The sequence below is a fragment of the Gallinula chloropus genome (genome assembly GCF_964237585.1).
Source record: "Gallinula chloropus genome assembly, chromosome: 2".
NCBI lineage: Eukaryota > Metazoa > Chordata > Aves > Gruiformes > Rallidae > Gallinula > Gallinula chloropus.
Window position 1 is genome coordinate 13,699,163 of NC_140086.1, and position 142,587 is coordinate 13,841,749.

The following is a 142,587-nucleotide window of genomic DNA, read 5'->3' on the forward strand; positions in this document are numbered from 1 at the left end:
GATTGCAGAAAGATTAGGTAATACCACCCAGCTCTTCCCCAAGAGCATTGCTCAACATTGAGTCTTGGCAGTTGTCCTTCTTTTGTCGAGAGCCCTTCAGCCCCACAGTGAAGCAGTACGGTTAATAATGCTCTACCTCTCATCCCTCAGGACACTGAGACAAATGGATCCACTTAGTTTTGCTTCATGGTTCTCTCACTGCAAAGAGAAATGAAATGACCTGCAATACATACTTTGTATATACATTAAAATAAATATCTTTTACACTTCTGTGCCGTTTTACAGACTGCCAGCATTAACTGGTGGAAGAAGGGTATCTTTCAACTCCAGTGCTATTAAATAATTGTCATCCTGGAATGATGATTACCCAAGATTTATTGAGCATTGTCTGTGTCCTTAATGCCATGTAACCGTATTCTTGGTATAAAAGTCCATCGTGTCAGGCTGTGCACTTTGGATGTACTGCAGAGGGTGACTGGGGAGGATTGTAAGAAAAAAATGTGGTGATGCACACGGTTTCAAAAATAGAGCTTATGGAGCAGCACCGGGTAGCAGCTACGGATGAACACTTTTGTCTTTTGCCTAAAAAAAATGCGTGAAGCTAAGATGTATTTATCTTCCTATCCACAGCCTTTGCCTTCCTATAATCAAAAAAGAAAGAATCATCATCTCGAGAAAGATGATCTGTCTCGAGCAAAGCTGGCCTTCTGTTTTTAACCTGTTAAATGCTGTTCTCTTCCTAAACCTTCTAAACCAGCTACCGAGTATTCTGCTCGAACTTGAGCATGGACTTTGGGAAGTTGGAACGCTTTGGGAAGTTGATGATGTCCCACTGCCTAAAAATTCATGTACCTATGGGGTTTCTGGTATGAGAAATAGGCGTCTGATTTTATTTCAAGGGAGAAAAAAAAAATTACAGAGTCCCTGTTAATGCATAGAGGCATGAAAACAGATTTTAGTTAATTGCCATGTGCTACCAATCAACTTTTATTGGTTTGGGATTGGTCTTCAATTGGAGAATGGCACTTGGGGAGCTAGGAAGAAAGAGTCATCTCTTGTCTGACAGAGTGCCATAGAAAGGCATTTCTTGCCTGTTTTCAGAATTGGAAGAAAGACCCCGCACATGTTCGTACTCACATATATAATGCCCAAGCCAGCCTTTCCTGGGACCCTTCACAACATCTGACATGAAAGACTTGACAGAGTAGGGAACAGAGATGTCATACTGGGCTCGAGTTTGTGATAGGAAAGGCCTGAGCTCACAGGGTACTTGAGAGGCATTGTCGTAGCTTAGGCAGAGCAGTCCAAAGGCAAGGCTGCAAAAACTATGTGGGACAGCTGACCTTAGCATTGTGCCAAGAAAAATGCTTCTGAAAGAAGAGAAATAGTCAAAGCTATCTGTTCTACACCATTCTGTGGTTTATGCCTTTCATTGCTTTGGCATGAACTAAAACAAATTTCAACCTGCCATAAATGGATTGGATTTTGCCTGTGTTAACTTTGCTTTGAGTATCTTTTCTTGGAACGGGTCTGCTGGTTGCAAGGGGATGAACAGTAGCAGACTGACCCCCAAAGGACTGAATTACCTTAATCCATAATATGTAGCAGAATAGAAGTTAAGTCTTTAAATTGAACTAATTCCACTGTCTCTTCTTTGCTGCAGGTGGTGGATGTGGACTTTAAAACAGCGTGTCTCAACATCTCATCCTCAACTATCTATTTTTGATCTGATTGCACTACAAATGAAAAGCTGCTAATGGGATAAATGTTGAGACTTTACAAGAACTGACTTGAAGTACCGAAAGCCATTATTATTCATCCAGAAGAGCTTGAAGCGAAGTCTGTATCTGACCAGTCAGTATCATTTTCCTGTAACAGGCATGGCAAGTAAGCGAAAATCAACAACACCGTGCATGGTCTTAGCCAATGAGCAGGATCCAGATCTGGAAATGGTATCAGACTTGGAGGAAGGACCACCTGTGCTCACGCCAGCAGATAACCCTACAGCAGAGAGCGTAACGAGTGATGAGGATGTGCATGAGTATGAGGATTCAGACAATCAGAAAAATACAAACAAAGTAGAAGGTGGTTACGAGTGTAAATACTGTACTTTTCAAACTCCAGATCTCAATATGTTTACTTTTCACGTGGATTCAGAACATCCCCATGTAGTATTAAATTCATCCTACGTTTGTGTAGAATGCAATTTCCTTACCAAAAGATATGATGCGCTCTCAGAACATAATTTGAAGTACCACCCTGGAGAGGAAAACTTTAAATTGACCATGGTGAAACGTAACAATCAGACAATCTTTGAACAAACAGTGAATGATCTCACTTTTGATGGGAGTTTCGTTAGAGAAGAAAACGCTGAACAGGCTGACTCTTCTGAGGTCCCCTCATCAGGGATCTCAATTAGCAAAACTCCTATTATGAAAATGATGAAAAACAAAACTGAGACTAAACGTATTGCTGTTTTCCACAGTGTAGTTGATGACATTCCTGGTGAAGAAAAGGGAACGGAAAATGAGCCAAACTCTGAAGAAACAGTAGAAAACGTGCCACCACCCTCAGTCTCTGAGTCAAAAGCGAGCCATTCAGTTGTTTGCAGTGCAGCAGACTTGGCTAGTGCAGTAGTGACTCCAGCACCGGTGCTGCAGCCTGGGGTAGCACAGGTCATAACAGCTGTTACAGCTCCACAGAACTCAAATCTAATTCCAAAAGTCCTAATACCTGTAAATAGCATTCCAGCCTATAATACTGCTTTGGATAACAATCCTCTTTTGCTTAACACCTATAACAAATTCCCATATCCAACCATGTCAGAAATCACTGTTCTTTCCACTCAAGCAAAGTACACAGAGGAACAGATTAAAATATGGTTTTCTGCCCAGCGTCTGAAACATGGTGTGAGCTGGACACCGGAGGAAGTAGAAGAAGCAAGGAGGAAACAATTTAATGGCACAGTGCATACTGTGCCACAGACAATTACTGTTATTCCAGCACACATTTCTGCCACTAGCAATGGTTTACCTTCAATTTTACAGACATGCCAAATAGTTGGTCAGCCAGGACTTGTTCTCACACAAGTTGCAGGCGCAAATACCTTACCAGTAACAGCCCCAATAGCTTTGACTGTAGCGGGAGTCCCAAACCAAACACAGTTGCAGAAGAGTCAGATTCACACTGCTCAGCCCGTTGCAGAAACCAAACAAGTAGCTGCTGTTCCTGCCCCTCAGCCTATCAAAAACGAATCTGCGCTGGTGAATCCCGACTCCTTTGGCATCCGAGCAAAAAAAACTAAGGAGCAACTGGCAGAACTGAAAGTCAGTTACCTTAAAAATCAGTTTCCTCAGGATTCGGAAATTGTCAGACTTATGAAAATAACAGGCCTCACTAAAGGAGAGATCAAAAAGTGGTTCAGTGATACGCGCTACAATCAGAGAAACTCAAAGAATAACCATGGGATTCATCTCAACAGCGATTCATGTGCCACCATTGTTATTGATTCAAGTGATGAAATGAACGAGTCCCCCACAGGAGTCACTCCACAGAGCAAGGCATCATGGAGCACTCTTCCTGATTTCGCCCCACAGAAATTCAAAGAGAAGACAGCTGAACAACTGCAAGTCCTCCAAGCAAGTTTTCTTAATAACCCTGTTCTTACTGACGAAGAGATGAATAGGTTAAGAGCCCAAACCAAACTGACCAGGAGAGAGATTGATGCCTGGTTTACAGAAAGAAGGAAATCAAATGTCTTAAAGGAAGAGGGGCCTGACTTGAATGAGAGCAATGCAGGCAGCTCAAAAGAAGAGGCTGGAGAGACATCTGTGGGAGATGGAGCAGCAGCAGCAGCAAAATCAGGGTGTTCCTCTTCAAGCAAAATAGGCAAGAAGTCACCAGAGCAGTTGCATATGCTTAAAAGTTCTTTTGTGCGCACTCAGTGGCCATCTCCACAGGAGTACAACAAGCTGGCAGAAGAAACTGGGCTCCCGAGATCAGAAATTGTGAGCTGGTTTGGAGATACTCGCTATGCCTGGAAAAACGGTGGATTGAAATGGTATTATTATTACCAGAGCACCAATGCAAACAGTCTGAATGGCCAAGGCTTTGCAAGGAAGAGAGGGAGAGGAAGACCAAAAGGGAGGGGGAGAGGGAGGCCGCGGGGGAGGCCTCGGGGTAGCAAGAGGTTAAATTGCTGGGACAGAGGTGTGTCTGTCATAAAATTCAAAACTGGAACAGCAATCCTGAAGGACTACTATATGAAGCACAAATTCCTTAATGAGCAAGACCTCGATGAACTGGTAGCCAAATCTCACATGGGGTATGAACAGGTCAGAGAGTGGTTTGCAGAAAGGCAACGAAGATTAGATCTTGGCATAGAACTGTTTGATGAGAATGAGGAGGAAGACGAAATGCTGGAAGATCAGGAAGACGAGGAAGAAACGGATGATAGTGATACTTGGGAACCCCCCCGACATGTTAAGCGTAAACTTTCAAAATCAGATTGATGTGCAATTTGGGATTTGGCAGCCAAAAACCTATGGATTAGGTTTGATGTTACGGTGAAGAGCCAAATGATTTTTTCATGGCCTTCAGTTTAACAAGCACCTGCTTAGCATCTTCCTTCCACCTAAAAGAACATGGGCAAGATGCTACCTGTGTAAGCAACAACTATTTGCTTCCTAGCTACAAGAGATGGACACCCTCAGGCCTAGCCTAGGACATGAGGTTATACATCAGATCCAGTTCAGCTCCTCCTCCTTCCACATGACCAATGGGAAGGCTCATGTTCATCACTCACCTGACTGCTTCTCAGTATTTAATTGCCTTATGTTGTTTAATTCCAAAAAAACGCACTTTTCTTTCGTTGGTGTAGGAGAACATTGCTCATGAAGGAGGAAAATACAAAAAACCTAAGATGGCTTTTTGCAAACATCGCTTCATCTGAAAGGTTTCAAGGCCTGAGTTTGTTTCATAAGGAAAGAGTTCAAAAGCGAATGGGAAAGTGTGACAAAGGAATCAATGAATTTAGGGGTGAGGATTGCTTGGCTTAAGAAAATAAGGTGATACTGGCACCTTTTGCATATCTTCAGAGTGTTTTGGGTTTACAGAACTTGTGCTGAAATGTTCCTTATTGATAATTATTAGCTGAATGAGTCTGATGCTAGAAGATGCTTTTTATTACATTTAATCAGTGTATCCTACATCAATTTAATTTAAATGCCTGACAGACTTGATGCAGTTGTTAGTAACATTTGGTTTTAGCTTGTGCATTCTTTCCTTTGTTGGAAATGGTAAGAAAAGTATGTATATTTCTAGCTGAAAAGAAAAATTTCTTGAAATCTTACACTGAATTCTGAGGTCAATGTGAGGTGGAAACTACCTGAAATTTGTTTGGAGTTGCTTTGGGGTTTGTAAGAATACACAGACACAGAGATGAAAAGCATCTTTGGGTGCTAGTAAAAAAGGGTTTTAAGTAAGTTGTGGCAATGACATGATGTTTAATTCTCATACAGAATTAAGTTTTAGATGCTTAGGAGCCATAAGTGTGCTAGTGTTCAGCTGTTCCTCAGCACTAGCCCAGCCGAATGGTTTGCGTGCAAGTTTAACTGAAATTCACCCTAATGGACCGAGTTTGGCACTGTGCTGATTGTCCTTAGGGCTGCTGGGTGAAAGCACTTACTTTTGGAGGTGTTTTGATCTACCTGAACTGAACTCTAGAAAGAATTTAATCTGATATGGAACATCTACATATTGAATAAACATCTTTTAAAAAGATTTTTTTAAAAAAGCCATTTTAAGACATGGAAATTGTAGAGTTTGGATTATCAGCTTAAAAACAGCGGGCCAAATTCATGCAGGTTCATTTAGGCAGATAGCTGGCATTCTGGAGAGCTGGTACTCTGAGGAAGAGTAGTGTGTGCTCTTGCTACTGCTGGTCTGCATTTTTTAGGGATAAGTTACTTTATATTTAAATGTCAAAAGCTGGTGATGAATTGGTGCTGCTGTTGCCAGCATTGTCTCATTTTACATTGGCGCCAATAGAAAGGATACTAGCAATCTCCTTTTGAACATCTGTCAGCATCTTTAGGTCCTGTCCTACATCTGTAGGCTTCTGCATCTGGTAACCAATGGGAGACAGATGAGTGTAGAGAAAATGTGTCCTTGTGTTTCCACATTTCCAGGAACCTAATCTGGAATTACTCTTTCTTCTTCACTGTGATAACTGTCAAAAGACCAAGAAAGTCCTTTGTAGTCATGATTTTTTGAAGCAGGAGAATCTGCGTTAGATCTATTCGTCATACCTGATTGTGGGTGGAACCCAGGTCAAAGCAAGAAAGGGATTAAAGTCTGACAGAGGAAAAAAAAAATACAGTTAGCTCACCCTCCTCTCTGGGCACTTCTAACTGCCCTTGTGCCCTCAGGTTGGACAGGCTGCCTCAGGTGCCTGAGGATGTTCTGTGTGAAGGCCATTTTCTTGAGTGAGCTCTTCTGGCTGATGTTGCTTGGAAGAAAAAAGTAATGGCTTTTGGTGTGTGATGTGAATTTTATGATGAAATGATTTCCTGGCTCCCAGAACTCAAATTGGTGAGGCACAAAGTGGCCAATGGTACTAGGGAGGGCTGGCCAAGAACCCCTTGGTTTAATTTTGGGGTAGGGAAGAAGCAAAACCATGTTGTCATTGGAGTGTTTATGGCTCTGGATGTGAGGTGGTGTAAGAGAGATCAGGATCTGGCCTTTTCAGCGTTGACTGCAGCCTGTGGTTGGGAGGGACTCCTGTTTGGCTGGTGGTGGTACGGATGAGGCTGCTGTAGATGCCAGCAGACACAAGAAAGATTCATGTTAGCTTCAAGCTCTGCTGGGAATACCAACAGGGTCAAAAATCAGTGCTTGCTGAGCGGGAAAGGACAAAGCTATTAAGAGATAGAGATGCTATTTTTAAGTTTCCAAAAATATTAAAGCAGACCCTTAAAATCCTTGGAAATATGTCTCTAGCAAGCAAAATCTGGAGTTGCCTTAATCCTTAAGGGTGACCCAGAATTAATTTTCTTTCAAAAAAAAACCCCAAATCCACCCAAGCAACCTGTCCAAGTAAATATATTTTTGTGTGTTTGGGGTTTTGTTTTGGTTTTGGTTTTTTTTTTTTAGCAGAGGCTGCTTTTAGGTTAGCATTAAATGCAATCTTCTTTAAAAGATGGGAAGAAATAAAGATCTGAATTAATTATATGATTAAACTGGGACATTTTTCATTTTGGCAATGTTCTGTTAAATAACAGCTACAATGGCAGGCCTTAGCACATCTGGTCTGAAAAACACAGGAAGAGGAAATACATTGTTTATCAGACTAAATATAGTTGGATTGGACATCTTACAGTAAAATGGCTAGATATACACTGAGGCAGATTTTCAGTTGCTGTAAATACTACAGTTCCATGTATTCCAGTGGTTATAGTGGTATTTAAAGCCCATTGAGGAACATTATCTCTTTGCAGGATATGAAATATAAATTAAACCATGGTCTTTGGGTTGGTTAGTGGGAGATGCAGAGTCCCCACGTTTCCTTTGGGCTACGTGCACATTGTAAGCATTTCAGTTTTGCTCGGATGAGAAGAATCTGGGTGGGTTCAGCCTGAAGAGAGCAGTTGTATGTATTCATTATTGCTCAGAATCTGTGTGGTGTTTATGCTTGAACAAACAAAATCCATTAATTGCCAGTTTATTTCAGGTTTCCAGCATGTGTATGTTTGCACTCCATTCTGGAGTGGGGTGTTTTGGAAGCCACTTGGGCTGAGCTGCCTTGGCAGTGGGGAGGGAAGGGCAAGAGAGTACATCTGCCTGGCGGTGAGTGTCTGTGGGGTTTTGTTTATTTCCATGCTCAGTGAAGAACTGTGTGTAAATGAGCCTGTGGTGTTTTCAGTATTTCTGTGGAGCTTCACCTCATAGATTTGAACTAGTTATGAGCCAGGCTTCACTGATTGATATGGACAGTGAGATGAACCCTGATCTTGCTCAGATCTTTCCTCTAGGTAGCTGGTTTGTTCTCAGTTTTCTTTGGGAGGCTGTGTTGGAATTCAGCTGTGAGCACCAGTTCCTCTGGAGCTAAGGTAGAAGTTTCCTCTTCATCTGCTGTTCCTAAGGGGAGTACCTGATCCAGGGATGCTAGTTACTGCTGTCTCTGGATTTCAGCTAAAGAGAGAATAAAGATAATCCTGTGCCAGAATGGAGAGGGACTGAAAGAAAACAAGCACTGTCACTGTCACATCCACTGTCACAGCATCATGCTGCTTTGTGGCATGTTTTGCCTTTGTTTCACAGTACACTGAAAGAGCACAGTTCCACCTTAACCAGTGCTGTCTTCCCAGTACCAACCTCTCAGTGACCCCAAGGTTTGTGTTCCTTGTAAAAAGAAAGTTAGACCTACTCCTCCCTGGAGGTTTGAATGAGCTAACAAAGTGCTGGCTTCTAAGTGGAAAGAAGGGAGAATGCAGAAGCTTGAAAGCTCTTGACTTCTGCTTGCCCTGCAGAATTCACTTACCTAGAAGTTGATAAGCAAAAAAGGTTTTGATTCTTGCTGTTCTGACAGAACAAGTATTGCAGTCACTCATTTTTAGCACATAGAAATCTCTGCTTTGTTTGGAAAGATACCTGGTAGCTCATGATTAGAATTCTGTGGATTATCTCTAATACGCTGTAGTAAATGAGGCCATTTTTTAACCTCATCCAGTACCATTTTAAAAACTGGCTTTTCATGGCATCATGTGAAATATGGTGTCTGGCTGTAACTTTGCAAGAGTTTCTTTCCCAGTAAACAGTGTCTGCACATGATATGAATTTTTTCTAATGCACGATTTGCTGACTTTGAGCAACAGCCTATTGTCATCTTGCTCGCCAAGGAACTCTTGAGGCAGGCAAATGCACTCCCATCTGTACAGAGCAGAGAAAGTGTTTCTGGAGCCCATACAAAGTGATTCATGGCCTTATGCAATCCTTGTAGCCCAGAAAGTCCAAAGACGCATAAGTTCTCATCCTCCTCTGTTTTCCTCTGAGGAGAGCACAGCAGTGACTCTGACAACCAGGCTCTGGCTGCTGAGTAACCAAGTTGTAGTTTAAGGTGGGGAGCATTTTCCCTTTTGCACGAAACGGAGTACTGTGTATTCAAGGCTGGATATCAGTATTTGCTTCTGTAAATATGACAGTATGATTTGCTTCCTCCACCTGGGTCCCGTATCTGTCTATATTCATATCTCCCAAGGAGAGAAGATAATCTTTAAGCGCTGTAATATTAAATATCCCTGCGCTAACCTGAATGCACAGAAATAGAGTGCAGTGAAATATAGCTACTTTCTTTGATTTAATTTATTTTTTCTTTGTAAAAGAATTCTGCCTACATTCCATAGTAATGAAAAGATAGTATCGGTGATCAGAGGGATGATTGTGTGAATTAGAGATGGGAAGGGCTAGTAGAGGGCTCGGTGCCCAGCGCTTGAATGCTGCTGGGTTATGCCTGTATTCCCTGTCAAGCTTGTGATATCCTAGGGTGAGTAGATTTACCGAGTAGCATGACACAGACTTACTGGGTCAAGTTACCTGAGGTTTGCTGATATATTAAAATTCTGTAGGAAAAGATTTTTAAAATGAGAGTTGTAACAGAAAATGGAAAATCCCCTAATAGCTCAAATTTCTGTACTGTTTCCCCACTTTATCAAAGGGAGCTCGTGAAGCACAGGTGGGTGTTACAGGCAGCATTTTCAAGTTTAATGGTCTGGGCTTTCGGGGTTTTTTCTCCTGTGGTGACGAGCATCTGCACTTTCTCAGTGGGTAGTCCTTGCAAAAATGGTGTACGCAGCATTGTGAAACGCAGAGTGGTAACTGAGGGTCCCCTAGCACTTTCTGTGAATTAAGGTGGGGTTCGTTCGATGGCACGTTGATGTCTGCGTCTGAGGAGGACACCGTAGCTAATTGGTATCCCTAATGAACATGGGCTGGCTTGTCCCAAATGCCTGGAGTTGGTCAGACACTGACTTCAGCTGGGGCGTGCGGGCAGACGCTGACACTGCAGACATCTGAAGTGAGGTGAGATGAATCTTCACCTGGGAGCGTGCAGGCCGGTTTGCAGCGCTGGTCTGTGTGTGGTAGTCAGTGGTACGTACCTCTGCTTCCAGCTCGCTGCTGCTTGGGAAGTGAGAGGCCTTTTCTTTTCTTTTTTTGGCCTTTTTATTTTATTTTTTTAATTCTGGAGCAGGTAGCACTACAGTGGTGGATAAAATAACTGATCCTTGGTTATAATACTGTGGCATAAAAACAGTTTGGGGTTTCTCAAGTATTTTAGCGATAAGGATACTGTATGAATGTTGGACTGTGCATAACATAGAATGTGTTAAGACATGTAACACTGGTGTCCCAGTTGATGAAGCTATTTCCTTACAGTTAATACTAGATACCTATGGTGAAACTTTCCCTAAAGAATCCACTAGAATGACAGAAGATTCAAGTCTTCTCTCTGATGTGAAAAGATCAACCACAGGAGCTCCATTAGGATGTCAAAACATTCCCCCACCGCCAGTTCCAGCTTATGAAAGCGTTTCCAGTTTTGCATAGCTGGCTATCTGCATGTATGCTTATGGTCTGTACAGAAATGCACTAAAATGAGTTGCCCTACCTGGGAAGTCTTTATCTTGTATAGAAAATGTGGCACTAGGTACTGCTCTTCATGTGCACAGGAGAGTTAACAGGTGTCGATCTCGTTTACAGAAATGATGGCGCTTTGCAATTTTCTATAATATATTGCAATATATTTAAATGTCCTGTTTGACATGTGAAATGAAATTAAGTTAATGCATTGTTATGTATTTGAAGTATGAGGAAGACGATTCACTAACGACCAGCAAGGTTTTTAGAAGGTGTCCAGTACGTAGCTGTCTGTGTGATCTGTCTGGTGTACGTGATGTTAATGGAAGCAACAATAATGTCACTGTTTAGAATGAAGAGTTTTCTTTTGAATGATGCAATAGCTTACAGTGTCTTTTCTTTGTAGCTGCCCAGTGTGGTGAAGGGGAAGCAATTCTTGAAAAAGTTCAAGATAACTGGTTAACTGTGAATGGGCCTAATCTTTCGTGAAACCAAGAAAATTTTTGGACACACACAGGACTTGAATACTCAAAAGGATTGGAACTTAGTGTTGTGCCAAAGTTAAACTACTGCAGTTGGCAGACGTTCTGCACTGTAAATAGAAGACTGATTAAAAGACAGCTTGTAAAAAAAAAAAAAATCAAATTTTAATACAGTACGTTTTTATTCTGATACACGATGGAAACATTCTGTTTTAGACCTTTTTTGATGAGGCTTCAGTGACCACTAGATTTTGTCCTCTTATATTTTGTTTGGCCTAATACTATATGTTCTAGTAAGATGGGCTTTATTGCCTGTGTTCTTTGATATGTGATTAAGCTTATAGCTTTGAGTGACCAAACATTTTACAGAGTAAAAGTTCTTAGAAACAGTATAACGTAACTGATATTTCTGTGTCTTATTTATCAGGCTCTGCACAAACTTGGGAAGTTGTGCTGGACTTGTACAACTCATATATGGGAACGCAGCATACTTCTGGATATTACAAACCGAAGCCTTTGTGGCAGTAGGGATCTTGTCTTTGGATTTATTTTTGTTATTTTTTTGAGGCAAAGAGACAAATGGATGCTGCTGTAAAGTATTTGTAATATTGCCATTATTGCTTTCTGTAGCAATTACTGCTTTTGCTTCAACAGATAAAGAAAATAAATCGGAGATAGAAAAATCCTAAAAGACGCTGGTAGGAGAAAGGTTCACGTGGGAACTTCTGAAAATAAACTTTGTACCAAAAATTTGAAGAGAAATAATGGAATAAATGTCTCTTTACTGAGTGGGTGTGGCTTTAAGAGGTGATGTGGAAACCAGGATCCACAGCTGTGTGAGAATGTCACAAACCAGATCTCAAATGCCTTTTTTCCTGTTACACAAAACTGAATTTCACTAATTCCTCAGATGAGTTGAATTTGGAGAACTGGCTGGGCCAAACAGCCAGCCTGAGGTCAGCTTCACGGGGGAGGCAGTGCAGCAGCTCCCTGATGAACTGTTCTGCTGCGTCAGCAGGCCAGGGACCTTCCCGTGATTTTTCCCATTAAGGCTGTTTAATGGTGGGAGGAGTAGGGGCGAGTAGGAACCCCCTCCCCGCTGAAGCCCCTGTCCATTGGTCGTCATGCTTTGTGGCTGCTTTTAAGGTGTGCCTTTACCTCAGAGAAGTAGGCTGTGAGGTGAGTGGTTCTGTTGAGCTCTGGCTTGCTGTGGCTCACTGAAGCTACGTGCTGCGTTGCGTCAGCGTGACTCATCACACCCATCTACCGCTGCTGTTGCGCTGCAACCAGGGGGGCTGAGACCCCACCTTCCCTGCAGGACCCAGCATCGTTACAAAGATGTGTGAGGCAATCGAATCGTTCCTGTGCTGTGCCGTCTGTCAGCACTGAACGATGCCATCCCGAGCTGAAGTAGCGGCCTCTGCGCAGGCCTGGAGATGAGTGTCAGGAGTGCAGCTTGGTGAGCGGCCAAATAGTTCTACTCGGTTCGGTGAAGAAAAAAGAAAGGGGGGGTGGGGGGCGGATGCTTATTCAAGAACCCGTCAGCTAATGGGGGAGTTATGAAAAGCCCTGGATTATGCACGCAGTCACCTTTTTTTAAACAGTTACCTTTTCTGTTTACAGTGTTATCAGCAATTCCAAAATGCTGCAATTCAGTTGATATTTTAACGAGAGACCAGCTGGCCTTGTGGGTTGTTTCCCCTCTTCCCAGCCTCCTCTTCCCAGCCCCTTCCATCTTCCATTTGTTTTCATAACAATACTGTCAACTACTATTTTTAAGAACTCTAAATACCAAGCCACATTCTGCAGTGCCTTATTTTTTCTCTTTAGGCCAGAAAGTCCCCTCTAGAGTGATGTTAAATTGCTCCCTGAGAGCTTGGTGTTGCTTTGAAACATCACTGGTGGTGGTCTTCAGTCTGTCTGATGGAGGTTGGTAACGTTCTGGCTTGTTGGATGACTTGTTGCACTTCAAATACTGTAAAATGACACCTTTGAATGTATGTTCCTACTGCTATAGCATTGTGACTAACTCCTTTCCCATGTGTGTTTCTTTACAGGCTCAGCAGAGCTGATGTTCATTACCCTAAAATACTTGGTAGAAGGAGCTAAGATCGAAAAAGGAATGCAACTGTGTGTCGCACCTAGCTGATTTGTGTCTTTGGGTGAAAATAAAGGTCAGTGTTGGGAGACATTCTTCTTTTAGGGATTTTCAGTTTTCCTAAATGAAAGCCAAATAGGAAAAAACATAATGGCAGCACTGCCTCTCTTAAGGGACTAATATGGAAGAGAGCCCACAGAACAGCCTCTAATAATGACGTGTTCTGAACCAAAGGAGATGGTACAAATAGTACTGCAGTTGTAACTGCTCCCAATCCTGTGTTTTCATTCCAGCCACTGGCCAGAGCCTTCAGATGAAGTCCAGCTGCAAGGATTTCTGTGCAGGCATTGTACCTGGCACCCCAAAGTGCTGGGTATATTTCTTCAATGTAGTGTGTTTTATTTTTTCTAGTTCTTTAGATTTGTTTCTCTTTGTTCCTGCAAGACAGCAATATTGTAGGAACTCGGCTCAGGCTAATGGATGTTATTACAGTAGAGGCCTACAGCAGCCAAGGCTGCTTAAATGTGTCCTAGAGGAGTTGCTAGCAGCGCTGCATAGTCATGCCCAGTCCTGAAAACTTCACAGGAGCAAAGTTTTAACCTAGAGAGGTAACAAATCTGCTGTCTCTCCATGGCCTGGTTTCATCATGAGTAGCAATTAAGTAACAAGTGCAATGTTGGCCAGGAGAAGTTAATGAGTTTTCAGACAAACTGATAAAACTGAAAAAAGGGCATAGAAAAATGCATACAGACTTCACTGTGCCTGACTGGGAGTCTGTTGGTTGTTTTTTTCCAGTTAGAGCAGTAGATCAGAGATAACTGCCCTTTGCAGTGACTTCTGCATCACGCTTGTATCCACAGACCACCAGGCTGCAGCCACGTGGCCGAGTGAAGCAGTTCAGCCACATGATTCGCATCAGGACTGGAAGTGACTGGGAGTGCAGGGGAAGATCACTGCTTCAGGAGTCTCCCTGGCACCTGATCACCTTTCTTTCTTTCTTGCCAAAATGTTTTTTTCCTCTTCTCAGCAGCAGTCTGGTCAAGCCCAAGGGCATACTCATTCTGTTCCTCATTTATCTTACTAGACAGAAAATAGTTGCAAAACCCATTAATAGCTGAACACATCTGTGTGTAGTGCACCCTCTTGGCAATAACGACTTCACTGGGTTTTGGAAGGCCTGAGGGGGAAGGATTGTGGCCTATTAATATGATTTGCTGGGGGTTTGAAAGGATGCACCATCTTAAGGTAGAGCAGCCAGAGTAACCATCTTTTGGGGGATGTGTGCTCTCTTGTCTGTCCTAAGGACCCCTAAAAATATTTAACTTCTACTATCAACAAACATCTCTTACTCTCTGATGCATGACCACTCATCTCCCCACTCATTTCTGCCGTGGCTTACTAGAACTGTGGGATGGCCAAAAGGACATTCCCTGCCTACAGGACTGAGGGGCTGGTTGGAGCAGGGCTGCTGCTCTGGCTGCCTCCACCTCCCGTCACCTCTTCCTGCCTGGTTCCTTGCCCAGTGCCCTTCTGCTCAGCCTCTGGCCTCTGTACTGCCCTGGTGTCAGTGTACCCTCCTCCTGTAGCACGTGGGGGTGAGTACTTTAGGAGTAAGGAGTCATTTTTGTTGCCACATTTGCCTTGGTTCAGTCCTGGTGTTACCTTCCTCAAGGACAGATCTACATTTAGCCAGTGCAGCTTCCTCTTGGTCACAGTTGGCTGAACTGGTTTCTCAACTAGCTCAAGGTGGACGAAGGTTCATCTGATCCTACCAACACTTTAAAGATGTGCAGAGTTTCAGACAAAGTACTCTTTTTTTTTTTTTTTTTTCCAAAATGCCTGTCAGTGGCTTCTGGTATCTTTACCTGGTCTGTCTTTTGACCTCAGTGTGACCACTTACTGTTCAAGGACACTCGCTCTTGGGCTTTGTGGTTGCATCTCAAACTGTCATAGTAAGGTTTGCTCATCTGAGCTTGCCAGAGCTTTAACTGCAGTTTTGTTTGCAGTCTGTTAACCTCTGTATGCCCCTAGCCACAGAATGTCTGTATTGGTGTTACCCTCCTGCCTTAGTCACAGATGATATTCCCTTATGTGTGACCCATGCAAAGAGGATGAAAGATGGTCTCAGCTCTAAAGAACTTGCAATCTAATTAAAAGGCAAGAGACAAGGACACAGTGAGACAGTGTCAGCAAATAGAGCTGCTGTTCTCTTTCCATGAAAGTGTTTAGGGAAGAGCCTTTGTTACAACTGTCTGAAAATAAAACTAATCTGCCCTCAAGGTATGAATATTTCACAATGTCTGGAAGAATCCACTTAAGGGTTCAGGAGCCACCCATCCTTTGAGGAATGTTGCCTGTGGGCGTCACTGCCCCCTTCACTGCAGGCAGCTCTTTTGCTTTCAGGAGGGATCTAGTCTCTTTTGCTTCCTTCCAAGGCCAGCTCCTTTCCAGCATATTTTGCTAAACCATACGAGAGCTGCATTCTTCCTTAGCCAACGTGTGTTGGTTGTGCTTACTGAGGTAGGGCCTGGGTTCTTGTTTCTGCTGTGTGTGCTTGATGGTCTCTGAAACCTTTGTGGTGTGCATTCTCCTGGCACAAGAGTGGCCAGGATGTGGTGAGGACCCGTGGAGGCTATCACAATACAAGTCAAAACATCAGTAATTAAACACTGGGGAGAATTACACTGTATTAAAAGTTTGCCTCAGAGCAGACTGGGGAGGAGAAGGGCTGTCAGGATCTAGACAAGCTCTGTCTGCTGTGCTGTATTTTCCTTTCCTGGCCAAAAGGCCCAGGCAATATGGCAGGGTGACAAATTCCTGCCTGTTGCTGGAGTTGTCTTAACCACCCAGGCTTTCTCTGGGCTCACCCTGCTGGCAAGCTGAAGCACGCTAGCCTGCCCTCCCTTGGAGGCTGAAGCTGGTTCACAGCACCTCACCACTGGTGTAATGGGGCAGGTTCCTGTGAACAGCTACCGTAGCTTTGCAGATGTGCAGGAACTCGCTTGGCCGCCACAGCCTGCTGGAGCCCATTTGTTTTACTGGTCTGATGTCCGTGTGCTGAGCCAGTGGCTTAGGCTGGCAGAAGAGTAAGACCTTGTCTACCTTTAGGAAGAAAGTCATTTACAGCTTCTTTTTATCTTTGAAGCTGCCTCCACAAAGCAGCTGCATCAGTGCAGGCTGGGCTTGTGCATCTCTGAGCCCTCACCAAGCTGCCTCTTCCAGAGGCGATGTTTGCTCTCGCCCAGTGCTGAGGCATATCAAAGCCCCACAGCAGATCATGCCCTGCACACTCAGGCAAGCAGCTTTACTTAAGTACAGTGGGAATTTGTATTCTGGCAGCTATGCTGATGACTTGGGTCTTAGGGGAGAAATCGGGCAAATCTCTGGTGCTGACAAGGCACAGGAATTTCCTACAGTTGCATTTCAGTATTTCTGTAACAAATACGTGAGGAGCCTTTCAAATGTCTGAGGGGGGAGGGCAGGGGGAGGGGAAGAGGCAGGCAAGGGAGGACGGAAAAAGAGAGGAGATACTATGCCTACATAGGACTTGGGACCTGAACCACGCAGTCAGCTGCTAGGCCCCCTGCATGGTGGTCAGGAATCGCTGCTCTCCTAATGCCCATTTACCAGACAAAGGCATTCTGGGCATTGCAACACAGAGCCTTTGCAGACCACATCGGTGTCCTCAGGGGCCTCCATGGCAGAAACCCCTGGCCCTGGAGGACGCTGCAATCCAAGCTGGCAGCCAACCCGCCGCTCTCGGGTTTGCCCCTGGGAGTGCCTCGCTCTTTGTGCATTTCCCTTTGAGCTGGGGCCACATTTTGCTTTGATTACTCATGTTGCTTTTTTGTTTTTTCTTCCTTTTGATTTGTTCTTAATCGTCCTGCTGGATTTTTGTGCTTTGCTCATCAGACTGGTCTGTTGCAGCACAGACCAGCAGTCCTGGAGGAGTGGGAAAGGATTCATAGTATATCCTGAGTTGGAAGGGACCCATAAGCATCACTGAGTCGAACTCCTGGCTCCACACAGGGCCAGCCAAGTGTGTCCAGTGCATGTGAGAAGCGCAGGCACTGTAACTCTTTTAGACACTTATGCAAACCTGTGCAGGCTGATGCTGTGCACTCTGCCTCTGTGCTGCAGGAGTTCATCACACGAGACTGTGTGCAGGAGGAAGCCAGATGGCTCTGGTGTGCACAAAAAGCTGCTCTGACTGTGCTCACCTACATTGGTGCTTCTAACAAGAAGACTGAAGCATGTTGAGCAAACTCCTGACACTCTCCAGACTTCCTTGCCAAGCAGTTTCCTGCGTGCAGGAGGGCATGTTTACCAAAGAGCAAGTTTAGAAGCAAGAGACCTCAATTCCATTTTATTCTTCTTGTCACATCTACCTGCCAAAGTTGAGTTTCTGCCCAGTGTTTTACACCAGCTGATGCTACATCCAGTCATAGCTATGCCAGTATGGAAGGATATTTTGATTATGTATCAAATTAAAAAAACCCCAACAAACAGAACCCATATTTTACATGCCTACTAGAAGGGAACCTTTACAATTACCCATAGGAACATTGCTTTTGCTTCAAAAGCGCTTCTGGTCTTCAAAGGTTCATTAGTCCCATTTTGCAGGTTAAGGAAATAAAATGGTAACTTTTCAGTTCATGTCCTCCAAACCCACATGGAGATTAGGTGGGGCAAAATGGACCTTTGTAGATGGACAGGCTGGCATGGTGGAAAGACAAAACCAGCATTTGCAGCACGTTTAAAACACAGCAGACTCATGTAGCGTGTCACAAGGCAGGGCAGACAGCTGGGACAGCTACTTCACCTAGGTGCTGTCAATGAGCAACAGTGTGCCTGAGAACCTTCAAGTCTTGAAGAAGCTCTAGGATCAGCCCGTTTTTGTTCATTGTGCCCTCTTTTCCCATAGCACAGCACAGAGGGGCTGTGGGAAATCCTGTCTCAGAAAGCCCGGGATTTCCCAGGATTTTCCGCTTTGGTGCAGAGCTGAACCCGAACGGAACAGTTACCGACAGGCACTGCCCCCCACCCCCGCACGGGCACCAGGCCAAGGGACTAATCAAACAGCTCCTCAATCACGCAGTGAGTTTATCAAAGCACCGGACACTTTGGTTCCGCTATTTGTCACACGATGTTAGAGCGCTGCCGAGACAGCGGCTTCTGACCAAACCGCCCACCAGAGCCGGGGCGGTGCGGAGGCCCGGCCGCCCCCCGGGGAGCCAAAGGCTGCTGGGGGGTGGCGCCTTCCTCCGCTCCCGCTTCTCGGCGGAACTGCCTCTGGCGAGGCCAGCGGCGCCCGGGCTGCCACCGGCCCCGTCTTCCCGCCTGGTGTGGCCCCAGGACAGCCCGGCGCTGCCGGCTCCCATCCCCTCCCGCGGTCCCTGTAAGCGGGCGGCCGCCTCAGGCACTCAGCGGGCAGGGCCGGGGCAGCCGGGACTGCAGCTCCCGGCAGGCCGCGCTGCGCAGCCCCTCACACCGCACCGCCTACCGCGGCTGCAGCCCGCAGCGTCCTCTCCAGCCCGCGCCGCCCCTAACTCGGTGCCCCCGGAGGTTCGCCGCTGCCGCCCTCGCTGCCTGTCCCGGGGGCGGAGGCCCTGTGGGGGCCGCTGCGGGTGGAGCGGAGCGGCTCGGCGCGGTACGACGCGATGGAGCTACCGCTGGGCTGGCAGTTCGAGGACTCGCTCTTCGCGCCGAGCCGGGAGCGAGGCCCAGGTGGCGGGGCCGAGCCGCCCTGCGGCGCGAAGTGCTGCGAGCCCCGTGTGAGGAGCCGGAGTGGCGGGGGGGCGGCGGGCGCGGCCCGAGCGCGGCGGCAGCGGCGGCCTCGCTCCCCTGACTCCCTGGTTTGCGCTCTGCCCGCAGTGGTTCTGCGGCGAGGCGGACGGCGGGGAAGGCAGCGACGGGCTGACAGCCAGCAAGTTCCGGGCGGACTGGGCCTACCGGCGGGAGGAATCAGAGGTATTTCCAGGGCTCTCGCACGGGCCCGGAACCCGGGCCGAGCCTGGGCCCCGGCCGGCGGAAGGCGTGGGGTTACAAGCCGGGGCCGCGGTCCCGGGGCGCGGAGCGAATGTGTGTGCCTGTGTAAGAGCCTCCCGGCCGAGCCAGGGCCGGGAGGTGCCGGCGTCCACCGCGGCCTTACACCCGGCTCGGCGGCTTGTGCCGAAAGCGCGGCAGCCGCGGCCACCCGTGAGGAGCCGCCCTGCGGGCCGAGTTGCCTCAGGCCGCCGCAGTTAACTGCGCTCCGGCAGCTGCCCCGGCCGCGCGTCACCTTCCCAGCGAGAAGCCGTTCGGAAACGCCCCTGCACCCGGAGCTCATCCGCACCCGACAGCGGGTCAGGAGTGAGCAGAGCTGCTGGCCGCTGGCGTGGCCGTGGGAGTCCCGGGCAGCTGGAGACCTGTGCACCTGGGGATGGTGCCGTGTCAGGTCGCTGCTGGGCACCTGGCCGCTGATCACCGTTCTCGGAGCTCCCCTCGCGCTGTCGGGTGAAAACTGGCTGTGGTTGCCGGTCTCCTGACATAATGAGCTTCGTCATTAATTGTCCCACTTCTCTGCTGCCTCCCTGACTTTGGACAGTGGTGTGTGCCTTTGGGGTGCATTTATGTTCCCCGTTTCTCTTCTTGCTGTAGGCCTAGACCCCGTTGTCACTGCCTGCTTCCTGAGCCACGTTCTTGATGACCAATTTTCTCCTTCCTGTCTCTGTAGTTCTAGTTGTGGGATCCAGCCTTGTTTTCTGGTTGAAATCAGCTGCTTCTCCTCTTGTTTCAACTGTAATAGCTTCTAGTCCCAGCCTATGGTTTGCATTACAGGCTTCCTGATTTCAAAGCCCTCAGGCCAACTTCTAACTCTGTTCCTTTTGCCTTGCCCATTGGATTTGTGGATACCTCAGCTAGCTTTGACTTCTGCTTTTTCGTGCTATTCCAGTGCTACTGCTGCTTGTCTCTAACTGACAGATGCTTTCCAGTCTCAGCTAAGATGCCCTGAAGGGATTCATAGAAGTGTGCTGAGGTGCCTCAGGCTGCAGTCAGACAGATGTGGCTGCTGACCCTCAGGAAGAGCGGATTGCTCCTTGCTCTTTGCTGGGGTGCCCTCTTGGGAGAGAATGACACCCCCTCAGATCTGGCAGTGGAACAGACCACTGCTTCCTAACCCTTTGTTGTCACAGTGATCCATGTTCAAATTCATGCCATATTGCTCACTTGGATCGCTGTGACAGAACCAGAACTGGACTGCACATAAAATTACAAAATTGGGAGCACCAACCTTAGGAAGGGGTCTGGAAATAAGGAAATGGGGGTAGTAATCGCTTTGCTCGTCATGGATAAGTTTTACATCAGCCTGGGCCGCTTGACAGGAAATGCCAAGAGCAGCAGTGATCTAAGATGTGCCCATTTTTAGGATATAGGTGACTGAAGAATCTGCTTGGGTTTTGTAATGCCTGATCCTTGCTGGGTTATGTTGTTAGCGGTCACAGTCGTGAAGAACTTACCTACACAAAGCATATAAGCAGGCACTTCTTGTATTCCAGAGCTGGGGAGCACAGGGGATAGCTCCTCCAGAGACACCTTCACCCCCAGGTACAAAGCACAACATATTTATACAGTTTTTTAGCAAAGGCATTGTTTAAAATTGCACAGAATGCTCACTGCTCTAGTTTGACCTTTGCAGTGATTGGCTTTCGATTGCTTCGCTCTATCTGTATTCTTATTCTATAAAAATCATTGGTTAACTATGCTGATAGCTTTAAATACAAAGAGAGGAGGGTAATGATTAGCATATTTGTGTTATTCCCTGGAAGTCATTATCATATTCAGATGTCCCCAACGCATGCGTAGTTCTGTGGAGTGGGGTCCTCTGGTGCTTGTCAATAGTCTTCCTCACCGTGTCTGCAACTGAACCCCATCCTTGCACATGCTCAGTTCCTCTTTGGCTGATCTTCCATAACCACAGCCAGCTGCTTCTGGTACCTATTGTTTTGACTCAGTGTCCATAACCAGTACCCATTGTTTTAATTCAGAGCCCACAATGATTCCCGTCATGATGAAGGCACACACTGTCCTAGTTACCTATTCCTAAGGGCCTCAACATGCTTTATATTCTCATAGCTGCTATACCTCCTTTAAAAATCAAAATCATATTCTAAACTGAAACCAAAATAACCTAAAAGTTAAGCTATTTTATTAGGGTGACCGAAACAATATCCCTTTGTCACACAGCAAAGCAAAAAGGGTGTCCTGCAGTCCCCCTTCGGATCCACTTTCACCAGTGGCTGCTGCACTCTCTGGGCAGAGGGGAGCTCCTGCTTTTGCTGGAGAAGGAATGTGAGCATAACACCAGGGAAGAAATACACTGCAGCCATTTTGCTAAGGAGTATTTAGAGTCTGTTGTCTGGAAGTTCTTTCTGTTAGAAGCCTTTGAGTTTGCAAGGAATAATTAAATATTCATTGTGAGAGACGGAGAATGAGCACTGCTCTTTAGTCTTCTGGTCTGAGCACTTATGTGGGGGAGGAGGAAAGGAGACTCCAGTCTTAGCTTCACTGAATACTTAATTTCATGTATTTAAATGTTAATTGGAGTCCTGGTGAGTGCCCTGAGCATTAAGCTATTGAAGTATTGCTCAGTCTTTTTCCTTAGACCAATTAATATTTAATTATTTAATGCAAATTAGAACCACCCTACAGGAACGATGGAGTTTCACCTTCCTTGCGGGATTCTCCGATTACTCATCTGAGGTGAGGGACTTGCAAGTTCATACCTTCCCAGGGAAAAAGTCTTGGATTTGAAACAAAGTCCCCCAAAATTAGGATGAGTCCTCTGATTATTGAGTTGGTAGCTGGGGGGGGAAGATGCCACATACTGCCTGGTCTGTAGGTGATCACTTCTGGATCAGGCCTGCTGGGGAGAGCTGGACAGATGCACTCTGAGTCCTGCCAGGGCTGAAACATGAGTTACAATTGAGATTGCTCATCACTGTCTGGACTTGGCTCTGTTATACTGGGGCTCTCATCTGTTGCTGGCATAGGTGGTAGCGGAGTCCAAAGAAATGAAAATGCAAACTTCAGTTCCTGAATTCCCTTTGTGACTGTAGTCATAAAACATGCTGCCAGGCTTGCTTTTAGGTGAAAATCTCTCACTGTTTGGTTTGGATTTCTTTTCTTATTTTTCTTTTTTCTTTTTTTTTTTTCTTTATACTACTAGAAAGCCCTGTGTGAATACACCAACTGCTTACTACTCCTACCTGCCAGTAACATTGCAATGAGACGAGATGTCCAGGAGGGCCAGGCTCGGTGTTTGTCTCGCCTAGGAAGGCACAAGGAGGCTCTGGATATTGCAGAGAAAATGGTAAATAATGCAATTGTTCTTTTAGGCTTTGAACACAAAAATATTGTCAGTAGCTCTTTCATACAGACCGTTTTCTGGAGAAATAATCTTTGCATGTATAATCCTTTAGGATGTGCAGTGCTCGGAGTATTTGGTAAACAGAGGGTAACTGTCACTGCAGATACAATCACTCTTTAGAAATGAGAACACCCTGTACCACAATGAGCTCCCTGTGCAGGGAGGCTGGTAGTCCTGGAAGGGACTAAATATCATGCTCTGCCAGGCAGAATTAATGTAATGTAATAGGAATTATAAGAAAGGGGATAAATGAGTGCTTAAATCTTTCCACTATAAAAGTGACCGTTCAGAACTCCCTTTTATTTCCATATACTCGCTGCCAAACTGCCACCAAGAAGAGTATCTAACCACAGGTTGAGTTTTTCCCATGAAAGAAGGCGGCCAGAGGCTCTGAAGCCTGCTAGAATCTTACCACTGCTGTTTACTGTATATGAAAGGTGTTTATGCCACATAGGAAGGACAGCTGTACAAAACTCTTAAGGCAAATAAACAAATGACAGGGCCCTTCTTGCCTTTCAGACTCTGGGACAAGGGAGCTAGAGAGAATGCTCTCAGCTCGATGGTGCATGATCTGTATCATGTATCATTTACAATTAAAAGCAGAGTTTTGTAGGATTTAACAGCTGCCTTTAGTGCTGTCATTATTTGGGGGATGTTTCCTTAGGCTCTGAAGGATGATTTCTGTGCCACTCCTGGTTCTAATCTGCTGTCTCTGGTTTCTAGAGAAACAGTGCTACTAACACAGATCACTTAACGACGGTTCTCAACCTGCAGTTTGCCATTTATCAGGGTCTAGAAAACACAGAAAAAAAGATCACGTGCCTGCAGCAGCTGATCTGTTTACATCCTTTCAACCCTTGGTACTGGAAGTTACTTGCTGAAGCTTACATGAGCCTTGTGCAGAGTCTGTCTCCTTTGGTCATTCCAGAAACACATCGGAATCAATCTGAAGAGCTTAGCCTAAGCGATAGTAGTTTCAAAACATCAACTGGAAGAGAGATTAATTTGCAGCCTTGCAGATCAGGTGGCCAGAAAGAAGGCCCTCTGTCCAGCCTTGCTACAGAAACAAAGAGGGAGAATGCAGTGAAGTGTAGCAGTGGCCAAGATGTAAAAGAATGTCTCTGCGCTTTGGAAGACCCAGAAGGGACAGACAAAGGGAGACCTGCAGCCACCGAGCCCTGGGAGCAAAACATGTTGAAGAAAGTCAGGGTAAAGGCATGTGCCTCATTTATTAGAGCAAGGTAACTAAAGGTTTTCTTAAAATAATGTTAACTTCTTGCAATCAAAATCAATTTAAAGCGTGTTTTTCCCTGCCTTAGTGTTTTCAGTTTATATTTTCAGTTCAGATGTTTGTTTCTGTGTTGGCAGTGCTAACTTACAAGCACCTTGCTGTTGACTCAGACCTAAAAAGCAAAATCCACTAGCCTGGCAGCTGTGCACAGCCCCAGTCTGAGCAGAAGGAGTAAGCCAGCCTCATACACTGTCAAGAAGTAAAGTGTTTTTTAATGACAGTATTGTATGAATCTTTTCAAGTAATTATACACAACAGCCTGTTCAAGCATGGCTGTTCCCTGGTTTGATATTGAAGAGGCAGCAGCAGAAGTGCCCCAAAGGGAAGGACAGCCAGTCTTCCTTCTGCGAGTGCCACCTGTCTTATTTGTTTGAAGCCTCGTGCTTGAGTGAAAATGTATTTTATAATAATGTATTTTATGAGAATACATTTCCACTCAAGCACGAGGCTTCAAACAAATACCCCAGACTGCATAATGGATGAGGTTGAAAAGTGAACTCTGTGACAGCTGACTGACAGGACTGCATTAAAATGCTCTTCCCTCTCTTCCTAAAATTCTTGCACACAACAGAAATCCCCAAAACATCATCTTTCAAAGAAATAATAAGGAATTGGTTTTGTTAAAATAGTCCTGGGTTCCCCCCGCTCCCTTCCTTGCCTCTCAGTAATGTATTAGTCGCCAAACATATTTAAAGCCATTTTATGGACTTCCAGAAATGTTTACAGAGAACACTTTATAACTGCCCTGTTAGGGCAAGATTTAGGGAATGTCAGAAAAGATGGAGTAGCTTTTAACTGTACTCAGACGAAGAGCTGGTGACTTTAATTGCTTCTTGAGAGAAGTTAATAGATTTAGTACTGCTGTTGAATATTAAAGCTACATTCATCTTAATTTGTGTGGCTTGTGTCAGGGTGTATGGTTCAGCATTCAGACAATTATAAATCATGGGGTTTGCTTGCTTGGCTGCACAGTTTCACAGAGTCTTATTGTGCTTTGTAGTTGCAGATACACTTGTTCAGGGTAAAGCTTCTCCTCTGCCCAGGGCTTATCCATTAAATAGGTTGTCTAATATTTTCAGGTCTGTTGGATTTTAAGTGGGATGTGGGTGGTGGATAAACGTATGGGCAGGGTAAACTGCACCTGGAGAAGGGATCTTAGTATTGCTTTTTGTTGAAAATGAAGTTCTGTGTAATGCATCATCTGTAACTGACTCTTCCAGTTTGGCCAAGAAAAAATAAATTGGAGAGATGGTTCTGTTTAATTTGCATTGAGATATTCTTTCTTAAACTATGTTGATGCAAATTTTGAAACAAAAACGCTTTACAAACTAAAAATGCTTTCCATTTTTACTTTGAAGTCTTCATTCAAAACTTTATTGAAGTTACAAGTGGTTTGTTGGCTCAGATTTGTAGATTTTTATGTTTGTAATGCTCAGATGAAAACCATCTAGGACCTTAAGTCTTCCCTTCATAAAACTACACACCTTTATTATTAAACACCTGCTTCATTTCAATTCGTTAAGTGTGGTTAAAAAAGTTTTGGGTTTTATGCATAAAGGTTGAATTAAACACAGTTTCAATAAAGGTTCTGCTGTGTCCCAGTGGACCCTTGGTTGAATATATGTAGATATTTCTTCTGCTGACGTGTTTCACAGTCCTCTGGGAATTGCCACTGCTCTTCCTAGCGGAGCAGCTGGTGATGAGGTCCCTCCATGACCTGAAGCCACGTTGGTAGCACAGTGTCTGACCTTCACAAAATCATGGTGATGACTTGTGAGGCTCCAAAACACTGGTAAAAGATTTTAGAAAATATTCCAGGATTGGCCAGTGTGGGAAGGATGTTGATATTTGTCTAAACCCCCAGATTCTAACGTCCCAGCTTGTGAAGATAATGACTGCCACAGGCAGCAGCGTGGTGCTGTCTTGTTAGGCCCTACTAAGGATGCAGGACCCTGATGTACTGCAGTTAATGCGACCAGGTCTGAGCTGCTTACCAATCCTGTGATGAATAAATACATGGGGAGAAAAACACCTGCTTGGAGCAACCAGAGATACTTGGCTTATTGTTTTCCAGAAGCATTTCTGGGTGCTCCTGTCACAGCACAGATAGACCATACCCACAGCAGATCGATCCGTCGCAGTTTTTGCAGTCGGCAAAAGTCAGGAAGAAGAGCTCTTCAGAGTGGTGTGTTTGGGTTGGGTTTAGGTTTGCTGACTTACTCTTTTGCCAGCTGTGCTCTTTTTGTTGTGGTTGATTTTTTCTTTTTTCCTTACCTGCTTTTTTCATTTCAGTCTCTTACTTCAGCTCACCCAGTTGCAACAGTCGTCCTTTGCACTAGAGAACAACATAAAAGGCCAGAAAGAAATCGGTGACAAAGTGGCACGACTTGGTTTCGATGACAACTCCTTGCAGTTGATGACTGAGGTGAGGGGATGCTTTGTTCTGTGCAGGTTCTCAGCTGTACATAGGCTGGTTGATGTACCTGAACCAGTTCAGGTGCAGAGTCTTGTAAGAGTGACACTCCCCTGAGCTAATTAACTGTGCCAGGAAGCAGGGCAAATTAGCTGGGGCGGGTTTCCTTGGTAGTGTGTTACCCGGACTGACTGATACCTCTATCATGCTGGCCTGTGTCATGCAGGTGTATCTCTGTTCTGCTGAGATTCTCCTTGTGGGAATGTTCTGGCTTGAGAAGTTTCTCACTGGGCTTGTATTTGCAGATGCCTCATGGCTGTACATTTCCTGGAACACAGATTTTTATCTCAGGAATTACAGATGCCACAAGTGAATCACAAGTATGACATGGAAGTGGAGATTCTTTTGATAGCCACAGCAGTGCTCAGCACTTCCAGAAAGGTAGATGATTTCAGAAAGAGACAGAGATGTGCTTTGACAGGATTTCTTTCCTCCCTGGTGTACTGGATTCTAGTTTTAAAGAAATACAAAAGAGGAGAGTAGCATTGCATGACTTTACTCATAGAGATTAAATGTTTTAGTGCTATTTATAGCATTCCTGACTTTTCTCTCAAGGAACAAAGGAAGTCAGTGAGATCTTTCTAACTTTGGTGTCAGTGTTTTAGCTTGAAGTCAGCGATAGCCAAGCCGTTGCCGGGTTGACAGGCAGTCTTGTGGGCTGTCATCCATAAGAGGGCAGTCACATCCAGACTATCTCAGGGAAAAGAAACTTCTTGCTTCCCTTGTCCTGACACCTCCCAGGAGGAGATCAGGGTGTTGGTGCTGTTGCAAGATGAACACTGGCCGCAGAGTTGGCGTTGAGATTTCCACTGCTACTCAGAGAGTAAAAATCCCCCTGTGCCAGCACAGCCAGAAGCTGGGCAGGGCTGAGCAGCTGCGACGCTTGGGCTCGCAGGTCGCTGTGTTTGCTGCAGAATGCAATAGGCAGGAGACTTGACTGTGACTTGGAAACTTGTCCTGGATGGAGTGTGGCTCATGTGTCATGGGCTTTTCTTGTAAAGCTCTGTTACTAACGTCGTATTTGCTGTTTGCTCTGCAAGTCATTTTCTTGTTTCCCATCTCTCTTACTCTCTTTGCAGGTTATGGGGCAGGATCTTTTACCAGAAAAACTAAAAGAGGAATTTCAGGGTGAAGTAAAATGTGTGGGCCCTTCAGTGCTGTCATCATTGGTAACTGCATCAGCCACAGAATTTGAAATCAAATGGTTTGGTAATCTCCAAGATGACTTATGTCACTTTGTCAGACAATTCCACTCAGATACATGTCTCCCACCTTTGGTAACTTAAAAGTTTTGTAGTATTTGTTCTTGTATTTCCAAAAGATTATGGAATGATACATGCAATAAAGTTCATAATACGTTTTTAAAGAATTCTTACTGTATATATTTTAAGAATATAAATACCTGCATTTAAACTCTTAACATCTCATGATTTTCTTTGTTCATTGATACATTTGTATGAAGGAATCTGGTATAAATGAGGTTTCAGTTCAGCTTTCTGAGGCAGCTTTCCATCAGAAACCTCACTGTGTTGTGCTTGAAGCATCTGTGATTTCTGGGGGCCTGAAATGCCAGTGGGGTGGAAGGCTTCTTTTATAATGTCCACTTTGAAAGCTTCTTGGCATCAAATTCTATGTTGTTGCAGTTAATGGAATTAGCCAACTTCTCAGTTTGTTTTTGTAATATTTCTTGATTAATTGACATCATAGTGATTTCCAGTCCAGAACGGGATAACTAGAAATCTTAAACATATTTATGCTAAGAAATTGTCAATAGTTCTGTATGTTTTAGAAAATAAAAATCTAAATGGTAGATACTTGAATTTGGAACTAGAAGGAAACTTGCCTTCTCCAAAGCAGAGTGGTTTTTGCAGGCGTAGAAATAGCTGTAGCCTTTTCTTCAGCGTGCTTAGATAAGGGAGAAGAAAAGCTGTCAACGTTGTTTCTCTGTGCTGAAGAGTGGTTAGTCAGATCATATCCTTTGTAAAACCCTGCCAGGAAGATCTTTGCTGTGAAAACTGGCAGTGTTGTTTCTGCATCATAGCTCCTGCCACGGTGCTTTTCAGTTGAGAGTGACACCACTTTGCTTCCCGTTCTGAAGCATCCCATCAGTGCTTCCACAGAGAAAGGCAGAGATCATCCTGTAGGTTCTTTTGCTTGAAATAATTCACATTTGAGGCAAACACCGTGACATCTTCCCCCATCTTCTCTTAAACCAAGAGACTTAAATTCTGTGTAGCTTTCTGCCAAAGTGTTCTCTAACGGGTATAGTTTTAAACCAGAAACCTCTAAGACATAATTAGCTGTGAGTTTTCCTCATGTTTCCCTGTGCTTTCTTTCTGACACACTAAAGAGTGCTCAATCTTTAAATAACTTACTGTATGCAAACGCACTCTGTATCTGCTACTTTCAGGTGAATTTTAAAGCTTTAAGGTACTTCAAGGGAACCTGTCCCTCACTCCCAGTGTGGGATAGCCCTTTGCAAAGTTGACTGTGAAACCTCTATGGAAAAATGGACTTACCACCTTCAGCCATGTCAAATTATCTTTGATAGCTTGGTGACTTAATGTGATTAAACCACATCCTGGTCAGCTAGTTACAAAAGTTGATGACTTGGCAAGTACACTTGGGTAAGCATTAATGCACTGGTAATGTATTACAGGATGTTTGGTTTAGTCATGCATGTGCTTTGCTAGGTGGAAATTTTTGTGTGCGTGTGTCGAGCACTCTGTTCAGATGGCAGAGAACCCGCCTGAACAGCTGGGGATGCTTTTAAGACTCACTGGCGTCGTAAGTTTTCAGTAGAGAATGACCATAACGTGCTGTAAATTAACAATGATGCATCAACAGAGGGTGTCTTACATCAGTGACATAGCAAACTGGGAAGTTTAATGCCAAATATGTCAGAAAATATATCATAACAGGGACTTCCCTTAGTTTCTTCTTAAACTTAAGGTCGTGAGTAGCCACATGAAGAGTTTCTGATTAGTTTTGCCACACTTTGAGTAGGTTCAGTGGTTAGGACACTGGAACCAGGTCTGTATAGGTGCCTAATGGGAACCTGACAGATGATTTGGCCCCATGGTTTTGAAAGTGGAAATAGCATTGGAGCTGTTTTAGCAGCAAATAAAATCCTTGCATATGTCATTTTGTGACTGAGATGGCCACGGTACGCAGCAGCTAGCCAAGGGGACTTGGAAGCTTCCTGCTGTGCGTGCAGGTTGCTTGACGTGAGGCCATATTTTAGGCTGGCAGCACAGCAGTTACCTCTCCCTGGCTCTAGGAGCATACTTCAGAACAGCCAGGATGTGCTCAAACGTAACAATGAAGCAGAAATGTTGGGTTTAACTACTGCAAAGAAAACATGAATGTTGTTCTGAGAGTGAGGCGTAGTTACTGTTCCAAATAACCAGTGTATTGCACTGGGGCTATGAAATATCCTTTGTCCCACTTGTGCCTGGCTCACTCTCATCTCGGCTGCTTCAGTTCCTCCTTTTTTGGCCTGCTCCTTGCTTTTTTGGCATCCCACATCTCATGAGAGGTTTTGCATTTCAGTCTTGCTTTTGAATGCCTCATCGTTGCCTCTATGTTCTGCAGAATTCTACATCTGCCTGTTCCTGATTGCTTCATGTTTTGGCTCTTAGGATATTATTATTGCTCTTTGTATTTGCACCAACACTGCCTGCTGAGTTACCAGAGCGGATTTTAGTGTTGCAGCGTGCAAGTGAGACTCCATTAACAGCTCCTGAAGTTTGACGTTGTTACTTTAACACTTGCTCATGTTACAGGCACTTTGGGAAGGGCCTTCTGACCCTACTTCTGATGCTGCTGAAGTAATTGTTGTGTACAAACACAACCTAAGTGTGTGTTTTGCTGTTGGGTTGTAGTTTTGCATGGCTGGGTTCTGGTGGAGGAGGGGGGGCTGCAGGGGTGGCTTCTGCAAGAAGCAGCCAGAAGCTCTCTGCAGGCCCGACAGAGCAAACACCAGCCGGCTCAAGGCCGGAGTCGCCACTGACCAAGGCCGAGCACAACAGCGATGGTCACAGCACCTCTGAGAATCAGATTTAGGAGATAAAAACAGCAAGCAGCTGCTTTCTGCCACCAGTCAAGGAAGCACCCACTAAATACACTCAGGTCCTTGAGCAAGGACAATTCCAGGAATGGGTTTGCCTTGTCCCAAGGGAGGAGCAATCAACACCTGGGCCTTCCCCAGCCACTTCCCCTTGTGCACTACCCTGTGTAGGGGTGCTATTTGGGCAGGACCAGGATACCTGGCATATCATCTGGTGTTCACCAGCCAGGTGGCTTCTGCTAAGTTTATATCCCCAGTGCTTCCACGCCCCATTGCCCAACGCTTGCCACCTAGTCTTTAGCAGTCCATTTTATCTGTCTTCTCAGGGCCTCATGGGTGATGGGGGATGTGATACACCCACTCAGTGATGTGTTTCTTGGCCCAGGAGTTTATGAGGTTCTTTCAGAAATGAGCCCCATTGTCTCATTCAATTCTTTCAGGGGTATCCCGTTGCCACAAAATTTGCCTTTCAAGGCCTAAGATGTTGTTCTGGGCAGCGGTGCAGTTTGCAAGGTGTGCCTCTACCCAACTGGTAGTTGCTTCCACCATGGTGAATATGTAGCACTTACCTTAGCATATTCAGGGCAGTGGCCCAATATAGTAAATCGGCCAGGCCTCACCGTATGGAGAACCCAGCCACCGCCCTCTGTTCTGGGCAGGCTCTACTCAAGTGGCTCACTTGATTGCAGCACACGTGTCACATTCATGAGTGACCTGTGTGATGGCCTCCATGGTCAGGCCCACCCCTCGATCACGAGCCCATCTCTGTATTTCATCTCTTCCTAGATGGGGGATCATTCATGGGCTCATAGAGCAACGAAGAGCTCACCCTTACACTCCCAGGCCAGGTCTGCATGAGCTACTTTGATTCTGACAGACTTTACCTGTTCAGTATTCAGTGGTGTGGGTTTTGGGCATGGGAGAGTCAACATGATGTACCTTCAGAGGGGTGTTGTCTACCTGGGAAGTGGTGTCCTGCCACAATGCAGCAGCCCACATGGGTTTACCCTGCACTGCCAATTGGTCTGCTTCCACAGGGCATTTGCCACCATGCAGGACTCAGGATAGAGACTGAGTACTGGCCACCTTTCTCTTTTGGCAATCTCTGGTGCTAGTTGTATAGCTTTTGCTGCTGCAAACTGACTTGACTCCCCTTCTCCTTCAGTGACTTCAACACCCTGTCATGTGGGACCCCATATGGCAGCTTATCACTTCTGATGGTTTCCTACGACACAACAGGATCCATCAGTAAACAGGAGAACACCTTTCACCACCTGATAACTCATTTTATGCCTTTTGGGCAGGAGCCACCTCCTCAGGTGGTGCTCCAAAAGCTCTTCCCTCTGCCCAGCCCATGATCTCTTCCAGGATTCCTGGGTGGTTGGGTTTCCCCAGTTGAGCCTGTTGTGTGATCATCGCTACCTAATTACTCCATGTAGTGCTGGCTGCATGAGGGGGAGTTTCCTTTCAACAGCCAGCGTAGTGCAGGCAGCTGCAGTGCCAAGAGCAAAGATGCCTCTGTACCAACAACTCCTGAAGTGGCTTGAGCCCCCTCGTATGCTGCTAGTGTCCCTGTCAGTCAGGGTGCAGTGGGCAGGGTAGACACCTGCTTGGTCTTTGGCATAATTCATTGTTGAAACTGTAAACTCTGATTGGTTTCCATCAAGACTGAGATTCCATTCATCTGATGTTCAAATTCAGCTGTCATTTGAACTAGCACCAGCTGTGCCCCCGATCCAGGGCTGAAACCAGCTCTTTGTAACCCACAGAGCTCCTTTGGGGTTATTCACTTGTCCCTTATCTACTGTTCATGGGCCATCTTCTCTGAAACATCTGTAGGCAAACTGTCTTGCCCCACATTGATGAGAAGGGCTCCTTCCTGGGTGTCACGGGTAAGGAAAGGAATGCTTCAGAGGTAGTGGGCTACAAACCTCTCCCCACATCCCCCTCTGTGCCACCCCTAGCTGGGCCACAGTGAACTGAACCAAACACAGGGAAAAGCATGATCTCTGTTATGCTGGGGAACATGTATCTTCAGTTCTATTCCTTTTGGTTTCAGAAGAAACAAAGTGTGTTCCCTCTTCCCTGGGCTCTGCCTGTACAGAACTCATTTGGCATTTGGAAGAGATGACAGTGAGGTGCACAAGTCAAGACAACGCAAAGAAACAAAACGATTCTCAAGAGGATTTTAATGAAAGTTTGTCTTTTTATTTGACTGGGTGCCATATTTAGATCATTAAGTAGAACTGTCATAGGAATGAAAATCAACTTTCCCTTCTTCCCAAGGAATTTGAAAAAACGTTGCTATGTACAGAATTTACAATTATATGCAATAGTTTGTTCTTATTCTGGAGTCTAAAATTTGATATTACAGGTAAAAATGTCCACACCAAAGCTAGTGCAGGATATGTTCCTCCTGGACCTTTCATAATGTTCTGTAAATGTTACCAGTGTGTTTTCAGAGATGATCGCTCTTCAAAGGATGAGAAACTTTACTCACCTGAGACCGTGCTGCTGTATACACCTGTCATCATCCAGAGCCTAAAGAACTGAATTGTATGCCTTTATTTTTTGAGCAGGTGAGAAGTCAGGCTAAAATGGACCAGATGTGCAAATGTTCTGCTGGAGTCAGGTGAAAGACCGTATAAAGCCAGTGTTAAAACAATAATACATCCGCTGATAAATCAATTGTTGTTAGGTATCTTGGGGATTTGGACAGAAATCCTTTGTTTTGTGATTTTTCCTACTATTTTTTGCTTTAGAGTTACAGAATCTTCATTTTCGTGCATTATTTGGCAAAAAGCTTTGCTGCTTTGCTGCTGCTGAACTTGTATTCAACAGGAAGTGCAGACACCTGCTTTCTCTTTAAAAATTAGAAACCTTGAAGAACTCTGAAATAAAACATCATTATCTCTAACTTAATGGTCAACCAAATGACCGCTGAGAGGATTTCTAAAGGGATTTGAACTCAGTCTTGGTGTGTTACTAGTAGGACTCTGGTTCTTCACTCAGCTGCTTTTTCCAGTCTGGATCTGCAGAGGTTACCTGCAGCAAGGCAAATGGCTTTGAGCTGGTGGGACGGGCGGTTCGTAACAGCGCATCCTGGAACACCCCGGTGTCGCTGAGTGTTCTCCGTACCCCGTGTTGCCAGTCTGTGCCTGTCCTGGTTAGCAGGCCCCTCCTACAAGCCCTGTGAAGGGACACCCTTGCTGAGCACTTCCAGCGGACAGCGCGGCAGTAGAAACTGCACTTCCCCGTCAGCCTCACAGGACTCCTCCTAAATCAAGACAAAGGTGCGAGGACAGCAAGATGGTAGAGTGCTGCTGCCAGCATCACCTCGGATTGGCACGTAAATAGCAGCCTTCTGCAGTCTCCTTATGCAAGCACATCAAATGCACAGCAATAAACATTCAGGTGCCTGGCCATGTGAAAAACTGTTACCCTCCTAAACCTCCTGTGACACAAACGTGCTACTGAGGGCCCATGACAGGCAGCAGCAGCGCTGCAGTGAGCAGCATTGTTGAGATGTGCTCTTCCTGGGATCGTGATGCACCCAAGGTTTACATGTTAGCAGGCTTGGCTCTTTAATTAGGGAAATGAAACATCCATAAGCAACAAAACAAGAGACTCAAAATCATCCTCGTTTTGTATTAAACCGAATTTCTATATTCATCAGTACACAAGCGATTGCTAAACAGGTCCTCACTGCATTTACTGCAATTCAGAACCAGGTGGTTATTATGCAAACAGGTTTGCTTTGTGGAGGCATCTCCAGGGCGGGCTTAACCCTGTCCTGTTCGGTTCCTCTTGTCTAAGTCTCATAGGTCTGTAAACGTTCATGTTGTTGTACAGGACTGCGGAGTTATCGGCCACGTAGTGCGGCTGGTAGTAGGCAGCCTGCATCGCCTTCTGCGGTGGCGGGGGTGTGAACGAGACGTAGCTGTGGAAGGAATTAACTCTATGGAGAGGTGACTGGGGGGCAAAGTTGCTGCTGAACATGAGAGTTCTTGGGGGTTGCTTGCTCTGGTGGTTGCTGCCAGCTGAGAGGCTGCTGAAGGGGTCGGAAAGAGTGTTAGCACTTCCCTCGTTGCTGTCGGGGAGGCTGCGCTGGGGGACCCAGCTCTTACTGAACAGGAAGGGCATGGTGCGTGGTGGTGACTTCGGTCCCCTCACTGGCTTGGACAACGCATAAAGGTGTCGGAACTCTTCATCAAACAGCTCCACAACTTGACCTGTGAACTTGGAGAGGAGGTTGCGGTGAACCTGGCCACATAACCATGTGAAGCTGGAAGGAGAAACAAGGTAAGAGTTAGTGTTAACATCAGCCAGTAGGAACCGGAGATCCCCGCAGGGGTGGCACGAAAGGCAAATGTGTTTTATTGCTGAAGCTTCTTGTCCAAACACGGGATGAAGATGGTGTTGCAGTTGATGGCAGTTGAATTTCAGGTCAGTTCACATCAGTGCTCTTTGACTTGGATCAAACTTTGTTATTGCAGCTGCCTCTAAAACCTTCAAGAAACCCCGTAAAGTTATACAACCTCCTCAAGGGAGTGGTGATCCAGATCCACCGCAGGCAGGGCTAAATGTCAGCTAAAACACCCAAGGTCTGGGCATCTGTTCTGTGGAAAGGAGTTTAGATCCCCCCTTTTTGGTACCTCTCTGCCCTGCAGAATGCTTAAATTAAGGGCTTGTCACGTCTTGTCTGCACATACAGAAATTTCACCTTCCCTGCAAGACACAGCTCTCACCCACTCAAAACTGACATTAGAAGGACTGACGAAAAATAACCACCCTTTGTTTTCATTTTGCTCTGTTTTTTCTTCATTGGTCAAGAGAAACACATACAAACCCGCCTGGACATGTACCTGTGTGACCTAATCTACGTGATCCTGCTCTGGCAGGGGGATTGGACTAGATGATCTTTCCAGGGTCCCTGCCAACACCCATCATTCTGTGATTCTGTAATTCCATGGAACCCACTTTTCCCATCACATCCCACTCTCACAAAATAAACTGCCACAGTGGACATGCTTACTTTCTTCACCTCAGAGAAAAATGAAATTATATTCCCTACTACCCTCCTTTCCAAAGATAAAAAGTACAACTTTGCTATAAATTAAGGGAAAAACACCACGGTAGTTGTCATTCTGGTAATCCAGAGACACCCCTTAGGTACCCCATAGCTTTTCAACGGGTTTTATGGGCTTCCCTGATCCACTGGGCAAACAGAAATGTGTCCTCTTTCACAAACCCACAAGCCAGGCTGGTTGTGGTGTGCAGGCTGCCGTGTCTGAGCCGCGGCGGCATCGCTGGAATGAACACAGTTGAGAGAACGAAACGTAATTACTCCCTGAGCCGACCGGGCCTCAAGCGGCGCAGCAGAGGCGGAGGAGCGGCCTTGGATTTGAACCCGAGGCCTTGGCAAAACTCTGCCCAGGTTATTCCTGCGTGGCTCTATTAGCTACGCTGGATTAGCACAAGGATTGCTGAGAGCCACGTTTGGCTGTAGGTGTGTGTGCACTTCAAATCTTGCTCTTGTCATGTTTTGACAAAACTCCTGTGAAAGGCAGTGGAACTGACAGCCCCAGCTGACAGGAGGGGAATAAAGACAATTTACATCTGCCCGCTCAGAGCATTCTTAAGGAGGGCTGGGTTTGGGGCATGCAGGGGTTTTATTCTGGTGATTCAGGAGCAAGGGGAGGAGTGAAAAAAAAATCACTAGTTCAATGCCTCCAGGCAACCCTACAACATACACTGCACATCTTATGGTTGGACAGGAAAATAAATGGTAAGTTATCCAGGTACATCTCATCCACTGTGTTCAAATCATTCTAAGTATGGACAAAACCCTGGGACCTGAAGTAAACAGTGCAGCAAGCCAGTTTACCACTGTGTGGGTAACATCTGCTGTGCTAGCTCAACATTGCCTTTATTGACTAAGAATCATAGAATCATAGAGTGGTCTGGGTTGGAAGGGACCCCAGGGATCATGGAGCTCCAACCCCCTGCCACAGGCAGGGTCACTACCCTCCAGGCATGATCTAGACAAGGTTGCCCAGGGCCCCATCCAACCTGGCCTTGAACACCTCCAGGGATGGGGCATCCACCACCTCCCTGGGCAGCCTGTTCCAGCACTTCACCACTCTCTCTGTAAAAAACTTCCCCCTAATATCTCATCTAAACCTTCCCTCCTTTAGCTTTAATCCATTCCCCCTTGTCCTGCTATTGTCTACCCTTTTAAAAAGCTGATACCACTTCTGTTTGTATGCTCCCTTCAGGTACTGGAAGGCTGTAATGAGGTCCCCCCGCAGCCTTCTCTTCTCCAGGCTGAACAAGCCCAGCTCCCCCGGCCACTCCTCATAGGGGAGGTGCTCCAGCCCTCTAATCATCTTCATGGCCTCCTCTGAACCCTCTCCAACAGTTCTACATCTTTCCTGTATTGGGGCTCCCAGATCTGGACACAGTACTCCAGATGGGGCCTCACGAGGGCAGAGTAGAGAGGGACAATCACCTCCCTGTCCCTGCTGGCCACTCCTCTCCTGATGGAGCCCAGGATACCATTGGACTTCCAAGCTGCAAGAGCACACTGCTGGCTCATGTCAAGCTTCTCATCCACCACAATCCCCAAGTCCTTCTCAGCAGGGCTACTCTCAAGAAGCTCTTCTCCCAGTCTGTATCTGTGTCTGGGATTCTTCCGGCCCAAGTGCAACACCTTACACTTGGCAGTGTTGAACCTCATTAGGTTCCCCCGGGCCCATCTTTCCAGCCTGTCAAGATCCCTCTGGATGGCTTCCTTTCCTTCTATTGTGTCAACCACACCACTCAGCTTGGTGTCATCCGCAAACTTGCTGAGGGTGCACTCAATTCCATCATCCATGTCATTGATAAAGATGTTAAAGAGCACCGGTCCCAAGACAGACCCCTGGGGGACCCCGCTTGTCACCGGCCTCCACCTGGACATAGACCCATTGACCACCACCCTTTGGCTACGGTCTGTTAACCAGTTTCTTATCCAGTGGATGGTCCACCCATCAAATCCACTTCTCTCCAATTTAGAGATAAGGATGTGGTGGGGGACTGTGTCAAAGGCCTTGCACAAGTCCAAGTAGATGACATCGGTCGCCTTCCCTTTATCCCCCGATGCTGTCACTCCATCATAGAAGGTCACCAGATTGGTGAGGCACGACCTTCCCTTGGTGAAGCCGTGCTGGCTGTCCCGGATCACATGCTCTTCCCTCATGTGCTCCAACATGTCGTCCAGGAGGATCTGTTCCATGATCTTCCCAGGCACAGAGGTGAGGCTCACCGGCCTGTAATTCCCTGGGTCTTCCTTGTTCCCTTTTTTATAAATGGGAGTGACGTGACCTTTTTTCCAGTCCCCAGGGACCTCTCCTGACAGCCACGACTTTTCAAATATGATGGAGAGCGGCTCGGCAACCACATCAGCAGCTCCTTCAGGACCCTGGGATGCATGTCATCCGGCCCCATAGGCTTGTAGACATTCAGTCTCATGAGGCGGTCTCGGACTTGCTCTGCCCTTACAGTGCGGGGAGATTTACTCCCCCAGTTCCCACCTAGAGGTCCAGGGATGCAAGGTTCTGGGATTTGAGAATTATGAGAATCCTGGCTGCCAGAGAAGACCGAGACAAAGAACTCATTCAGTACCCCAGCCTTCTCCTCATCAGCTGCAGCCAGTTCTACTTCCTTGTTTACCAAAGGGAGTACGCTCTCTTTGGCCTGTCTCTTCTGGCCAGTGTACCTGTAAAATCCCTTCTTGTTGTTTTTAACATCCCTCTCCAAGTTCAGTTCCATCTGTGCCTTGACTTTCCTCATCCCATCTCTGCAAGTCTGAACAGCATCCCTGTATTCTTTCCAGGTGACACACCCTTGTTTCCACAGCTTGTACCTGCCTTTCTTTTCCCTCAGTTTGACCAGCAGGTCCTTGCCTAGCCATGCTGGTTTCCTGCCCCTCCTGCCCACTTTCTTATTCAGAGGGATAGAGAGTCTTTCAGCTCTCAGAAAGGCATCCTTAAAGATTAGCCAGCTGTCCTCAACATTTCTGTCTCTAAGGACCACATCCCAGGAGATCTCAGCCAACAATTCCTTAAACAGCCAGAAGTTTGCTCTCCTAAAGTTCAGGGTCCTGATCCCACTCTGCCAGGCCCACATTCCTTGAGATTACAAACTCAACCAGGGCATGGTCACTGCAGCCCAGGCTGTCTCCAATCTTAACACCTTTAACGATCCCCCGCACGTTGGTGAGCACCAGGTCCAGCAGCGCATCGCCTCTGGTTGGTCTGTCCAATACCTGAGCCAGAAAACTGTCATCTATGGACTCCAGAAGAACTCTCAAAACCTTTGCATGTCCTCTGTCTGACTGTTAGGGAGACAACAAGCCAGGAACAAGTACAAAACCCACACGCAATCAGCCTGGGATACGTGCACTGAAGGTTACAAACTGGTGAAAGGGCTGAGGTGTGGAGTGGCAGGTGGTATTTTATGTGCTAGAGATATATATCTAATTTATAAATGAAAACTTAAGAGAGAAATAAAACCCAATTACATTTGTAAGTGAGTTTTAAAAGCCCAGCAAAACCAGAGGAAAAACTGTTGGGCCCAATTTTGATAATTTACTCCCACATGTAACTTCCTGGAGTACCTGACTGACGGATATTCATTTGTGCCTCATCGATCTTATCTGTAACCCTTCAAAGCAGAGAAAGTTGGCTCCAGTTAATAGTCCAAAGACTCTCCATGGACTCATGGCAACTGGGTCAGCTGTTAGGTAACACAGTGACATGGGCATGATTTTAGACAAACATTTGTGGACTTCATGTAGTGAGTCACCACAATTTACATTCTGTGCACTTTGCTGAAGAACAAAGCAGAACTTGACAAAAAAGACAGGTTTTCCTTGGCTTTGCTCTCTTAGGTTTTGGGCCCTGGTTCGCTCCTGAGATTATAATTCTGAGTGCTCTTTTGGGAAAGGCTCAGCAAAGTCTGTTATTGTCACAGGGTGATACTTTTTCTTGCAGGCCTCTGAGTGAAACACATCATAAAGAAGAGGAGGCACACAGCACTGCCTAGCTTCAGGCCAGAGCTGTATCACAAACTCAGCCATTAATAGACACTTCCCAGCCATCTTTCCAGGGCTTTGTCCCAAGACCTATGGCCTGTTCTGGATCCTTTCACTTATGATTGTCTGAATCAAAACCCACCTCTCCTGTCCAGCCGACACCTGCACTGGACTCGTTTTTTCCTGAGTGTACCCTCTGCATTCCTGCAGCTGCAGTTCACTGGGGTGCTCTCATCCTTTGTGTTTGCAGCGCTCCTGTAACATGCAGCATTTCAGCTGAAATGGAAGGACTGGTTTTCTTCAGCTCACATTTGGATTAACCTACACCTGCTGGTGGGATAACCTGCTCAGCTCCAGCCTGCCCTGTGTGGCAGGACCACACTTATCCACACTGACCAGAGCAATAGCTTTTTAACATGTTTTTTTAGAGTCACTCCAGAGCAGGAGGTGCCACAGACTCGGTGGTGATTCCTTCGCCTCTAACTAGTTGCTGGATTCAGTCCCCTTAGTCGTACATCAGGCAAATATATTTTGTCCCCAAACGCTCTGGGTAGAAGCAGTGACCCAGGGTCCCTTTTAGAGCAGAGAGCCAGGGTCCCTTTTAGAGCAGTATGTCTGGAAGGGCTGTTACTTCCTCAGCCTGTTGTCCCTTTTAGAGCAGTATGTCTGGAAGAGCTGTTACTTCCTCAGCCTGTTCCCCCAGATGCTATATACAAAGTCATGCAGAGCACAGCACTTCAGTGAAATTCACTCTTCTATCAATTTTAAGATCTTGTGTATTAGTTTTAAGGTCTCTTCCACTTTGAATTCAAACAAGTGCATTGTTTGAAAATGCAAAGAAATTAAAAGAAGAGTTTGAGTTCATTTAACTTAACACCATTCCTGGTTATACCTGCAGAGGCTGGTGGATAAGACTCAGGGATAACAGAAAACTTTCAGATGAACAGAGTGAGAGCCAGCAAGCCTGAAGAAATGCCACACAGTGATAGCCAGATAAACCCCTTGTGAGTCTGCAAACGGGATGAGCACGCTGAATAGTGTACAGGTTGGTTTCTCACCACTCTCTCTGTTTGCTTGCTGTATAGGGGACTATGACAAAGCTCCTGAGGTTAGAAGATACTGCAGCAGCAGTAGGGAATGACAGAAGTGACTCTGCTCAGGACTTCAAGGGTTTTCTTCTTTTTAGGATTGAAAAGAGAAGCTAAATGGAATCCTCTTGACTAAAGAAAATAGGTCTTGTTCTGTTTCTCTTCTTTCACATATCCTTCACTTCTACTCTCTCTATAAATCTCTGTTGCATTTCCACACTTTGGTGAGGGATTAAAAAAAGACCTAAACAACAAGAAAACCACAAAGTGGCCAATAAAGAAATAAATGCTCTGAGTATTCACCCTTTTTTTTTGCCTGGTTGTTCATTTGGAAACAGAATAAAAACTGGGTGCCCGCTTCTGTGGACAGCTGAGCTCCTGCAGCCTTCTCTAACTCCACGTATTCACCTTTACCTTCCTTACTCTGGTTATGTAATGTTCCTAGGGGCACAGTTTTATCAGACTAGATGTATTTAAGCCTCCAAATCATAAAACAATCTCATCTTTTAATGAGATAATCTCCTCTGTAATTTTTTTCTCTTGTCTTTTCTGTGCCTGGATTTCTAGGACAACTTTGGTCATTTGTGAAGCCACGAGGGGAGGGACTTTACTTGATGCAAGCTCAGAGTCTCCTGAAACACCCTGACCTGAGGATCTTGGATCTTAATTAAAAACCTGGTTGCTGAGATGCTACATCCTCTACCTGAAAGAATTATAGCAGCACAAAAGTGGAGAGTTACAGACTCAGCTCACACACACAGAGAAAAAGGCAAAAGGCAAGGTACAACAGTCACACAGAGGCATAGTGCCTACCTGATAATGAAACACAAGAACAAACACCAAGTCTCTGAAGTATTTCTGTTTTCCCTTTAATCACTAAACTTGTCACACAAAGAACGAATCTTCAGATAAGCTGAGTGACATAAGCTGCATTAAGGGATCCCAAGGGAGATGGAAAGGTATCATGTCTCATGATCACAGTATCTGACGAACCAAACAATGAGGAAAACATAATATTAAGCAATACATATTTCTAGTTCTGCTCCAGGGCTGTACCAGGAAAGTTGCTTACATGAGTTTCTGAACACTGAAATCAAACAACAACGCTACATAAAGAACTGGAATCAGCTTTAAAGCAAGTTAAGTGGACTACTGAAAAAATGTCACATATTTGGAAACATGGAAGGTTTTTGGTCAAAAAAGCTCACCAGTACAAAAATTTCAATGTCACTTCTTTGTGAAGTAATATTAAAAATCATAAAAGAGCACTTAGACATGAACTGCAATTGTTTATCTCACCTGTAAGATCCAGAAAGCACATATCTCCAGTCAGAGATAAGAAATTTTTCTTGTATTTGTCCTGAAAATTTCTTGCCTGATTTGGCACAGTAAACCTCTCCAGTAACACTGCGGACTGAAATATTCTGTAAAGGGAAAAAAAAAAAAGAGAGAGAAAACACCCCCCCATAGTCAACTCTTTGCTTTAAAACAAAATAAAATTCAGAAGAAAAGGGCCCTTCTGCCACTGCCTGTACCTCTTTGCTTCCCCACTGTCTGTTATGATTTCTTTATGGCCTCTCCAATGTTTTCTCTGAAGGTTTGGGGCTAGAAGAAACCTAGCTAAGCTCTCTCCCCCTCCACAGCGTTACTTGTTTCAATGGGCATATAAATCCGCATGGGAATTCACACTGATGAGCTGTGCTGTGCAATGACAACCAGTGCTACACCCACTGAAATGAGCACAAGACCTGTCCATAGCTGAGAACTCTGTCACCTCTGCTCACACCCCAGCAACAATCCGCTCTAGCTCCGAGCTCTCGTGTTTTACGCTGGCTGTGGCACAGCACAGCAGGGAAAAGCCCCTGCTCTTCCAACCCACCTTGCAAGAGGTGCCCAGACAAATGCCATCCTGCAGGATCAGATGCAAGTACAGGTGTCAGGAAGGAGGTCAGTCTGACCCATGTGATGCTCTTCATCATCCTTGCACCTCAGCAAGTGCATTTAAGGCAGACCAGGAACCCAGACCTGATCCTGCTCTTCCTGCACATGCTTTTCAGAATCAAGGCCTTGGTAAGTGAGCTCCCCAAGGATTTAGCTCACACATTGTTGTAAGTATGCTGTGTCTTGTGGCAGCATACTTACACCAAATAGCAAAGGCTTGTTCTTCCTAAGGAGTGGGGGCTTCCAAACATGAGCACATTTGATTCATTTCAGGGTTTCTGCAAGTTAGGGATGGAATTCAGATGCTGAACACGGGTGTCTGGCACACGTAAGATGCCCTCGGGTCTCCTGCCTGCCCTCTAGCTGCTGTTCCAGAAGGCTGTTGCCTCTGTGGTATCAGCCATGCCGAAGAAGGTGCCACAGGTGCCTTCCGGCGTCTCAAGCAACAACTGCAATAGTCCCTGGGAGGTTATTTTTAAGATCAGTTCCCTCTGGTGGAGGTGAAGGTGGCCTAAGCCAGCAGCCAGCCCAATGAGAACGCAGCTTTAACAACACGGGTTTATCAGAAACCACCTGGTGCAACCAAGGTATCGCACGCAAGAGTTTTGTGTGCCTGTTACCTGTGGCTGCCAGACTACAGCTGCTGTAGTGTGTTATTAAAAACAAGCAGTTGTAATGTTTATGTTACACACCTTTGCTAGGAGACCCATCTCTGTGGTAAGACTTCAAGCCCAGATCAGTTTCATCTAAGGAGCTAATAGAAATGCCTCAACTTCTCATAAAATCCATGGAAAAATGCAGTCATCTTCAGAGGGGAATTAGATGCGTTAATGCTACCTCTAGAGATCTCTTGTTCCCTTTTAATTACAAGGTGGACTGACCCCAGCATAACTATGCTTCTAGCTCAGAGTGCCTTGCATTAGGCAGACAATTCTAAGCCTGAGAGCTTCACAGTACCTTGAAGAGCTCCTCAGCAATCTGCAACTTGTCACACATCTCCGAGAAGAGATTTATATTGCCATGATCGAGCAACAGGTAGACAAACACCATGCGCTTGTTGGCTGCCTCCAGGAGGTCACAAAGAATCTCAGTGTCTGTGAACACATCCATCACGATAGCTAGCACCTGGGGAGAAAAGCAGAGGCAGTAGCAGAGTCAGTTCACATTAAGGTAAGGTTGCCTGTGAGGCCACTGAAATGTACATTATTTATTTGGGGAAAAAAATAATAATCCAATAAACACAAATCTTCAGAGATACATGTGAATATTCTTTCTGGGTTTATCCCGAAGTGTCTGAATCACTCAATCGATGAGACACCTTGGTTCTTGTTGCTCATACAAAGCCAATATAACACACAACGTACGCGCTTCAGTTAAGCTATTTCGATCATAAAACACAAGATGACCCATGAATTTGTAGGTGGTATTTCAGCACTAGGAAATATATTGATGCACTAATTGGAGAATAATAAGGATGTGGCTGAAATAAGAGAGGGTAGCCCTTGCCAAATGGCTGACTAGCTTCTGTAAGTCACATCATTTAGCAAGAACCACTGGATGACGCTTTTTCCCTGTTACGACTTACCCCTGGAATGGTCCTAGTTTTAAGACCTCCCTCTGTCTTTGGGAGCTACAACAGCTTATTTTTCTTTTCTTTTTTTTTTTTTTTTTAAATAATGATTTATAAACTTAAGTGTTTCAATTTAACCACACATCCCTGCTTCCCCATTCACAGCCCGCAGGACAGTGTGTAAAAGTCTCAGGGCTTGGCATAAAAGCCCCAATAGCTACTTAAATCCTCAGGCTCCAGCCAGCATGGAGGGAGGGAACTGTAAATGTGATATAAAACCACTTCCACACTCTAGCCCCTAGGCTCAGCATTGGTGTTGGTCTTCACAGGTGTCTGCTATTGTCCTTGGAAAGGGTCATTTCCCCAGGGCAACGAGCCTCAGCTAATACCTGACTTCAGAAGGTGCCGATTTCTCCACTGACTAGAAAGGGAACCCTTGGTAATTCACTCACAGGATATCATCTTCAATCAACACAAACTTTACAGTATCTCTGCTGATCTGTTTTACTAATTGCTTCCAACCTGCACTGAATGTTACTCCAAAGCCTGTGCCCACACCTGCCAGCCAGCTCACTCCCTTCGCCCCCACAAGGAAATCCTACAAGACCCAGCACATCCTGTGCGGCCAGCACCCTGCTCAGGCAAGCCAAGTAATCCGTGGAGCAGTGTGGATCCCACACCTCCCTCCTGCTGCCAGAGCATGCTGCTTCAGAAAGGGCCTTGCCAGTGCTGGGGAAGTGGCACAGTTATGTCAGATGCCTCACATCCACATTTATTGTTAACTCATCTGGTCTTTTTAACCGGCGCAATACTGCGTCCAACCTCACCGCAGCTCCAGACTGCCCTAGCACTGCTGGTGTTTCTGCTCCTGGCTTTCCTCTTCCCCACAGTGCTTCTTGCTTCTACCTGCCTGGGTTTCATTTTGTGATTCATGCCTATTCCACTGGTGTGTTAAGATGACATTAGTGCTCACCAATCCTTTGCAGTTTGGTGTCATCCACAAACACAGTCTTTATTCTGTTAAGTCATTAATGGATACATCAAATTCTAGGCTATCCAGGATGTATCCACTTCAGACAGTATTTAATAAATGCTGCCACTGAAAAACTGTACTCAAAAGCAAAGTTATACTGTGAATAAGTGTTGCTCCAGCAGGCTCTTGCAGTGTAAATTAGATCGTTAAGAAGGTCGGGTGACCCATGGATTTATATGACATTTCCCATTTTTTCCCCTTCCCATTTTTTCCTCCTGGGATATGAAACTGGCCTGGGTCGACAGTTTACCTGACGCTTGATGTTATTATTCCAGAGATGTTTCTTCTGCTACCGTATCTTTCTGATGCTGACAACTGAGAACGACTGATCTATGATTCCCTTGATGTGCTGAGCACTCGTAGTCTGAGACAGGGCAGTTACCAGCGTGGATGCTTCTCCCCTGCCATTACACTCAGTGTGATCAGACCCAGCGCTTGCCGTTGCAGAACAATGAAGTGAAAGTCTGACTCCAGCAGGCTCCACAGCCTGGGTCTGTTCCCCTGCGAAACTGCCAGTGGCGCCTCAAGTTTATGCAAGGGGAACGCGCTCAGATGATGGATGCAAAATATTCCTCCCTCCCCCAGGAAAACAGGAGAGCTGCCAGAACACACACACGACACAGGCGTTTTGTCCCCCTCCAGCTGCTTGGCTTCTGGTTTCCCAGTGTGTGGGCAGCCTGGCATGTGGCTGGCACCTCTCAGCAGCAACCCCCACTGTCACTTGTCAAGGGCATCATCCCTTTCCCATGTGCCACGTTACAGTGCAGACTCTCCGTATGGAGCCCACGTGACATTTTAAGTGACACTGACAAAGTATTAGGCACAAAAGGTCTTTTTTTCAGAATAATGTCCTTCCCCTGGGGATGGCTGTTGGCACACCAGGCACACACGCCTTTCTTCAGGCTCTCCTTCACCCACATCCCCCACTTAATCCCCTGCATCAAGTGCCAGTGGCTCAGAGCTCAGTTTAGCTTAATTCTTATTATCAGTGCAATGATCTGAACAGAACAAACCATCCTGCTGGTGATGCACAAGAAGGGACAGAGCCCAGCTCCCCTTTCTACAGCACACTTGCTCCTCCAGCTTAATGGGAGTTTAAAGGAAGATGGAAGGCTTTTTTTTTGAGTGTCCCCAGTATAAAAAGTTGTCGGCACTGCCTGTGTTCCACAACAGGCTTCTTACAGCCACTTTCTAGAGCAAAGCTACACTGCAACACCCAAGGCTGGCTCAGACCAAACAGTGCTTTTACCTGATCTTTTTAAGAGCAGGAAGACAACCAAGTGCAGAGGGAACAACAATTCTCTCCCCATACCTGAGTGGTCTTGTTGATGTACCGGCGTATGATGTCTCTGATGTTGCTGTTCTTCTCTGTTTGGAAATACACAGTGGCGGTGGATTTTTCCTTTAAATAGGGCTTGTCTGCTGTAATCCATGTGTGCAGCAGAGCTGGCTCGCTGCTGTCAGAGATGGTGGGGAAGTAGGTCCCTGAAGCAAGTGACCCGGCATCGTTCTGCTTTGGTGCAGCCGCCCCGTCGGCAGCCGGGGAGTCCTGCGCATAATAGGACTCCCTGGCGTTATCCTTGATGTACTGAGCTTCCACGGAGGAGAGGAAATCCACTTCACCCTCTTTGCTTAAAGTTTCCAGGTAAGATTCTGTCCCACCATCCAGGAAGGCATCGGTGGCCAACCTTATGCTTTCGTTGTGGCTGAAATCCGCTTTTGTCAACTTTGGAGACTGGTTCTTGATGTCCTCCAGCCTCTTCCTTATTTTGCCCATGTGTCTGGAGTGGCTCATGGCTCTCTGTCGGAGCAGGAGATCTGCAGGGCAGGCACCATGCATATGCGCGGCGCAGGCAGCGCAATCATCCTTCTTGTTTGGAGACTGCATTCTGGCGTGAAATCGCCTCTGCCGAGGGAATTAACTATGAATAAAAATAAAGAGATCTTATTACCTCAGGCAAATTCACACTCCCTGATTTCGTCGGTACAATTATCTTCAAAAAAACCTGAAGCTTGCTTCTCAGGTGGTGGTGGTGTGCTTCGGCAACAATCGGGTTCCAGATGAGACACAAGTACAAAGCCGATTAGATTGCTTATCTGAGAGGGACCCACCTCAGCCCCGGGGCATACGAAGGATTTGAGTCCAATTACCAGGGCTGTCCAATTCCGATTTGGATTCGGTTGTATTTCCCTTCCTGTTGCATCCTGTGAAATGTGAGCGAGGAAAGCTCTCAAGCAAAAGCAGGTAGGCTCCCAAGCATTGTTGCACAATCTTCAAAACAGCTTGAGGCTTCTCTGTCTTCCCATAGTATTTGTTAGGGAGCAAAACCAACTCTGAACTGGGACAGAGACATCAGCCATGTCCACAGCTTCTGAACAGCAGAAAGGATCATGGACACTTGTCTGCACCTACATGCTGCCAGGCAGGCTTAAAAATAGACTTGAACTTCGTCACTGTGCCCGATTCACAGTATGTTGCTATTACCATGGACGATTCACTCGTTTATTTCTTTAAAGCTTTGTGACTACGCCATCCTATTAAAAGAAAAATACCCCTTCCCAAACATCCTGAATGTTTTGTGGAGGGAGGGTTGTGAGCTGGCCTGAAAGCATCAGAAATACAAACACTCATCACTTGATTGTGCACATTTAGGGCTGGTTGGCTTCTTTTTTTTTTTTTTTTTTTCTTTTTTTTTTCCAGGCTGCAGCTTCTGGAGTCACGTTGTTCCCGTGGCAGCTGGGTTGCTGTGTCATTAGCAGGACGGAGGTGCAGGTTCGCAGCGGGGTGAGAGGCGCAGTGCCTCGGGGAGCCAGGCCGACTGGTATGACTGCACGGGGACGAGGAGAGGCAGGGTGGGAAGGCACCCTGCCTGAGGTACACCATAAATACCTATGTTCATGCTTTTCCACAGAGGCACGTGTGACACAGTTTTCTCACGCAGGTTGGGTTTGCCCTCGTCCTGCGCACCTCTGTGTCTGTGAAACGGCGTGCCACGGCTCTGGAGGGGAGTGCAGGATCAAGGGCACACACCAGGCTGGGCTCTTGCACTGGGATACAGACTGCTGAGGGCATGTCAGAGCAGGAAAAGGGTCCTGCCTCTCTGACCAACACACAGGAGCACGGATATCTTCAGAGGCACTCAGAGTGACACAGGCCCAGTTCTTCCAGAGTAGCTTCCCAGTTGCTGTCTGTGCCTATGTCAGATGCCTTATGGGAGAAAAAAAGTAACTATACACAAGTATGTCACAAACATATATATATATATATTTTTATATATGAAAAAAGGGTATGAACGGGCTCAGATTTTAATCCCACAGCCATGGAAGGCAGGAAACACCCACCTGAGGGCCAAGGAGAGGTGGTGACGGGGCCCATCCCCAAGCTCCTCCTGTGATCTTAAAAACTATCCCGTCCCACCCCCGCCCCCAACATCCGCCTGCAGCTGTCAGACGCGGCCAAAAGTCACTAATTATCTACTGACCTGTTCTGCGCAATTATGCCGAAAATGATGCTGCTTAATTAACCTGACATGCAAGATTGCGCCCTGTCAAGGCTGATCAGGGCCTCCCAGTGCCCAGCAGGGCGGTGCCCCCCGAACCCAGCCAGGGCCAGTGCTGTCACCTTGGGTCCCACACGGTTACCTAACGTCCCACGCAGCCACCCCAATGTGCCACACAAGCACACAAGCACCCTGGGCCCCACATGGTCCCAGCAGGGTCCTACACAGGCCACCCAAGGTTGTCATCATGGGGCTTCACACTGTCACCCCAGGGAGCTCCCATTGTCACTTAGGGTCCCACATGGTGCCTCCCAGCTCTTGCACAGCCACTACGGGATCCCACAGCATCACCCCAGAGCTCACAGTCACACCCCATCTCCACAGGGCCCCACTCATTCACTGTGGGGTCCCACACAGGACTCTCAGCCTCCACGCGATCACCGCGGGGCACACTTCGGCGGGGAGCCCGCTAGAACAGCCGGACGAAAAGTCGAATCGGCCGGGTCCCTCTTCGGCCGGGTCCCTCGGGCCCCTCGCCCTCCCGGGGTCACCTCCGGTTCCTGCGCAGTCCTGAGAGGGCGGCCGCCGGGGCGGGGCCGAGGGGCAGAGTGGAGAGCCCGGGTGGTGAGTCTGCTCCCAGCCGCCTCGTTAGCGCAGTAGGTAGCGCGTCAGTCTCATAATCTGAAGGTCGTGAGTTCGATCCTCACACGGGGCAAAGGCGGGCAGTTCTTTTTCTTCTTCCCTCGTCGATACGACTCGAGCCGCCTTTACCTGTACCCTGCTCAGCTCCCCTGGCCGCCCCGCGGCGGCCCCCGCGCTTTTAGTTCTGACAACCCGGCGCAAAACTGCTTCCTGACCTCTCAGCTCTGTCGCCGCTGCTGTCGTGACTCAAGGAGCTGCCGCTCGAGGGCGAGGGGCCGTGTCTCCAGGCGGGCCCTCACGCAGGTAAAGCCCGCAATGGACGGGCTTTTCCAGCAGGTGTGCTGCCTCCCGGCTGTCCGCAGGCCTGCTGCGGCAGAGGGGAGCGGGGGATCAGCCTCTGAGGGGGGTTCTGTGGGGAACGCAGGGCGCAGGCGGGGCCCAGGCGTCCCGCAGCCCCCAGTAAGGTCTGGGACCGGCTGCAGGCCTGTGACAGGGCCCCAGCTCCCGCCTGCTGGAAACACTCCTGGTTTATGCGCATTTCCAGCTGTAACGTTTCTAGGAACCCTAAGTGTGTACACATAGGGCCCTAGGTGCTAGCCAAAAACTTGGTGGGTTTATTTCCCCCCCTTAAATATAGACATAACGATGTGTAAGCTCCCAAGACAGAAAAATGAGTTTTTCCCATCTGCTTCCCGAAGATGGCCCTTGCTCCTTGCACCGTAATCCCTTTGAAAAGGAAAGATGCCTCTTCCCCACACTCTGCTGAGGTCTGCGATCAGATTTCCATGGATCCTGGTTGCTACTAACACGACTGCTTCTGGCTCCAGATGCAGAGGATGCTACCGTGAGGATAACTGCCTCTGTGTATTTAGGTCTGTCTCCAAGTAATTTAATGAGAAAGAGGGAGGCTGCTCTCAGCCCCAGGTATCGTCCAGGTCCGCTCTCCGTGGGGTGCTTCAGCACCCACAAGGCACCATGAAAGTCCCGCTCTGACACTGCTACCCCAAAGAGTGTCAGCAACCCCCAGGGGAGGTCTGCAGAACAAATTAAGCTCTGGGTCCTCTTATTTTTACAGAGCCCAGTTTACTCCTCTATCAGCACTGTGTGCTGCAATTATGAATGAGTCACTTTATTTTACTCTGCCTCATTCTATTTTACTGTAACAACACATAATGTGCTACTCTTGGGTCAAAAACAGTAGCCAGTGAAAACCACGAAAAACTGCATTTATTTAGGTTTATTTTGTGCATTTATTTAGATTCTCCCCTCCTTTCTCATGAAATGGACCTACTAATATGTGTAACTACCGTATGTATCTCAGCAACAGAGCTTCCACAGCCTCTCTAGGCCTTGTTTTTAGTGCTTGGCTCTCAATACAAAGGATTTTTTTCCCCCTCTTAATTGCAAATTTCCCTGCTGCAACATGTAGAATCCACTTACACATCGCTGACAAAACAAACATTTTAACAGTGGTTTGTTTTTTCAAGTCATGGCATTCACTAAAACAAATAAAGTACAAAAACGGTGCAAGTGTAATAACTAAATGGTAAAAAGTGAGTTTATTTAGAAATAAAAATAACATTCTGGTCACCAAGAGAATGATGAAATTACAAACAACACACTTTTTCTAGCTAGCATTTTATTGTTATAAAAAATATTTCCAAAGACCTTCATAATAAACAATCTATGACTAGTCCTTAATCACACTATACATATTCAGCATTTCACTGCTTAGTAATTTGAAAGTCCAGATGAACAATCCATCTCAAGGTGTCCACATTGTAGCTTGGAAACAAGTTGGAGGCTGTCTGGTTTGAGCCTGTGAGGTAAGCTTCTGTCTGAGCTGCCTGACTTCTGCCATCAGTTGCCGCTCTTGCCATGCCAGTTCTCGTCTTCTGTCTAAAGACACTTCAGAAAGGAAAGTTTGACTTAATATTGCAACTAACAGCTTTCCATAAATCCCAGGAATGCTTGTTGGAAAACTGATTACCTCCTGCATAGAAATGCTATGTTATCTTTTATTAGTACCACTCTATGCAAGGCAGCCCTGAGACCAGTAACAGCAAGGAACAACTTCTCCTAAGTTCTCTGGAAGTGGTACCTGTGTTTTGTTACAGAAGGGTCAGATGCTGATGGGTTGCTATGGTGTTTCCCACTGTGCAGAGTTTTGTACATAAAACACACGTGATTTTAAAATGTGGATTCACTGGCCATAATGGCCAGGACAGCCAAGAGGAAATGCTTCCAGACTACTTCCAGGCTGTACCTCTCAGTAACATTTTGATGAGAGAGAGTTCTACATCTCAACACACCCACATCATACATAACTACAAAGACAGAAAAAGCACAGGTAAAATCATCAGGTCAGAGTGAGATGAAACTAGGCTGAGATTTAACATGACTGTTCTCATAAAGTGACACACTTCGGGCACTTCCTACCTGTGCTGCCCCTGGTAGTGAAGACATGTTTTTGGGCGTGAAATAGAATACAACAATAAGCTGGTTTACTATCCATTAAACACCTACACAATGAATAATGACTCAATCACACAATGAGGTGTTCCAGTAATGCTTCTGAAATGAAATGTGAAAGAAAGGAGGGTTCTAACTTAGAAACTTACTGTGTGATGATGACTCTGATGCAGACAAATCATTCAGACAGATGTTTCCAGACCTTGGTACCTGCTGGTGTGGTACCCCTCTCTCTCTATATCCAGCCTTTAAATCACGTGGTCTCTCTGTTGGAAATGAAAATAAGGCTCTTTCATAAATTAGAAGTGTTAAAATGTCTAGTGAATTTTTTTAGCTTGAGGTGAAACAGTTTTTCTCCAGGAAACAAAACTGGAACAATCACTCACTCCAGCTAATGGGAAATACAATTTGCTCAGAATTAGAAGTCAACATTTCTAGTCCATGGGTCAACGCTATGCATCACTGCACTTCAAGAAATTACAGCTCCACATTGTGCTGCAACTTCCTATGTAATTACTGTTCTGACAAATGGGCCACTAAGATCGTGTGGAATATGGCTACTCATCCTTGCAGTTTTAGGAGGAGACACCCATTTTAATAATCTGCAGTTGCAATTACTCCATATTAAAAACATTAGGCAAATAAGGGCAAAGTCTGAAAAAGTTCGCCCAAAGCAATATTAATCTTTGCTAATCTTAACACCCATCACTAATCCTGTGTGAGCCTTGCAGAGATGGGGGACAGGGGAAGTGTCTGCAAAACTCCAACGCAGCATTTGAGAGGGATGGACACAAACATTTATTTCCTGTGAACACGCACACATGGCAAAGTCACTGCTTAGCAGTGAGTTTTCTGTTCTTTACATTATTTGACAGAAGATTTCTAAGGGATGAGATTTTATGATCAGCTTAAGCTGATCCAAACCTGTATTCCTACAAAAAATGCCATTTATGTTACTGCTTCTGAGACATCAAACTGTGAGTCCTTTCTGTGTCTGGCCTGATACATTGGTTGCATGAAAGAATACTGCCAAAAAGTACTTACGCAAGAGTTAAGCTTAGATTTATCCCTAATATTGGACACTTGGTTTGTATTCAGTTGCTGAATGCCTCATGCCAACATCCACACAAGAGAACTGCATTATCTATATGCTCACCAAAATAGCCATCTTCTCTTTGCAGCTTTTCAGTCAATTCTAATGTATCATTCATTTTGCCTTCTAGAAACTGCTGCCTGCGCTCATCTGCAGCAGCAGCAGCCTTCTGCTCTTCTTCCAGCTGAGCTTTTTTCTGTGCAACTTCTTCCCACTGTGCAACAGAGATATTCAGTGTGTCCTCAGCAGACGTGTCAACAAATAAACCCATATGGATTATTACAGACTAAATTTCAGCCTTAAATCAACATGCATGTTATTAAGATGAGTTATTTTTTTTTTTTAATTTTTCATTCAAACACCTGGAGAAAGGTAAAAGTCTTGAGTCAAAGTAAAAGAGAAAAGAGAGGAATTTACAGAATCACAGAATGGTTTGGGTTGGAAGGGACCTTAAAGCTCAACTAGTTCCCACCTCCTGCCATGGGCAGGGACACCCTCCACTAGACCAGGTTGCCCAAAACCCCATCCAACCTGGCCTTGAACACTGCCAGGGAGGGGGCAGCCACAGCTTCTCTGGGCAGCCTGTGCCAGGGCCTCACCTCCCTCACAGGGAAGGATTTCTTCCTAATGTCTAATCTAAATCCACCCTCTTTTAGTTTCAACCCATTATCCCTTGTCCTGTCACTTCACCCCCTGACAAACAGTCCCTTTCCAGCTTTCCTGTAGCCCCTTCAGGTACTGGAAGGCCACTATAAGGTCTCCCTGGAGCCTTCTCTTCTCCAGGCTGAACAAATGTTCTCCTCTCCCAGCCTGTCTTCATAGGAGAGGTGCTTCAGCCCTCTGATCATCCTCTGGACTTTCTTCAAAGGCTTCATATCCTTCTTGTACTGTGGACCCCAGAGTTGGACCGCACTACACTGAATTAGGAGTATGCTTTCCTACACTTAAAATAGCCTCACCAATTTGGTCTAGTGCTTCCAGAAATGTCCCAGTCAAAACAAGAAAGGAGATTCCTAACAAAATATTTCTTTAAAACCTTATGCTCTACCATGCTATGGGTGAAAGACAGTTATATTTGTGCCAGTCCCACTTAGAAAAAGAAATGATGCAAATACCCTTTTTTCTTCTGCTTCCCTCATGGCCTTCATCAGCTCAGCTTCTTTCACCCTGTTGTCATGTAGGAGCTTGGCTATCTCTTCATAACGCTTCTCACGGTCTTGATCATCATGCCTGAGTTTATGCAACGCTTGCAGCCTCCAGTTGGTGTCAATGTGCTTCTGCTCTGCTTTGGCTAAATCTTCTTCAGCCACCTAATAAAACACCTTTCTTACCAGGAATCCAATCACTCTATTTCAAGTATGCAGCCATACATACAGATGAGGTAACCAAAGTGTCCTCCAGGAACAACGCTGTTAGATGCCCATGCTGGGACATCTGCTGGGACTGTACTTGCAAGTGCCAGTCCTCCCCACTCATTACTGTCTCATCTATCAAGGCCTTTTTTTTATTGCTTCTTCATCCTTCTCATTCTTTCATTTACTGAAGGTAATTTTTTTTAGTTTTGGTTTATTTTTGTAGTCTTTTGGGAATAAGCACCAACCCCCTTCATCATTTTGGGATTTTGCTTTCTGAGCGTGGATTCGATACGATTCACAGGTGCAATTAACATAAGATTGATACCTGGATGCCAATACTTCCACCCACATCCATCTGCTTCCAAAAATCAAAGGCTGTTTACAAAAATTCAGACCCATATGTTTATTTCTAGACAAAATATAAATGCAGATGCCAAGCATATGGGCAGTGGGTTAGCTGCAACTATTTTTCCAACTGTGCAGTTACATGTTCTGAGCTTGAAAATCTGAACAATTCCTAATGTCAAGCTACACACATTCATTACTGTGATTAGAAGACAGCTTCTACAGATGAATTTCCTGCCAAGTACTACCAACTGAAAGTTCCTTTGAGGCCTACCTTTGTTTTATTATGCTTACAAATAAAACATGTTCCTTAACAGGAGGATGACTTATTCTGAAGAGCACTTCTGAGTCTTACACGCCTCCTAAGTTCTGAGAAGTAAAGTTAATATTCACGACAGGCCCAGAGAATTTCAGCAGTCTATAGCTGTTTGGACTCTTTAGTCAGATTTTTGAAAACCTCAGAACTTTAAACATACAGTCATAATCTATTAACGTAGATATCTAGAAATTTGACTTCTTTGGGCAGTATTTTCATATTAACTCAAAGTAGTTAACTGCACTTAAAATACTATTACCTAGTACTAGTACTAGTTAGCATAGTAACTCCCAAAATACATGTTAAGATCCAAACATCTTACTATTTGTGCTTTCTGTTTTTCTTCTCTCTCTATTTCCATCAACCTCCGAGCCAGATAATCTTCCAGATCCACCTTTTTTCGACGGGCATCCACCTCTTCTCTCATTTCCTTTGTAACTGCCTCCTGATCTTTGATTAGATGCTGCCAAACACACAAACAGAAATTACTGTTGCTAAGTTACTAACCTACATTTTTAATTCTGTCTCTTTAACATTTATTAAAATGTCACTAAACTAGTATTTGAATATATCCACACACCTCATCTCACTGCATATCAATAGTCATAGTCCCTGTTCTTTTATCGACTCGGAGTTACACTAAGACTAAGTCATCACAGTGGTCTTACAGCTTGGTATTGATATTATGCCATTCCCTGGATTACTGTGGAGCACAAAAGTGGAATTTCAACTGGAATGAATTAGATTCATCATGAAAATATTCTGCACTTTCATGGCACATTTTAGCTAAAACCTCAAAATGTTTCACAAATATAAATCATGTTTCATGGTACAGGGACTTACAATAAACACATCTGCAGCTTGAATGCAGAGATGATTTGCCAAAGTAGTACGAATCAGCAGCAGATTTAGAGCATTTTAACTCTCACCACCTTTTCTTCACATTCATCAGGGGACATACACAGTTTTCTGGAGAAGACATAACCCCTTCCCAAGCCTGCGGGATCCTACTGAGCTGTCTCAGCAGGGTGCTGAAACAGAGTTAACATACACACCCCCCTAAACTTCACTATAGCCCCTCACTGATTGCAGAAAAGCAGTCAGTTCAGGGCACTGGCAGGGAAAGCCTGTCTACACAGACTCTTGTGGGCAGACATACAACCTTGGTTAGTTAAATAATTGCTACTTTCTAACCTAAAGAGGCTGATCACTGTAGAATTAGTTCCCTGAAACAGCTGACTTTATGGTACTGGAAGAGAAATGAACTGAGTCTGGTTTGGGTTATGGAGCCACAATACAGCTGGCTGTGTATTTAATAAATAAAGGCTAAAAGAAATTTAGCCCAGTTATACTCAGCAGGGGCTACAAAGTCCATGGCCAAAAGCTTTAAAAAGCTTAATATAAGCAGAGATGTTTCAAAATAAGAGTTATCTACATGGATGTCCACCTCTGCTGGCATTCCACTGATATGCAGGTATGCAAGATGAGCCTATGTCACCTTGATTTCTATCATGTAACTTACTATTTCTAACCAAAACTGACATTTCTCAAGCCTTCCCTTGGCAGCCTTGCTTTTCAGACATTAACTATTTATAATAATTAACTAATACTTAACTTTGAACAGTAGTATTGATTAAACCCCTGTATTACTGAATAGTGTTCCTTCTGAATTTAAAGTCAGTCATTTGAGAAAGGAATTTTACATTCCAATGAACTATCCACTCCTTTTTGCTTAATGTTGTTGTTGGCAATTAGTCATTTTTTTCATCAACTACATCAATCTGCTATACTGTTCTCTCCAGAAAATGCAGATATATCTGGATACCACAGATGAAAAGGTGGGAGTTTCTGGGATGAGGAACATATTGCTATAGACTTATTTCTTATTTACATGTTCCTTGCTTCTCTCAACCATCTGAGCACACAGCTAAACCCTGCAGCAACCAAATGATACGTCTGCACAGGAGAAGGATAAAGTGGAGAAGATAGGGTTATTTTCTCCCAGAAAAACAGATATCAGCGAGTTCTACCAATACTTTTATCAACAAGGGGGTTATTCTAAAAAAGGTATCAGAGAGGAAAAAAAAAAGGCCACCTTTTTCCTTACAAAGTCTGCTTGAATAACCATAACTGAATCTGAGAGCTGCAAAGAAAAAGCCATTAAAGATAAAACACGTGTATAGTTCCCTAATAATTACCTGTTCAAAAAGCTGTCTTTGTGTTTCAAGTTCCATCCGTCGTACTTCTGCATCTTGAGCAGCAGCAGTTGCTTCCTGCTCTCTCATGGATGCCTTGAGAAAACAAGCATGTGAGAGAATACAGTAAAGCAGGAATTCTTCTCTCTTAAATGAACAGTATCAAGAAAAGTGTCCAAACCCCCAAGCCACACCCTGCTTCTAAATTCTTATTAACTTTGTGTTGTACCATAAATAACAAAAAATATTACGTCAAAAGTACAGGGCAAGGTGGGAAAGAGGCACAGGGATAGTTTTGCATCCAGTCAAGGACATCAGGGAAATGTCAGACTTGACCTAGCACTAATAATCTGCCAGATGCAGCTCCGAATTGAATAAGGAGACTGAACTCAGAACATTGCAGAGGACAGTACACAGACAGGGAAGTGGCCACTTTGCTCCTGGCAGAACCTGTGCTGAGCTGGAACTAACAAATCTTACGGTGCCCTGACTGTGGAAACAAACACGCCGCTTCACTGCCTGCAGAGCGTGGTGCTGAGACATGAGGAACAGCCCTGAGAAGACTCAAGTCATGCCCACAAGGTTCAAAAGTTTCCATTCTCAGCTCTCAGCATCTGCATGTCACAGTGCTTGAGCTAGTAACACGGGCGCAGAGCCAGGCCTGGCCAGAGGCCACTGTGGAGCCTCTCAATCAATGGCAGAGTTAATTTGCAATCTGGACATACAGCCCACAGACAGCTGAGAATTCACTAGTCCTTTAAGGACCTCATTACATTTTTCAACACTGCCAATGTACAGATGAATCTGGCTTTTCTCAGGAATTTTTCCAGTTAAAGCAAGCCAGCAGAACATAGGAGGTGCCAAATAAAACTGTTAAATTATGCATTTACCACTTAAAGCAGTCCATCTCATGCTAAATACACCTCTGGACTCACAAATCACAGTATGTCAACTTGAATTTCAGTTGTGCATTTTTTTCCTTGTTTATTTTCACTAATAAACCTTCAAGAACAGAGTTGCATGAGCAATACTCAGCCTTCCTCGCGATTTCGTCATCGAGACGTTTCAGTTCCATCTGACGCTGCTGCTGCTGGTGCTTCAGAAAACGCCTTCTTGAAGCATCTAGGAACTGTAGTTCCTTCACTTTCAGTTCTCTTCTCACAGCAGCTAGTCTTTGAAGTCAAACCAAACAGAAAGAAGGGAACTTGTATATGTGAAAAGTCAGTACCAAAGAGCACAAACTTGCACTGCAGTTACCCATTAGTTAGCATGAGCTGATCTCTAACTTATAACACAACAGTTACTTTCAGTCTTTTAAAATGTCCAGTTTTCATTTACAAGATGAAATTAAATTCAGATGCACAGACATCCACTAATGGCAAAATTAGTCCCAATTAAGCTTTGAAATCCTGTGCCCCGTTTCTGTTCAGATTTAACAAGCACTAGTTTACTTCTGCAATGATCCAGAACTGGAACCTATTCCTTACAATAATTGCCAGTGTCCTGGTATCTCTTTCTGCACAAAATTAGTCCCAAGTTTATTTGTAAAATAAACTCTTTCAAGAACAAAACCACAAACTCAAGTATTACTTTGCAAAGAAAGGCTCATTGCCTTCTTTTTAAAAATAAAGCAAAGCAAACCAAAACAAACAAAACAAACTTACTCTGTAGGTTACAGAAGTTTAAGAGAAGCATCTATAGATGTGGTGCTTAGAGACATGGTTTAGTAGTTGGACTTGGTAGCGTGTTAGGTTAATGGTATGATAAATCTTAAAGGTCTTTTCCAACCTAAATGATTCTATGATTACTTGTAGTTGATCTAAAAAACTATGCAGATGTTGAAACTCTCTTAAACCTCCACAACTGCAAAATGTCCAAACTAACAGTTCAGCTTTGGTACTATCACAACTCTTTACTCAGCAGCTAATATATAAAGCAGTCTTTTTCTAAGTCCACTAGAAATACAAGAATGTGTCCAGTCACTGATACTCTACGTGACTCATTTTGCAGCGTGAGTCTGCCCACAGTGCAAGTCTGAAGTCTCAGTGTGCCAGCACACAACTGACTGTTTAAGAGTATTCATAATCCAAAGAGACCAGACAAAAGGCTGGTAGCTGAGACAAAAAATATGAAGTGACTTGGCCTCTAATCTGCTGTATTCCCTCAGGCAAGGCAGCAATACAACCCAGATCACTTCATTCCTACACCAAAATCCGACCCACCAGACCACACTGTTTTCCCACATTACAATATATACAAATTAGTGGTTATTTCTCCTTTACTCATGGTTAAAAATGTAATAGCAGGATACAGTCACCAGGGTCCTAATGCTTCTTCTATTATAATACCTCTGCCTCTGTTCTGCCAGCTTCTCTTCTTCTTTCAGTAGCATTTTCCACCTCTGTTCTTCGGCTTCTTGAAGCAATTCCTGCTTTCGATACCACGCTTCATCTTCTGCTTTCTGTTTCTGTGCTTTAGCTTCTAATTCATGTGCTAATTGTCTAAAAGGAAGGACATTATGTTAATAACTCATGCCAAGTATCAAGAAATGACTTGATTGTTTAGAAACTGATGACTGTACTAGTAAAGAACTGCTGAGATGAGATGTCAGGAGAGCATGGCATCCCCTTTATGTACTGACAAAGTACAACAGAAAGTTACAACACTGACTGTAGCAGACAACAGGGCGTTTCAGGTGAGTGCAGATATTTTCTTCTTCACATTCTGAACAAAACATAGTTTCTAAAGGTGCTGTGGCAACACAGTACCCACTGATTTCACCAGCAAGCAATGAACTCCTGGCCCTTTACGAAGTTGGATACAAGGTCAAGAGAGGTTTAGGCTCTGATTTACAAAGCTTTCGAGTATGAAGACTTGTGCCCCAATATTTTTTTTGTGACCTGACAAACATTTTTTAAGAAAAGACTACCAATTTAACTTAAAAATGTGTCAAACCAAGTAACTTCACCTTTAGCATCTATTTAAAGTCATCTTCCTGGATTTTCTTAATTGTGTCTATTCTCAGGCACGGAGATTACAACAGAAAAAGGCAATTGTGTCCACCTGTCCCTCCCAGTCTGATACCATCTTCAACACTCCCATTAATACCTCTCTCGTAAGTATTCAATTTCATCCTGTCTGATCCTCTCCCGTTCCTGAGTTTGATAATCCACAATGAATTTGGGGTATTTATGAAATATAGGGTACTGTCCTTTAGTGAGTGGCTTGAAGTCATCGAGCATACGCTGCGGATGGATATCTAGTGGTGTAGCCTCCATAAGATGATAAGCTTCCTTAATCACAACGTTAATGTCCAGGTTGTTACGATGATGAAAGAAATACTGTAAGAGACATGCTTCCATTTACATTCTACAAAAGGTTAAGCAAGTTTTAAATATACCTATTTAGGAATAATTAGGTAAATTAGCAAGCTCTATATTCCAAAAGTTGATTTAAAAGGGGATTATTAAGCTAGTCCTTACAATTAGTAAAATATCACTGGCTCAAATTACTTGACCCAAACATCTTCAAGTTGTAAAAGTATGCTCTGCCTCTTTCCCTTTTCTTCAAATGGCATTTGCATCAGGGATCTGGAAAGGTAGGTGTGAATTTAGGGTGTCCAGCTGCCTGCACAGACACTCCTCCCACTGGATAAAAATCTCTCAACTTCTGGTGTTCAAACATGAAGCTTGGAAGCTACTCTTCTTCAAGGACTACTCCTCCTGCCAACGATCTTATTCATCAAGAAAATCTTTAAATTGGTTATTATTGATTATGTTGTCTGTTTGATGTCTCTCAAACTGGCTCCTCAGCAGCACATTTTGGAACCGTTTGTTGGCCTACACAGATGTTTCTAAACAAAAAAAGCTCCTTCTCCCATGTAAGGCTAAATGTAAATAAACATTTCCATTTAGCTTCAGAGAACCTCAAATAATACTGCCTAATTCTGCACATCTGAAAGCAGAGAAATAAAAGAAGATCGAATGACTGTGTCTTGTCTCCACAGGCACAGGTCCATATTAGAAAAAGAGGAAGAATTATTTTGTGGCTGATGAACTCTGGACTTCAATAAAATGGCTTTGAGAGGCATTAGAAAGCTTATGAAGGCTTTCCAAGATCTTGTTGCATGAAACTGCAGGAAATTGCTTAATATTTTACTCATTTATTGTATGTTTGTCAGGTACAGGGCAACATTTTTCAGAAATGTAGTAATATATTAATGTGGAAATGAAACATCTTCTAACCTCCACAACAACAGATACAATGAGTTATATGTCTCTGTAGGCACACTTTCAAGACTGACTTAAATATGAAGATGTTTACCTCAAAATCCCCTGTTTGGTTACAGTGAAGCAAGGCAGTTCTGGAACTTATAATATAGGCAACAACAATCATTAGAAAATATGAAGGATGGTTGGAGAAGATATTGTCAAAGACTTTCAGCCATTCTTCTCTTGTCAGAATCTCAGAGAATAGTGTTTCTAGAAGAGGCCAAGCATAAACCTAAATTATTTGGGAAAATTGACAAAACAATTTGTTAGTACAATGTTACCATTCCTTTTTAAAGAAATAATATGATTTTTCTTGCCTTATACCAAGAAATCTATTAACTTATGAAAGCAATGGGAACTAAAGCAGAACATTAGAAGATAAGCTTTATCACCCACTGTAAACATTCAAAATTAATATGGGGTGATTATAAATAAAGTTCTTATTTGTCTGGCTGTCTGAATCTTCTGTTTAGATTTGGGAAGCTAAAATCATCCCTAATGATAAATAGGGGTTACAAAATTACTTCATCACACCCATGTCCACTTTAAAAAAAAAAAACTCTGATTTGTTAAGTAGATTTCCAAGCAATGTGGACTTCAAAGCAAAGGACTTCTAAGAATTACAGTAGCACGTATGTAAGATTTATGGTCATGGAAAAGGAAAAGCTGGAGGAAAGCAATGATATATTCCTTACACTCTGACATCATTCACTGTTATTTAATGAAAATTCCCTCAAAAAAGCATTATTTCAAACTAAAAGACTAGTGTGCTATCATTCACTGCAGTGAGATTCTATGTACAAAAGTTTGATAGAATATTACCTGTGAAGTCACATTGTGTTTTATGAAATGCTGAAGTAGCTCTTTGTCATGATGTGCTAAAACATTTTCCATCATACTAAGGATATTAACTGGAGGATTGGGAAAATACTCAAACCAGTCCTGACAAAAATTAACTGAAAGAGAAAAAAAAAGCCCAACACAAGTCACTGTAATCCAGACTGACAGACTCTTGACAGCCTTCAGGTTTGGTTATAAAGGCTATTGTGCTCCTATTCCTAGATTTAAGAGGTAGTTTTAGGCAGCAAGACCTACTTAAGATATTCCCATCTCTCCTCTTCCCTAGCATTTATTCCTCAACCATACCCACAGTACACTGCTCCTCCAGCTGCCCAGGCATGAGTGTTTGTGTCAGTACACCGTGAACCAGACTGGGAGACTAATCTGGCTTAAAAATATAATGAAAAAAAAAGTCTGAGTGCTATGGGACTAAGTGGTTGGAGGCAGATGGGAATACTTAAACCAATATTTCTGTTTCATGAAACTACAGCCTGGATCAAGTAATTTTTAACATACTAAGAATAATTTCCATAAACTTGGATACTTACTCACTAACAGCATGTGTTTGCAAAGTGGGTATGTATGCCTGGCAGCACATATCTTCTGTAGACTTAGCAGCAGCTGCAATAACTAATTTAAGTGTAAAGCACTTTAATTTAGAACGTTTCTTCAGAAGACAGCCATAGTCAGCTTTCAGCCAAATGTCTCATTTTGCAGTACCACATGCTTAAGACATAGAAACACAGTCAAAATTTAAAAGATATCAATCATTCCTTTCTGACTGGGAGTGGGTGAGGGGAGGTGAGGGGGAGTGACTATTTTTTTCTTGTCTCAGAGATTTTAGTTATTGTGGTATAATTATGTTAGATACATTTGTTTTTACTGATTAGACTTTACAAATACTGTTAAACTGCTAACTTTTTGCTAGAAACACTGCAAAAGGAAGTCTAATACAAGCAGGTTTTTTGTTTTAAGCATACAGTTGCTACAGATTAATTCCTGGCAACACCCTTAGATGAGAGCCTGGTGACCTCATAGGAAATACCTCATTCATTTCATCAGGAAAAGCTCTTTTGCATGGGAAAGTTTAAATATGTTGCAGCATATTGAGTTTTTTGAATCCTTGCTTACCTAGTACTGTAGCAACAACTTCAAAGCAGATCAGCTGGTTGTTCTGGAATAATTTTACAAATGGGAATGCTAGCAAAGGAATATAAGGCGTCTCAGCAAAGATAGCAGACCAGTGAGCTAGAGCTGATAAGGTCCTACAGACAAAGGCAAACAAAGGCATAGAAAACATCAATCCAAACCCAAACAAAAATATAATATGCATTTTAGAACTACAACATAGAAAGGTTGTAAACATCAAGACAGATGCAGGATTACATGAGTTATAGAAACAAAACTGCATGATGGCACTACTATTTCAGTCTAGAATTTTCCTTGCAGCTGGTTCCAGCTAGTGGATACATTTCAGATCACTATATGAAAATAAAAATCTGCAATTTTAAAATAACTAAATACATCTTACCTCTGTAAAACTCTCAGCAGTTTCCTACTTTTGATAGGATAATCTTTTTGAATATTCACAAATGCATCATGGGTACCCTTATCTATTAGGCTACTGAACGCTAAGTGGTTTTCAGGAAGTTGTAATAAGGAACGCCAAACAAACATCCTGCAATTAAAATGTAGACTTAGTCAAGCAACTCCTCTTTCACAGGCCAGTAAGCATAAGCAATTTTGTGCAAGCGTGAACACGCACACAAACATACCTGTACTTTGCTGGATATTCTCCAAATCCTTTCAATAAAGCCAGCAGACGTTTCTTGTTTAATCCACCTGGCAACTCATTCTGCAAAATAGGGGATCGACAATAAATGTAAGGATTTCTCCTTCATTATCTTTGTGCTTGCACTCTAATTGATGATAGTAACTAAATGCTGAAGTTCCTAACATACTATTAAAGAAAATGGTAACATGTACTGCTATCTGTTACACAATCCTAGGTATTTCAACGAAGAAGGTAATTCAAAAGATCATTCATCTACTGAATTCAAAGAACAGATGCCGCTGATTTCAGTCAGAAGCAAATCAGACCCTGACCAAACTATATGTAATGAAGTGATGGGTATAGCCAAACTATAAAAAATATTGACATAAGGAACAGATCATACTGTGATGAATGTATATAAAGTTAGAGATACGGATATATGTATACATATGTGTGTGTGTGTGCATGCATATATGCATATGAGAAAATATATACATATGAGATGCAAATAAAGAAAGAGAAGATGGCACAGTGATGACAGAAAGGAAATAAAGACAACAGCAAAGCATCTTCTAAACAATTAACAAAAACCTGAAATGACTTCTATGCTGAATTTTTAGAGATGCCAGTTTGCTAGCAGGGAAGCAGATCAGATCTATCAAATACCACCCAGCCACGTCACAAGGTGCTTGAACAACCTCAGAGGTACCCCAAGCTGACTGGAGGCAGCTCTGGCTGTATCACACAATACTGGAGAGTGGGTTAAACAGAGAGAGGAAATGGTGCTAAAACTCCCTCAATCCCCTTTCTGATCAAATATCCAATTGAATCAGTGCTTGAACTTACTCTTTAAAATAAGTGGCTAAATATTTTTGCAATAAAATTTAAATGCTGAAGGCTGGAGAACAAACTATTTGCAACTTCCTCCTACCTCTTTATTTTCAAGTGATGCGTTCACTGGCAGTTTTAGAAATCTGGTTTGAATTTTGCTTCCTTTAGGTTTCCAAGGCCGCTCTGACCTTCCTGAAGTCACTCTCATTTTAAGTTTGTTTGCCTCTGACATGCACTTGGACCAATCTTCCACTACTTTGAACACAGGTGGTGGAGGCTAATATTAAGTGAAAATACCTCAGTTAACATCTTGCAAGACAGATTAAATAACACTGTAATTTGATGTTTACTCTATTTTATGTGCCATATTATTGAGCTTGATGGCCATAGCAAGAAGAACAGACACATTTATGCCATAAATAAATATATATCCATTGTATACTCCTGAATGAGTATGCCAGTGAACAAAACTGCTGTAAGAAAGACCATGAGAAAGTTTATGTAGCTTCCAAACTAACTCAGACATCATGTTATTTCCTTGTTTAGCAAACACTAAAACATAATTGGGACAGTATAAATGTTTATCACGTACCATTCAGGTTATTTACTTAAATGTGTTTCTATACGTCACTAAAATATTTTGCATTTCTATAGTACCAGTTAAAAGGAATACTAAAGACCATTACAAACTTCAATTAGTCTTCAATGTCAGGGATGTACTAATTCAATGCTGGAGATTGGGAAAGCAAGTAACAAAGTGGATAACCAGTTCATGTGAACCCGACAGCAGAAGTGCCAATGGAATGCATGCGTGACATCTTTACGCATCGTCCCCAGCTCCAACTCCGTCATTATCCGAAGCTGGTCACTGTTTACTTCAAAGGTATGGTGATTAAAGATATATGGAACTCTGGATTTAGAAACCTGACTCCCATTAATAAATGACTTTAATAAAATACAAACTGGTGTTTAGAATGTTTGTTATTTAGGAAGGATTAGGTGTACGATTGTGTAATAATGATGGATGCTGGTATCCAGTGAGACAGTAAGAAGAACAAAATCACAGTAACAAACCCACCATTCATGCCTGCAGTTCTCCTATAGGAAAAGGAACAGAAGCAGCACAATTACGTTGTTTCCATCTCCCCAAAAATGTCATTACAAAGAAAAAATGGGTCCACACAAATTGCTGTAGAAAGAACTACCATCTCCCTCTCCTCCCAACACCAGAACCACAGTGATATGAATACTTTAAAAACATCTTATTACCTGACAGCTGGGGTAACAATGAAGGGAACTCTACAAACCACTTTTTCTTTATTTGCAGTGTTAAATATGGCACTCTGACAGATGTCTGCAAACTACTGCTGATACAAAAGTTATGTAGAGGGAGGGTATCAACTTTATTGTCATTCCCTGCTGTTTTAAGAGATGTAAACCACTCTACCTTATGTGCTTCTTGAGTCAGAGCTTGGACACTGTACACATTCAGGCTACCATTCTCCATTACTGATGCAATATACTGTCCACTGGGGCTAACTGCTGCTGTGCTAATTCCCTCTTCATGACTCCCAATGTCAAAAAGAAGTTTGCATGTTTCTATGTGGATAAATCTCATAATATTATCTTGACTTAACACTCCAAGGACCTGTAAGTTAAAAGGATTCACTGGTTAATGCTGTCAATGTAAACCAAAGAGGAATACCCAATTCAGCAATGACATTCCATTAAGCTGAAAGAGCACTCAAGCAAACATTTAGCACAGTCACTTTCCTTCTGTATGTTATGGGCCCATATCCTCAATGTCCCCCAAAAGCCCTCAAAGGATATGTACTGAATCAACTAACCAAATACTCCAGTCTTAAGCTTTGTGAAAAAACTGACCTGATTGGAGCCCCCATCAAAACTGTCAGGGAGGAATTCCAGGTGACGGACAGCTCGTACTTTAGCAGGCATCTGGATTATTCGAATCAACTGCTTTGATTCTAGACACCATAAGTGAAGATGATTTGATTTTCCACCAGCTACAAAGATCCGACCATCTCTGGATCACAGGTGAGGGAAAATTTCCATCAGAATGCTGTAATTTTAGTATTAGCTAAAGAGAGATCATACGTTTCCTTCTATGCCCTCCAATCCCTTTTGAATCTGTCATTACTCCTGTCATATTCTCCTGAAAGATCAAAATAGTTCCTGAATAATGAAATTTGCTTTTGCAAAGGATAGTTTAAACCTTTTTAGTGGTAATTAATTTACTGCTATGGGACTGTATTAAAAACTGCCATTGAACCTTGCTGGAACTATCAGTCACAGGAGAATTCAAAAGCTTATCCCCATATACAGCTCAATACTTTCATAAAACATTATAAATAAGAAAAGAAAACCTGTTTTAAAACTGCCTTTAGAACAATTAATATAGTGATTTACCTGGTAACTGCAAAGACCTTATAAAGCAATACAGAACCTTCTACAGGAGTTGGCAACTGGTATTTACAGTGAAGAGTATCAAATTCCCACGCAAAAACAGAATTATCTTTGAAACAGCTGAGGATGGTGTTACTCAATGGAAGAAAAAAAACCTGGAAGAATATGGAAAAGAAAATAAAAATAAAAAAGGAGTATGTTGACAAGGAGGTGCCCTCTGAATTGGACCAAAGTGCATGGCAGAATAAAATACAGCAAGAAATGATGACAGTATGACTGCTATGATCACTGTGTAATGCAGCTGCAATGCAAGGCTTAGATCCCAGGGGCAGTAGCTGCCCTTCCCCTGTTACAGCCCAGGCAGGGCCACTCTCCCTTGTATGGGTTCAGAAGTTCTTTGTGCCCTTTGCTAAGTCAGCTTAAGTCCCCAAAACGACACAGATCTTTATCAGTGTTATTTTTTTATGACTCATAAACTGTCTTGGGAAGGTTTCTGATGAGTACCACAGAGAATACAATATAAGTGGTGCTAACATGAAGCCAGGAGGTGATGGGAGACAGGAGGCAGAACTGCTCACTTGACAACTGCTTGTTTCAGCATTCAAACAGTACCAAGAGGTACTGTTGGCAGGGGGGTTGGACCCGATGATCTCTGGAGGTCCCTTCCAACCCCTACGATTCTATGATTCTATGAAATGCTACATCTATGAAATGCAGATTTTACTGTGAGGTTGAATGAAGAATGCTTGTAAATATACTTTTTCAATTACTCTGAACATGTTTATTGTTTCTGTGTAATCTCACAGTAAGTTTTCAGTAACAAAACATAATGGATTATTTACATATTTGGAGGTCATCAGATACATTCCTATTTAATGACAAGTTACTGGTTTAGATCAGAGGTTTGGAAGCAGTACATGCAGCTTCAGTAAATTCCCTATGCCTACAATTTTAAAGGTTAAATTGAAAATGTTTTCTGCTATCTGAACATTGAGAGACTATGTAAAGAACTCACTCGCTGAGTCAGTGCTACGAAGTTCGGAGTTTTGGTCTGAATGGTTTCTTCATGCCTTTAAAATCTGTAAATCTGGATACATGGGATAGATTCATCCTGCTGAATATTAGTGACTGAAAGTTGGATGTTCAGGCCAAATTATTTGACAGTGAGCAAAAGTTCCCTGTGGGGAGTCACCTCACCTACCAGAGTCATTTATCGTCAGACAGACTGAGCTGCCTTATCTCCTGCAGGGACATGGAGGAAGTCTAGACAATTAATTGAGAGCAGATTCCTATCATGCAGATGGATAAAGATGAAAATTTGCTAAACTGGAGTACTGAACAGTTCCTGATTTTCTGCTTTGCCCTAGAAAAATACCACAAGATGGTCACAAGCAGCTGTTGAAAAAGCAGTGATGCTTTGAAAACTGTCATTATATATGTCTTCTTTCAGCAATTATCTTTTTTTTCCCGCTCCCAATATTCTTACAATGTGCAGCTCAGTCTCTGTGGACTAGCTTTTCCTCCTTATCAACTCAACAGGAGGTGCATTCTGGAGAGCAATTGAGCTTAAGTGCACCACAGAGATTGGTGTGTCACTCGTATGATGTTGCGGACAGCAAGCAAGAATCCAACTTTTGCCATTGAGTGTCAGGGCTGAGGTCTAGTAATAAATCTGATCTTTAATAAAGCACTTATCTGTATGTCTTGAATCGTGGCATGGGAGTAAGTATCATTATTCTAAAGACAGGAAAATTAAATCCAGGTAAATTGGTTCATTTGCATAATGTCCTATCAGAAATGGCAGAGCCAAAGCACAAGCACAGGCTCTTGATTCTGAAACAGTGATGTATTTATTCCACCAGAGTCTCTATCGTTTGGCTGTAAAGGTTGTTTCCACATGACCCTACTGAATTCCAAGAGCCATTCATCAATCAGAAGCCCATACACACAGTCTACACAAAGCAAGATCCTAAGCAGTAGAAAAATCTTGACCACTGAAGAAATGCAGCCATCTTTGGAAGGAAGACATGATAATTATTTTAGCAACGTGCACTAGACAAGTTTAAAGAAAGCAAAGAACAATTTATGCATGATCTCCCACAGTAATTGCTGGGTGATTATTTCACGCTGACAGAATTTCTGCCTGACCTAGAACACTGTGAAGACACTCAAATGAATAGCCTTGTTCTCTGCAAAATCAGCATGGCTGTTTAGAGACCAGCAAGGTGAGGCTTTGAAGTGGTGTTTGTTAGATTATTCACTTCAGGGCAGCACGTGTGTAAGCAGTGCTCAGGCACTGTGTCAATACTTCTGTAGTGCTTACACCAAAGTTTGACATTTGGTGGCGCAGGCAGATCTGTTTAAAGCAGCGTAATGCTAAGGAAGACCCATTTAATGACTCCCTGACACAAACATATCATACTTCTCATCCTCTCTTGTTCCAGCATTAAGTGTCTGTGTGGCAAATCGAACCAAAGAAACCTCGAGGTTGAAAAGCAGAAATTCTTTTTTTTTTTTTTCTGAGTTACTTTTCAACTTTCTTTGTTCAGGACTTAAGTGTTTAGCATGTACAGAAAGGAGAGCAGCTTTGGAATAAGCAGCTGAATGAAGAAGGTGTTGGTGACTGTTTGAAGTTACCATTATGACACCAAAACTGTTTTTTTTACCAACAGTACTATTCAGGTTGGAATCAATCTCCAGAGGTCCCTTGAGCCCACCCCCAGGCCAAAGCAGGGTCAGTCTAGAAGACGGCTCCAACTTCCAGGTTAAACTGGGTTAGTCAAGGTCATATCCAACCAAGGTTTAAGTATCTCCAAAGGTGGAGGTTCCTTAAAAGTTCTCAGCAGATCTCTGCGACTACTGAGTCGTGATTCCAGTGGTCGGGGGGATATGGTAGGATGACAGTTAAGGAGATATGCCCAAAGAACACAGAAAAGACTAATCTGCATTTAAAAAAATGTCTTCAACTACTATGATTTTAACACTTGGTGTTACTCCTACTGAGGTATGCTTATTCACCCTTTAGCAATTGCTCTTTACTCACCTTCTGTATCCCCACAGACTGACGAACATTCAGCTTTCTTTTTCTTTGAAAGGTGTCCAAGTCCCACAGTTGTGCTGTATCAGTGGATGTAGTGATAGCATACCTGCCAGAGCCATGGACAGAGATGGAAGACACAGAAGAATCATGTCCCCTCATCCAGCTAACTAGCTCCTTGGTTTCTGCAGAAGTTGATGGAAAAAAAAATGAAAAGGATATGCAAGTCATTCAAAATGAAACAACTACTTCTTTACTCTGTGAAAGAGACTTTTAAGCATACCTAGTTTATGACCATTTACCATCACAGCCAAGCAAACAAGATGTAAAGGTATCAGTCTTCAAATTACATTGTACCTTGGAGAAACATAACCATCTCCTCATCTCCAGGTAACAGATTTCATAAGTTACTCCCAGTTCTACACAGAAAGCCAACTTGAAAAGACTTGTTTAATTTAGCCTAAAAATCAGTCTTAGGAAGTCATGAGCATTGTGATCAGGTAAATTCAGTATGTCTTGTAGGCAGATTATCTGATGTGAACACCTGCAGTAATCTCTAGGAGTTGAGACTGAATGTTCTAAATCAGAATTCTCCACTTGTTTTTACTTGTGGACAATATGCACGGATGATCACACAGCTATTCACAGGTTCAAGGAAGAAAGGTTTAATGACAACAGCCTATGACTACAGAAAGGCACAGTCAGAAAGCAACACCTCATTAATTCTTTTAGAGTCCAAAACATCTTTATGCTGTGTATTGCATACTAAGGAAATGGTTCCTCTGACTACATTGTCTCCTACTTGTGACTGCATGACCACTAATCTTCCCTCAGCAACCAAACCGTCTTTGTGGCGATGACACTGTTCACGCCGGGCAGTCTGCCTGACAGCCAGGCAGGGAGGTGCCAGCTGACCTGCTGCTGCAGCATCAAAGGTGGGAAATGGCTATAAAGCAGCTCACAAAGCCTGACAGTCAAACTTTCTGCTGTGCTTACAGACAATTGAGTACTTAAAGCTACTGTCACGTGGGAAGATGACATGGGATTACAGAGTATGGCTTCTAAGGCAGGGGATGGAGCCCACCAACTATTATCCTCTAAGGATAGTTTACCCAATGCTGACTTAGGTGAAGAGCATTTATATTTGAAGACATTCTTTATTATGACTTGGTATCTGGAAACAGCACTGTATATACATGCATAATTAAGGATTAATTAAGATTTCTGTAACTGCATCCAGAATCAAAGTTTGGTCTTACTGTTGTTGAAATGAGAAGAAAAATCAGAGGATTTCAGACTTTAACCAGGACTCTTCCTCTTTTTTAGGAAATGGTGTGTTACATTAAAATCTCCACCAATGGTTAACAGACCCTCAAGTTGCAGATGAGTGATTTCTAAAGCTTTTGAAAAAGGATTAAATCCAGATGATTTAAGTGCATTAACACTGCACTTTTTGATAGGTTAAGTTTAACTTATGAAGAGCAAATTGTCAATGTCTTTCACCGTTTGACTTCTAATCAGGACAGAGACACACAGCTGGCCTGTGAAGTTAATTTTAAGGTACTCCGTTTGACTAAGGATACAGATTTATTTGCATACTCAAAAGCAATGACAGATCTTTTAGTGTATATTGTCACTTTGTTCAAACATTTTCCTGTAAATATAGTTAACAACTGGTTCAGTAACAAACTAACATACTGTTGACTGATTTTAGCTTGATTTAACATACAGCACCCCATTCTAAGCAAACATACAGAACTGCTTTAAAAAAGGTAACATATATCATTGTTCTTCTGTGCCAGATTTCAGTTAAACAGATGCCTGCATGACTCAGTGGGAACAAGAAGCTTTGAGAAAGCAAAGGGTTTGTTTATCCCACAGGGCTATAACCTCTATGGGTGCAAACTGGGGTTGTTTTTTTTTTTTTTTTTGGAAGAACAGATGGCATGAAATACATAATAAGATTTCCATAAAAGAAACTTACAAAAAATTGAAATGAAAATTTTATAGGTTTTTTTGAACAACCCAGATAGTAAGCCTTTAAATTTTTTCTTACCTGTATCAAAGCACTTTACAGAATAATCTGCCAAAGCCACCAGGAATCCTGTCTTTCTGTGAAGATTAAATGCTAAAGCAGTGCAAGCCTGCATTGTCCGCTGAACAAGGTTGAACCTATTTAAAAACATATGTTCTCACTGTATTAAGCAGCTTTGGCTCATGTGAAATGAAGTAATCATTTAACCAGATTCGATATTTCACCGAGAGAAAAAATAACTCAGTAGAGAGCAAAGAAATCAGATCTCTTGTGGCAAATATAAAAATATTAAAAAGTCAAGAGTTGGATTGAAAAGACTGATTAATATACTTCTATTAGGTCTATTTATTTTTGATTCATCAATTAATTATTCAGTACTTTTCAAAGAATAACTTCCTGTGGTACTATTTAATCGCTTTGGTTCTATGAAATTGCTGTTTGTGCAGGTTAACAAACTACTAACCTTCTGGAGCAGCTAAACTAGTAATATTTCGGGAACCTACAGGGGCTTGCAGTTTCAGCTCTGAGAAAACCACTATTTCCACGTTGATGGAAAACTGAGGATTAAAACCAGACCTGTGGCATGCTGTCCAGACAAGTCCCACACCTCTGAACATTACAGATGTCAAGAGAATTAAAATGTCTTGATAGAAATACTCTTACCTGTTTCCATTCAAGTCAAAAACATATATATTCCCTTGCTGGTCTCCAGCAAGTAGAGAATCTCCAGAACTGTTGAAAGCCACATTCAGAAAACGTATTGCCTTTGAGTGGTATCCTTTGACACTATGAATGATGTTTACTATCACTCTGTGAAGACAGCAAGCAAAATGACTGTGCTTAGAACCGTTTCATTTTCACACATTTCTCCAAGACCTAGGATTAAATTGTTCCTAGCTTATTGTTGTACAATTCTAATCATTCATAGTGTTCAATGACAAATCTGCTTCCAGATTTCTAGTATAAAAATATACTAAACAAAGCAAGTAATTCACCACGTTGAACGTAGTTAGGAGACGTGCACAGCAGATGGGGGAAATCTACCATTCACAATCCTTTCATGTGGCTCCTACTTACCTGATTTTCAATTATATTACTCATGAGTAACACTAACATATATGCTGATGTATCATCTACCAAGGTATCTGAAAGCCCAACTCAGCAAAGAACCTGGTTCTTCATTATTACTGTACTGAAACATGCCAGAAACCTGTGAAGCTGTGAATTAGTGCAAGAAACCACTTGGATTAGATTGGGGTGGGGAGAAAACCAGTTTTAATACCACTTCTTTCCGGTCTTCAAAAGCATGAAGCAAGTCATTTTGCTGTTATTCATCTGAGATATTATGAAACAAAAGTTGCCATTTCTTCATGTTCTGTCCTTGTATCATGTTGTTTGAATAACAGGGAGTCAGATGTGTAGAATTAGCCGTAACAGGAAGGTCAGGATTTGGGACATCTGCTACTCCTAGATTTTTTTGCTAATGCTGGGCAAAACAATTATTTTCTATCATCATTTGGATGTAAACTCAAACAGAATATATAAAACTGTACAGGATATTGGGAGGCTGCTTAAAATCTGCAGGGCACTTGCAGAAGACTGTGGCCATGGCTATATAAGATGCTGTTAGCTGTCTGAAACACCGATTTCTAAGAGAGCAGAATATGCATCCCACACCTGCATGCAACTGTTGGCATTTGTTACAAAGTGTGAGTGAACATCTGAGGAAGAGGGCCATGCAGCCACGGTGCAGACTAGAGACAAAACTAGTCGTATCTCATCCCGTTAGGCCCATTGTTTTCTGCGGTAAAAGGGAAGAGCCATAAAAATGACATTAAGATGTTAACCTAGATGAAAATTTAGTGATGTTAGGATCTTTAATCTCATTAATGAGGTTCAACACAGCAGAGTGTAAGGTCTTGCACTTCAGCTGAAGAAATCCCAGACATATTAACAGACTGGAAGAAGACCTCCTTGAGAGTAGCCCTGCTGAGAAGGACCTGGGGATTCTGGTAGATGAGAAACTTAACATGAGCCAGCAATCTGCTCCTGCAGCTTGGAAGTCCAATAGTATCCTGGGCTCCATCAAAAGAGGGGTGGCCAGCAGGGACAGGGAGGTGATTGTCCCTCTCTACTCTGCCCTCGTGAGGCCCCATCTGGAGTACTGTGTCCAGATCTGGGAGCCCCAGTACAAGAAGGATGTGGAACTGTTGGAGAGGGTTCAGAGGAGGCCATGAAGATGATCAGAGGGCTGGAGCACCTTCCCTATGAAGAGTGGCTGAGGATGCTGGGCTTGTTCAGCCTGGAGGAGAGAAGGCTGCGGGGGGACCTCATTGCAGCCTTCCAGTACCTGAAGGGAGCATATGAACAGGAGGGGTATCAGCTTTTAAAAAAGGGTAGACAATGGCTGGACAAAGGGGGATGGATTAAAACTAAAGGAGGGAGGGTTTAGATGAGATATTAGGGGGAAGTTCTTTACAGAGAGAGTGGTGCTGGAACAGGCTGTCCAGGGAGACAGTAGATGCCCCGTCCCTGGGGCTGTTCAAGGCCAGGTTGGATGGGGTCTTGGGCAACCTTGTGTAGATCCAGGTCTGGAGGTTGGTGGCCCTGCCTGTGGCAGGGGGTTGGAACTCCCTGGGGTCCCTTCCAACCCAGACCATTCTATGATTCTATGATTTAAAAAAAAAAGCCCACAAGCAAAGTACGACTTCTAATTTAAAAAAAACCACCCTGAAACACAAATACTTATGAGTGTCTCCCAAGCCTTTCAAAAGCTGCTTTGCCACAGAGCTAACCTAGGAAAACATTTTCCCTGTGTCACACCGTATGCAGCTACTCGAAAGCAGCTTCATACCAGACCGTGTTTCCCTCGTATTCCACATCTCGACTAAAACCTCAGGAGAACCTGCCTTTGGGGTTTTGTTTGCTACAATCAAAACGCTCAAACAGCAGCTGAACCGGGGGAGCTGTCCTGGCCCTTGCGCGGCCAAGCTGTGCGCCTCTCCGAGCGCGGAGGTTCCACAGCCTCCCCGGGGACCTGCTCCACCTCCAGAGGCAACGCTTCGGCTGTGCCCCCGGCGGCTGTGCCCTCTCTGCCCACTCGCCTCGCACGCCCTCGGCCTGCCCACCCCTCCGGCCTCTCCTCCTGAGCCGGCTCTGCCCCGCCGCCGATCCCGCCCCGCAGCGGCCGTTACCCGCGCCGCGCCGCCGGGTTGGGCCTGCGGTGCCAGATGGGGCCCTGTTGGCGGCCGCCCAGGTCGCAGCTCTCCATCCTCGACCGGCTGCCACCGCTGCCGCGCTCGCCGCCTTCCCTCAGGGCGCCTACAACGGCCGTCGCGGCGGGGGGCGCGCAGCACGTGTGGTACGGCCCCCTCCTGCTTCATCAACAGGGGGCAGTGGGAAGGAGGCGGGAGCTCCCCCCCCCCCGATGTCGGCCTAATGGGGAATGGAATCGCCTGCGGCCCCGGAGCCTGCCGGGAATTGTAGTTCTAGCGGAGGGGGGACGCGGGTCAGGACGGGGAGCGGAGCGCGGTCAGCATCGGATAATGAATAAAGCGGCGGCCACGGCTCGTAAAAATGTGTATTCGCACCGCACGGGGCATTTAACACGCCTCTCAGGCTGGCGCGGGACTGGCTGGCGGCTCACGCTTGCTACTGACGCCCTCGGGGAAAGGGGCCCGCCGCAGGTCCCGCCCACATTAACGGCGGCGCCGGTACCCGGCACCAGCGAGTCGCTCCGCGCCCCCCGCCCGGAGGCGGGAGTTCCGGCGCTGTCGTAGTCCCGGCAGCCGAAGGGGCTGGGCCGGAAGTCGCGGGAGCTCGGCCGAATTCGGCGGCGCCACGTCTGGCTCGGGGCTCCCCTCCCTGCCCGGGGCGGCGGCTGCAGCGGCGGCTGCCGGAGCGCGGACGGGCCTTCGCCTCTCCCTCAGCGCCCGGCTCGTAGCGAGGTCTCGGCGGCCGGGCACAGCGGCGACATGTCGGACCTGGGGGACTGGTTCCGGAGCATCCCGCTGATCACCCGTTACTGGTTCGCCGGCTCCATCGTGGTGCCGCTCATCGGCAAGCTGGGCCTCATCAGCCCCATCTACCTCTTCCTCTGGCCCGATGTCTTCATCAACCGGTTTCAGGTAGGGGCCGCACTACCGGTCCCGGCGTGCCCTGCGGTGCCCGCGCCCTAAGACAGATCGGCCTCGGGCGCGCTGGGTGTTCTGGGAGTTGTAGTGAGAGGCTGGCCGGGCTGGGGGCTGCGGGCGGTGGCTGCCCCGCTTCCTCGGTCTCGGCGGCCGCCGAGGCGGACTCACGCACTGAGGCGACCCGCAGGAGACCCGAGCCGCCTCGAGCGGGAAGCCGGGCCTACCGCCCTGTCTCACCTAGGTAAGGCCTGCGAGCTGGGGCCCGCGTTTAGCTAGTGCTCTGCCCCCGTAGGCCCCCATCTCCCCACCGGGTTGGCGCAGGCTGCGGTGCCTGGCCCTCGCAGGGCCCGCGGCTGAGGCACGGGGGGCTGCGGGCCTCGGCAGGTGCCGAACTTGCTCTTGCGTTGTACTCTGGTGCGTGTTTTTTCCCTACGTGTTGGGGGCAGGTTGTTCTGGATGGCACCGGTCCTTGTGGCCAGGCACTCTGTACTCCTGAAACCTGTGGCTGTGACTTCAGGTGACCTGTCCAGCCTCTGTCCTGTGACTCTGTGAGCGTGACTGTGGCACCGACGGGTACAGGCAGGTGTGTGCCTGTCCCGAAGCACAGGTGGCTCTGGGGGTACCAAGGCAGAGCTGAAGAAGTGTGTGTTTTGCACCTTCTTGCATGGAGTTTGAAAAGCTTGTGTGGGATTGTCCACTTCAGAGCCTAGGTGTGGTTGCTGTAAGCTAACAACTGAAGTCCTAAGATTTCAGATATGTCATCAAATATAAAAATATTGGTCAGTATCAAACATGGCCACAAACTGGACATTTTTTCCTTGCACTGGGAGGTTATGGGTGTGGCAGTTTGGTGTGCAGGTGTGTAGGGGAAGTGCCCATTGGGTGTGCTGAAATGTAAAGTGAAGGAAGAGAAAACCTTGTAATTTAACCTTTAAATTTTTATTACCTGTGCTTGTTACGCTTTCAGTCAAAAAGACTGAGTGCAAAAAAAGATAGGTCCATTTGTAGTTTGTTTCATGTATTATCCTCAAAATTTAGTAGTGAATGACTGTCTGTTTTTCTAGTTCTGTTATTCCTTCAGGAACTGTAATGTTCACAATCCAAATACTCTATTTTAAATGTTGCCAGCTAAAGAACTCGGTCATAGATGGCCAGACATGCTCTGTCCTTGGTCCATGCTGCCATGCAGTTAGCTGTAGCTGATACTGATAGTTGAGAGAGGCTAAAGGAGGTGCAAAGTGCCCACAGCAGCACTTGCTGCCTTGAAGGGTGTGCTTAAGGCTGTTGTGTGAATTCCTTGGGCCCTCTGCAACAAGTAAGAATGGATTCTGTATGGATGCTTGTAAAACAGGGGATGTCCCTTTTGCACTGCAGTAAAGGCTCAATAGTGTGAAGATGGGATGGAAGCAACCTGGGAAATTGTATGTGATTCCTGTTGTAACCTTAATAACTTTGCTTATCAGATTAAAAACAACAACTGTAAAAGATGCTGAAGCAGCAATAATTGATACTTGGGCTATTTCCTTGATATTCCTAGTAGTTTATAATGAAAGAAAACAACAACAACAAAAAAATGCTTGTAAGTTCATTCTACACTGTATAAATATATCTTTCCCTTTTGATCTGGACAGATATGGCGGCCGATAACTGCAACTTTCTTCTTCCCAGTGGGACCTGGAACAGGATTTCTCTACTTGGTGAATTTGTATTTCTTGTATCAATATTCATCACGATTAGAAACAGGTATGTTAACCATTGAATTGTATGCATAGAGGGAACTCTGCCCGGAGTTTAGATGGAGACTAAGCATTGTCAGATAGAGCTGCTGTTGGGAATGTTTGTGGTGATGGGGTTGTGGCTGCTTCAGACTCATTTCTCTCCTCAATTATGTTAGTCAATGGGAAACTGCTCTGAAAACTGATTTTCTGTGACTGGCTCTTTCCCTTTGGCAGGGAGCCTGTTCACTTAGGATCTGAACTTGATGCTACTTTCAGTATGCTTTTAGTTGTCGGGTTTCAGGAGATGAGGAACAGAAACTCAAAGGTGATGTTATGTCTGTTTTCTTGTATCTGATGTCCTTTAACATGGAAGGATGGTAAAGCAGATGTAATAATAGGTATATCCATCTTGAGAAAATAACAATGTCAGCTTTTTCATTTTTTAAAAAAAGCTATGATGACTGCCTGTGTTATTCCATTGGTTCTGTTGAATTGAGAGGTACCTTGTACAAATGAAGTATATGTCTCTTGTCAAACAGAAATGTGAAAAAGTTAAGGATTTTCAGTTGGGAGGGAAACTAAGAGTGGAAGAAAGGGGACTAGCTAATAGATCCTCTCTCTCAAAAAAAAAAAGAAGATTGCTGTTACAAGGTAACTTCAAAACTGATTACAGTTTTCATTGCAAGCTTCATTAATGTTACATAAAATTACTTTGATTGAAGTAAATAATTTGAGTGTTTGCAAAGCCAAGCATCTCTTGAACATGAATTTCTATATAGTCCTCGTGGAACCTTAGAACTGACTGTGTAAGTGGAAGTGTGTGGTGATGTTTGGCAGATTCCATGGCAGAGATCCTGTTATCCACAGCGTGTTGTGGAATTCCTTTTAGGTTGTAAAAAGAGTAGCAGGGAAAGGAAGGAGTGGTGCCAGGCTGTATTTGATTGTTTTCTAGGTGAGAGTAAGTAACAGTTTTACAGCTAGAATTGGTTCTTCCTTCTTTTAGAGCTTTACTGCAGTAGGTTATGATCATATGAGAGCACTGGTGATCACAGTGTTCTACTGTGCAAATCTATGTGTAGGAAGAGTTCCTGATTAATATATGCAAATTATAAGACATCTCTACTTGTACAAATACTTCCAAAATGCTCTCGTCGTCTGTGCTGCAGCAGAAGTCTGGTGGAAGTCAGTTCTTTCAGCAGTAAATTTACATTTCTGCTGTACAACACATCTGGGATTTGAAACTGGGAAGTCAGCTGTGGTGTTGTTTGAATCAATGCATCTCTTTAACGTTACAGTCATTTTTCTGGGTAGAAGTGAAGTTCTTGATTAGGTTGGTCCTCCTTCTCCGAGAAAGGCCTGAATCCTTCTGAAAGTGGGAGGTGTGGAAGTTGTTGATATGTTTACAGGTGGAAATCAGCATAGGTCTGTGCCTCCTTGTGTCTGTGAAACTGCAGAAGTGAAACTTCTGTTTTCAGGGTTGTACTGGGTTTTTGAGCATGTGCTAGTGTTGCATGCTGGCTTCAAATGTAGCTGTCAACTATAGGTATGGTTTTGTACTGTCCCTGTGCTTTCCTGGCAACCTGACCTCTAGAAAAGGAGATTGATGTGGTTTTGTTTGGTTTTGCTGGAGAAGAACATAACAAATATCAACAGAGAAAGAAGAATATGCAGAGTTCACTCCCCAGCAGTATGAATGATGAGATTATGAAGCTGCAGCTCTTCTGATGACTGGATTATACCCTGGGACCTGCTGGAGGACACAGTGGGCTAGAGAGCTCACCTTGTCCCTGTGCTGAGTTATTTGGCAGTCTGTAGATCGGTTTTCTTAGGTGCTAATTGAAAATCAATTTACATAGCTTGTCTAATATTATTGTTAGTAATCTAGGTAATGAAAAGTGAAGCTCTTCAGGGGAACAATATTTGCTTTGATTTCTTTCTATTTTGGAGGAACTCCTGTGCTGGGGTTTCCACAGGGCAAGTCAGCTTCCTATCTTTATTTTCTGTTTGTTGTATGGCAACAGTAAGGAGAAAACTCCAGTTTATATAGTTCTCCAACTTTAAAACTTGTCAAAATATTTCTTTCAAAGGTGTTTTTTTTTTTTCCTCCTCTTGTGGCTGAACTCAAACAATAAAATGACCAAAATATAAACTGTGTTTTATGTAGGCTGAGTTACTGTAGCTATTCTAAAAAGCTAATGGTTAAAAATAGTTTTCTCTTTCTTTACAATTTTGGGGACATGTAAAATAGCACTCTTTGGTTTCCTACAGCTAACAGTAAGCATTAGTGGTCTTTCTAGGTGTGTTGGTGTTTAATTACTGGTATGGAATTCTGCATGTTCATGATGCTGGGTTTGTCACTGTGTGGTTTGGGTCTGTTTCAGTGGTATTCTCAGGCTTCCCTTGCCTGTGTGGAGCTATGTGAAAGTTGACAGGAGTCTTGCTCGAGTGCTGAGGCCCACGCCAGTCTTTTACCTCAGTTTGTAAGAGTGAGAGCTTAACAGTTTTCACATTGGCAAGGAGATGTTAGGGTTTGGTTTTTTAACCCTTCTGTCTGTCAGGTCCCAAATTCAGTTGGACATGTAAGAGAATTTCACCTAGTGTCACCTTTAGGGAATGTTACTCTATTTTTTTTGGTTCCTCTGTCCTGAAAAAAAAAATAAATTGGCATGTTTGAAATGGGAAATTAGGCAAGCAGTTCAGCTCAGAAGAACGAACAGAATGTGCCACACGTGTTCCCTTCTTGTTACATATGTTAATTTTTCTGGAGTGTAAAAAAAAAAAAATTGTATCTCTTGAGTCTGTTTTAGATGATGCAAAGAGGATGCAATTTGCCTACGTAAGGACTGCTTTTCACATGACTCGATCTTTAGACTTGGTGTCTGCTTTTGCTGTGCAGCTGTATTTCCTTACTGTGTGATTCTGAGTGGCAGCTTCTTATGAAACAAAGGGTCCAACTTCATTTTAAAGTCTTGTGAAGTTGAAATCATGTATGTACAGAGTTAAAGGTGTTCTTTTCTAAGTAGAGCTGCTCTGTCTGCATCTCGTGCAGAAAGCTGAATCTCTTATTTTTTGATCCTGTAGGTTGTTTTATTTAAGGCCTTTTAAAATTTATAAAATAAAACTCATAAACCACAGACTGCCTGTAGGGAAATCATTATTAACTGAGCTTTATTAGATTTCTAAAAGTAAAAAGTCTTAATTTCTTATAAAGATTTCTTACCTTTCCTCACAATTGTTTTTATTTACAGGGGCTTTTGATGGAAGGCCAGCAGATTACATGTTCATGCTCCTGTTTAACTGGATCTGCATTGTTGTATCCTTCTGCTTAACGTCAAACTTGTAGAATATTTTGGTTCTTCTATTTCTGTTTAAAATACATTCAAAGACCAAGTTTTAGTAACTGACAGTTTTAAAATGTAGCAGATGTTCACAGTGAGTTTTTAATCTTCCTGGAAAGGTAGCGAGTGGCTTGCAGGGAGATACTAATAGATGTGCTATATCAAGTATGGTATCTGGGGACTAGAGTTCTGCTTATATAAAATTGAGCTTTACATATATGTGGCATGAGCTTTTGTGATGTTCACTGTGTTGCTCCATATAGATGCTTCTGTGGGTTTAGTGTGTTTAAGCTTCTATGTGCAATTAGGTCTGATCCCTGTTAGTCCCCAAGTTGGAAATTCACAGAATCTTAGAATGTGTTAGGTTGGAAGGGACCTTTAAAGGCCATCTAGTCCAACCCCCTGCAGTAAGCAGGGACAGCTTCACTAGATCATGTTGCTCAGAGCCCCATCAAGCCTGACCTTGAATGTCTCCAGGGATGGGACCTCCACCACCTCTCCGGGCAACATGTTCCAGTGATCTACCACCCTCATATTGAAGATTTTTTCCCTATTATCCAACCTAAGTCTCCCCTTGAAAAAGTTTAAAACTATTACCTCTTGTCCTGTTGCTACATGCCCTTGTGAACAGTTCTTCCCCAGCTTTCTTATAGGCACCTTTCAAGTACTGGAAGACTGCTATAAGGTCTCCTCAGAGACTTCTCCAAGCTGAACAAGTCCATCTCTCTCAGCCTGTCTTCACAGGAAAGGTGCTTAAGCCCTTTGATCATTTTTGGGGCCCTCCTCTGGATGTGCTCCAACAGGTCCATGTCCTCCTCGTGTTGAGGGCTCCAAAGCTTGATCATTGAGGTACTTTGTGGAGAGATCCTTTAACTTCTGGGTACAAGTCTGTGAAAGCAGTGTTGAAACATCTGGGCTGAGTCACCTTCATGAAGAATCTGGACTTGTTGTTTGGGAATATTGAGAAAGAGCACTGCTCATGGAAAAATTCTGTTTCCTGAATTTTCTTTTAGGTCTTGGATACAAAACTGGGAGGAGTTACAATCTGATGGTTGTGCTGCCATTCATAGGGATCTTTAGATGCTGGAGAAATGTGCTAGTCAGGAATCTGATGAAACTCAGCAAAGGGAAGTGCAGAGTCCTGCTCTGCTCCTGGGAAGGGACAGCCTGAAGCACCAAGACAGGCCAGGGGACTGACGGTCTGCAAAGCGTCTTGGCAGAAAAGGCCCTGAGGTTGAGCACAAGTCAGCAGTGTGCTTTTGTGGCAAAGGTGGCCACCAGCTTCCTGGGCTGCATTAGAGTAAACATTGACAGCAGGTTGAGGGAAGTGGTAACTCCTCTCTGCTCCCTCCCTGTGAGACACATGGGGGGGCTGCAGCTGACGCCAGGTTCCCAAGTGCAAGGGAGACAGGGACATACTGGAGTGAGTGCAGTGAAGAGTCACAACAATGATTTAAAGGGTTTGAGTATATGTCACATGAGAAGCTGAGAGCTGGGGTTGTGCAGCCTTGAGAAGAGGAGGCTCTGGGATGTCTTATCGTAATCTGGGTTGGAAGGGACCTTCAAAGACCATCTGATCCATCCCCTGCAATGAGCTGGGATCATTGGCCAACTAGATCAAGTTGCTTAGAGCCCCGTCTAGCCTGACCTTGAATGTTTCCAGGGATGGGGCACCTACCACCTCTCTGGGCAACCTGTGCCAGTGTTTCACCACCCTCATCATAAGAAAATTTCTTCCTTATATCTAGTCTGAATCTCCCCCATTTAGTTGAAACCCATCACCCCTTGTTCTGTCACTAGAGGCCCTACTAAGGAGTCTGTCCCCATCTTTCTTATAGGCCCCCTTTAGGTACTGGAAGGCCACTATAAGGTCTCCCTGAACCTTCTCTTCTCCAGGCTGAAAAAACCCAATTCTCCCAGCCTGTCCTCATAGCAGAGGTGCTTCAGCCCTCTGATCATCTTTGTGGCCGCCTCTGGACTCCAACAGCTCCTCAGGACCCCAGAGCTGGATGCAGTACTCCAGCTAGATAAATACCTGATGAGGGAGGGAATAAAGTAAAGGAAATGGAGCCAGGCTTTTCTCAGTGGTGGAACAAGAGAGGACAGGCAGCAAACGAAGCGCAGAAAATCCCATTTAAATATAAGAAAGACCCTTTTTACTGTAAGGGCAGTCAAACACTGGCATGGTTGCTGTGAGAGGTGGTAGAACCTCCATCCTTGGAGATGTTCCCATTCTGTCTGCACTGTTCCTACCCCCTTGTAGCAATTTGCAGTGACACATGATGGGGAAAGCGAGCAGTGACATCAGTGTGAACCAGAAACAGCCAGGAGAGCTTAGTGTTTAGAATTGGGTCATCTTTATCAATAGATTGACTATCTCTAGTCACATTCCACTGCACGGAGGGAATTGCTATTCCTGCCCATCCTGTTGAGCCACAGTAGTAACTAGGCAAACAATGTGGGTTTAGTTTCGTTGTTAAGGAAGCCATCAGCTTCACTGTGGTTGCAGGCAGTTGGCTGTGAGCTATGAGATGAATCTGATTGTGATTTGACTTTCAAACTGGTAATTTAAAAGCTTCCAATTGCTTGTGCCCTGTATGATGTAAGGAGCAACCTGGATGCGTGACCTGGGAAAGTGCTTGGTACCATTTTATAGAGTCAACAAGTGTTGAAAGCATTCTGATCATAGGAAAATTCTTCAATTGTTTCTACTCAGCAGTTACTACATACAGCAAGTAGATCTTTTGGGTTTCAAGGTAGGAGAGTAGTATTAAATACCTGTGATGATGCGTTTCAAGAAATGATTTCCTGTGACTTGGTGACAATATATCCATGTTTGTTAATGATCTGGTGGTTTTTTAGTTAGAAACCCAACATTCTAGTCTTTAAAAACTAATGAAAGAATGCAGTGGTTGAACCTGTAGCAAGCTGCTGTGCAAAGGCTGACTGAGTTTGTGTTCAGCCAGCTTCATTGTGGGGGGAAGGCCGGTGCATCTGGCAGCGTTCAGGGTGACGACTCGAGGTGGTAGCTGGGAAGGCTACTGAAAAGTGATTACTGAAACTCAGTGTGTCAGCCTCTGGATCCTTGGAGGGGGTTAATTTTTTCCAGTGGTTAACTTAGCAAGAATGCTGTTTAATTTTAAACATTAAAGGCTTTCCCTTTGCATGTGTGTTCAGTGTGTGTGTGCAACTTCTTTTTGTTGGTCTAGTCCATCAGGTTTTGCTGTGCTTTCCTTAATGATGCAATGACAGATAACTGGCTTGGTAATGGACATGCAGGTAAGTGTGGTGCGAGTTCTTAATAATCTCATGGGACTTTCTGACCTCTTAGTCATTTAGGGAGCATTATCAACATAACTGCAGAACATGGTGAGCTAGGCTGGCTGAAGTTATAGCAAAATGGACAGCTGAGTGCATGGTGTTAGTTTTTCAGTTTGGGCTAGCCTCAGCTAACATCACAAGCCTGTGTGTCTGCCTCTCCCACTCCTAACCTAGTTAGGAAATCAGGGAGTGAAAATTGGCTGTTTGTGCAGTCAGGAAGTGTTCAGCCTTTTACTAAAATGGACACAAGATGTCACCTATGCACTATTTCCTCTAATGAATGTGGGCCTGAATTCTTATTTTTTTAATCTAAAAATGATGCTTGGGTTCATGCATCTTCTCAAATTCAGTGTGCCTTTTACTTGCCTGCAGGAGGCTTTTTTGTGAAAAATGCAGCTTCAGATTCAGATCAGAGCTGTGAAGTGCAAAAGCCTCACAAGAATGGTTAAGACAGTGGTCTAAAGAAGCAGTTAAGTTATGGTAGTTATCTTGCCCTCAAATATGAAGGAGGGAGTGACAAAGCGTTTCTTGGATGCGAAAGAGTATTGGATAACTGCATGTCTTTGACCTGCCTGTGCTCTTCTCTCATCTTATTCTGTCTCTGTCACAGTATCACAGAATGTTAGGAGTTGGAAAGGACCTCAAAAGATCATCTAGACCAACACCCCCCCCCCTCACGCCAGAGCAGGATCACCTGGACTAAATCACACAGGAACACATCCAGGCAGGGTTTGAATGTCTCCAGAGGAGACTCCACAACCAGTCTGGGCAGCCTGTCACTCAAAGCCTGCACCAGTATCTCTAATATTCTGTACAATATTATCTTAGTGTTTATTAGGTCACTTATCAGGCTGCCCTGGTAGACAAAAATAGTGGTCATGCATCTGTAGTTGGGACTGAGTTCTGTGAATGACTGTCCATAACTTTGCACTTGGACTTTTCTTCTGCTCTGGGGGAGACACCACAAAATTCTTCAAAAGCCTGATGAAGTCACCCATACATTGTGTGAACTTTAGACTGATTGTGTTGATTTGTATCATTTTAGAAAGGTATTTAAAATGGTTCTGTATCTGCATACAAAGTATTGCTTAAAAGAAAATCAGTTGTTTGATGTACAAATGCATTTTTCTTCCAAATAAGTGCAGTTTTTGCTTGTGTTGAGTGACTGGTTTGAAAGTGAGAAGATAGAGCAGGATAGCTTTTTTTCTCCCTAATAAAATAAAAATGTTTTCAATAGAGACCTTAAGGTGCTTACATGAGGAGTCAGACAGCAGGTGCACTGTAGGGCTTGTGGAAGGCTGGACTGATGCCGGTGTGCCAGATTTAACGTGGGACCTGTTATGTAGCAGCACCTCCAAAGGGATGAGTGTTAACCTTTCTTCCAAGCACACAGGCTGGTTTGTAGCATTAAACCAGTTCATGGAAATGTTAGCACAGGCTGTCCTCAGTTTAGAAATCAGCAGACAGCTAAAACAGTGCTTTATGTTTGTATCACTACAGATAGTCTAATCAGGTAATATATGGTCACAGCAAGGAGGCACTTGAAACAGTTTCATCTCCTGGCATGGAGCATGGGTTAACTCTGAGCTCTACCAAGGTGGCTTTGCCAGGCTGGCTGTGGTACTCTGAAATGGTGATTTACTGGTGCACCTTCCCCTTGGGGTGCCCTGAAGGGGATGTAGTTGGCAGTTCAGTAGGGTAACACGTCCTGGGGTGTATTAACCTCAGATGGGTGCACTTTGATTAGTGCCCTGGATTGTGAAAGGAAACTGGCATTGTGGCACAAATACTCTGCTGTAGATGTCCTACCAAGCAGCTGGGAGGAGGGCAGCTCACCATAGCCAATCTTTTGCTTGGTGTGAGTTGGAGCCCTTTGCTTTGACGAGGGCTTGCACAAGGGAGCAATCAAGTAGGTTCTCCTGCTTAGTTTTCCTAATAGGTTTAGGACAGGTCCGTGACACATGAGGGCAAAGATTTTGGGGTAGAATCAAAGATTTTGCTGAGGTTTCATGCTTGCAAGATATTTTTGAGGCACTTAGCTTCTGCTCACTATTTGAGTTTTATGGGCTTCTGTGACAGTTAAGGTAACATTTTGCCTTTTTTTTTGTTTTCTTTTAACACTACAGTTGCTGATGATTCCATTCATCATGTCAGTACTTTATGTGTGGGCCCAACTGAACAGAGACATGATCGTATCCTTCTGGTTTGGAACAAGATTTAAGGTATGTCAGACAGATTATTGGAAAGGTTTTTGCCCAGAAGGAGCATATGAACGGCGTGAGGGGCAAAATATTAATATTTTCTCTTATTAAATATGTCCCATGCTTTTGCATAGCTACATACTCCTTGAGATGCCACAAAGACAAGTTTCTTCCTAGCTTTCTTTATGGTATCCCACAGTGTGACTTTACTGAAAAGATGTCTGGACAGCTGAAATTCATCAGTCTGAGAAGCGCTAAAAATTCCTATTAAACAATAACTTGGATAAAAGCTGAATGTGCTGGCACCATATATCAGGATTTGTGGAAAGACTAAGACATTGAGGTGATAATCATACTTATTAGTGCAGTGGGAAGTTGAGCAGGTTTATGTCCTTAACTTGTATTTACTTCTCTGTCTCCATTGTGTTCTTTTTCAGGCCTGTTACCTTCCATGGGTTATTCTGGGATTCAATTACATCATTGGTGGATCGTACGTATTTACTCATATGGCAAATTTGAAGTTATTAAAGCTTTTATGGCTCTTGAACTTCCTGCTGAATTTAGAAGCAATATTTAAATAAGAGGCTTAATGCTGTATCATCTGATAGTGCTCAGTGAGACATGGTGGTCATTTAAGATAAAAGCAAAGAGGAGACTTGCATGTGAGACCTAGAGAATGTAGGTTAGGGGAAAGTAATAAGAATTGGATGGGTTTTGTTTGGTTGGGTTGTTTCCTAATAAGTCTGTGCACTAGGCCTTTTCCTTACTAAGAGTAACACACAGTAAAGAAAGCTGTCATCCTGTATGACCACCCGTTGTGACTAGTTTTAGAACCAAATTTAGCTCGACTCTGATTGTGAGGGAAAGAAGTGACAGTGATCTCACCCAGTGCGATGGTTTTTTCTGCTTGTGAAACAAGGGAAATGGCAGTAACAAGCCCACAGCACACCACACTCATTCTTCCTGAATTGCTTGGTCTGACTTGCATTTCTTTGACTAAAGTCAAAATCCCCTCTGTCTGTGGTCTTTCCCATTAGTGTTCTGCACTGGTTGGGGCCTCTCGGTGCCGCTGCAACACAATTAGTGATAATAACAAATTGTGGTTAATTTATAGAAGGAGGAGATAGTACAGGAAAACCAAATTCCCTTTTCTGGCTGTGCCGCCTCCTGACTCATCCATCACTTGAGAAAACTGCTTGCTGATAGATACCCGCTGTTTCTGTGCGTGATGGAAGATACTCAAGGGCCTCCATTCAGCAACATTTTTGCAAAATTGGGAACAAACCAGTTCAGTACAGCAGGAGACAGGTTGTCCAGTGAAAACAGCAGCCACTTCCCAAGCTCTGTGGACTATTTAGCCACTAATAGCTGTACGGTCTGATTCCCTGAGGTAAACAAGTGTTTAATTGCATTTTCAGTACAGACTGTAGAGAAGGCTTGGAAAGGGGGGTGGAACAGGCTGTTGATGTGTTGGCAGCGATGGCTGGTCCTTCTAAAGAAGTGGCTGTGAAATGCTGAGGGAAAGGAAATTTTCTGCGGCTCACAACCCTGACAGTGCAGGTGAACAGTAGTAACTGACAGAAGGTCGTCACTCAAACACATTTTCAGAGAAGACAGCATGTGAAACAATTGTTTTTCTTTTGCCTTGCAGAGTCATCAATGAGCTGATAGGAAATCTGGTCGGACACCTGTATTTCTTCTTAATGTTTAAATATCCAATGGATTTGGGAGGAAGGCATTTTCTGTCCACACCTCAGTTTCTGTAAGCTGGCTTTTTTCCATCACTCAGTATTCATTTGTTTCAGTTTTCTTTCTTGTTTGTCAGATGTATGTTTGCAGGGATAGTAAGGTGTAAAATACTTGTATAAATCAACCTTTTTCAGCCTGTCATATGGACTGTGCTGCTGAGTCATCAAGAATGTTGACTGATGCAGATGGCCCATGTGAGAGTTCTGTGTTTACCCCTATGGATGGCTCGTGTCCTTTACTTGTTAAGAGTGAGAGTAGAAGTCACAGTTCTGCTTGTAAAAAGATTGTCAGATGGTATAAAAAGATCATTTACAGGAGAAAATGTTTTATCTGCATTTCCACGTATCGTTCCAGTAGCTGCCAGTTCAGCAACCTCTAACAGTAACAGGAGCCAGTTCCAGACTTGTTCAGGACTGTAGTACGTGTTCTGTTTTGCATTCAGTACCGGTCACCTTGACTGAGACCATGGGTCTTGGTTTCTAAAGTACTTTTTCTTGTGATCTGTTCATTTTTTAACATTGAAATGCTACAGTCAGAAGCTAAGGTTTGTAGCTTCAGTTGCCCTTGTGCTCATCCTTTTGGGCTGTAAATATTCTTTCTCTCCCAAACTTTAATTAGCAACCCTCTTAACCCTTTTTACAGGGTAACTCATAAGATGCAAAGTTGAATTACAGTTGTACTTTCTGTACAAGTTCTAATGAGCAGGGAAGCTTTGTATTCTACTCTTGTGTTTGCAAGCCCTCCTGGTAAACCTAATTTGCCATAAAGATTAGAAGACAAAAATGCTGTTTTAAATTGTGCTTCAAGATAATAACAGCTCTGAAACTGTCATCAATCTTGCTGGTTATGTGCAGTTCTCTCGATTCCTCATATGTGTATTTAATTTTTCTCTGTATTTGAAAAGCAGGAACAGAAGTACTGCAAACATCTCCAGAGAGGGATAAAATCTGCCTTTGCACTGTAATATTTTGTTAAGAAAAGATGCTGTGATGAATTACAGATATCTTTAATATTATAATGAAGAACTTTTTCCATATAGCATCATTTTTCTTTTGGAAAGGAATCTGGCTTTTATGTCTGGGCCTCACATTTTTGTGGTCAAATTCAACAAGGGATTTGCAGAAGATGGTGTAACTGTGCTGAAATGGCTCTGCATTGGGGCATTCCCTGCAAAATGCAAAAAAAAACCCTACCAAAATCCACAAAAAGTGTATTTTTGATCACTCTGTCTATTTGAATGGTAGCCTAAGTTGGATGAGAAGGTCTTCAAGCTGTCATTTGCTTGAGCTTCGATTTCAGGCAAGCTAGTGGCTTGAGCCTGTTTCCTCCAGTTCCTTAGGAATATTTACTGGGAGAGCAATGAAATAGTTGGATGCTGTGATAACAGGAGCTTTGTAACTATTGGAGAGAGATGCTCAAAAGGGGTTTGTATTTTTTTAATTATTTGTCCAGAAAAAAAAAAAGGAGAGAAGTTAGGGGCATTACGTTTGTACCACAGCATTTATTCTCAACAAGGAGACTCCCTTATGTGGGTTTTTTTTCTCACTGTGTTTGGTTTATTGTATATAACCACAGAAGGAAGTTCCCCAGAATTCCCATTTCTCAGTGTGCTGAGGGCTTAGATTTGGAAAGAGTGCTGTTAAAAAGCCAGTTTTATTGAAAAGTCTGGCAGCTAAAAGGAAGCATGTGGAAAAGTAACCTGGTATTTACCCCTGAGGTACAGCTGCTCATCAAACCCTCTCCTTTCCTGACCTGTCCCAGGTACCGCTGGCTGCCAAATAGGAGAGGAGGGGTGTCGGGTTTTGGCGTCCCACCCGCTAGCATGAGAAATGCTGCAGAAGATCACCAGGGTGGTGGAAGACACAACTGGGGCCAAGGTTTCCGGCTAGGTGACCAGTGAAGAAGTCCTGCCCTTGGAAAACAGCAACTCTTTGGCTTTAATTGGATGTAGGACCGACCTTTCCTGGTGCAGAGCATGCTTAAGAACTGAGCTCTCTGTAGTACTGTTGGATTTTTACTGATAGAAGGAATTTTTCTGGTTCAAGAGAAAAATAAAAACTCCAGAAGGGAAAAATGTAGATCTTGCTCCAGGTTAGCCAGTAGTGTCCAATTTGACTCTGCCATTAAAAAAGCTGTGTTTATACAGTATTGTCTGTCTGCTGCAACAGGCATCCATTATGCCTCCTTGATGCGTGCTATGATGGAACAAGCTAATGGTGTTCTCTCTCACTTGGTATGTTAAAAGCTTTGTTGACTCTGGTAAGGTAAGAATTCAGTCAGGCAGATCACAAAATCACAAGGTTGGAAAAGACCTTTAAAATGATGAAGTACAACTGTTCCCATCCTATGCTAAACCATATCCCTAAGTACCTGATCTAACCATTTTTTAAACACATCCAGGGATGGTGACTCAACCCCCTCCCTGGGCAGCCTGTTCCAGTCCCTGACAACTCTTCCAGTGAAAAATTTTTTCCTAACATCTAATCTGAACCTGCCCTGGTGCAGCTTAGTGCCATTTCCCCTTGTCCTATCACCTGTCACCTGGCTGAAGAGACCATCGCCTGCCTCTCTACAGCCTCCCTTCAGGTAGTTGTAGGACCTCAAAGTCCTTCTTATGGTGAGGGGCCCAGAACTGGACACAGCACTCAAGGTGCAGCCTCACCATTGCTGAGTACAGGGGGAAATCACCTCCCTAGACCTGCTGGCCATGCTGTTTCTGATACAAGCCAGGATACCATTAGCCTTCCTGGCCACCTGGGCAGATGGATCAGTCTAACCCCAAAGTTTAGTAAGATGACTTTTTCCATAGCTGTGTTCCAGAGTCTTTGAAACCATTATTGAAGTGATCTCATAAAACAAAGTGCAAATGTTTCATTTCCATGACTATGCTGTGTTTAGAGGGGATTTCTTTTTCTTGCCCTGCGGCATTTGTCCCACCTGCCACAGCACGGGATGGGCAAGACCTAAGAGAAGAGGGCTTTCATTTCAAATGGCAATAACAGACATTAACAGAATTGACATTTCTCAACTCTTTATGGCATGTTACAAGGCTTGCTCTGTTTAAACTGAGGTTGTCTGGTTTGGTTTGATTTTGTTCCCCCTGAGATGTGTGAATTCTTGGCTTCAAGGTTTCTATTTTGATCGCAAAATTCGGTAGCGCAAATACAACTTAAACTAGCAAATGTAACATATCATTGTGGTTAATGTAAAGGTTACTGGCTGCAGCGTTATGTTTAACTGAATCTTCAGCTTTCTCTTGCAAGCTTTAAGACATCAAAGAATCGAAGCTGGAAATAAACTTTTCCAGGATCAAGCTACAGTAGAACAGATTGCTTTACTGCGGGACTCTTTCATTGTCAAGTAAGAAATTTCATGCACTGTTTATTAGTATCTGTGCTTTTTTTTGGTGAAATGTTTAAAAGGGAGTGATTCTGCAAAGTAGTTTTGCTTCTACTGGGTTCCTGGTGGCCAAGATCAAGGAAGCTGTAACACCAACTTGTTGTGGACTTCAGGGTTCTTTCTTTTCTTGGGTTTCCCAGCTGCAAGGAGGACTCTTGCATGTCTCATAGCCTTTGTGCAAGGTAGCTGTCCCCGACTCCCCTAGGCAGGAGCTGGTGGTGAGTAAAGTAAGACTTAGGTTCGCAAACAGCAACGCTTAGGCAAGGAACACAGTTACTCGAAGCTTAACCAAGGCTCCTAAGTTGGAGTATAGTTGCTCCCTCTTTGTGTTACAGTTTGAGGAAGAAGAGTACCATCGTGAGGGTGAGATTCAAGTGCTTGACTGTATTTCCCTGTCTGTCTCTTTGCTAGGTAGATAGGGCACAGAAGGCCATTCTGTCCCAGCATAGGTATCCTGGGCATCTATAAATAGGTGAAGTGAATCTGGGCAAAAAATTAAATAAATATTTTGTTTCTTTCACTGTGCATGGGTTATGAAGGTTTAAAAACTTGTAAATACTATGTGGTGACTGGAGGTTTTCACTTGGCTTGCTTGAAAAAAAAAAAAAGCACGGTCCATTTCTTCCCAGCAGCTCAGTTTTGTTGTTCTGGATGGTGGGAAAAATGTAGAAAACTGATACTGATCATATTGTGTGTCTTGTGTTTTACAGGAATGTAGAGTTCAGAAATCACCTACTGCTTTTGTCTATTCAGTGATAATTTTAAAAGATGCTCTTGTCTCTTTCTTTATATAAAACAGTAGGTAGAAGAGGATTGCAGTGTTGTAAGTACCCATCTATCGTTGACCGACAGCTGTTACTTGACAATAACTTGAAAAGTCTGAGAACCATCATTTTTATAGGAGTTATGATGCAGCTGTTCCTTTTAATCATAGTTATATCATGGTCTCCAAAGGATTTGTCTTCATTTGGAGTCAGGATCTAACTGTTAAGTGAAGATGTGATAGTTTGTGACTCAGCTAACAACTTGGCACACTCAAATTGCCAAACATCTTTGTGTAGCAGGCCAGAAGGAAGGCTTGGGTGGGAGGAAGGATGGCAAAAGTCATTGTCCTGGACCAGAGTGCTGTGCTGGGTCTTGCTTTCTAGTACTTGCTCCCTCTCTGAATTAAGAGGAAAGTTTGCAAGGAAAGTAGACTTTTGGTAAGTCTTGATTAACTTTTGAGCTGATTCAAGTCAATTTAGTTTCGTTTCTGGAAAGCTCACTTCAGAGTTCCATATTAGGAGCTCAGTTTGTTTCTCACTTGTCACTTGACCTGAAGCACTGTTTGTCCTCCAGTGTATGCTGACAATGGCAGTCTCCTGTTAAATGAGTATCTCCTTTCTTATTTTGTACAGATAAACTGCCCTTTTTGTAATCAATTTTTGTTGGCAAACTTTTAAATTAAAGTTTTAATCTCTGCTACTGTCTCTGTTTTGCTAAATCATATTTCAGTTTAAGACAAGCCTTGTGATCTGGACGTCTCTGGGGAATGTCTGACAGCTCCACTGTGACACCATCTCCTGCTTCGATAAACGTACTCCAGAAAATTACCTGCTTTTGGGTGGGAGTCTTGTCTTCTCTGATCAATTCCAAAATCATAAAGGTATTTTCTTTGTTTATCAGTGTGAGTTTTGACAGTCAGTGTCCTTCCTGGGCTACTGCCATTTGACAGCTTTTTTGGGGTTTTTGGTGTACTTGATGTACTTCATTCTTTATTGTCCTCTGAGAGGAAGTACCCTTCTACTCACCCACAAACATTGCAGGATTGATAGAGATCACTTACTTTTCCCAGGGATAAGCTTGGTATTCTGTGATACCATCTCTCTGTCCGGCCTGATGTGCACAGCTGCCAGAATTCCTTTTGAGGCCATTACCTCAGCTGATTTGGAGACACATTGAGCGTCCTCTGAATGACTCTTCTGGTCCTAGTTGTTCATCTGATTGCACTTTTCCTCTTTGTTGCCATAGAGGGACCAGAGAAGGCCATGGACTTGGTGTACAAGGCACTGTGAATTTGGTGTGCTGCTTGAGCTGGGAAGTCTTGGTCTGTACTGAATACACCAGTAGCACCATGTGGCAACTGTGGGCCTTCTGATTTTTCTCCAGCTGCACGAGCAGCCAGCACAACAGCCAGGAACATGAAATAAATGCTTCTACACCACCTCATCTTTCATTCCTATCGCGTGGTCTTGGCAACAGCTCCTCTCCACACGACTGGGTAATGTGGTGTTGCCAGTGACTTAATGAGAAACTGGACCTGTTGCTTCGTTTTGTCATCTAATTGTCGCATTAGGAAAACTGAGAGGCTTTAATTTTCAGAGTAGCATGTTGTTTGCAGTGCCACACAAGATTCCTTCTCTGTTTACATACCTCTGTGTCGGGGAGGAAGGCGGCTTCGCCTTGGTGGTTAAGGTAGTGAGCTGGAAAGATGCACGCTAATTTACAGTCTGAAGCTTCCAGTAGTGCAAGCCACCTAATGGCTTTGTAATCCTGTTCTGCATCCATAACATGAAGATGGCTGGTACTCTCCCTAGTTCTGTGCTGGAGGGTGAGGAATCAGTTTGTACTTGGCTGTAGTGTGGCAGAGCACTAATTTTGGAGGGGATGTGCTCAGCGTTGCCATCGCCTGCAGTAGTCGGTGGCTCTTCTTCTCTGTATCCCTAGATACTTATTTTGCCAAGGATGGTAGTAACAGTGTGACTTGAAATTTACAACTGAGTCTGTTGTCATGGTTTTATTAATTACGTGTATTAATAAGGTGTAATGTGTGCAAATCAAGCAGAAAGTAGTTGCATCTAAAAGGTGATGATAGTGCTGTTCTCTAGGCTTGAAAGATGAACACACTTTAGGTGCTTACACTTTTCAAGCACACTTTTTGGTGATGAAAGGAGTTCTGTTTGCAGCAGTGGCTCGCCCTTCTATCATCTGGAACATGATCCTAGGGGGAGTGATTGCAACACTTGTGAGCAAAAGTTGCATAAAAGGAGCTGTAACTGTGGGATGCTGGCAAGGCCTCAACGGGATATTGCTGGCGGGGGGTGGGGGAATGATGATGAAATGTTAATTCTGGTGCTTGGAGGTGGTTTGGGTTTTTTTTTGTTTGTGGCTCCCCTGTCCCCAGAGGACAAAGCCTTTGCAAAATGCCATTAGAGCTCAAATCTCCTCTTAAGGCCAAGTTCCTCTGGGCTGCTAACCATCAGCTGTAGGTCTTTCGTGATGAAGATCACGGCAACTGGAGGGACTGTTTAAAAAGAAAACCTGCCCCAAGCAGTCATCCTACATCCGAATGTTTACATTTATTTCTTAAAAGGAATGTTGTGTATTTAGTACCAGGACTGGCTGTGGATTAAAGGGCAGCAGGTAGCTGACCTAAGCACGATCTTCACTTGTTCACGGGGATGGGTGTGCTCCTCTCCTAGCTGTGTTGATGTCTGGTTTGGCTTTAGGAGTCCAAGGTGCACATAGCCAGGGGCAGCAGGTCCCCAGGGAGACCAATGCATTTAAACACACAAACCCTAAAATATTTGGGAACTAACTTAAGAGGAAGGAGAGGCATGTCAGGCATGATGTGACAGCTTTCTCCATTTGACCTTAGCTGGCAGTGTTGAGCTGGTAGAGTTGCACAACCCAGAAGGGAGTAGGACGGGCAAGGATGAAGTTGTGGCCAAATCATTTTGAGGAGCCCCTGGTTTGGTACATCTCAGGTGCAGCCTTTCCCAGGGAGTTTCAGGGAAGTCTTTAGGGATGTGTACTGCTGTTCCCAAAGGGTGTGGAGGGGAAGTCCTAGCTGGAGAGCAGACTCGTGTGTGCTTGCAGCATGTGCAGGTTTCCCTGGAACAGTATTGGAAAGAAATTGTGGGTGTGCAGGGGTACTTTGCAATGTGACACTATTTCATTTGGATGATACTGATGAGGATTAAATGCTCCAGGTTTTTATTTCTAAAACCATTGTTCAGTTGGAAGAGATTATGAGTTTTCTGTTTACTTTTAGAGCTCAAATCAGCCCTTAGAAGCTGAAATCAGAGCTTACTATTTGAGGCTGGGGCAGAACACTTGTGCAGCCTCTGTTTCCAGAAGCATGGTGGCAGTGGCTTTGTACAACACTGAGTAAAAGATGGATCTTGGCGACTCTTGCCCGAGGCAAGACCTGTGTGCTGGAAAGAGACCTAACTGGGATCATTGTCAACAGGTTCTATCTCCTTTCCTCTGCAAGTGGGGAGTAGCTGGAGAGGTTTAAGGATCAGTAACTTCCAGACAGAGAGTTTCTGCATTCCTGGTGCAAGCTTTCTGGCATCTCTGCTGCTCTCATTGGGGTACTTACAGTCCAATTTTTAGTTTTCCTGTGTATTTCAATTGGAGCAGTATTATTTCATCTAAATCTCCCTCCCTTCTTTTGGATCTGAAACTGCACTCAAAGAATTAGGTCCAAATAGCACAGGAGGAAGAAGGATGTTCTCAGCTCTACTGTGTTGTACCTGCCCCTGCTGCCTGTGTTCTGCAGAGGTAGGGAAGACACTCAGGCATCGTCAGAAGAACCCACAAAGGGAAAAGCCCTGTCCCTTGAGAGAGCCTGAGCAGCTGTAACAGGGACTCTTGATCCACTGCCTGACATGACTGCCATTAGATATAAAGAAGAGCTCCAAACCTTTCTCAGAAGTTGAGTCTTGATACTTAAAATCCTGTGCCCAGTAGCAATACTGGTTCTGTAGCAATTCATAATCTCTGTCTTGCCTCCTCTCTTGGCTGTCACACAGGCAGTAAATTACCAACCTTGGTCTTTTTTCTCCCATGTAAGTGATAACCAGTTTAATGCCTCTTCCCTTGCTTACATCCATCTCTCTTCTCTGGGTATCAGCTACTTGCTCCCTCAGGTGGTCTGATGACTGTAACTAGTGAAACTCTGAGTACTTCTCAAGTGCCATCCATGTGTTTGGAGCCTGCTGCTGCCAGCTCAGAAGAAGACCTGTTGTGCTTTCAGTCTTACCTGATTTTTTTCTAGCTGTGTGAGTTGAGCATCTTATGAATCCTCCAGACCTCCTTGTTTGTTCTGCAGAGCTGCCCAAGGAAGACACGTGTGGTAGGCAGGCTGTTTTGGGAGCAGTGGAGTGTGAAGGGCCATGGTGGTGGCATGTCATTGCAGACATAGCAATCTTCCCTAGCAGAAGAGGGGGGGGAAGCTGCCATTAACCCAGCAGTGAGCTCTGCTTGCTTCTCACCTGGCCTGTCTGGCACTGGGAGCTCTTACCAGGCTTGTGGGGTCCTTGGATGGTCAGCTGCCCTCACAAGAGGTGGATTTTTGGAGGTTCACAGAGCCACCTGTTAAGAAACAGCTTTTTTCATCTCTAAGTGCCTTTTTCCCCTCTTGTGCCAATCTCTCTGTCCTTTTCAAATAATGGATTCTTCTGCCTAATGTAATTTTTTAAGAAAAGGAGGAAAAGCAAGAGGAATTGGTACAAACTGGTGCCATTTAACTTTCCTGGGCAAGGTGCATGGTGTACATGGTGTGGTGTTGCACTTGAGTGTCTAGTAAATCTCTTAAGAACTGTACCAGTCTGCTTTCTTGAAAGTGGGGAGGTGACAATAGGCTCTCCAGCTGTGTTATCTGATGAGCAGCTAAGTGGACAGGGGGACATTTCAGCTGGATGCTGTCCCAGTGCTGAAGGATCTCAGATAGCTTTATAGCTCCAGCTAAAGCACAGCTCACCAGGACCAAATAGTTACTGTGTAAGTTAATGCCAGTGCAGACAACAAAGGCTAATGTGTTCTTTCCCCTACAGAAACGTTTTGTCCTCTACATCTGCTCCTGCCAGCTCCTCAAAGTCATCCTGCAGCTTCCCCTGTCCTCTCATAAATGAGATCGATGACTTCCAGGCTGGCTCTAGCGCGGGGCTCGCTCCACAGAGCTGCTCTCTGAAGCTGAAGGCAGTGCAATCCTGAGGCAATCCTGCTGAGTAAGGAGACTTTCTGTTAATGTGTAATCCAGCCCTGATAAGACTAGCTCATAAAGATAAGGCTCTCCACAAGTGGCACGGGACAGTGAGTGGGGAAATGGAGTATGGAAATGGTGTGATTAATCATGACCCCTGGCTGCTCAAGGAAATAAACCAGCCTGGAGATGGATGTGTGGGCACGTTGCTGGAGGGGAGGGAGAGACAGAGGAATCTTCAGAAAAGAGCAGCAGGAAGGTGACTGCACCTCTGTGACTGTGAAGGCAGCACCCAGACCCTGGGAAAGGCTAAGAATAGCTTAGTCTTCATGTGTCCACAGCTGAAAGGCCAGAGGGAATTCAGTCCCACTTGTGTGGGCTGATGGGTTTGTTCCTGCTCCATCTCTTGTGGGGGGCTCTGCTGGGACCTGAACTGGGCAGCCGAGGAAGAGCCACCAGTTGGGGCTGGAACAGCATGGCAGGGCTGTGTGTCCCACTCCAGGCAGAGCACAGGAGCAGGACCACACACTGCATCTCCAAATTTGCTGGGCTTTAACTCAGCACTGTTGCTGTTGTCAGGATCACTCACATTGGCTACGTACCTTGCTGTACTGCTGATATTCTTCTGACCCAAGCTAAGCTCAGTAAGACCAGCACTTGCTGTCTTGGCCTATAAAGCCCAGAGGAGTATCTTACACTCCCCTTTCAGAGGAGTATCTTAACATTTCAAGCTGTGTTAAAGTAAATGTTATAAGGTAACCTTCCTTAATCTCGGATGCTCCTTGCTGGGCAGGAAGCAATGATAAACTGTGTGTTGCCCAAATAGGGGCAGTTCTGTGGACTTGGGTTTATTTCTGACTGTGCCACTGTGTGTCAGGCTTCAGCTTGCTATGTTTGCCAGAGAACAGCCACTGACTGGTACTGCAGCCCCAGTAAAGAACTGGTGAACGCTGGTGGGAGCAGAGGTCAGAAGAAAGAAGTGTATTGGTGCCCTTTCAGAATAGCAGCAGCAACAGACAGGATGTAGGTGTAATTTCCACCCCCCTACCCTGTGCATCTGTCTTGCAACTGGAATAACGATGGTTTTAAGGAGCTGGGTCATGTTTGAAGCATTTGTCTTGTGTTCAAGTGTCCGTTTAGAAACTTCTATCTGCACATGCTAATTCAGGAAGAACATTGTCCCAACAAAATGCCCATCTCCCTGGTCTGTGAGTTTGTTTCTTGGCTTGCTTCGGTACTGGTAGCTGTGGTTCAGGAGAAGCAAACTACAAAGGAACATCAGTTATGCAAGGCAGGGGAAGTGGGGCAGTCAGAGCTATGGATGGTAAACGTCTGGTAAGCTGTGAGTAGCTCTTGTATTTAATCATACACTTGTAATATGGAAAAAAAGTTATGCTGTGACAGTGAAGAACATCAGTGCACAGGATGCTGAGCAGACTTTGGTTTTTGGCTCTACCATCAGAACTGGGATGAGGCTCGTTGAATATTGCTGAAGGTCTGTTAGCAACACAGCAGCAGGAGCTGTTTGTGTAAAAACTGCCCCGTGCCTGTGTGCTCAGGTAGATCAGCAGCTTTTGGTGAGAAGGTGGGACTAGGAGGAGGGCTGGAGTTACAGCTGGCACACTGAGGCTGCAGATGGCCGTGACAGTGACTCTGGGATTGCTGGGAATCACACTTGTTCAGAAGGGCTGTCACCACCACAGTCAGTACTGAAGCTCCCTGTGATCATTGTTTATTTATTGGCTGTGCTTGTGGAAGGTCAGTGCGGCAGCTCCTGCAGCCACCCGGTACCAGCACCGTGTGTCCACTGAGCAAACCCACCTCGCTCCTGCCAGGAGCCTCCTGGAAGCTATTTGTGAGCAGAGGAGGAAAGCTGTGGCAACCTGTGTGCCTTCAGTTCCCAAGCCCTGGGGGTGTGTGTATAGAAATCTCCCTCTGTACGAATAAGGGGGGTAAGAAACTTGAGAAAACAACTCAACCCCTGAAAGGCCAAGCACATCATCACTAAGACATTGTTCATCCCCCCTCCTGCTCGCTCGGAGAGATGTACTTCATCTTTGTCTAGATGCTGAGATGCCCTCAGAAGCAAAATCCCCCGAGAGGAGGTGGTTTGGAGATGACTCTGTGTTTGGGAAAGCCCCGTCCCTGCAGCGGGGCTGTGATGTGCCGCAGCAGCCGCGGCTCCGGGCTGGTGCTCAACACGGTTCCACCGGGGCACTCTGCGGCCATCGCTGATGCGTGAGGCAGTGTCCTTCCCGCAGACACTGTCAGGCGGGTGTCTGCGAGCCCGGGAGGAGAGCGGTGCTGCCCGGGTTCAAGCGCGGGCCACGGCACAAGGAAACAAAAGGAAAACTCGGCGGCCTACTGTGATTTAAATGGGCAGAGCTCCCGCGCTGGAGGACGAAACCCTGCTCCTTGGATGAGGGCTTATCGTTCTTGAAGCTGGCACAGCAGAGCAGAGCAGCCCATGCTTCAAAAAGCAAAGCAATTAATTCCCCTTGCTCCCAGCCGCAGCAGTCTCCGTTGTGCAATCCTGCACCGCAGCCGGGCATGGAGAAACTTTCTTCCCAGTGAGCAGCAGCATTCATTTTCCTGCTCTGACACAGCAGGGCTGCTCTTCCTTTTAATATTACTGAAGACAATGTCAGCCTTGCCTGTCCCTGACCTTCAGCGTGTGTCTTCGTGTTAAAATTTCCACACACACACACACACACACACACCCCCCACATTCAAATGCTGGTATTAAACAGGGGAGGGGGGGGAGATTAAAATTCCTTTGTTTAAATCCCTAATAAGGAGCCTTAGAACGTGCTGCACTTCAGCTGTGGGCGTGGGGCTTGGCTTGAGCCCCTGGCTCCGGGCTCTGGTGGCAGTGGGGACAGGGGGTCACTCACCCATTGCCCACCTCTTGCCCACACCCTCTTCCCCCCCCCCCCCCCCCCCGCCCCTCCTGAGGTGGGTGCTCTTTGCTCAGCTGTGGTTAAAAATTGGTGGTGGCTGAATTTGGGCTGAAGAACAGAGTTGGGGCTGTGCTTCCCAGTCCGTGGTACTTCTGCTCTCTCTCTGTGTTGGGCTAAAGGTGCCAAAACCACCGCCCTCTTTCTGTGGCAGCTGTTCCAGCTGTGCCCCTTGCTTTTAGCATGGGCAGTGCCTGTCTCTCTTTCTTGGGGTGTCACAAGTAATAATTAGCAACTGCATCAATCGATCCAATTTAGTGCTGATTTACATTCCTGGTGGTGAGGAGCCTTCCCGGCTTTTCAGGGCCCTGACTCAGCATCACCCCTCAGCCTGAGGCAGTTTGGGGGGCATGGCCCTTCAACCCATGGGTCTCAGCCAACCTAAGTGAAGGTTAGTGTTCAGGAGTGCCTTGGGAGGACCTGGAGCAGAGGGCTAGGCTGCAGACCGTGGGAGAACAGCCTGAATTTGTGTGAAATCCCAGGTGCATTGAAGAGGAGCTGGGGATGATGCCTTTAGGCAGGGGTTTAACGGGTGGTAAGGTCTGAAGCTGCTGCTCAGCGTGCATCTGGGAAACGTGCAGGGTCAGGAGCCAAAGCCAGGTATTGCCACCTCACTGCTGCATCACCACTGAGCAGCGTGAGCTGACAGCCCCAGCGCGGAGAGGAGAGGAGAGGAGAGGGAGCGCCGGGGTTAGGAGGTGGTGGAAGAGCAACATATGGCAGATCCAAACATTTAGGTACAGAAGTACATTAAATGCTGCTGCATGACGAGGTGCCTTTTGGTATTAGTGATGTGACATGAGTGGTCTGGAGAGGCTGAAGAGGCTGAACGTCTCTGCTGCTCTAAAGCTGAGGAGATAGCGATGCGCTTAATACCGAGAGGGATTTACCACTTGTGCCTCCCAATGGGTTATAAAGCAGCACTGGGCATGCCAGGAGGAGAAATTCCCCCTCCATGGGATTAAGAGAGCAGCTGCAGTGGTGGCCAGAAACAGGGGTCAGGCTAGGGGGAGCACCCAGCACCTTTTGCAGGTGCCCCCAAAATGAGGGAGTGGGAAACCGGGAAGATGCTTAGGGAGAAACTTGAAGGTGGAGGGAGTTAAAGCTTTGTCCAGCGAGTTGGGCTGGGGAAGAGGGATGTTCCACTGGGATCATGCAAGATGTGGGTGCTTCTTTCTGCCCATGCGTCTTTGCCTTTTGGAAAGGGAAAGGCTTTGGATCAAAGAATAAGAACCACAGATGAAACAGCAATGATCTGATATGAAGATAAAAAGAAGCTTCCGTGCTGGGAAGTTAAGACAAGGCCAAGGCAGACTCCAGCTCTTGCCTTTATTACATTTTTATTCTGCAGCCTTGTGAATAACGACTTGTGTCTCCTAGTTTCTCTGTCCATAAACTCGGGGATTATTCCTACAGCTCTCACATCGCCGTGTTGCAAAACCAGTGGGGTTTTTTTTTAGCTTAACGTTGCTGCATGCTAAATTTGACATGATATATTGCACTGGGATGATGTAGACTTTTAAGAAAGCGAAAAGGGAGTAAAGGGAGGATGGATTTGTGTACCAACGAAGCTCCGCAGATGTCCCACTCACCCCGCCCCAGCCAATTTGCTGGCTGTGTGGTTCTCACAGTACATCTAAATGATGAGAATTGTAATATCATTACAGGTACTAATTTTGGAGCATCAGATGTGATGGAAAGAAGCAAGCACTGGAAAACCCCTGCTTTTGTTTACAGTGCTCAAGCCATGTGCTGTGTGATTAGGTGTGACAATTCCCCGGTCACTCAGCTTTGCTCTCCGCGCTCGCTGGCGCTTGCAGTAATCTGATCGGGATATGGTTCAAGTGAGGAACACTTGGGTTTTCTGCTGCTGTTTCACTCCTTCGCTGTGTATCTCCCTTTCTCCTGCTCTCTACAGCCCCCTTTCCTGCTGTACTATGACTGTTATCATAGGCCCCATTCATAACTGCTAACCCATCATTAGTTACCCACCCAGCACATGGGTACAGGAGTCCTCCCTTTCCCTCATCTAAGTGGTCTGAAGTCTCTCTTTTTCTTCAGGAGGTACTTAAAAAAAAAACCCACTTCCTTGCCATCAGTGGTATGCTTCCTGTGCTACACAAATGCCAAATGGACTTTCTACAGTGTTGCCTTGTGTGCTTCCATAATTCCTCTCCCCAATTAGGAAGATGCCAGGATCTTTTTGCTACCAAACTGAATCTGAGGGTGATGTGCTGGTAATAGGGGAAGTTCTAGTGGTTACACTTCTGCTAACAGCAAATATAAGGCATAAACTTGCTGTTCTACCTGTGTGCTGCCTAGGTTTTGTGTTACTGCTGTGTAATTATCATTGCATTCATAACCACTCAGATTTCTTTCATGACGCTGCATGCCCCAGCCAGCCTCTGACAGGCCACAAGTGCTGGGCCATCCCTCCTTCTGTGAGCGAACCTCGCAACTGCTGGGCATCGCGTGGCAGCTGCTGCCACCCGCACCCCTCACTGGCATCGAAGGGAGGCAGTGCATGGGATTCCCAAAGGTCAACAGCAGAGGTTTGAGGTTAGAGGTTTGAGGTGCCACTACGGTGATGTGGTTGCAAAGCAAAAAGGTTTTTTTCCTTAAAATTTACAAAAAAGGTGAAAAGTGACTCATGCTGTGGGGGAGGCTTGTATATGCTGAGCTTTCTGCCCCCAAACTTCCCAAGGCCAGGTTGGCTGGGACTCAGCAACCTGAGCAGCGTGAAAGATGTCCTTGCCCATGGCTGGGGTGTTGCGTAAGATGATCTTTGAAGGTTCTTTCCACCCCGAACCATGCTGTTATTCTATGCTCTCCCTCACTGTCGCTGCATTTAACGAAGCCTCTGCCTGACCTGTCCTAGACTGTGCCTGAGTTATTACACACAGAGTTCCCAGATTTCTGAGCGAGCAAGGAGCCACCTGAGGAGCACCCTTCCCAGCATCTTTTGGGCTGGGCAGAAGTAGAGAGTGAGAATGTGTCTGTGTCTCTTTGTGGTTAATGAAGCCCCATCCTCTTGTCAGCACAGAAGCAGACTAAATTAAGAAAGTAGAGGCCACCTAATGGAAGGTGTTCCTTGAGCCCAAGTGATGGATTTTTCTACAAGCTACATTAAGAAAAGCGTTGCACAAGCACACCCCCTCCACCCGGGGTGGGGAGTGTGTGTGGTGTAAACTAGATTTCTTCTGATTAGAACATTTCAAGAGCCTTAGGTTAAAACCTGTGAGAGATGTCAATCAAACCCCAAGCTGGTCCTGGGGGAACCTGCCCGGTAGCACCTGTCCCCAGCCCCCTGTGTGGTGCAAACGCCAGGCTCCTGCACGGGGGAGGCAAGGCTGTGTGTGAGGAAACTACGTGTCAGCAGCCTGTTTTCATCCATGTGCGACGGAACCCCAGGGCCAAGGCCGTCCCTAATGGCCGCCGCCTACAAACAATGTCGCGATTGTGCCTCCCGCCTGGACGCCGAGAGGCGCAGCCACCGCGTCCGTGTTAATGAGGAACAAAGTCTGCTCACGCTGCCCAGCTTGTGAACCCGCTCCGGCAGCCACACTGCAGCAATCGCCGTGGGGCCCTGGGCTGCTGGAAGGTTTAAAAAACAAACCCCAAAAAGGGGCCCCAGGATCTGCTGTCCGTGCTGAAACCTGGCGTGGGAAGGTTTGGCATCACACCACAACCTGCCTGTGCAAACCTCCAGTGCTGCTGCTCTGCCCCTGGCACCGAGGCCCTGCCAGTCTTCTGCAAGCCGGTTCGCGTGCTGTGGGAGGGCTTCAGCTCCATTATCTGCACCACGACAGGCTCCAGGGCCCCTGCTATTGTTTTGTTTGAATCGCAGGGATCTTAAAGAGCCCTGGTCCTGGTCCCTAATCCCACAGCGTCTGGGGTCATACAAATACAGAAAACCCAGGTGGGTCTTGTTCCTTCTAAACCTCCTGCTGAGCTCCCTGGGAGCGCTGCTGGTTGAGCAAAGTAGGTCAGCGCCCCAGACTCACAGGCATCTGTGCACATCAGACACCAGAGATGCAAAGTGGAATATTAAGCTGCCAAGCGGCTGTTAAAAACTGCACACAAGGGCAATTAAAATATTAGCATCCTCTCATGTAAGCAAAGCAGACAGAAGTGGCAATTAGTTTCAGTTACAACTTCAGCGTCCTGGAGGAGCATCCTCAGAGACAGTTTCTTTTTGGCCACCTGACGCTTGCATGCATGAGGGGTAAGGATGCATCCGCCTCCACACACAGAGGAGCATGATGCACAACACCATCTGTCGTGAGAAACCTTGTGCTGAGCAGCAGAACACGTGTGCAGACTGCCTTTGCCCCATCTAAACGCAGGGAGCACAGGCATGGCCCCAGCCGGTTGCTTTTTGGTACCGGACAGACAACTTCAGTATAAGGAAAGTTGCTGAGCTCTTGCCACCACCCACCACTTAATAAAAATAGCTGTCCCCATGACTCACACCTAAAAAGTTCTTCTTTTTTCCTTTCATTCATTTGTTCACTCATTCATTCAGGTTGTGACTGCAGCCAAAATAAAGGTGCCTCCCAACTCACCATTCCCGGGCATTGACCCTCTCACACAGGGAAGAGCTACCTAACAGGAAATAAACATCAGTCCTTCACCAAGTTCCCTTTAATCTGGGTAGCATTTGCCAAGCCGATTACTGCAAAACCATTCAAAACCCTAATTGCGGCTGTTGCGCCCCAAGAAGAGCTGGTGGGGGCTGAGTTTGGGTTTTAAATGGAATAAAACGGGAAACAAAAAAGATACGAGAAAAAGGTTACCAAAATGTTTAACCTTTGTTTTATTGAGTTACAACAAATGAGCAACAAGTTAGAAAAGTTGGATTTATTCAAACTCCCTAGCATCGTATTTGTGCAGCGTACTGAAAGGTGGGAAAGGTTTCTGAACCCAGCTCATCAGAGGAACGCACTGGACGGCTCTTGCACTCGCCTGCCTGTGTGCCCACACTCCTGCTCCCCCTCCTCATCCTCACCCGTGCACGGATACACACCCCCACCACAAATCCAAATCAGCAGTATTTGAAAGAAAAAAGTGCACTCAGGAACCTAAAATGAATCTAAAAATTTAGTGGCAAGGATTAATCAGAAGTTTCTGTTGTGCACTACACCACCTAAAGCTGGCAGGCAGACTGTTGGTTACGGTGCCCGGCGTTGGACCAGCCGAAAAAAAAAAACCAAACCACAAACAAGTTCAGACTATGAAGCATCTTAAATTTCCTTGCTCCAACCCCTCTACCCCTCCGGGGGTTGTTCTGCATGTTTAAACAAAAAGTGCTAAAAAAAAAAAAAAGGAAAACAACAAGAAGAACAAAAAGGCGTTTAGCCAAGTCTCCAGAGTCCCACGGCCGGGCTGCCATGTGAAGAGTGAAGTACAGGAGCAGAGAAGACTCAATTTGTAGGAGCACAGAAAAGCAGAGATGTAGATACTTCAACCAGTAGCAGGTGACCATAAAACAAACCAAAAAAGTCAAAACGACAAGAAAAAAAAAACAACCCCCAAACCCCCAACCATTCCAGAATGACCCTCCCCAACCCCGTAACGCGTTTAAGTGGGCTGAAATGTAAACCAGGGTGGGGATCTGGGCTCAGGCGTTGATCTGCATCAACAAGACTCCAAAAAAATTGCAACTCTGTCTTAAAATGCTTCAGAAAAAAAAAAGATCTCCTCTCTCCCTCCCCCAGAAAAGACGCTGCCCTCCCCCCAACCAACCCCCAACTTCTGCAGTGGCATTATATGCAAGAATAATCTGCACCTATTAAAAAGTTAACAAAATTTTCCACGTAGTACAAATCTGTTCCAGTAGAGGAAGAGGCTGTGCAGGTAAGAGGGTGGGAGAGAAGCTAAGGAGAAACCTATGTACAAGGACCCTTTTCTTCTTTTGTTTCTTTCTTTTCTTTTTTTAATGCAGTAGTAGGACTTTGGCACTATAAACGATCCCATGACGATGCTCCACGAGAGTATTCTCGCTGTGCCTCTGCGAGCGCAGTCTGAGACTTGGAGTCGCCACACGCCATCCCAGCCCAGGCAGGAAAATAGAGCTTCCTTCTATTTTCAGACAGCATCTCCCCTTCGGTGTCAGGACAGTGCAGCTGAGGAGTAACCCTGCAAAAGTCACGAGAGCAGCAGATTATTTTTGAAAGGCACCACAAACAACTGAGCCACCAACGAACATGGTGTCCAGTTTACATCCCGGCACAGGGAGTAGCACCGTGTCCTGTGCTAACGATACCTGGAAGCCTGTCCCTACCACAGCCTGACACTGCAGCAGGGCAATGGATTTTTGGTGCAAGTAACACCCAGCTAATAAATAACCCCCTACAGATTTCTAACAGGGATATGCAACCCAGCCTTGAGTCACTCCCCAGGCAGATCCTCACGGTGGATCAGAGACGATGTGTACATGGGTTGGGGCAGCTACTTTGTGACCACAGGACGAATGGTGCTAAAGGTGCTAAAGACTTCAGGTCTCACCCCCCAAATCCTCTCATTAAATGTTTTTTTTTGTGTGATTTTAGAGCTAAACAAACTGCAAGACAATGGGGAAAAACAAGATACATGCTCACGCCCTGCAAAGCAGCTCCCTGTCTCTGCTACAAGTCCTGCAGCTACATAAGGCCGCACCATGGACCAGAGATTAAAAAACACCCCCTAAGCCCCACCTTTCAAATTCTTACCCCCCACCTACACATAGCCCAGCTCCCAGCACAGAGGCATAGCTCTACACTTCAGCGCTTTCCCCCCACTGCGGTGTAAACGTGCCAGAAGTACGAGCACTCACTTGGGGTGGAGCTGTACACAGCGGCACGAGGCGGCTTTCCTGCACCGTCTTCCTCGCCCATCCTGCAGCAGTGCCCACCAGAAGCTGAGCTCAGCTTGGCAGTTCACACCTTTTGTGAATGTTCCTACCAGGTCTGTAACTTCCCACAAAAGCGGGGAGCTCTGCAGCACAGGAAGCAACGCGGTCATACCTGGCTGCACCAACACCAATGGCGAAAAGAAAAAGCCCTTTCCTCAAACAGCCCCCTGCTCCTCCCAGCTCCTATGAAAACTTTAATGGCTGCACTGGGTTTTGCTTCCCCTTTTGAAGTCTTTCATTGCGTTACAGGTCAGGCGCCTGACGTGCCATTTCCCCTGGAAACAGCGAGGTGAGTCCTCGCGACTCCGGCCTCGCTCCCTGAAATGCCTTAGGGTGACCTGCAAAAGACCACTGCTCGACCCCACGCTGACTTCAGGATGGTGCCTTGGAGCTCAGCACCCGTACCAGGCACTATAGCTAACTTCATGGATGAAGCCCCAAACCACAAGAAAACGGAGAACCTGGGCAGACAGGCAGGGAAACCCCAGTGCTGTTCACTTTTACCAGTTTCAGACATGTTCGAGGAACGCATGGAGCCACCAGCAACTGGGTGATCTCAGCTCCTGGTGCTCCGAAAAGGGTCCAAGAGGACTCAGACCACCTCTGATGTCCAGTATGATGTGTCCCGCAGAAGCAAGGGCTGGTAACTTCCTTCAGGCTGCTTTTCCTGGTGCACAACTCCCAGAGAGAGTTTTCCTCTAGCACACTGCCACAGAGCAGTGGTCACAGCCATCAAGACCAGAGCACATGTTCTGCAGGGCACCCACCTACTTTGCTCCCACCGTGAGCCACGGAGTCTGGTGACTACATCTTGCAGGGTTTGGGCTTAAAATGGAGACCGTGAGACAACTCTAAAAAAGAAAGTTTACAGCAGAGGTGGTGGAAAAAAGTATGCTTCTGAGAAAACCAGAAAAGCTTTGGACTGAGGAAATACCGATCTTGGGAAAACCCCATGGGGAGACAATGCTGTGAAGAAAGCCAGGGGTACCTGCCAACCACTCTGGCATGCTCTGGTCCTGCTCTCCTGTCTGAGCTGCCATTTGCTGTATTTCATTCAGGTCCAGTTTGTTTGTCAGGGTTGTGCAAATGGGGACAACAGACCTAATTTTGCCCCAGACTGTTGGAAGGCAGGAGTGCCTCTATTGATAAAGGGAGCTATAAAGCACTCTCTTGATGGACCAGTTGGGCACCATCATTATGCAGCACGTGGAGCCCTTTCAGTGAACTTTAGTACACCCTCAGCAGCCACTCTGTATCTCGAAGGCCCCAGTACCTTACGGGGACAAGTCTCCCAGAGTCACTGAGCTGCTCTGGGGAATAAATCCAGTTTTGCCAAAAGCTCTGGATACAGACCTAGTAAGAGCCTTCTCTCATCTCTGTGAATCCTGCTCTTGCCTAGGCCAGGCACCTGGGGAACTCCCACTAGTTGCAGCAGCATTTGACAAACACGGATCAGTTTTGAAAACCTCCATTTTCTAAAGCATGACATCTGTCTAGGCTGTAACACAAATACTCCACAATGGTTTCAGACTCCTAAAGCTACGACCTGGAGCAGAGAGTGACCCAGAGTGTCTGGAGGAGCTCAGGTTTACAAAAGCCACACACAAATTCAGCCAACAACAGGCATGGAGATTAATCACCAGAAAACGTTCACTTTAAACTACACACATTGAGCTCAGAAAACAGCAACACTGTGAGGATCAAAGGAGCATGTTTCTGCTCAGTGTAGGGTTTGGCAGTGAAAGGCAGGAGTAGTCATCCCTTGTCAGCTCTTCAGTCCACCTCCTGTGTGCAGCCAGGACAGTGACATGACCCCTCTAAGGTACTAAGGAGTAAGATGTTGGGAAAAAAAAAAATCAGACTTTTATATAACAGCAGGCAGAAACAAGCTGCCAGGTCTTACAGAGTCTTTGCTTTTAAGTCACACCTTGGATGTCACCTAAGATAATACCTTGTTGATTTAACACCAGAGTTTTAGTTAAAAATTAAGATCGACTTACACAACTTATCCTGAAGGAAAAAAGGAGCCAGTAGCTGGCATTTTTTCACTGATCCCATCAGTGTGGGGTACAAAGCTTCCAGCTCTAGTGTCACAAAGCCTGTGACAACATCTCCATGCAGGCACTGGAGAGCTGGCACTTATGTTCCTGGGCTGAGACTTACAGGGATAGTAAAAAAACAGTGAAAGAGACTTTAGGCTTTTGTCAAGTCCCCAGGCCAGCATGCTGAGAAACAGGCAAAGAGCACAGGACAAAACAGTTCTCTGATTTTCCTGCAGCTGAAGCCCTGCTCCAGTCCATCTCTTCTCAGTAGGTGTATTTTACCAACAGCCACCAGAAAGCTCCTCCTCAAAGGATAACCCAGCAAATCTCTAACTGAGATCAAAGTTTCTGATAACAATCTTGTTAGCTTCACAGCCATCACCATGCCCAGGGCGTGAAGGCAGGAAGCTCACCCTGACGTACCCTACGTGCTGCTCACATGCAAAAATGCGAGCTCCGAACCTACGCTGCTGGAAGGGGGTTGCTGCAGAGCTTGGTTTCACAGTGCAAGAGGTTTGTAAGAAACTGTGGCTTCAGGCAAACCCCACCTCTCCTGCACTCCTCTCCATTCCCCCTCCTAGCCCTGTGTCTGCTTCCTCTCCTCAGTATGAACATTTATAGCTAGAAGGGGGAAATAACCCTGGAAGAAACTTCTACCCTGGCTCTGCTTTCTTACGCAGCGGCACAGGAGTGGCACCCCAGCACGCCTCAGGCTGAGGTTCCCGGGTCCTTCCTCCTTTAATCTTTGCCTTTTCCACCCAGGTAACAACCTGCTCCTCACATCCCTAATTACCAACTTCCACAAGCATAAGGCAGGGCAGTGCCCTGCATCACAGTCTAGAGCTTCACTCTGAGGTGCAAATGCTGCGATAACATTTCTCCAGATGAGCAAACACACAATTCATGGTTCAAAATAAAACCACTGTAGGATTTCCTTTTTCAACTCCAAGAAAACATTCAGGAGACTCCAGGACAAGTACTGCACAAGGAAGTGGTGGTCTCCAGTCTCCGCAACACGCAGTTCAGTTCAAGTAACTGGCAGCTGCGGTTAGGAAGGTCTTCAATGGGAGTGCGGAGGAACTTCTATCTGGATTGTTTCTTAGTTTTTAAATATTTTATGAGTAATGCTGAAATATATTGTACTTACTGGACTGCTGACTCTTTCTAGAATAGGTGTTCTCTCACTGCAGTTGTTAACAGAGGGTGCTGAGGGATGAATTCTAGCTTAAGGAGACTCCAGTCTGGGAGAGACAGGTTCTGCTATGCTGAGCACAAAGCGTTCCAGGCTCCAATGAACCCAATTCAACATGCAAGTCAAGAAACGCTGACTGTGCTTGCTCCAGATTTATACCCGTGAAACTGTGATCAGAAACAGGCTTCAGGTCTCCAAATATCACGCCCTTCCACATTGTAAAAGACTGCACAGAACCTCCTTAAAGAAAGGCCCTACAGCTTGCTTTTAGGCTCAAGATCCTGTGAAGAGCAGCTGCTAAAACACCCACACAGCTTAGTCTGGGGCATTTCCTAAGCCTCTAGAGTGAGCAAGCAGAACAAAGCAAGGTCAGAGATAGTTCTCACCTGCAAGAGGAAGTGAGCACATTTACATGAGCCACTTCAGTCCCCAAAACATTATTTTTAAAATTATTTTTACTTGGTGTTTTATAAAGAAGCATCTCTGTCCTGGGCCCTTCCCACAGCAACCTTTAATTCTGAGTGGAGCAGGATGCTGCAAAGGGAGGATCCAAGGTGCAAACCCAGCCATAGCACAGCCTGAGATCAATGAGCTGTTAGCAAGGGGCAGTATTAGCAACTAGCATTACTTACTGTTTCCTTAAAGGGCTCAAGCACTGCAGAGGTTACATATGTTGTTTAAAGGCAGAAATTTTAAGGACTGATCACTTGGAGCAGGGTGGGGGGGTGGGGGAAATAAATAAAGGTCACCTTTATCACAGACTTAACCCACCAAGAGACAAAAAAGAAGGAGAATGGCACTAAACCCTCCCCCACACTGTGCAGTTGCTCTAATTTACAAGCAGGATGGGTCTCCCTTTTGTCCAGACATCCAGCAGGCACAAGGATTAAGGCAGGGATGGACTCCAGGGATATATGCAGAAGAGAGGCTACGGGATGCTGGAAGCACACCCAGAGAGGGGCAGGCTCAGAGAAACAGCGCACCATCAGCATTACCTGTCTATACGTGGGAATTGTCTCCAGCTATACTTTCAGAGTCAAAGTCTGCCAGCTCTGCCTGGCCTTCTGGTGCCGTATGGCTCCAACTGTCCGTACAGTCCGATGCGGCGTCTTCCTCGCCCACCGTCACCTCCACCCAGTTGACCTCAGCAGTCTCCTCGTTCTCCTCGCTGCCGTGACCGTCGTGGCTGTTGCACTCTAACCTGTCTGTACCCTCCGCTTGATTCCCCAACAGAGAGTCTTTCAGTGGCTCACAGTCTCTTTTTGCTCTCACCACTAGTTTCCCCCCATTCTCTTCATTCAGTTTTTTATGCTCTTGGTGATGCTGCCGAGTTACCTCGTTACCATTCTTTGGACTCTCGGTGTGTTTTGATCCCTTCTTCTGGCTTTGTTCATTCCGACCATCAACACCATACTGCTGCTGGTACTGGTCAATCCATTTAAGAGACCCTGTTCTTAGTGAAGACCGGTTTTCCTTGAACCAGCGAACTATTTCAGTTCTCGTGAGCCCAGTCTGAGATGCTAACTGGTCATACTCCTGGGGGGATGGCCACTGGGTCCTTGCAAACGTGCTTTTCAGTAGATGAATCTGCTCTTGGGTTTTCTTCAGTGTGGCGGAGGACCCCGATAAAGCACCAGGGAGCTGAGAGCTACTCAGCAGTTCTGCCTGGCTTATTGCACCATTGGGAGTTCCTTGATCTTTAATTTTTCTGTATGATCCCATTGAGTCCAAGACAGCTTGCTCCATGCTGTCCCTTATCTTTCTCCGCTCAGAGAACCATGAATCTATCTCTCTCCGACTCAGCTTAGTCTCCACTCGAAGCCTCTCCAATTCTCCTTGGGTAGGAAAAGAGCATCTCAGGAAACTCTCTTCCAGGGCCCTCAGCTGCTCCTGGGTTTTCTCTTTGAATCTCTGGGGAGTAAAATCTGGGTATGGGTGAAATGAACGGCTGTGTCGACCAGCTGAAGGTGCTACTTGATCTTTCCCTAAAGCATCGCCAGGGATGTGAACAACACCCCTTTGACTTCTGTACCTGTGGTCACTGAACCACTTCTTGATCTCACTCCTAGAAAGACCTGTTGCTTCGATCAACCGGTAGACTTCTGCATCGTCAGGAAACTGGCTTGCCATGAAACTGGCCTTCAGCTCTGCTATCTGCTCCTTGGTCTTTTTACGCTCACTGGCTGGCGTCAGCGGTACAGCAGTCATCTTGGCAGGGATCTCAGGCACCTGAACTACGTGAGGACGCTTGGCCTCTGGGGCACTTGATAAGCTCTGTATTGTCCTCTTTTGCCCCTGGTTTGGGGCAACAGCAAGCGTAATTGGCGAGCAGGAAACAGTTGAACCATTTGAGACAGGAGTCAAAACCAGACCAGTCTGGCCCAGTATTTGACAAGGCAAAGCTGTCTGGATGATGGGCTGAGGCATTTTTGCAGTTGTCAAAGGAGCTGGCAGGACAGTGATGGTTTGTGGAACCGCCTGAATAGTACCATTGAACATCTTCTTCCTTGCCTCCTCCACTTCTTCAGGAGACCAACTGATACCATGCTTCAAACGTTGCGTAGCAAACCAGATGCGGATTTGTTCTTCTGGATGTTTTGATGCAGCTGTCAACCATGACAACTCTGCTTGCGTTGGGTAAGGAAATTTATTGAAGGAGTTGATCATAGTGGCATTAGTGTCCAGTGCTGAGTTGTATTTGGTACTGTTCAGAGGTACTGGGACCTTGGGGACAAGGTTAATATTTGGTGGCAGCTGTACAGAGGGCATAACGTGGGCTAACACATCATGAAGGAGGTCTCCATTTATACAAGCAATAGCTTCAGTGGCTTCAGTTACGATGCGGGGAAGAGCGCCGTCCACGTGGTTTTCTGTAACTCCCTCTTCTGGCTTTTTGGGACCCTTCTTGGTCTCTCCTTTAGGCTTTCCCAGTTTCATCATTGGCGTTTTACTCGCGCTAATTCCTCCAGGAAGCGAGTCATCACACTCTGCGGTTTCCAGCCCACTGCTTGCGACAGTGACATCGTTAGCAGTGGCCTCGATGGACTGCTCTAGAACAGTCTGATTATTGCGTTTAATTAATTTCAGTTTAAAGTTGGTTTCTCCTGGGTGGTATTTTGTGTTGTGGTCAGATAAAGAATCGTATTTTTTGGTTGTGAAGTTGCATTCAGCACAGACGTACAGGGGGTTCAGAATGACATTTGGATGCTGAGTGTCAACGTGCTCTGTAAATTCGTTTAGGTTTTGCGTTGAGTAAGGGCAGTATTTACACTCATAGCCACCCTGGGGTTTCCTAGACTGATTTTCAGCTGGGGGTTTCGCCTCCACCACTTCGCAGTCTTTGACTGAGCTTTCTGAAGGCCAATTTTTTTTGGAGTCCTGCTGCTGTCCACCAGACCCCTTCTCTTTAGGGGCCTCTGTGCCCTCGGCACCTTCCTGCTCCACAACTTCAGAAGTACGCACCATACAGGGAGTCGTTGACTTTCTTTTGCTAGCCATGGCAGCTGCTGGCACCAGGCTGTTGTCCCAAACGATGACTGACTTTTCTTTGAAAAGGGTGAACACTGAATTCAATGGATCTTGCAACCTTCCTGGATTATTTTACTCCGTTCTGTTTAATGAAGAACTTCCACCTGGGCTGTAACCTTCAGCTCCACCACTAGACCTGTCACCTGCATGACACCTGTGAAACAAAGCACACGTCATTAGGCACTGGTCTATAAAACACAGATTTAGCAGAAATCCACAGCCACTTAAGCGGCTGTTTTGGACAACAATGAACTTTTCCTCATCATCAACCAAGAGCCAAACATCTTACCACAAAAATAAAAGCAGTGGGTGATTTGCAATGAAGCACACCACAGGAAGAAAATTATTTTAAAACAAATAAGATGAACAGGCAGGGAATTTTAATCGCCACTAGACTTAATGTGTTTAAGCTAGAAAAGAAAGAAGAACCAGCTATAAATACTGCATCTTTTTATAGAATCTGCAGTTTCTAATAATTATTATTTTGAAGGCTGCAGATTTGAAATTGAGTGCGATTTATATTAAACTTAATTACTTCCCACTGTCACTTACCTTGTAAATATGTCTACTAAGTGATTGTGGTTACTAATGATGGGTGATTTCTAAATAAAGCTATAGGGCCTGCCTTAGTTGTAAAGGCAGAAAGAAGAGGTGATGTAAATCAACATTTTCAAAGTTGCTAGGTTCAAAAAAACTGGCAGCAGATCTATGGAGGCCTATCAAGTGTTAGGGAACAGAATTTTCCTTAAAACACCACTCTCCTCTCAATATTGACATAGGTAGCTAGCAAAGATCACAGAAGCCCTTAGATACCTTTTAAACGTGGTCCCTTCTTGTGACCCTGCTGATCCTCTCATCAAACCCCAATTTGTGCATTTCACTACCTACAGAATTAAAAATAAATGTATCTTTTTTTTTTAATACCACAAGTCCTGTGTCGAAGTGTTTTTGGAACTTCCCAAATGCAAGAATTCTGTAAAGTAGTTTTTAAAAGGATTGAGATCGATGTCAGTCAAAACACCCACAAAAAAAACTACACCAGTTACTTTAGGATCTATCTGTGCCCATCAGGATTGCGTGGACAGGAGGTGGTGAATTTAGTTGTCAGGACACGTTCATTAATTGGAAAAAAAATTTCAAAATTGAAGAAGTCCCTCTCCTATTTGCTAAGATGCTTTTCCTAATTAATCCTTGACTCCAATTTGCTCTTCTTCCTGATCAGATGGGCTCAACACTTCCAGTCCTGAAAACTCATCTTTTATAATTGAGGAGTCCATGGGATGGAAGAGGCACTGGGGTGTACGAACTGGAGCAGGATGAAAGTAGGTATTTTCAGAGTGGGAAAGACCTGCGTTGATTTGTGCAAAAGCACATTAAATCTGAACCAGAGAGCTAGTGAAAGATGTGCCAGCCCATGGCAGGGGGATGGAACAGACAGACAATCTCACACAAACCTGGTGAAGTATTGGAACACCTAGCAGTGTTCTCCCTTTCTAATGTATGACCTTCTGCAAAATTCATGTGGCAACATCCACAAAAGGAAGAAAATTCAAAAGATTCACAGAATCACAAGGTTGGAAAAAACCTTTAAGATCATCAAGTCCAACTGTTTCTGTCCTATGCTAAACCATATCCCTAAGTACCTGATCTGCCCTTTTTTTAAACACATTCAGGGATGGTGACTCAACCCCCTCCCTGGGCAGCCTGTTCCAGGCCCTGACAGCTCTTTCAGTGAAGGACTCTTTTCTTAACATCTAATCTGAACCTGCCCTGGCGCAGCTTCCCAAGTGACAGCTGGTTAAGTTACCTATCCCATCAGCAATAACTGCATCTCTACTCTGAACTAAAGCACTATCCCCCTCGTTTACTAGGATGGCAAAGCAGAGGTCGTTGCCAGCACACCATCCTTCAGTTACCAGAGCGCCATTCCCAGGCTGTCTTCCATTTAGCCTGGCGCTGTCTCCTCCCCCTTCTCATCTTGTTTAAAGCTCTATTAATGAGCCCTGCCAGCTTCTTTGGGAGTAACCTTCTGCCCCTTGGGGATAAGTGCTCCCCCTCCCTAGACCGCAAGCCTGGTGATGCTCAAGCCAGCCCATTGTCAAAGAACCCAAAGTTCTGCTTCTCACACCATGGTCACAGCCAGGTATTCATTTCCTGCCTCTTCTCATTCCATCCCTCCCCATTTCTTGTAGTAGGAACGATGGAGGAAAACACTATCTGTGCCCCAGATCCTTGCACCATGTGTCCCAGGGCCCTTAAATCCTTTTTAACGTTCCTCAATTTTCATTTATGGATTTCATTTCTACCTACTTGGAAAAATAGAAGTGGATAATAATCTGTGGGCCTGACCAAGGTTGGAAGTCTTCTTGTTAAGTACCTAACTGAGGCTTCCTGAAGGCAGCAGACCTCCCTATGGAATGGGTCTCGACTACAGGTTGATCCCTCAGTTCCCTCTAGAAGGGAATCCCCTAAGACAACGACCCATCTTTTCTTCTTAACAGAGGCTGTTTTAATGGTTTGCTTAGGGGGTCTTGTCCTAGGGAACACTACCTCAGATACAGTTATCCTATCAGCCATCTCATTATCTGGCTGGTCATCTTCCAGTAGGGCCTCATATCTATTACTGAGGGGAACCTGGGGAGAAAGGACAGGCATGGAAGGCACTCTCCTACTGCCCTTGCCATGTACCTGCTTCCATTCATCCCTTTCATTTAGGCTGTCCTGCCTGGGGCTCCACCGACCTACCTCCATCTCAGCCTCCCTAACGTTAGTGAGTCTTTATAGTTTGTCTTTGAGCACATCTGCCTCATCCTGCAGGTATGCTGCTCGCTGAGGAGATTCCTTATCTGTTCACACAGCCCTGATCAGAGCTGCCTCCTGCTACCAGCATGCTGTGGCATTCCTTGCATCCTGAGACCTGCACAGCTACATGCTGCTGTGGTTGTCTGAACTGGGCTCCTTCTTCCATACTGGAAGGTGTTGGGGTCCTGACCCTGCACTGGGTAGGCACCATTGCTCAATTCCTTACCAGAGATTAGCGACCCTCACCAGCCAAACTCACCTGTCAGCTGATACTCACTGAGTATCTCCCCCCTGCCCAAAGGAACAACGAGCTAAGAACAAAAAGATAAAAGAATGGGATAGAAAAGAATGAGCAGAGAACAAGAGGTATGTAGGTTACAACTTTGAATCAATCAAAGGTTTCTTGGAAGTCAAACTAAATGTTTTGAATTCCCCAGTCTCTGGAAGCTCAGCGAGCTCTTCACTGCACCGAGGTGTTGCACTGAGCTCCCACCTCTAATAAGGATCAGGCACAAGCAAAGATGTTTTGATATGGAGGCAGAGCCAAGGTCCTTCCAAAACATACATGAATTAGTGGACAAATGAAAAACTTTGTCTGCTAGTTTAGCTAGAAAAATTGTACAGATTGTTGGTTCTTTTCCATCTTCTATTTCACAGAGTGGTTTTTCTGTGTGTCTAATTACTAGTTTGCTAACCCTACACTTCATTTTTTTACCATGCTAGAATCACTATCAACCACAGCCCAAGTCAAATGCTAATTTTTGGAGATCAGTAACAAAGCCGAATGAGTTTCAGTCCCAGACATACAGTTTGGGGAGTGGGGACCACAAAAGTGGCCAGAGATTATGTCCCTTCAACCTGCATCCTGAAAGAGGGGGATGAAATGAGGCTCAACACCTGCATGAGCAAGGACAGTTTATTGGGACATCCAAGCCAAGGTCCCACCAGGACCTTGGTAAGAATGTAATTTGTGATAAATTAATACACAATTGCTAAGGAAGAATGACTGACCCACCTGGCACATCTTCAGGTAAATTTGCAGGGCCTGACACATCTCATCTGAGGAGATCAGAGAGCAACAGGACCATCTCACAGCTGCTCACTCGAACATCAAAGCCCCAGCAGAAACACAATGTTGCTCCTGACAAAACTGCTTAAATGATGCTGCTTCATTCAGCTCCTGTTTTGGGAGTGACATGTCCCTCCCCTGGAGGTCAGGGGGCAAGAGAAAGTGCAAACCTGACCCCATAAACCTGTTTCACCTGCAGATGGCTGATCCTCCAGATAGCAATAGCTACCAATATTGGGGGGGGGGGGAAGGGAAAGGTCAAGAGCTATCAATGTCAAGTGACATCTACGTCAACAATCAGCTGGAGTGTATGGAGCTCCACCTGGGATGGATGAGGAACTGACCAAGATCAAGTGCATCCTCAGGAAGTTTGCCCATGACATCAAACATGTGGTGCGCCTGACAAGCTAGATGACAACCAGGGGGTCCCTGACAGGCTTTAGAGGTGGGCCTGTGGGAACCTTGTGAAGTTCAACAAGGCCAAGTTCAACATCTTGCACATGAGCCCACACAATCCCAAGCATAACTTGGCCAAGAATGGATCGAGAATACCCTTGAGAAGAAGGACATGGGGGTGTTGGCTGATATAAAGCTCAACAGGAGCCAGCAGTGCACCCTTGCAGCCCAGAAAGCCAACTATATCCTGGGATACATTAACCTGCAGGTCACAATGATTTTAAAGGAGGTAATTCTGTCACTCAACTCTCCTGAGACACACCCCCCCCCCCTCCACATACTGGCTTTGAGGTAAGACAAGATACTGGAAAAAGTCCAGAGGAGACAACAAAGATGATCATGAGAGGGCTGGAACACCCCTCCTATGAAGACAGGCTGAGAGAGTTGGGCTTGTTCAGCCCGGAGAAGAGAAGGCTCTGGGGAGACCTTATAGCGACCATCCAGTACCTGAAGGAGCTACAGGAAAGATGGAGAGGGATTGCTTACAGGGGAAAGTCATGATAGGACAAGGGGTAATGGCTTTAAACTGAAGGAAGGTAGATTTAGATTAGACATTAGGAAGAAATCCTTCCCTGTGAGGGAGGTGAGGCCCTGGCACAGGCTGCCCAGAGGAGCTGTGGCTGCCCCCTCCCTGGCAGTGTTCAAGGCCAGGTTGGATGGGGCTTTGGGCATCCTGGGCTAGTGGAGGGTGTCCCTGCCCATGGCAGGGGGCTGGAACTAGATGAGCTTTAATGTCCCTTCCATCCCAAACTGTTCTATGACTCTATGATTAACCAGCACACAGTGATAGAACCCAAGCTATACTTAACTGTAGTGTAAACTGTATCCATGGCACATGCCCCTCTTCAATGGAGAAAATTCCTATCTAGGGACTACACTGGGGCCAGGGCTATCTGCATCAGAAACACACCTTATTTGCTATTTGTGTTTCCTTATGGTCAGGACCACGCATAACTGATCTCACTTTCAGACTGCTGCAGTGAGGTGGGCACAGAAATGGGGGTGCAGGGCTGCTGCCCCATGAGCACTCCCTGGACACGTGGAGGGAAGGCAACCTTCACACCTCCAGCACACCTGCCACATCTCCTGCTTGTCTTGCCATGCTGGAGGTGCTGCAAAAAATAAAGCCATCCACTTGGGGGGTGGGAGGGTATGTGTGTGTGTTTGCTTTTTAAATGAGCAAATGCACAAAGCTGCAAAAGGCACCCAGGTAAAAAACCCAGAAGTGCTTGGATCCAAGCAGACAGCTGCCATCATGAATAAGGCCCAAACCACAGAGAGCTTGTGCACAGGAGCAAGAGCTTTTCATTTGCTTTGCTTCAGCAAAGCCATCCAGGACAGGAACATACAGGTCAGAAGCAATATATCCTTTAAAAGCTCTCTCCCCAAAAGTGCATCACAGGGGAATTTACCATCCCTTCCAGGACATGTAACCAGCCACGCTGCAATCCTGCACTTCCTCTGCACCCCAGCAGTGATGATCCTCTCCCTCTCAGAACCTTCCCAGCTGGTGGGTCCTGGATTCTCCAGGACTCAAAAGCAGAGATGCTCACGGGGAGGGGGGAGTGGGCATGTTTTTAACACTTGACTCCAACCCACATGGCTGACCAAAAGTGATGCTCATGGAGTTTAGAGCAGAGCAGAAATTAATTAGTATTAGTTGGCAGCACCACAACCCCCCCACGGCCATCTAGCCTTCACTCACAAAGGTGGTGGTGACGTGGACACACGCAGCACAGAGCAGAACTATCATCCTGCTCCATATCACAGAGGCTGAACTTGCATTGGCTCGTGTTGCAGTAATATTATTCTCCTACAAATCCAGTGGTAAGAGGTGAGACACATGTTTCACGGTGCAAAAAAGGAACATTCTTAGGGTGATGTTTTTTCTTCCTTACAACTGTTTTTAGCACGCAGCTGCTACAGTAATATCAAAAAGCACATCAGCTAGCACAGCAAAAACCGCTGTTGCTCTCCACTGTGATAAAACACTTTAAAACATTGCATAATTACATGCAGGAGAATAAGCAGAAGCAAACCAGGGCAAACAATTCCTGCATGATGGATCAGGACTGTTAACGAGTTACAAAAGAAAACCACAGAAAGAAAAGCAGGTTTTGTGAACTACAGCAGAGCTTTTAAACCAGCATTTAAGTCAGAGCTGTGGGCTGCTCTGACACTTCTGCAGTTCATTGTAAACTGAATAAAACACAATTAATGGGGAGGTATGCAGATCGTTACAGCAATAATTTTTGCAGACATGTGAAAAATCACATTTCAGAGTGCTATACATTTTCAATTCACATATGTTGGTGCAGACATTTCTAATTAGAAGAAAAACCCTCCACGGGCGTGTTGGTAGCAGGGTGCTGTGGCCGTGAGTTTTTGTCTACAGAGAAGCAGCAACTGAAAATTTCTCTTTTGTGCAAGGACCAGAGGCTCACACCTTTCAAACCAAACTGCCTCCAGAACTCCTCACTCCCCCAGCAACGTGTCCCGTGAAACTGGATGTCAACACGTCTATGAAGGGGGGTAGAAGCAAACCCAGCGCATATCCCGCCTCTGCCTTGCGCCCCGACAGCACGGTCACGGAGAGGCTCTGTGGGAACACTCGGATAAAACAGAAGCGAGGGCTGATGGTGGAGCTGGGTTGAGGGTAGGATGAAACGAGGTTTCAAAAAGCACCAACAGTAGCAGAAAACCCTGGGGAACCGTGTGCCTAAAGCCAGCCCACGTGAAAGCTGCCTCTTTAAATTAACAGCTCAGCTGCGATGTGACCACTGCGTGGAGAAAAAGAAACTTATTCTGGAAAAACACAGGTATTCCGAAAAAAACCCAAATCACCCCACATAGGCTTTACCAGAATAGGTTGTGTCAGGAAGTGCCATGCAATAGGCATATTTCAGAGGACAGAATAGCTTGTGAGCAGTGAACTAGAGCATTTTCACTCATGCTGCTGCAAAACATGGGAAAAACAGTGGGTTTTCTGTGCCACACGCTGGATGGAACACAAGAGGCCAACCCCTTCCCAGAAAAGGGGAAAGGTGAACATAGAAGATTCACAGCACCCTATTTTAAGTAATCACCCACAATTGCTAGATTGGCTTTTTTCCCCACCCCTTTTTAATAGGCATGCTTAAGTTTTGTTGCTAAAATCTAGATTCAGCTCAATTTTACCTTTTATTCCTCTCTGGAAAATAACAGAGCAACCTACCCAAGATGAAAAACATCACCTCATGGACTGGTGGTTCACACCCTGAACCAGTATTTATATGGTAGCATGGTCACTTGTCCCATCCACGTCAGTGGCCTTAACCTCAGGTCTAGTGGAGACGGTCCCTCTCTAGGAGGGCATCCAGCTAAGCAGACAGAACAAGCAATGACTAAGAGGGAGAGCACCAGCACAGTAAGACAGGAACAAAATCCAGGTCTCCTTGCTTCTCTGCCAGAAAAAAGGGCTGGCAAGTCACAGCTTGCACACTAAGTGGGGTGCACGGGCAACCACAATCAGCACACAAGGGCTGGAGCTCCCACTGGTTTCAGAAGTTGGCAAAGTTTGGTAGGTGCTTTTCTGTTTTACCTTGTAGTGTGGGCAAAAGCGGAGGCACCTGCTTTGGTGTCCTGCTGTAATGTCTTCTCTGGTGCCCTCCACTGGAGTCACAGAAGCTTAGGGACAGAATGGGACCCAAAGTCCCGGTGGCACCTGTACGTATGCACACTCAAAACCCAAAGGTTTTGCTCCTGGGACACAGATCTCTCCTCTGGAAGGAAAAACATAAACTGATCTCTCACAAGCAAGATGATGTATGAGCCACTCATGAAAGACAGACACATCAGCACATGTTTTCAGCACATGCAGGGGGGCTGAACCTCCATCCAACACTGTCCATCTGGCTTCCAGGGCCACAGGCTCCAATGATTGGTCACAAACTATGTCAAAATTATCTCCTTACATCAGTGGTGTGTTTACTGCAAGGGTGAGGACTTACATGTTCACAAGAGAAATGAAGACCAACAGATTTCTTGAGAGAAATAGAAACACTGTAAGAACATTTATTCTAATTACTTTAATTACTTGTCTGTGGAGCTGACTGCATTTTCATCATAGAACTGGATTAAAGTTGCTGGATTTAAGCCATTCTTGAGTTTTTATCCAGCACCATGTGGTGGGAGGGCAACAGGCACAAAAGTTACCCACAGACACTATCTTCAGCTACATGAATAAAACCTGGATATGTCCACCTTAGTTTTATGTGGGGGGAAATAGTTTATAGTGTTTGACTGTTCAGCTTCATTTCTTTTCAGGTGTGCTTCTAAAGTGATTCTCTTTCTGGGAAGGGAGGCATGTTAGAAGTACTCCCCACTTACACAGCTTTTAAGTAGTTGTCCCTCACTGGTGATGACTAAACATCTTGACCGCAATGTCTGGTCCTCTTTTTCCTTCATGTCATCATTCCATGATACCACCACCTAGATGAGGTACAGCTGTATACCTTTTATTTATTGCTATGCATTTTATGTATTATCTTGTATTCTCTCTGTTCAGATTTACTGTTACTAGAGGGATGCTATCACAGCTAAATGCATCCAAAGCAGGAAGATGATTCTGTCACAACCCAAGACATTTATTTCTTCACTCCATGTGTTTACAAAAACTTAAACAACAGTACAGAAGTTTTCCTGCTTTAGGATTTCTCACACTGCTTGTCCCCCTGGGTGTACTTTCCCTCGGTAAATGAACTGCAGGACTGTGCCTTTAGTCAGCCGAGTGTCAATTTTTTCAAGTGAATTTATCAAGGTATTCACAAACACTTCTGCAGGTGAACTGCAATAGGGAAAACAAAATAAAGTCACACACACATTCTCAGCATCCCTCTTGCAAGGCTGAAGGGTAAGATAAGCTCTAAATTTCTTTTAAAAGCACAAACAAAAAAACCCCAAAACAACACACCAAATAAACCCCCAAACAACTGAACAGGAAGCTCACCAAACCAAAACTAACTAAATCCAAAGACTTAACTTCTTGAGAAGCAGCCCCTAAAGCCCTGCCTCTCTTGGCTCAGGCAGCACATACTACAGCACAAAACAGAGAAAACCTTCCAGAAGACCTGATGGAAGGGAAAGAGAAAGGCCTGAGACCAGAAGACAATGTGGTGATAGCTTCTCAGAAGGGTTCAAGGGAAAGGAGAAGTCCACGTCACCAGGATGTCACTGCATACACACAGACTTGTGGGATGTCTGTCCAACTCTGTTCAGCCAACAAAGGAAACACTCTTTGCACCAGCCTTGTCCAAGACAAGAGCAGCACTGAAGCAATACAAAGAGTACCCAGAAGAAAGGATGGAGCTCAATAATTAACACAAAACATTAGTAACATGTGTCTGTAGCTGCACACCTCCCCCTTTGACTCATTCACAACGTATTAGAAAAATGCAGATGGTTTGTGATTTATAACACTGATGAGTCACTGTAGCTCTTTCCCTCACCAAGGGCTTCTCTGAATATCTTCCCATCCCCTGATGAGTAGTACAGATGAGAGGATAATAGAACACCACGAGCAGTCTAGTGTAACATCTTCTTCCCACATAATAGTTTTAATTGTGCCCCCCAAACACTACTATTCTTCTCTCCTACCCCCGTTTACCTCTCCACTCCACTGAACTCAACGGCTATTGCTTCAAGTCATCCAGACTGACACTTGCTTATGCAGCCTGAGCCTTTGCACCAGGAAAAGATTCAGTACACAATAATCTCCCTTTTTAAAACATTAGGTCTGGCTTATAATTGTAACACCTAAAAACATTAACTTTCTGAATGGAAAGTCTTGAGACATGGTGCAGCCATTGAAGGAAGCTCAAAAGCAGAGTCTGGGGTACCAAAAAGCATCGTGGAGCTCACCACACCAAATACCTGCACAGCAACACAAGGGAAACATTCACCCTGGTATTTCCAGCAGCAGGAATTTTACACACACTTCCTTCAAACTGAAGCCATCCTGAAACTGCCAGACAGATTTTCACAGGACCTGAACACCCAGTGCCCTCCAAACTCAGCCAGAAGTTATCAACCAAATCTGATGTCAAAGGTGCTTCAGGACAGCTCCAATTTTAAGCACAGGAAGAGTCAGCCTTTGGCCTCACGTGGCTCAATACCCTGATGAACCAAGGAGGCAAGCCTCAGGCGTCCCATGTTAAAACACATTGTTTCTGTCTGGGGGTGCAAAGAGACCACCACGCACCTACCACTCCAGGCTCAGGAAAGCATGTTGCAGACACCCATGCTGTCTGTGCACATGGCCAGGCTGGGGCCCTCATTCACTGGCTGGATTTCTAGGAGACTCCTCTGATAGAGATGAGCCCCCACACTGTGGGTAAAATACATCTCCTTCCTCAAACCTGATACAATTTCTTTCCAACCACAACAGATGCCCACTCTCCCAAACCAAGACAGACACAAAAAACAGGTGGGTGAGGTCAGTGGCCACATTTTAGCTCTCCCAGCACACAGGAAAGGTGGCTGCTGCTGGTGAAGAGGAACAAGATGCTCAGAAATGTACCGGCCACTGGAGCACTTTGGATCAGTCTGACCTCCTCTGCTCCCCCTGGACCTGGTGAGGAGTGGATTTAGTTCTATTGAGGGGCCTTGCAAGCATCTTGGTGTAAATAACATTCATTCTCACCTTGTCACATTTTACATTGGATTTCTCCTGCTCTGCTTGCTTAAAGGAAAGACTGTTTCAAAAGCAGCCTTGCATCAGACCATGAAAAACACCTGGAGGTTTTTCTTCTCTAAAGCAGTAACATGACTTTCACCAACTATGTAAAACAGGTATCTTTTCTGGATCCTTTCCTCTCATGTAGGAGTCTGCCTGAGATAGTTAGTGACCAATGGTGACCAGAGGATCCCACTGGCCCAGTACTTGGGAGGTTTTACACCTGTTAGATACCTATCCTCACAGAAGGCCTGTGAATTAAGGCACTGCTATTATCCCCATTGCTCAGATGGACAAGTAAGGTATGAAGAGAGTGTGGCTGAGGCTTTGTTAAATGGCCAAACCAATGTATCCCCAAAAGGGATAGGGTAGTAGCAGTGCAAAAATCATGCCTTACCCAAGGCTTTCACCAAGGCTGGAAACTGCATCCAGGTTTTTTGTGCTATAAGCTACTGCTCCATCTTCCAGTAAGTTCAGGTTATCCTCCCAGCTCACAAGTTGAGAACATTTAGCAGCCTCTGCAAAAGGAGCTGATGCCCTTGCATTAGGCCCCAGCAAACAAGCACCCAAGTCACAAAACCACCACAACTCTCACTATACCAGCAGGTTCATGGGAGGAAGCAAAAGTCTGAAGATCAAAGGTCTGAACTATCTGCTTTCCCTCAGAAATCACTCATCAAGCCAGGTGCATGTACAGAGCAGAGAAGCAGCCCATGGGCCTCTGATGACAGCAAACATCCCTTGGTCCTTGCACAGTGTAAGATTTACACTTCTCTGCAGCAGATCATACTGCAAGCAAGCCCACACCAATTGTGCCTGGTCACCTTTTGTTTTAATGCTACGGTTTTTTTCCTGCTGTTGGTGATCTAGATTAAGAGTTCCTAGCATGAATACCATTACCCCTTCATCAGTTCCTTGGTCATCTCTGAGGTCATATTCTGAAAAAGTGATCTGCTGAAAGATGCTCAGTTACTCTGTTCTCCATCATCCTAATCACGTGCTGTGCCTGCTGAAGCTGGTTTATTACATCTGCTGCACTTCATCTCCCACAGTTCCCACTTAGATCACCTCAGCACATAAAATTTGAAGCCAGTAAGAGGAAAGTTTTCAGCATTCTTTTCCAAAGCATATTTGATTCTCTCTCCTTCTCTTAGTAAGCACCTCATACCTATATAAAACACTTTGCTTAAAGTATAAACCTATAAACTGTTTGACAGAGGACCTCCTATGTGTTCAACAGAAGATGGAAGAGACAATAAATACTAAGTCCAGCAAGAAACATCTGCATGGAGTCCTTTTGCTGCAGGTCACAAAACACAACTCACAAAACAACTTACCGGGCATTTAAGGCATCCAATACAAGACCAAAAGCTACCAACTATTGTCCTTAATCAGACACCAGAAGCATTACTCATGTTTCAGATGTCTACACCATCTGAAACTTCAAAAATTAGTCGTTGTTTGGAGCTAATGAAGTTATTCACTAAGTAACACATTCCTACTGCGTACCACTGTTTTAATTTCTTGTCATCCAACAAATATGGTCCTGATCAAATATTTATCTTCCTTAGGATAATCACAGACCATACAGACAGGGTTTGGGGAGGGTTTTTTGGTTTTGTTGGGTTTTCTTTTTAAGAAACACAGTTAGGAAGCCTTTCAAAACGGTGCTTGCTTAGGGGGAAAAGGTCTGCCTTGCCATGCAATACGCTGAGATTTCAGGTGGGTACATTCTGAGTGTCCTACAGGCGCCTATTTGGCGGGATGGCAGATAAATGCCTTTTGCCCCTGGGGATCACAGGACCAAAGAAGCTCCCTCTTCCTCTCTGCAGCACCAGTTGCTGCTGCTGTGATTTGTCACAGGGCAAAGCCACTGCCCTCTGTGCACAGTAACAGTTTTACTGCTGGGAGAATTTGGCACAGCCACAAAGGACCTTTGTTCGTGTCAGAAGTTGGGTGCACAGTGAAATCCTTCCCCCTTGTCACAGAGCTGGATTTCCATAGCTGGGTTAGAAACACTCCTCATCGACTGCAATGCACAAACCCAAACATGATCTCCCTCCCAAACACAAGATCCTTCTTCCCACACCAAGTACTAAAGGACAGAGGAGATGGAAGGGAGCAGTTGCCGCTTTTTGGAACGTCAATTCCTGCAAGCTCTATCCTGCCTTGCAGCACAGGTGGGTCTGAGGGACTGCTGGAGCTCTGCCCTCAATCTCTTCACAGGACTTCTGCTATCTGAATACCACAAGGCCACCTGAATACAAGGCACTCCTATTTCCAGGTATATTCTTGTCCTCAAGAGGCCAGAAACTTGGCAGATAAATGTGATCTAACAAGATATGATTACTCTGTGCCACATTTCCCCATCTGTGTTTAATCTGTCAGCCTGTGTGTGTGAATATATATATATATATATTTCTGTGCAGCAGCTCTGGGGCACTGCTCTGAATCCAGCTGGTCCCACCTTTCCCTCAACTGGCACTTGCAATGAGGGTCCCAAGGTCAGGATATGAGCTGCCAGCACCCAGGAGCTCTGGGAAAGGATGCAAATATGTGGGGCAGGGAACAGAGGGTGAGCACCCCCCAAAACAATGCTGCTGGAAAAGAGTGGGATTTAATGGGATGCGAGTATGTCTGCATTTTCAATTCATCCAGGAAATACAAAGAGGAGATGATTACTGGATCATTCACAAATTATTTAATAGCCCGGTTTAAAAGCAGTGCTTCATTTGGAAATATGCACTGAAAGAGAGTGAAAAGGATCTTTGGAAGTAAATGAAGTATCATCAGACCTGATTATGTATTAAAAAAATAAAGTAATGACACTTGTAAATACAATCAGACTAGCACAGTCCATGCCTTCAGACTTTTACCACAGAGCATGCCACAAAGGATGCATTTTGTTTTTTCCACTTCTCATTTTAAACATCAAGGGATGCAGAACAAACCAGTCCCTACTTCTAGAACTGAATTTCATCTGGACTACTCAAAGCTTGGGTGCTTTGGTGTCCACCTGGCACACTCCTTATGCTCCCAAACCACCAAGGGAGCATGTTTCACCCAGACAGATTATTACTATGCTGAAGAATAAACTGCCAAGGAAAACAAACAAAAAACTGGCAACTCCTCCCATTCATTTATTTCTTACCAGCAGAAACATTTGTCATCTGAACACCTTAAAACATGACAAAGAACACTTGGTGGCTGCCTCCTCCCATCTCCTCCCATGTCTTTTAATCTGGGTGTACTTGCTATGCCCTGTGCAGGCCCAAGTCACCACAGGCATCAGCTTCTTTGTCTCCGTGGATTCTGCCTGGGGCTACTTCATAGCACATCCAAATGAACAAACTGCAACAATAATGCTTGAGCAATACAGAAAAGGAGGAGAACTGCTCCTTAAAACAGTTGCTCACTGAATGGTATTTGTCTAAATCTTTTTCTTTTTTTTTTTTTTTAACTGGGTTTCTTCTCCTCCCGTTTCTGGTGAGTAGGAGGGATCTCACTTGAAAAAGCAAAGGCTGTTTTATACACATGAAAAACATCTCCCTAGGGGAATGTGTCCTCATTGCCTCTCATGAGGTCAATTGATTATTTCACATTGCCTTTTGGTATGTCAGAAATCTATCACTGAGCAATTTGCTCCATTAAAAAGTATCTGATGATACTATTTTTGAAGAGTTTCTTACACATAATTGATTCTACCACAAAAGCAAAACACAAAATAATTACTCTCCAAGATTACACACCTGAACATGAAAAACATAATCCTGCAAAGAAGCATAGCAAGGCAGAATAACAGAATCAGAAGTCGGGTCAGAAGGTAGCTGCTCTTGTTATCTTGGTCAACAGAAGGAAAGCAAGAACCGAGCTGAAGTTTTTAACATCCTATAAGCCTCACCAGTTCAATTTTTCTCTTATTTCATACAATATCATGTTCCTTTACCAGCCTGCCTCCCCGTCCTGCTTGGAATTCCAGAGCTCTGCTGCTCTCATGGAAGGTTTCCTTGATAAATATTTCCAAAAAGGCCAAAAAGAAGGTGGAAGAAAGGCGTTAACCTATTTCTACCTATGCCTGTGACCTGTGCGGGCCCTGGCCCCGCTCATTTGCCTGGTGAGGTCCACAAAGGGAAAGTGTTTAACAGAAGTGTTAAATCTTCACATTTTGATAAAAATCCCATCATTTGGGCAGCCTGAGCTGCTTCTCCAGTCAAACTGAGCTGGAAATCCTGCAAAGCCCTGAGCGTAACCACCCCAGAGAGCATTCAGGAACAGCTCGAGAAATGTTGCTGCCAGAAGAGTCTCAAAGTTTGGGATTGGTCATGTGGCATAGACATCATCTCTGCTCTGCCCAAGCATGCTAGGAGATATTCTAGAGGTTAAAAGGCTCATCTCTTCCAACATGGTGTATTAAAAACCTATAGCACCACATGTGCCAGGGCCACGAGAGGCACAGAAATGGCCAGGATCAGGTCTGCAGCAACATGCCCATGGAGCGCTCATTCTCATCCCAGCAAAACCTTCTCCTTCCTCCGCTCTCCTCTGCGTGGCAAAATAGGCTGCAGCCAACCAGTCATCAAAATCCAGCGTGACACTAATGCTCTGTATCTGCTTGCCAAAACATGTGTCCTCTTTCCAAGGGAAGAAAAAGAAAATTCCTTATATGATATAATTTCAAGAGCCACTGATTTTGTGACCAGCTTGCATTCATTTAGATCATATTACAGTTTTATAATGTTCATTAAAATTTCTCTCAAAAAGAAACAACCACCAAACACCCCACTATGAACTCGGTGCGATGTGGCAGCTCTTTCCATGGCAACCCACCAGCACCGAGCCTGCTTTTCTTCGCTGCGCAGTGATGAAGGACAAGGAAAGAGCCTGCTGAAAATCTCCAGCTGTCGACTCCAGCCTGTCAATCCTGTCACCCCAGGGAACCAAATACACTGGGGAAAAGCAGCACTTCTACAGCCTCACCACAGAAACTTAGCTCCAACTGTTAACCAGCTGCTCGGTCATTCACTAGTTGGTTGGTCTGCTTGCTTCGTGAAGCAGTCAACATATTTTGTTTCTTAAACAGCATGGAAAGGTACCTTTGTAGTCCCAAAGTCGTTCTCCACACCAGAAGGAAGTGGAATTAGGACAACTGGGCCATGCTCTCAGACAGTCTTCCCATGCAACAGTGGGATGGGATGCTCATCAAGGGATACATCCTTTTGGAGGCCAGGCTAAAGATATGTCACTCCCAGTTGTGGCATGACAACCACACTGGGCTCAACACTGCCACAGGCAGCTGGGCTGGCATGGAGCCCACTCACTGCCTCTGACAGCCATTGCGGGATGTAGTGCCTGATGTTCTGCTACCACCAACCTGCTGTGGCTGCAGCACCAATCAAACCCAGGCTATGCTGGTAAGCTCATATCAGCAACGCTGTTTCCCTACAAAACATCACCCCTCAGCTCTTTGATGAGTATTTTAGAAATTCAGCATCCCCAGGCATGTGTGGGAGCTAAGACCTTCAGGCACATCTTGTCTTTGGCTATTCTTCAACCTAGCCATGGAGCCAAATCCTTTGTGTAACTACTTGGGATCCAAAGCTGACACACAAACCAGCTCCAAAGGATTCCCCCCACCCCCTTCCCAGCATCATTCCCTCCTTGTCTCATCACCTGCCATACTCTGCTATAAGCACTAGGATGACCCAGACTGAAGCAGTCCAGGGTTATTTCTCCTGAGGCTTTATGGGAAAGTTTAGTTGCACAACATGGAAAAACCATGAGTGGCTGCAAAAGCCGGTGCTATTATTTGAAGTCACTCAACTCCAAAATCCAGATAAGCAGCTGAGAAAGGGAGAGACAATAGTCTAGTGGATAATATTGGGGATGGCAGAGACCGGAAACAACACAGAATTGTCTTGTTTGGAAAAGACCCTTAAGATGAAGTCCAACTATTAACCTAGCACTGCCACAAAACCACGTCCCTAAGCACCACGTCTAGGCATCTTTTAAATCCCTCCAGGGACAGTGACTCACCCACTTCCTTGGGCAGCCCATTCCAGTGATTGGCAACCCTTTCAGTTAAGAAATTTTTCCCAATATCCAAGCTAAACCTCCCCTGGCACAACTTGAGGCTATTTCCTCTTGTCCTGCATCATCTCAAATCCAGCCTGGGCTTCAGGCCTCTTTCCTGACAAAAGCATTGGCAAAATACATTTATGTGAAGAGCTTCAGTTCCAGCAGATCAGCTGCCTTCTGGTAAGGAAGCACTTGCTCACGAACATTTCCTGAAGCAACCCCTGCCTCAGGATATTCAGTAAACTAGAGACTTACTACTGCATGCTCCTCACCTCAAAGAGGAAGCCAAGAAGAAAAATTGAATTCCTGAATTACTTTTGTCTTTCCTCCCCAAAGTTCCTCTTCTCTGCATTATCTATCTTGCAGAAACAATCTGCTTCTCCTGCAATGCCTTTGCCTTCTCCACCCCCATGAAAACATTGAGAGTGTGAAGGAAGCTCAAGCAGAATAAACCAAACAAACTATTCACATAGCTCCTAACTTGTGTGGCCTACAGAAATACTCCTGAGACAGTCCCTGCAGAGGAGGGCTGCTTCTGGTTTGAGGATGAACTGTGCCTGATATGACCCACTGCACTGAATTTCCCTGGTATCTCCTATGGCCTCACAACAGTAAGTTATGGGGTAAAAATTAGAAGGGAGAGAAGGAACAAACATGAAACCCTCAAAATCCTTTCCCACTCTTGTAGGCCACAGGCCTCATCTCTCCTTTTGGAAAAAAAGTCATTTCTAAAGCACAATTATCCCCTTCATGGTATTGCAAGAGGAGGAAAGACAGCCAGGGAGCATGAAAAGGCTGCAGAGCCTCTAATGGAAAATCCTCACTCAGTCACTGAGCAGTCCTCTCGTAACACTTATTAAAATAAAGCAAATATGATGAAACACAGCCCAACTGCACACCACGCTGCTGAGAAACTGGATCTGGCTGCCGAAATCAGCTCCCAACCCCCTCCCCTCCAAATACTGGTGGCTCAGTTAACTACATCCAAACCACCCCCCAAGCAAGCAGGGATGTGAGAGACAAGACAGGACAGGTCACCCCGTGTTCAATTCATCTTTGGAGTGGAGCCAGCGTCTAAATCTTCACTGGTCTCTTTTGTCGCCTGCCAAACTTCAAGTGTGGCATCTCTAGCTGTTTCCCAATGATGAAAGATGGCCCTGAGTAAGAGTTCAAGGGCAACATCCATGGGACTCAGTCTTCTGTGTTGTGAGAACGAGTGAGAAAGAGAGCCTTAACGTGAAGTCCATGGAAGCAAATAAATAAAAAAGGCCTCTCCCCTCCACATTTGTTTTTAATTCTAGATCTTATTTGAATTCAGTTTTGAAAGAATAAGGGTAGACAGATTTTACCCCTTTTGTGGAACAAATTAGCCTAACTGCTGAGGTCGGCATTTTCAGGTCAACACATAAAAGCAGGAGACCTGGCTGAGGAAAGTCAGTGCTGCCTGATTCATCCTTTAGAAAGGATAAAGAACAGCCATCCCAGCACATCAGGTTTGCTCCTTTGAAGGTGAAATAATTCAGTGTGGGTATTGGATGGCAGGAACTGAAAAAAAAACCCCACACAACCAACCAATCACCCCACAAACCCTTTCCAGACTGCCTCAAGATATCTTTTCAGGGCTTCAAATGCTGAACAATAGGATAACCCCTGTGGTCCCTAGAGCTTGCAGCAAACAGAAGCGATGTGAAAGGTACCCTTCCCTGCTTCCTTCTCGGCACAGTGGCTCAGCACTGCTGCTCACCTCATCTTCTGCCCCAGACATGCAGAGAGAGACTGGGGTGGCAAAGTGGGAGAAGCAGCACAAATTCATTAACCCTCTGAAAGGTGCTTTGGATGGGATCCATGCCATCCGTTTCAGAGGAGCCAAAGCACTGCCTGAGGCTTGCATCAACAAAAACACTATCACCACCCCCAAAACTCCACCAAAAGCATACTATGAGAGAAAGAGGGCAGACAGGGGAAAAGGGGGAGTTCAATGAGATTTCATTCAGATATGAAGGAACAAATCAAGAGGGTATAAGTGAAAAATAAAAAAAAAAAAAAAAGAAAAATAGTCTATCCCCTTTGACAACCACATTTCCATGTGCAGGAACATATACACAAGACATATATCAAGCTATACAAAACCAGCACATGACATTGCTGTTTCCTTAGGGTGTAAATAGCACCAGGAAAGAAACACCTTTGAACCCAGCCCTCTGTTTGCTTCCAGTCCCAAGTGGCTCAAAAGGAGGGCTGTTTGAAGACGCTCAGTAGCAGGTCAATCTTTCCCAGCAGGTAGGAGAGCTATAAATCAATCACTTTAAAATAAAAAAAAACAACAAAAAAACCCTGGGGCTTACTGAAGAAGCAAAATCGGGTGGAAAAAAGGTAAAGATGAGAAGCACCTGTAATCTCTTTAATGCAGCACTGAAGTTCTTACGAAGAGAAAGCACAGAAACGATAAGAAAGGGAAAGAAAGGAAAAGAAGAAAGCAGCCCATTGACACCAGCTACAGATACATTTTTTTAATGGGCATTAGGTCAGCAGGGCATTTTCCATCTGCCCTGCTTAAACCAGAGCTTTGATGATGTTACATGTGTGATTTCAATACAGCATTTATCCTGGTGGGGCTGTAAGTTTACTGTGTGTGTGCGTGGACGACAGCACTGGGTGTTTGAGTGGAAGAAGGGTGATTTGTAGGTAGATGACAAATACAGCAGGCACTGGGTTGCACCTCAACTGGGTTTTGGATTGCTGCAAGGGTAAGAGGGAAAGAAAGGCAGGGGCAAAGAGCTACACAGACTTGGAGAGGAAAATAAGCAACAGCTTTGCCCTCAGCTTCCTGCAGTACTCCTGTATTCAGCTCAAATGGCCAAAAGGCCAGCCTTCCTGCTGCTGAATCCCACCCCACAGGGGCACTTTTCCTCTACCAACAGAGCCAGTCAGGGGCTCCAGGTTTTCCTCTCCTACACAGGAGTTGCAGCATCTCCTCTCCTCTGTCCAATTTTTAGCCCAACCTACAGCCATGCCCACATCAACTCTGAGGGTTCAGCACATTGGCAAAGGAAGGAATGATAAAACATATTTTCCACTATGCTTTCGCTGGCAATTTGTATCTCCACATAGATGAAAACACCCCTGGCTTCCTCCTTTGAAAAGACTACAAAAACGGAAAGACCACAAATACACATTCCACTTTCCTTTCAAATTCCACAGTGCCTTTCCAATCTAATTCAAGGACTGTGTGAACACACTGGCGCCCATCAACATTCCCACTGATTCAGCATGGTGGAAATTAAAGAATGCTACACATGGATGGTGCATTTTGCTCTTTGGCAGGTGAAGTCGGGGTAGAAAAAGCGCACTCAAAACCCAGCAAGAAGTGTTAACATTCACAAGCTGCTCCAAGAAGACTCAATGGGTTAACGATTTCCACTGGTTTTACTTTACACAGGGCAAGTTAGAAATAGGGATAGGTTTTCAAATTTAATTTTTTATTCCCTGAGGATTATATTCCAGGAAATTACTCTGTTATGTGAATATTGTTACTGCATGACATTTTGGTCCCATTATCTCACACTCTTTTTGGCATGTATGTCAGATGTGATTCACCATATGTTTAATGACATGCAACACACTGGTTCAAATACATCCTACTAATGCAACAAGCCAAGAGAACCTTTATTTTCTTATGCTTCAAGTTACAAGTCAACTCAGAAACGCCTTAGTCTTAGTCACACAGTACTCATCCAATTTTAAGATCTCCCATGTAGATTTCTGGAACTTTAAACAACAAAAGAAAACCTCCTGGGACAGATAAAACTGGTTTTCATAAATTTGAAAAAGACAGGATACAGTTTAACTATTAGCACTAGTAATGTCCCAATCAAAATACCTTCTCCAGCATTTTTGAGCTATTCATATAAAATGACTTCTCTGTATGATTACTAGGCCTAATTTTTATAGTAAGAACGTTTCCCCAGATGAATAACTTTCCCCCAGTCGTGATTTCAGTGCTACAAAACCAAACAAACCCCAATCCCTGTCCTAAGGAGTTTACACATTTTTCCCTGTTCAAAGTGGAGTTTGGAGGATGATCAGCTATAAATTGTTTTGAAGGTTTTAAAGAAAAAACAACACCAAAAAGCCCAAAACCCTTAAGTGCTAAATATTGCTGTCTCCATGAGCCAACACACACTCTTCAAAACTCTCTACTAACCATCTATACTATGATAAAAATAGCAATTTTGAGAAATGAGCTAGATGCTCTACAATCAGTGGCTCAGGAACAAGAAACAACACCAAGCGTTACTGTCTTTGACAATAGCTCTTTGCAGGCAAAATATGTTTTAAGGTTAAAGTGAACAAATTTCAACTCACACAGTCAGACCAGTTTTGTTCAACCCCTTTGGTCCAACAAAGGCAAAGAGCTGAGTGTGCTTCTACCCTGCAGAGAGCAAAGAGGAAGTGCTGACCACCAGAATGATGCCAACCTTTGTGAAGAAGGGACAACCCTCCCAGACCTCTTATGAAACATGGCTCACCTCAAATTACCTGCTGCTGTTTTGAAGGCGCACAAAGCAATTTGACACCCAGCCTCTGATGAAGTGGGTCTCAGATAAGAAGCAGCAGAGGAACACCCCCAACCTCTCCCCACCCCAAGCTTCCAATTGCCTGGAATAAAATCCAGCCGTTGCAAAACAGCCACAAACTAAGTTTCAGATGCCTAGTACCCAAATCTCTAAGTGATTTAACGGGACCCCCAGAAGTTCAGCGTCCTGAGGCAGAAGGAAGTCCTATTCATTTCAAATAGGAACCTGACACAGTACTGGCATGGAAACCCTGGCAAATGTATCAGTTGCGATGTTATCTGGGTCTGCGCTTCCATCCCATCCAAGGCTCCCACCACAATGAAGAGCAAGGGAGATGCCAGGACACACACCAAGATCTTACACAACTTCCCAGCCACTGTTGTTGGAACAAGAGGGACAGCTGGCTCCTTTGCTCAAATAAGTTAGGTGCTATCTAAAACAGAACACAGAAAGTTACTTCAAGTTTCTGAATACCATTGCCTCCTGGGACATGACAACAGAGACTTTCCCTCCTTCTGGAGATCTCAGGACTGAGTGTTGGAGACAGAGAAAAGTGGTCTTAGATGGTGCCAGCAAGACAAATCCTGCTAAAGCTTCTGGACAAGCAAGTGAAATGATCAATGGCAGCTAACGAGGCTGCACAAGAGGGCCGCTTCTCCGGCAGAACAGGCCTGACACTGGACAGCGGCAGCCACGGCTTAACACGCGAATGCACTGTAATGCTCAACGTGCCCCAGGAGCCTTCACACCAGCAGGTGCCTGCCAGGCTCAGAGGCAGCTACAGACATGCACTGCAGGGGGCAAGAACTGACAAATTTTGAAATCACCATGTATTATCACATTCTGCATGAAAGCGGCACGTTTTAAGGGGGGCACTTTTGATAGCCAATAGGTAGCTGGCATGGCATCACCTTGGCACTCAGGGTATTGGGAAGGGGTCTTAGAATGGGAGCCTGCAACTTTTCCAGGAGCTACTGCACTATCATGCTGTACATGGCTCAGAGCTCATTACAGAATTCACAGAATTGCAGGGGTTTGAAGGGACCCACAGAGATGACCAGGTCCAACCCCCCTGCCAAAGCAGGTGCTCTAGGACAGGTTGCACAGGTAGGTGTTCAGACGGGTCTTGAATATCTCCAGAGATGGAGACTCCACACCCCCCTGGGCAGCCTGTCCCAGTGCTCTGGTACCCTCACTGTGAAAGAGTTCTTCTGCATATTGGTGAGGAGCTTCCTGTTACACTGATGTTACAGCTGCTAAATCTACAGGCATATTTCAGGCAGCCACAGAAGAGGACACAACACCTGAACCCAATGGTTTATCCCACCAGCATGCCAGAGCACAGTACAATGACTGAGGGTTTTACGAGAAGCAACTGTTTCAACATGTACCTATGACCAGCCAGAGCCCTGATGGATACAGCTGTGCATCTGCTAGGAGACAAGTGACACGATGCAGAAGCCAGGTGTCACAAACAGGGGTAACATCTAAACCTACAGGTTTGTTGGGGTTTTTGAATTATTATTAGCTAAGCGCTCCACTACCTGTAAGTGCTGTGCCCCACAGCACTCCTACCCAGGGGATGCTGCTCAGAGATGCAGCCCAGAAACTGCCCACCATTGTAAGTCCGAATTTTTTTACATTTATCCATTTTGTAAGTAGCTTAGGAAGCCCTCAAAATACCTTGCTACTTGTTTTGCTATCAAATGCTCTTTTTGAGTCACTTACTGCTCTGCCAAAACCCACAGCAACTAAACCACCATTTACATCCCTGCTGCCACTATGGCAGCCGGTTGGAGGTCATCACCTCCCTCCTCTCCATCTACCATGTCCCTGAGCAGAAAGCCTTGTGTGCACCAGACACATCACAACTGTGAAGCAGTGCTGGGGCCATCCTGGGGGCTGAGCACAGGATTTGTTTTCCACTTGATTGGAATCAGGGTTAAGGACACCCTGGAACTGTTCTCTGCCAGGAAGTGAGATGTGCAGTCATCCCTTTGTGCCACCAACATGAGCATGCACCAAATGCCAGGCGATGCAAATTTGAACCCCAGCCTGCCCTGTCTGCTTTCTACACTCCAAACCCAGGATGCCCGGAGGTGATGTACACTACGGCTGGCTCTGACAGCTTTACACCACTTCTAATATACTGGGCGTACCTCCGATTTCACTGCCACCTCCGGTGGTCAGGGCTTGCACAAGGCTGACACACAGAGTCAGGAGTTCATCCAAATGACACAATTACTCAGCCAGACTTGGTTGGAAAGAGATGCTCAGAGTTCCTTATGACACACACGCGAAATGCACTCTCAAGGTTTTCACAGACAGCAAAGCAAGGTATTTGGATCTTATCTCTGGTACTTGGATCTTCTTTTACAAAGAGCAGCACAATTTCTATAGTAACAGACCAAAACTTACTGCTGCCACAATTGCTTTAGAAAATTGCTGTTAGTTTCTTTAGATAACGTGCAACAAGAGGAGCATGTTTGTAACGAAGCAACCCCTACCAAGGGTCCACTCCCTTACCCCCACAGGCATGCATGGGCTGCTTCTCCTCAGTGCTTTCTCCAAGCACCTTGGGAGTATTTTCACAAGGGCTGATCCTGGCTCATTGAAGTCCTCCAGAATTTTGCTACCAACTCCAGCAGAAGCAAGATCAAGGCAGGAAGTTGCTCTTCTCTGCCCTTCTCCAGTACCAGAGGGATGGCCTATCCACAGCCACTCAGCAGGTTCTTTTACTTAAGAGAAAACCGTCAGAGAACAAGGTCATATCAAGACGGGGATCCACTGAATGCTTTACAACAGAGCTAAAACAACCCCAGTAGCTCCTCTTTATATTTACATAGTATGTAATTATATTAATTATATAATATCTAACAATTGTATAACAATTAATGCAAGACCATTTCCCATCCTGCTGCTCCTCCTGTAGTATCTCCAAGACTCTCCCTTCCTACACACACTCAGAGAAGCCTCTGAAACCCAGCCGCCCCGAGCAGTTTGATTCATTCATAGCAAGCCTGGCTGCATTTCAGAGCACTAAAATGCAGTTACAGTCTGGCTTGAGGCATGCACGCAGAAGGCTGTGCTCAGAGAAGCACAGACAGGAAGCATGCCAGATTGTTTATACCTGAGTCATGACTAATGTTGACAGTTAAGGAGGAGACAACTCAGAGACCACTACTGCACTCAGTGCCCATGTGATGCTCTCCCCTAGCTCTGCCAACAGCAAAGTTGGGGCTAAGCACACGTTACTTGTGCAAGTTTCCCTGCTGCACTGCATGATGCGATTTGTGAGGCACAGCACATGCTGGTCACCCCCACTGCACTTCCTCAGTTAGGAGACAGGGGCATGTTCTCCAACATATGAGTAGACTTGCAGGTTCAAGTCTACTCTTCCCGCTTTCAGGGTGTCAGGCTCCCTGATTTCTGGCAGCCACCCTAGCGGGTGAGCAGCCACAGAGAGGACAACACTACCAAAAAACACCCATGGCAGCAGAAGATGAAGGAAAGTTCTGGGACAGGTGGAGAAGGGAAGGTGTAGGAAATTTAATTGTTGCTATTTCTGACATTTCCCATCTCCCTCCTTCCAATTTACCCAACTCTATTTCAGCCCCTAACGTTCTTGTTCAGCAGGCAGACATGAAGTAGCAGCATGTGTTTTAAATCACTCAGGACCAGTAGAGAGGAAAGCTAGCAGAGCCTGGGTTAGCTTTAAGAGCAGTGAGCAAGGGTTTGGGTGAGGGAGAGACTCCATGCATGGTTACATGGGGACTTGGAACAGATCGCTGACTTGCAGTACAAGGTGTGTGTGGATCCTAAACCACCATTTAAAAAAAAAAAAAAAAAAAAAAAAAGGCCCTCAGGCTTTGTTTTGGGGAGTCCTTGTTACTGCAATACCTCTGAGTGCTCTTGCAGGAGAGATGTGCCCTTCACTCCCACATAGGGCTTTCTGCCAGCCTGGATCCACCCTGATCCTCAGGGGTGGGAAAGTCAGACCTGCCAGTGTGCATGTCATGCCTCTCCCAACAACAAGCCAGTCACAACTTACTGTAAACTGGAAGTCTACATAGCACATTGTGTCACTGTACACACTTAAAAGGAAGCTGGGCTAGGGACCCAGCAGTTAAACTCTTACACCAGTCTGTATTTGCAGTGAAGCTTTATTTCCCCTTACAAGTCACACCATCTTTTCCAGCAGAGCTTAAGTGCACACCTACCCAAACAGGAGTACAGGCTCTCATCTCTACTTCTCCCTCCTGAAGAACCTGATTTCCTCCCTTGGACGCCATTTTCCAGGCCAAATCTGACCAGCCAGACCTACGACCCACCACAGCACTTGGGAGCCAAGGGCATCAGGTATTCCCCAAAAATTGGTCACCACCAGGACTGCTCCACCACAAGCTTCCCAACAGCCCACTGCTCACCTCTGCCTTGGGACAGCGATGCTTCTGACCTCACCTGCTCTCCCATCTGCTCTACTGCCTACGTCTTGGCAGGCCATGTCTCTGTCACCCATGACCTGGGGGGCATTCCTCTAGACAATAACCCAAGCAGGATCACTATCCTGCAGCATTTTTTTCTGTACCCTTCTCTAAATTTGGCTGCAGGAAAATTCCAGGTACAAGCCTTACTTCTCTGCCTTCTCACCACAATTCCCATTTCAGCTTCTTAACCCTCCACCCTGTAATAGTCAAAAGCACCACTCCTTAGACCCCTACCTGTGCTAGTTACCATCAGCAAACCCCTCTCATCTCCTCCCAATGAGCTGCTCCAATGGCTCCCCTTGGTCAGGGCATTTAGTTCAAACCTCTTAGCCCCCTCTCACCCCGCCGAGATGGCTCGATCACGTTTGTTAACGTAGCAGCGCTCGCCGCCTCCACTCCACCAACAATGCCAGCTTCATCCATATGCTTGTTAGCTTCCCCCACAACAGTCACTATCCCCCCACACTGCCCTACTGGCACAGCAGGACCTCCTGCCACCCATCTGCAAAACCCATCTTGGCTGCTGTCTCTGCCTTGCAAGCCCCATGGACACCCCTATTTGTTATGAAATCAGCCAAATTTTATTTTCCTAGTACTTTTCCATTCCTAACTGGTAGGAAATATAAAGGATTCCTTTCCAGACCTCTTTGGAAACAGCAGCTGACCTATAACTGCCCACCCTGAGACCCTGCACCCATCAGAGCCCCCACTGCATCCTGGGATGGTCTTCAGAATCCTCGAGGTTGCCATGAGAGCCAAAACATGTAGTATACAAAGAAGCATGGGGTGCAATGAAGAAGGGTGCATTAAAGAGCCACCTAAATCACTCATACGGTTTGCAGCATTGCTGCAGCAATAATATCTTTTCTGTAATTTAGTAGTGACAGCATAAACCTTCAGCATAAACATGAAGGTAAGCCTTTGCACTCTTCCTAGACTGCTGGAAGAGTTTGGGCAAAGATTTTGCACCTCAACTTACTGGGTCTGGGAACTGGGTTTGCATGACCCTCTGAGCTGTTTAACCCTGGATACCCACCAGTGAGCAATGCACGGCAGAGATTAGCTGCACTGCTTTGGAAGGGGGACCTGACACTTCATGACCAGGGAAGTGTAACACGCAAGGACATCCTCCAGCCTGAGACACTGTTACAGGCTGCTGACAGAAATGGGTATAGAAGGTCTTTGGTACAGGATGGCATTTCTCTCACCTAATTTTCCTTAGTTTATGGCTCCAGGTGACAGGGGAGAGGCCAGAACACCTGCAACCTGTCCCAAACATCTGTCCTAAAATAGGGTGAAACACCTCTGCAAACAGCACAGTCTCTCAACTTGCTCCCAGAAGCAGCAAGATAGCCATTGCAGAAAAAAACTTCTTAACTTGCAGGCAGTTGGAGCGACACACACCCTAGTCCATCTCTCCTGGTCTACTTTCCCCCATATGCAAGCCAGGATAACAGCTTTCCCATGTGGGAGAGCAGGGGGCTCAGCGCATCAATCCCAGGGACCTGGCCAGACACCACAGCACTGCACGACAGCGATACGTACAGCCTCAGACTCCTCTGCATTAGTCAAAACACTCAACAGCCTTCCTACCCCTTCATGAAATAAAGGTGTTACCTCCCAAATGAGGGTTCAGTACAATATTAAGGGATGCAATGTGAACAGAGACAGAGTGCAAT

The 142,587-nt window shown here is 45.2% G+C and overlaps 6 protein-coding genes and 1 long non-coding RNA gene across 7 annotated transcripts; 4 read left to right on the top strand and 3 right to left on the bottom strand.

Moving 5' to 3' along the window:
• Window positions 1-1,880: 1,880 nt before the first annotated feature.
• ZHX1 (zinc fingers and homeoboxes 1) lies at window positions 1,881-11,864 on the top strand (the record flags this gene model as incomplete). Its single annotated transcript, XM_084280536.1, has 2 exons — window positions 1,881-5,037; window positions 11,039-11,864. One exon carries the CDS (start codon window positions 1,881-1,883, stop codon window positions 4,509-4,511), a length of 2,631 nt encoding a protein of 876 aa, XP_084136662.1. The 3' UTR covers window positions 4,512-5,037; window positions 11,039-11,864.
• Window positions 11,865-12,486: 622 nt separating this feature from the next.
• Window positions 12,487-13,243, top strand: LOC311188925. The gene is made up of 3 exons (XR_014617142.1): window positions 12,487-12,573; window positions 12,945-13,043; window positions 13,172-13,243. It is a non-coding gene; the product is annotated as an uncharacterized lncRNA (long non-coding RNA).
• A 5,581-nt stretch (window positions 13,244-18,824) lies between these two features.
• On the top strand, window positions 18,825-27,784 carry LOC311205629 (uncharacterized protein C8orf76 homolog). Its single transcript, XM_084280103.1, has 6 exons — window positions 18,825-18,986; window positions 19,087-19,182; window positions 22,421-22,564; window positions 23,345-23,862; window positions 26,205-26,337; window positions 27,465-27,784. The coding sequence occupies exons 1-6, from the start codon at window positions 18,873-18,875 to the stop codon at window positions 27,669-27,671; spliced, it is 1,212 nt and encodes a 403-aa protein (XP_084136229.1). The 5' UTR covers window positions 18,825-18,872; the 3' UTR covers window positions 27,672-27,784.
• A 6,408-nt stretch (window positions 27,785-34,192) lies between these two features.
• On the bottom strand, window positions 34,193-47,050 carry FAM83A (family with sequence similarity 83 member A; the record flags this gene model as incomplete). Its single annotated transcript, XM_084260466.1, has 4 exons — window positions 34,193-34,739; window positions 41,918-42,042; window positions 43,517-43,684; window positions 46,475-47,050. The coding sequence occupies 4 exons, from the start codon at window positions 47,048-47,050 to the stop codon at window positions 34,193-34,195; spliced, it is 1,416 nt and encodes a 471-aa protein (XP_084116592.1).
• A 3,504-nt stretch (window positions 47,051-50,554) lies between these two features.
• Window positions 50,555-75,605, bottom strand: TBC1D31 (TBC1 domain family member 31). Its single transcript, XM_084260810.1, has 22 exons — window positions 75,487-75,605; window positions 72,956-73,102; window positions 72,314-72,429; window positions 70,264-70,442; window positions 67,224-67,375; window positions 66,681-66,840; window positions 66,244-66,444; window positions 64,897-65,073; window positions 63,967-64,046; window positions 63,723-63,869; window positions 63,323-63,456; window positions 62,174-62,307; window positions 61,404-61,583; window positions 60,189-60,421; window positions 59,429-59,581; window positions 58,117-58,252; window positions 57,084-57,176; window positions 55,208-55,348; window positions 53,985-54,179; window positions 52,933-53,083; window positions 51,926-52,042; window positions 50,555-51,212 (listed from the first exon to the last, which is right to left on the bottom strand). The coding sequence occupies exons 1-22, from the start codon at window positions 75,561-75,563 to the stop codon at window positions 51,070-51,072; spliced, it is 3,246 nt and encodes a 1,081-aa protein (XP_084116936.1). The 5' UTR covers window positions 75,564-75,605; the 3' UTR covers window positions 50,555-51,069.
• Window positions 75,606-76,242: 637 nt separating this feature from the next.
• On the top strand, window positions 76,243-91,939 carry DERL1 (derlin 1). The gene is made up of 8 exons (XM_084279855.1): window positions 76,243-76,419; window positions 78,057-78,168; window positions 81,392-81,456; window positions 84,734-84,760; window positions 86,929-87,024; window positions 87,441-87,493; window positions 88,655-88,765; window positions 90,514-91,939. Exons 1-8 carry the CDS (start codon window positions 76,267-76,269, stop codon window positions 90,650-90,652), a joined length of 756 nt encoding a protein of 251 aa, XP_084135981.1. The 5' UTR covers window positions 76,243-76,266; the 3' UTR covers window positions 90,653-91,939.
• A 13,628-nt stretch (window positions 91,940-105,567) lies between these two features.
• Window positions 105,568-114,700, bottom strand: ZHX2 (zinc fingers and homeoboxes 2; the record flags this gene model as incomplete). The annotated part of the gene is made up of 2 exons (XM_084280028.1): window positions 105,568-107,214; window positions 112,198-114,700. One exon carries the CDS (start codon window positions 114,698-114,700, stop codon window positions 112,202-112,204), a length of 2,499 nt encoding a protein of 832 aa, XP_084136154.1. The 3' UTR covers window positions 105,568-107,214; window positions 112,198-112,201.
• Between the last annotated feature and the right edge of the window lie 27,887 nt (window positions 114,701-142,587).

Excerpts from the sequence above, each read along its gene's own strand:
- LOC311205629 (XM_084280103.1), top strand. The coding sequence starts at position 18,873 with ATGGAGCTACCGCTGGGCTGGCAGTTCGAGGACTCGCTCTTCGCGCCG. Across the intron at positions 18,987-19,086 it reads CGAAGTGCTGCGAGCCCCGT|TGGTTCTGCGGCGAGGCGGA; the intron begins GTGAGGAGCCGG and ends CTCTGCCCGCAG. Across the intron at positions 23,863-26,204 it reads GCCTCATTTATTAGAGCAAG|TCTCTTACTTCAGCTCACCC; the intron begins GTAACTAAAGGT and ends TTTTCATTTCAG.
- TBC1D31 (XM_084260810.1), bottom strand. The coding sequence starts at position 75,563 with ATGGAGAGCTGCGACCTGGGCGGCCGCCAACAGGGCCCCATCTGGCAC. Across the intron at positions 63,870-63,966 it reads GAATATCCAGCAAAGTACAG|GATGTTTGTTTGGCGTTCCT; the intron begins GTATGTTTGTGT and ends TTTTAATTGCAG. Across the intron at positions 63,457-63,722 it reads CTGCTGAGAGTTTTACAGAG|GACCTTATCAGCTCTAGCTC; the intron begins GTAAGATGTATT and ends CTTTGTCTGTAG.
- DERL1 (XM_084279855.1), top strand. The coding sequence starts at position 76,267 with ATGTCGGACCTGGGGGACTGGTTCCGGAGCATCCCGCTGATCACCCGT. Across the intron at positions 81,457-84,733 it reads TTAACTGGATCTGCATTGTT|ATAACTGGCTTGGTAATGGA; the intron begins GTATCCTTCTGC and ends ATGCAATGACAG. Across the intron at positions 87,025-87,440 it reads GGTTTGGAACAAGATTTAAG|GCCTGTTACCTTCCATGGGT; the intron begins GTATGTCAGACA and ends GTTCTTTTTCAG.